Genomic DNA, 101,245 nt, shown 5'->3' with positions numbered 1-101,245 from the left:
ACTCCAGTACTCTTGCTTGGAAAATCCCATGGACAGAGGAGCCTGGTAGGTTACAGTCCACAGGGTCACAAAGAGTCAGACATGACTGAGTGACTTCACTTTCACTTTTTCTACTGATACCACACAATTTTTTTTTTTTTTTTACTTTTTAAAAAGTTTTAATTGGAGGCTAATTACTTTACAATATTGTGGATACCACACAATCTTGATCACTGCAGTTAAATAATGAGCCTTGAAATGTGTTGATCTTGTATCCTGCAACTCTGTAAAACTCACTTATTGGTTATGGGAGTTTTTCCAGTAGATTCCTTTGGATTTTCTATGAAGACAATATCATGTGCAAATTGAAATGCTGTTATTTCTTCTTCTCAATCTGTGCACTTTTTGTTTTTTCCCCTTATTGCACTGCCTAGAACTTCCAACATTATGTTGAATAAGAGTAGTTAGGGCAGATAGCCTTGCTTTGTTTCCAACCATAAGAGAAAATGCCCCATTTTTCACAATTTAACCATGACGTTAGTCATGTCCTCCATAGATGCTATTTAACAAGTTGAAGAAATTCCCCCTTTAGCCTTAGTACTGAGTGACTTACACATCATGAGCATTTTGGTCTTGAATCGACATTGGGTTTGTCAAATGTATGTTCTGTATCAATACAATTTCCTTCTCCAGGGGATCTTCCTGACCCAGGGATCGAACCCAGGTCTCCTGCATTGCAGACAGACGCTTTAACCTCTGAGCCACCAGGGAAGCCCTATATGAAGTGAAAGTTGCTCAATCGTGTCTGACTCTTTGTGATCCTATGAACTGTACAGTCCACAGAATTCTCCAGGCCAGAATACTGGAGTGAGTAGCCTTTCCCTTCTCCAGGGGATCTTCCCAACTCAGGGATGGAACCCAAGTCTCCCGCATTGCAGGCAGATTCTTTACCAGATGAGCCACCAGGGAAGCCCAATATTGAGTATAGTTATTCATATAACTAAATAGATATTGAATATAGTTCCCTGCTATCCAGTAGGTCCATGTTGGTTATCTATTTCAAACTAAGCCTAAGAAGTCACAAACGGAATCCAGCTTGTAGAAAAACACTTGCTCTTCAAATTATCTACTCTCCCCAGGCTGGAGTGCAAACCAGCTGCCCTCTGACTATCTGTCATCATCTCAGATGAAGGGAACTTGATTGTTTCGACAGTCATGGCAAACATCATGCTGGGTCATTACACTGAAGACATCATGCTTACTGCAGTTGGTGGACAAGAGGTACCAGAGATGCTTCATCAAGACACATGTCTGGGGGAGGAAATGACAACCTATTCCGGTATTCTTGCCTGGGAAATCCCATAGACAGAGGAGCCTCATGGGCTATTGCAACAGGGTAACAAGGACATCCCCTGATTCCCAAAAATATTCAGAAGAAAAAAAAAAAAGACACATGTATGCCAGAGTGTGGACTGTGGGACATCAAGCCAATGAAAACCCAAGAGAATGACCCTTAGTGATGTTTTGAGATGGTCTGGACCATGCTAGGTATTCAGTAAGTTGCTGCACCTCATACCACCTCCCACTCAGGCACCACATTTGGTGGGGTTCTTCAGATTCCATAGGTAACATATACTACATGAAATTGTGCCCACCGGTGCTTCAGCAAGTCACCTATGAGGTGACATGGTTTTGGTGGGACCCAGGGCAAGGAAAGTCTCTATGGCAGGTACTAGTCATTTGACACACTGCAGGGCTGCATGGACCTTGTGACAAGTCCTGAAAAGAGAAACATCCTGTGGACTCCCGAAGGACATCATGCCCTCTACTACAAACACATTTTCCTTTTGATCAACAGCTTCTGGCTTATTCCTGGTCTGTGGGAAAGTCTGAATGTCTGGCCATCTAATCCTCCATGGGAAGGGGAAGATTTGAGACAAGATTTATGTAGGTCTGGAAGGTATAGGACAGTCGCTCAAGCAGGTGGTTCCCAGCTCAAGCAGGTGGTTCCCAGCTCTGTGGCCCCTGCTGTGGACGAACGACCCTTTCCCTTGACTGCCACGTGTCCCCTCCTAGGTGTCTTGCTCAAGGTCTCCAAAGGAAGCAAGTGGCAGGATGCATGGGTTGGACTGAGAGTCTAATGGGGAGAACTGTTTTTACAGAGGAAAGTGAAGTCGCTCAGTCATGGCCAACTCTTTGCGACCCCATGGACTGTAGCCTACCAGGCGCCTCTGTCCATGGGATTTTCCAGGCAAGAATACTGGAGTGGGTGGCCATTTCCTTCTCCAGGGGATCTTCCCAACCCAGGGATCAAACCCAGGTCTCCCACATTGTAGGCAGACTCTTTAACATCTGAGCCACCAGGGAAGTTTACAGAGTAAACGAATCAGCAGAGAGGAGTGCAGAAACTACCCTCAGGTCACAGCCACTGGCACTGCTATGTACTCAGCCTGTCCACAGCAGAGACCTGCATTCATTCCCCTAGTAAGGGAGCCTTTGGACTTCCCAGGTAGCTCAGCTGGTAAAGAATCTGCCTGCAATGCCAGAGACCCCTTTTCGAGTCCTGGGTCGGGATGATCCTCTGAATAAGGGATAGGCTACCCATCCCAGTAGTCTTGTGCTTCCCTGGAGGCTCAGATGGTAAAGAATCCACCTGCAATGCGGGAGACCTGGGTTTGATCCCTGGATTGGGAAGATCCCCTGGAGGAGGGCATGGCAACCCACTCTAGTATTCTTGCATGGAGAGTACCCACGGACAGAGGAGCCTGGTGGGCTGCAGTCTGTGGGGTCACAAAAAGTCGGACGCGACTTGAGCAACTAAGCACAGCACAGCATGGTGGCCTTCCGGGGGGAGGTGTCCGCCACCTGGTGGCCATTGAGGAAATCAGCCCACATCCCGCGGTGGGAGGGGCCGCAATTTGTCCTGTCTTGAATAGGTACTTATCTTAAGCGACTTTTTGGATGACTTGGCCCCCCATAGACTTACTGTCTTGCATTCACTTTAGCAATCTTTCATATAACAGTGCTTCTGACCAAGGTAATCCCTGTAAGACATGAGACTTGTGTCCTTTGCTCACACCGAGAGACTGCCCTGAAGACCCGGGCTGTAGATGGTGGGGATGGTCAGTCTAGCAGAGGTCAGTTCCTACCCTAGTTGGTGAAAAGACACTGACGGGGAGCTGCTGTCTTAGAGGAGTCAAGACTGAGGTGGTGGCCATTGTATGGTGCTGTTTCTCCTTTGCTGGAATCCATGGCCTGTGAATCAAGAAGGGGGAAGGATTCCTCACGATTAGGAGTCATCATTCCTAATCGTCTACTCTCAGGGCATTTTATCCCCTGCCTGCAGCTTGGAGCTCTGCTGGTTCCCAAGAAAGGGATACTTTTACCAGAACCCAAGTGTTGGGTCCATCATATTGCAAGTTGAGATTGCCATCTGGCGACATAGGGTTTTTTATGCCACTGAAACAACAGGCAAACTACCAGTCTACTGAGTAGGCTTGGATGGTTGATGTTGTTTTTTAGTTGCTCAGTCATGTCTGACTCTTTGCAACCCCATGAACTGCAGCACACCAAGCTTCCCTATCCTTCACTGTCTCCTGGAGTTTGCTCAAATTCATGTCTATTAAGTTGGTGATGCCATCCAATCATCTCCTCCTCTGTCGCCCCCTTCTGCCTTCAATCTTTTCCAGCATCAGGGTCTTTTCCGATGAGTTGACTCTGCATTGGGTGGCCAAAGTATGAGAGCTTTAGCTTCAGCATCAGTTCTTCCAATGATATTCAGGGTTGATTTCCTTTAGGATTAACTGGTTTGATCTCCTTGAAGTCCAAAGGACTCCCAAGAGTCTTCTCTAGCACAATAATCCAAAAGCATCAATTCTTTGGTGCTCAGCCTTCTTTATGGTCCAACTCTCACATCCGCACATGACTACTGGAAAAACTATAGCTTTGATGATACGGACCTTTGTTGGCAAAGTGATATCTCTGCTTTTTAATACACTGTCTAGGTTTGTCATAGCTTTTCCTCCAAGGAGCAAGTGTCTTATAAATTCATGGCTGCAATCACCATCCCCAGTGATTTTGGAGCCCAAGAAAATAAAGTCTGTCACTGTTTCCAATTTCCCCCCATCTATTTGCCATGAAGTGATGGGACCAAATGTCATGACCTTCGCTTTTTGAATGTTGAGTTTTAAGCCAGCTTTTTCACTCTCCTCCTTCACTTTCAGCAAGAGGCTCTTCAGTTCCTCTTCACTTTCTGCCATAAGGGTGGCATCCTTTGCATATCTGAGGTTATTGATATTTCTCTGGGCAATCTTGATTCCAGCTTGTGTTTCATCCAGTCCGGCATTTTGCATGATGTACTTTGCATATAAGTTAAATAAGCAGGGTGACAATATACAGACTTGATGTACTTCTTTTCCAATTTGGAACCAGTCTGTTGTTCCATGTAAGGTTCTAACTGTTGCTTCTTGTCATGCATACAGGTTTCTTAGGGTGTTATCACCTGGAAATAGTGTCACTGTTCGCCCATGGGATTGAGAAGGATTATGACTTGAATCTAAGGGATCCTCTGGGGTACCTCTGACTCCTGCCACATCCAGGCAGACCATGAAGGCTTCAGGCTCAGCAGGAAGAAAGATTTGAGCCACTTACCACATAACGGATTCTGACCAGCTGAAGTTGGAGAGCAAACGGAAGACAGGGAGGGTAGTGAAGAAGGAACTTAAAAAGACCAAGGATGGTCTCAAGATCAGTTACAGAAAGGAGAATGGTAGTAGCTGTTGGATGGTGAAAAGTTGTTGCTGAACAAAAAGACGCTGGGATTCTTGGCCTCCGGAGAATTCAATCCAGGGCCAGAGATGAGGCTTGATCGCTCAGAGCTTTGTGTAATAAAGTTTTATTAAAGTATAAAGGAGATATAGAAAGCTTCTGACATAGGCATCAGAAGGGGGCAGAAAGAGTACCCCCTGCTAGTCTTCAGCTGGATGTTATATAGTCACTAGCAGTCTGTTAATGAAAGAAAGGAATGTCTTAAAACTCAGAATGGCACCAGGCCCCTCATCCATAATATGCATTTTGGGATAATCGTGGCACCAGATGATTCATCCCAGGCCATAAAATGATTGACCTGAATCTTGTAGAAGGGCAGATTACCATACAAATAGTTTCGTTTACATAGATTAGGGGAACAATGTCTGAGTATAACATACTGGTTTGTCAAGTAGTTTCTGAGCCATTAGGCAGAACCGACTTGAAGACAGAGTCTGGGGTAAATGAATAGAACATTAACATAGCTTAAGACAAACATTTCCATAAGAAAAATGCATTGGTTAACTCAAGGTTTGAGAATAGTTAAGTTCAGGTGGAACCAGGTGTCATTATGGCAACACAGTATTTTAAGAGAAACCTCCTTTTAAATTTGTATAGAGAAGGAAAAAAATATCGCTAGTTTGTTTCCTCCTGCGGCTTAAGAGATAAAAATGTCTGACACTTGCAGCCTATTTCCTCCTTTTGGAGACCCCTGGCCTTCCTGCTTGTTACCCTCTCAACGGGAGGGACACATCAACTTTCCAATTTTCTTTACTGATTTTATGGATGTCAAAGAAAGGTTGATTGAGGTTAGCTTTAAGTTTTCCTTTAGGTTTGAGACTGTTGAGGTGAGATGGTATGTGAACCAGAAGACAAATCAATATTCCCTAGAGATGGCTATAGTGACTTATGGGCATTGTGGTCTCCTGTTTTAGGGAGTGCTGTTTTGTTTGTATGAGGAATAGTATAGCAGCCTTAACTTTGCCAGAAACCAGTGGTTGTTGCTAGGGTGTTTGTATTGATACTGGCTAGCAAGGGGGTTTAGTACAGTGGATAGTTGGTTTTCTCTTAGCTGCCACTGACTCCTGACGCTACAGCACTTCCAATGGTTTTGTGAGCACCTTTATCCCTAAGGGCTTCCCTGGTGGCTCAGATGGTAAATTTGGGAGACCTGGGTTCAGTCCCTGGGTTGGGAAGATCCCCTGGAGAAGGCAATGGCCACCCATTCCAGTACTCTTGCTTAGAAAATTCCACGGATGGAGGAGTCTGGTGGGCTACAGTCCATGGGGTCGCAAAGAGTCGGACAAGACTGAGGGACTTCACTTTCTTTTGCTCCCTGAATTAAATCCCTTTCTGCTTGAAACCCCTAGAGCAAACTCTGTTCCCCACAATGAATCCTGACTGATTATAGAACAACACATGAACATCAATGTACAAGAATCATTGCTCTCTGGAAGGACATGGTAGGAGGCTGAGAAGTCTTTTTGTCAATCAACAAAATGATGTGACCTTTGTTGCTTCCAACTGTCCCTTCCGAGGGAGAGGCATCACACGGGTTAGAACTCTGGGTGCTGATCTGAACTTTGCTATTCGTGCTTTTGTGTTTACCAAGTGTGTTCACCAAGGGCAGAGTGTCCGTTGAAGAGCATACAGCCAGGCCTGGCTGAGTCTCAGTTCCTCCGTTGGATGACTTTGGCAGGAGATGTCTCCCTGTGGCTGAGTTTACTCACCTGCACGATTGAGACTGTGTAATAGGGGGTGTGGATCTAGGGAGCTAGCCCCCTGTCCAGCGTTTGGCATAGTTACGGGGCCCCGCAGGACTCGGCAAGTGTCGTGTGGGTGGCTGTTGTTTACCGGCCTCAGTCCCCGGCTGCATTGTCTTTCTGGGATCCATCTTTTCAAGTCTGCAAACAGCCCTTGCCCGTGTGAACCTTTCGACTGGGGAGGACTTGGGTTCTGTCCTGCCGCCGGAGTCTGCAATCTTTGGGGGAGGGCTCCAGCAGAAGCAGTCCTTGGCGAACCAGGGGAAGCGGGAAGTCACGGGGCGCTTAGGCTGCGTCCATGAGCTTTGACTCCGCAGGTGCGGGTGTAGATTTCGCCTCTTGCGACTCCGAGGCCGAGGCCGGAGGCCCGGAGACCAGCCCTTCTGACGCGGCCGATCGGGGTGGGAGGGGAGGACCGGGGGCGAGATTAGCGGCGGGGGGACCCGCTCCGGCCCGCCGGGCTGGGCTGCCTGGAGCCGGGGGGTGGCGCCCGCCCCCCGGGCCGAGGGTCGCGGGGCCGCCGCGGGAGTGGCGGCTCTGGGCCGGCGATCGGGCGGGAGGCGCTGGGCCCGCCCCGCCGGCAACCCCACCGACTTCCTCCGCAGCGGGCGCTGGCCGAGCCAGAGGGAAGGCAGGCACCATGAGCGCGGGAGACACCGTCTGCATGGGTTGGCTGGTCAAGTCGCCCCCCGAGAGGAAGCTGCAGCGCTACGTGAGTAGGGGGAGTCGCCCCGCGCCCTCTGGGGGTCCCGGGGCCCTTCCGCCCGCGGGGGATCCCCGGGATCCTCCCCACCCCCGACGCTCCGGCGGCGGGCGAGGCAGGCGGCCGGCAAAGCGAGATCGCACGTCGAGGAGGCGAGCGCCGACCCCGGTCTCGGTGCGGGACCTCCCGAAAGAGCGTCCCGGTCTCCGGGGCCGCGGCGGCGATGGGCCGCGAGCCCCATCCTTCCGCATAACTGTCATCGGACACCGCCGCCCTTGCGGTCTTCCCCAGGCTGTTCCTTCTTAGCTCTTTTCTTCGGACGCCCCTCTTTGCTGGTACCTATGGGCACCGCGGGCTTTCGGTAGGAGGAGACACGGGGAGCTCTGGAGACCTCCCCTTCCTACGCATCCCATCACCATCTTAAATGGACGACCCCCGGCTCGAAATTTCTTCTCTCCAGCCGCGTCGGCAGGACAAGGTCTTTGCAACGTACACTTGCTCAGACCCTTTCTCCGCTGAGCCAGGAGCAGACTCGTGTCCGTCTCTTAGAGGCATTTTCTCGTTACAGCCATAGATCTAGATTTTTTTCCCCCTGATTTACGACCAGTGTTTACCTTCGTCATTCTTTTGGGGTCCACCAGTCCCTAAACACGAGGTCCAATATTTCTCGGGCTCTGAAGCACTCAACAGCTTTGCTAAGGGTGCAGCTGCTTGGAAAACTCACTGACGTTCAAAGGTGGGGAGGTGGTGATGGTCTACGACAGACCCGGCCTTACAAAGCCAGCTCGAGGCAGGTTTCCTCTCTGCCCTTCGACATACGAGCCATTTTAAAACTTTACTGGAGAGTGTCCGACGCTGCAGGAAGCTGGCGAACCTGCAGACCAAAGTTCGTGGAAGGTTGTTGGCTAGGACTGGTGTATATCTTGTCCTGACGAGACTGGCTTAGGAAAGTTGATTAGCCCCTCGTCCACTTGGGGAAAGCCATGAGTGTCTACACCTGTTATCACATGTGTTTCCTTCTCGGGAGGTCCAATGGAGGTGTGGCAGGTGTGGACTTTGCACAGGTTAGTGTGTGGGGCGTGTGCTCGGGTGGTGGTGGAGGAGACTTAGGACGCGAGACTGCCTCAGTGGCATCCTCCAAACACTCCAAGATCAGAAAGGGTAATTTTTTCTAATGAGGGACATAGTCGTTTAGACAGGCTTTGATGCTTTTTGGTTGAAAGCCATCTCCGGAACACACGCCGAAGTTGTTTCTCTCTCTAAGCTCTGCAAGAATCTCCTGTGGCCACTGGGTGGCGATCATGCGTCAGGGCCGCGAGGCAACGCGACGCTATCACTCAGCCGCTGTTGGTTCAGATCTTATAAGGAGTATTCATTCCTTCTTTCTTTTAATTGAGCACCAACTCTGAACTAGGCCCTGTGTCATCGAGAAAAAAAGACTTGCTCCCTGTCCTCCAGAAGTCCACACCGTGACATTTGTAACACAGCGACATAAAAAAGCCGGCTACTAGCACAAACAAGGCAATAACTCAGTTCTTACATGGCCAGAGCAAGTAGTACTCTGTTCATGTTTCTTAAATAACTAACAGAAGCTGAGTCTGTTTTTAGGTTAGTCTTTCAGTGCAAGCTAAGCTGGTGTTTCATCCTCTTGAATCCATGAGCCGAGTTAGTTTTGTGACTGCTCTTTTAAATTTAAAATTTAACTGTAGTTGATTTATAGTATTGTGTTACTTTCAGCTATACAGCTATAGAGTTTTTCCATGATAGGTTATTGCAGGATATGGAATATAGTTCCCGATGCTACACAGTAGGACCTTGCTGTTTATCTGTTTTATTCATATTAGTGTGTGTCTAATTCCCAACTCTTAATTTATCCCCCACTTTCCCCTTTGGTAACCATGTTTCTTTTCTGTGTCTGTGAATAGATATTATGTCTACATATTTCAAAAATTAAAAAGTATATATATTTAAGACATACATGGAGAAATCTCACTCTCCCCTCTGTCATCATCCATCTTAATTGCCCTTAGCCCTCAAGTAACCATTTTTTTCTTAGTTTGTTCCTTCACCTGTCCAATATTTATTTATATAAATACAAGGACATATGTACATAGCTCCTTATTTTCCCCTTTCTTGCACAAAAGGTACCTTAGTATATATTCCATTCTACGTTGTCTATTCATTTAAGAAGACAAATAGATGGCTAACAGGCACATGAAAATAGGCTCAACCACTGATTGTCAGGGAAATGCAAACCAAAAGCACAGGTGAGCTAGCCCCTCACACCTATCAGAATGGCTGTTAGAAAGATAAGAGTTAACAAATGCTGGCAAAGATGTTGGAGAAAAGGGAACCCTCCTACACTGTTGGTGGGACTGTAAATTGGCACATACACTATGAAAAACAGTACGGACGTTCCTCAAAAAATAAAAACAGAGCTACCATATGATCTACCAACTCCATTTCTGGGTATTTATCCAAAGGAAACAAAATCACTGACTCACAAAGGTATCTGCACCCCCATATCCACTGAAGCATTATTTATAATAGGTAAGGTAAGCCACCTAAGTACCCATCAGCATATGAATAGTTAAAGAAGTGTTGGTTGCTCAGTCGTGTCGACTCTGCGACCCCATGGACTGTAGCCAGCCAGGCTCCTCTGTCCATGGGATTCTCCAGGCAAGAACACTGGAGTGGATTGCCATTTCCTTCTCCAGGGAGGTAAAGACCCATCTTTATCTACCCATATATATACAGTGGGATATTCTTCAGCCATCCAAAATAAGGACATCTTGCCATTGGCAACAACATGGATGGAACTTGAGGGCATTATACGAAGTGAATTAAGTCTGACAGAGAAAGATAAATACCAGGTGATCTCAATTTCATGTAAACTCTTCAAAATTGAACTCAGAGATACAGAGAACAGCTTGGTGGTTGCCAGAGGCAGGGGAAGGAGGGTGGATGGGTGACATGGGTGAAGGTGCTCTAAAGGTACAGACTTATAGTTATAAAATAAATAGATCTGAGGATATTAATATACAGCATGGCAACTGTGGTCAGTAATACTGAAATGTGGATTTGAAAGTTGGGAAAAGAGTCGATCTTGAAAATTCTCAAAAAAAAAATGTTACTCTAGGATTCTGTCCATGTCAGTGACGAGAGATCTTCATTACTTTTGATAGCTGTGTAGTATCTTGATGTGTGGCCATACCACGTTTATTCAACCACTTCCCTATTTTGGACCCCTGAGTTGTTTCCCCTCTTGATGTGTACAGCCATGGCCACAACTAGTAACAATGTCCAGGTGATGCTTTCCTTTTTGTGCAGGTACACCTGGATGATTTCCAGAGCTGGGATTGCTGGGCCTGTGAATCTAGAATCCATAGATATTAACGAATGTTCCATTTTGCATTCCTTCCAGCAGTGTCAATACTGCTTGGCCAACAGCACGTGATGTTAAACTTGGACATTTTTTGCCACCTGATAGGTGAGAAATGGTGTTTCAGTGTCATTTGAATTGGCAGTTCTTTTATGTGGAGGGAAGTTGAACATGTCTTGACATGTGTGTGCCTTGTCCCTGTTGGTCTTTTTAGCTGCAATTTCTGGGAGATGATTAGTCCTTTGGGAGAAGAGATGTGTATACTTTTCCCCAGTTTATCACTTGTATTTTGACTCTGCTTCTGGTGCTTGTATGGTTTTGTTTTTGTTTGTATTTCGTTTTATATGATCATTTCCCCCCTGAGTGTTTGGGTTTATTGAGGCATTGGGGTCTACGGGGGAGACGCAGGTACTTGCAGGTCAGGTTAGGCATCAGCCTTGGGGGATGATGATGCTGGCAGGTGGCCAGGGGTGGGATTTGCATCACCTGGATTGACTTGAAAGTGTGACCCTCAGCTCCCTCCTGCCAAAGCCTGGGGCTCCAACTTGCTTGCCCAGCAGGGGTGATCGCCTCTGTACTGGGCATGGCCTTGTGCTGGGGCAGTGAGTTCGTACATTTCTCCTCCTTCAGGCAAGGCCCACAGCCCTTCTTCCCCAGAAATGTCATCAGCTCAGTGTTTGGGACACTTGGGTGCTGGGTCTGAGCTGCTGAGCAGAAGCAAACAGGAGCCCTGGTTTGTGTTTTATTTTTTATATTTCGATTCAGGATCCTTTTGGAGTTTACCTTGGTGCAGATGTAAAAAACAAATCTGATGTTATTGTTTTCCAAGTCGCTGTACAATTCTGCCAACACAAAATTATTTAAAAAATTTGTCTGTATCCCTACTGATGTCAAATACTGCCCTTCCTTATCATAGATGAAATTCCTATATTTCATTCTGGTTCAATTTCTGGATTTTCTGTTATCTTCTATTGTATCTCTGTCAACTCATGTGCCATTATTATGCTCTTTTCATTAGAGAGGTTTTACAATTGACTTGAATACTGATATGGCTGCTGCTGCTTAGTCATATCTGACTCTTTGTGACCCCATGGATTGCAGCCCACCAAGCTCCTCTGTCCATGGGACTCTAAGCAAGATGACTAGAGTGGGTTGCCTTGCCCTCCTCCAGGGGATCTTCCCCACCCAGGGATAGAACCCGGGTCTCCTGCATTGCAGGCAGATTCTTTACCACCAAGCCACCAGGAAAGCCTCCACTGATATGGCTAGTCCCCCTTTATTGTTGGTGGGTTTTTTTTGTTGTTGTTGGAGTTTTTAGAGTTAGTTTGGCTAGTTTTGATTTTATTTTGCCACATGAACTTGAGAATTGGCTTGCTTACTTTCAAAAGAAAATCTGTTATTATTGGAAAGGAGGGTTATTTTAGATTTTTAAATTAACTTAGAGAGAACTGACATTATGGTGTTGAGCCTTTCTATCCAATAACAAAATATGTCTTTCCAGTTGTTCAAGTCAGCTTTTATGTCTTAGAAGAGTATTTCCAGGTTTTTCTCACATAGGTCTTTGCACACTTCTTATTAGTCTTCTGTCTATTTGGGGTTTCTGTGTGTGTTGTTTTTTCACCTTTGTTGTTACTGTGGACGGGGCTTTCTCCATTATGTCTACTCACTGTTGTTTGTATCTGTAGGGCTGTTAGATTCTATCTTCACCTGCATTCCTTAGAAAACACAACTTGAGCCAAAGCTTATTTGCCAAGGCTCTGTTGGGGTTGTAATCTCTGTGTGGTGAGAGTGATGGAAAAAGGAAAGGAAGGAAATAAAATACAAAATAGTGTGTTACTGAATTGGCTGCAGTTTCATGAGAAAACACACCCACTGGTTGGGTCAGTTGGATGGACTTGGACAGGCTGTATAGAATCAGTTTGTCTTTGAGACGGTCTTTTGCAACAAAGAAGGAAGATGAATGTATCTCCCAGTTCGGTTATGGCGCCTGTCTCTCAGTGTCTTTCTGGGCAACCACTGGGAAAGCGAATGTTTTGTGGCCCGGTGTCTAATCTGAATCCAGGAATGGTGGAAGGCTCTGGACTATTTGAGGGTTCATTGGGTCAGACCTGGGCACGGTGGGGAAGGACTCTCAGCACAGGCCACAGCTCCACATAAAGCGAGCAGCCAGGCCCGGAAGGCAGGTGGGGCCAAGTTCAGCTGGAAATGCACAGAATTTGGTCCAATATAATTTCAACATATTAATATTCTATCCTCTTACCTTTGATTTATCTTATTTTTTTGTAGTAGTTTTTCAGTTGATTTTTCTTTGGGGATGTCCTATGTAGACAGTCATGTCATCCGAAATAGAATTTTACCACTTCTGTTTTCAATTCTTATGTATCTCATTTTTTTTCCCTTTTGTCCAAATGTGTTGAGTAACACTCCAATGTGAAAAAGTAGTATTGACAATGGGCAAGCCTATTTTGATCTCCAGTGCAGCCAAAAAAAAACAAGCAAGTCAAGATCAGTGTTTTTCTATTAAGAAAGATACTGGAACTTTATACCAATTGAACAACAAATCCTCATTTCCTTTTACCCCTGTTCCCTGGGGGCCACCATCATACTCTCTGCATCTAAGAGTTTGACTATTTTAGGGACCTTTTCTTAAAAGTGGAATCATGCAGTATTTGTTCTTCCGTGCTTGACTTATCTCACTTAGCATAATGTCCTCCAGGTTTATCCATGTTGTCACAGATAGCAAGATTCCTCACTTTTTAATAGCTGGTAATATTCCATTTTATGGACATAACACATTTTCTTTAGCCATGCATCCATCAGTGAATATACTTAGATTGTTTCTGTGTCTTGGCTATTATAAACAATGTTCTGATGAACATGGAAGCACAGATATCTCTTTGAGATCCCGATTTGAATTCTTTTGAGCATATATCCAGAAGTAGGATTGCTGGCCCCTTTTGGTATAAAGTGTTAGTTGTGTCTGACTCTTTATGACCCCACATACTGTAGCCTGCCAGGCTTCTCTGTCCATGGAATTCTCCAGGCAAAAATACTGGAGTGGGTTTCCATGCCCTTCTCCAGGGGATCTTATTGACCCAGGGATCAAACCCAGGTCTCCTGCATTGCAGGCAGATTCTTTACTGTCTGAATCACCAGAGTATAGAGTCTCAATTATACAAGATAAATTGTTTCTAGAGATTGACTGTACAGCATAATGGCTATAGCCAACAATATTGTATTACGCACTTGAAAGTTGTGAGAAGGTTAGATCTCATGTACGTGTTCTTAGTGCACACACATTCACACACACACAAAGGAACACATGGAAACTTTGGGAGGTAATGGATCGATTACTTTGTGGTGATGGTTTCACAGGTGTCTACATATGCCAAATTCATCAAATTGTACACGTTATATACAGTTCTTTGTGTGTCAATTATACTTCAATAAAGCTGTTTGTTAAAAAAGGAATGTATTGACTTTTGGGCTAGGAGAATATATTTTCTTCCTGTGAAATATTCCACAATTCCTGTATTAATCAGTTTTTTTTCCATCAAAAGTCATTTTTGGATTTTATTAAGAAGTTTTTCAGTTTTTCTAGTGATGGTCACATGACTTTTTCATTAAATCTAGCAAAGCAATGAATTCTATTAATAGATCATCTAATATTAAACCACTTTTACATTTCTGGAAAAAGTACCAGCTGGACAAGGTATAATTTTATTGTGTTGTTGGATTATTCATACTAATACTGGTTTGGCCAAAAAGTTCACTCAGGGTTTGAAACCCAGACAAACTTTTTGGCCAACCAAATATTTTATATTGTATATTTGTATCAATATTCATGAGAGAGACTGGTCTTTGGCTTTAAATTTGGCTTTATTTATTTCTGTACAATCTTTAGCAGATTTTGGCATACATGTTATACTTGGCTCATAAAAAAATTTGGAAGTTTGCCATATTCTAGAATATTTTAAGTAGAGTTGGAATTAACAGCCCTTTACAATTTTGGCAGAATCCCCCTCTAAGCTATATCTGGTGCTTTTTTGGTGTGTTTAGATCTTTGTCAACTCTGTTTCTTTTATGGAAATTGATTTGTTTAGTCTATCTTTCCCTGAGTCAGTTATGTAAATTATACTCTTCCTGGAAAAGTATCTGTTTCATTCTGGCCATCAAATTCATCACATATAATTTTATACAATGTTCTTATGATTTTTACAATTTGTTTTTCCTCTTCCCAGAGATATTGCTTTCTTGTCATTGTGAGTTTGGGCTCTGTTCCCTTTTCCCCTGTTGGTTAGGTTACTTGGTGTGTTCTGTTTTATCAAGTTTTGTTTTAGCACTGAATCAGTGTTTTGCTTACTATTAGTTCTACTTTTTAATTTTTATAGCTCTGTAATTTCTCCTTTTCTATTTATTATTCCTTCATTCAATTTCAGTGCATTTTAGAAATGAGGAAACTTGGATGGACCACATACTCCTTGTAGATGTGGTACCAGTCAAGGTTTTACTTTGCAAGCACCAGAAGCTGATCCTGACTGATTTCAGCAGAAAAAGAGCTTATCAGAATGATATTGGGTCTCTGACAGACATGCTGAGAGGGCTGGATAACCAGTTTTGAGGTTAAACAACCAGGAAAAAACACCCCAAACCACAACTCAGAGCTAGTTCTAGTGAGAAACCCGCTGTCACTACTGCCTACCTGCTCCTTCCCTCTCGTGTCAAAGACAGCGGGTATCTGACAGGCTGAGTGAGGCCACTGAGCTGGAGTTCACCACCACCAGCAAACCCTACAGAAAATAGTAAGGAGAAGAAAGGAGAAAGACCATGACTTAGCTGGGCTTCCCTGGTGGCTCAGACGGTAAAGCGTCTTCCTGCAATGTGGGAGACCTGGGTTGGATCCCTGGGTTGGGAAGATCCCCTGGAGAAGAAAATGGCCACCCACTCCAGTACTCTTGCCTAGAAAATTCCATGGATGGAGGAGCCTGGTGGGCTACAGTCCATGGGGTCACTAAGAGTTGGACATGACTGAGTGACTTCACTTTCTTTCTTTAGCTGATAAAGGTGTTTTTGCCTGGTGAGGTGACTGGAACCTTCTTTTTCGAGGACTCTTGACTCCTTGGCGGCCCTTCCAATGGCACTGGGGAGATTAGAGCAGTTAGAAGCAGCTCAACACTGTCAAGTGTCCCATTCCAATGCTCTGGGTCCAGTCTCTCCTAAATGTGGTCGTGATTTCACATAGAAGACCTGCTGGAATCCCTGGACACCTTGCAGCATTAGACTCAGGTTGGTTCTGGGGGATTTCAACTCACACACGTAAGCTAGAAGAGAGTTGAGTTTCCCAGACCTGCTTTGCCCAACGATTTAAGTCTTGGAGTTGGTCAGCTTTTTGCACATTGAGAAGTAGACACCTGCATTGGAGTACTGGGCACATTGGGTTCAGGGAACTATTACTCGATGAGGATTTAATTAGGGGGCTCACAGATTGCGTTGGGGTCTGCAGCAGCGATCTTGAGGTTGAACTGGCAGGGGAGACAGCTGGAAGGGAAACTGGAACAGAAAGGCTATTTGTAGGAGTGCAGCAGAAAGTAAGAACATGCGAATGATTCTAGAGAAATAACCAATGTCAGGTGTCAACTGCTTAATGAAAACATTCAGGAGAGACAGGTTGTTGAGCAGGGCGGTCGGCAGGCCAGGCCACATTGCAGTTCTGTAAACTTCAGTGACTGGCAAGTGTATCAGCGGTGATCTCATGACACACTGGCCACATTTTTTGAGCGATCACGTGTTGTTTGGACACTTTACCAACAGGAAACTGGTTACATAACACTCTTCCCAAAGAGGTGTGTGACAGCTCCGACTGGACAGTCTGCCCACTGTTGTTACCTGGTGAGATTACGTGGAACACACACTTGCTCTCACTGACTTGGGTTCCTCTCAGGCACTTGAGTATGGCTGGTGGATGCTGCTGATCCTTCCATATTCTTGGGCCACAGACCCGCCTCCTCTGAGCTGCTCCCAGGACAGAGTGTGCTCCTGGAATCAAAGCCTCAGGCCGAGAGGAGCCAGGCGCCCCTTCCCCTGCTGGAGGCTGCAGGTCCCCCTGGTTCAGGGCTGGCGGCCACCACACTGCTGACTCATGCCGGCTTCCTGTCGAGGGAACCACATTTTCCTCTGTGCTTTTGCTGAGCTCTCTCTCTCTCTTCTAGCCTCTACGTGTGCTGTTGATGTTTTGCTTTGTCAAGGCCTAGGGACTGGGCCTTTCCTTTCTTTCTGGTGAATTTCCCCTTTCTGATCACTGTGGAGCCTTCAGGCCAATCTGTCCAGATCTTTGTAGTCCTGATTACATCATAGAGGCCATGCAGGAGGGAGCGTGGGACTACAGACCTTAGTTTGGGGGCAGGTCTTTGAGTTTGAGAGCTTCCCAGGTGGACTCAGTGGCAAAAAAATCCACACGCCAGTGTGGGGTACGTGGGTTCGGTCCCTGGGTGGGGAAAATCCCCCTGAAGGAGGAAATGGCAACCCATGCCAGGATTCTTGCCTGAAGAATCCCATGGATCGAGGAGCCAGGTAGGCTATAGCCCAGGGTGTCACAAAGAGTTGGACACAACTGAGCACGACCACTTGGAGTCACAGAGTCGCAGGGAATGTGTCAGGACCTGAGAGGGAAGAGGATGGGGAGATGGAGGACCTGGTTGCTGAAGGCAACAAAGAGGGAAACATTTCAGTGATTTGCAAGAATCAAGTGACACCCACCTCCAGACCTGGGCCTAACAGAGAAGGAGATATGGCCAAGTGGCAAAATGATATCAGAATAAGGCCCAGAGGGGCCTTTCAAGGAGTTTGGCTTGTCGCTGTTGATGAGCTGCTTGGATGATGTCTTCAAAGGAAAAGCCCAGCTAACTCTCTGCACAGGTCCTTCTCCAGTTAGAAGTTCCCACGTGCTCAGAACCTGGAGTGAGAGTGGAGAAATCAGGCTATTGTCACCCCTTGTCTTTTTTTTTTTTCATTCGAAGCTCGCTTCTGATTCACCTCCCTGATTATGGACCACCTAGCTCTCGATAGTAACAGGTCAACACTCACATACGTCTTTATTTTCTGAGAGCCTCGTATCATGAATCCATCCCAAATCTCAACAGAGCTCCTGGCCTTCGGAGGCAGTATTCGTCTACTTCCACATGGAAGGGGATCATATCTGCTTGTCTTTTTGTGACTTAACGCCTGCAGGTCCTGTTTGAGGGATTGCTCTTGGCCGCTAGACACCTTTTGGCTTTGACTTTAGGCATCCACAAGGGTCAGGGAATTCAAATGCCCCACTGCTTACACAGGAGACGAAGGACTCAACACAGAGACCCTCCAACAGGAATACACCTGGAATGTTCCAGGAGCAATGAGCTGGGCTGGAACCCAGGGAGTGAGCAAAGAGCAGTTGGGGTTAGACAGGTGATGGGAGAGGGTGGGGGGCTGGTGTCAGGTCTTAGAGGGTCTAAGAAGAGGCCTGGGACTTTTCCTCTCAGTGAGGAAGGAAAACCTTATGTGGGTTCCGAGCATAGAAACCATGTGATTGGATGTGCATTGTAACGGTCAGTCTGGCAGCCGGTTGACAGTTGACTGTAGGGACAGAGCCGAAGCAGATGATGCTGGCTTGTTTGACATCTGGCAATGATATTCCTGTACTAGTTCAACATAAAAGGTGGAAAGAAAATGGCGAAAAATACTTTTTTTATAAACTTCTGTTTCCTGTCAGGGATCAAAGTCCGTTTCCTTCTGGCATGGAGCTCCCTGTGTTCTTGTCTGTCTCCCTCCAGTCAAGAGTCTCACGATGCATCCCACAGCACTGGTAACTCAGTTTCCTCTGCCTTCTTTCCACGTCAGAACCGTGCCTACCTTAGAGCTACACCCCAGCTAGGTTTTCTTGTGGGCTGCTTGGTCGTCCCATCTCAGGCCTCCTTTTCAGTGGCTGTTTCAGTTCATCACCACTAGTTCCTATTTCACAAGAAGCAAGTCTGTTACATTGTGGCTTTCAGGGCTGACAAGAAATCCGTGGTTTGGGGTCTTGGGCCCTGCGCATGGTGTAACTTAGAAATTAAACTGAAGTTTAAACTGTAATTTAACTCCACCCAAATTTTCACAGCAGAGAACTCTCACATGGCCTTGCCGGAAAGGAGCACCACTCTTCACAGTGTTACACCCTAAAATGTTGTTCTGGTCAATAGTATAAAGTAAATATGAAAGAAATGGATAATTACTTCTGAGACAGATGCTTGACTTCAAATGTTTTAATATTGGAGCACTTTTGAGCTTTAAAGAACAGCTCACTCTCATACTCTTTAAACTATTCGGGCACAGAAAAGATGCAAACTTCTTCATAACCTTGATAACAAATTCATAAAAATATAGATCAATCTCACTTCATAGAGACATGGCAAACAAATTCCAGATGTGTTGCATTTAAGTGGAAGACAATGAAATACAGTTTATACAAAAGAATGTTGTCGGATATCAATCTGATCTGGAGGTGGGGAAAACCTGTCTAAATATGTTAGAAAAACGATAAAGGAAAAGACAGATTTTTTGCTATTTGAGAATAAAACACTTCTCTTCATTCATTTCTTCAGCCCTCAACAAATATTTACTTAGCATCTCCTGTATGCCAAGCACGATTTTAGGCACTGATGCTTCAAAAACAATACAAATGTATAAGGCAGATGAGTTTATACCCATGACTTCTGTTAATAATCCTTGTCAGTCATTAGGGAAAGATCAGCATGGCAGTGGGAAAATGGGCAAATAAAAAAGGTCTACAAAGGGTTATGATGCATAAGAAATAATATAAAGCCTCATGAGACACCAGCCAAATACACATTTAAACAACAAGGTGCTCTTTTGCCTTGGACTGGTGTGACTGCCAGAGCGTTCAAAGAGATTTCTGAGGAAGAAAATGACATTTCTGAACACATGTTTATATAATTCCCCTCTGTGAAACTCATCAAAGAGTCCAAAAATCCATGTACACACAGCTATTTTTAAAATGGAGAACCAACAAAGACCTGCTGGACAGAACAGGGAACTCTGCTTAATGTTCTGTGGCAGCCTGGATGGGAGGGGAGTTTGGAGGAGAATGGATACATGTATATGGATGGCTGAGTCCTTGAACTGTTCACCTGTGTCTATTACAACATTGTTAATCAGCTAAAACCCAATATGAAAGAAAAACTGTTTTTTTTTAAAAGTCCAAAATAGAGCAGGAAAATCTAATCAACTCATGGAATAGACCTTAGATCAGTTAGACCTCTTATCTACCCCTGAAAAGGTACAGTTTTGACAAAATAGGAGAAAGATTTCTGAAGGATGCCCGTGAAAAATCCTTCACAGTGGCATGAGCTCCACCTGGACTCTCAGATGTCAGGAGCAGAGAGGGACCCTGTGGGGAAACAGAACTGAAGCCAGAGGCGTTGGGCAGTGGCTTGAGGTGCTCGCTTGAGACCGCTGCTTATCACTTCACCCCCAAATGTGACCACATCCTGATTGGTACGTGTGTGCCCAGGCTCCAGAAATGCCCTGGGTTCCAGCAGGGAGGAGGCCCAGAGGATTGGCCTTGAACTGTGAACAGTAAAGGGTTCTTCTTTCTATTGATGTATGTGCTTTCAGCCCAGCAAGTCTTTAACCCAGTTGAAAGCTAGGTTATTCCTTTCCTCTCTAGGTACCTGGGACAAGTCTGCAGGCAGGTGCCCTCTGCGAGCCCAGCTTCTCCTAGGCCTAGACAGGACCTTCGGTCAACAGTGGCATCCTCTGGGTTCCTGTGTGGAACAACTTGAGTCACAGTTTTGTGCTGACCAGAGGCTGGGAGGTGGATTTGGCAACTTCCTGCAGCCAGAACAGTGTTTTCAGCACATGAGTTGCCCTGTAACTATCCCTCTCGGGCTGTTAGCAGCCTACCAGCTGGCACCCGTCTCCTGCCCACCACCCTCTTTCTGTTGCCCCCCTGCACCCTGGCAACTGAGTCATGGGCGGCGTGCCTGTTCACAGCATCGACATCTTAACTTTTGAGGAATGAATGTGTGGCGTGGTTTTTCTCTGTAGCCTCAGGCTGTCATGTCCTGTTTTTAGAAAGCATTCTCAGAGGCTGGTGTTAGGTCAATGGCCACCTCTATTTTTTCAGTCCTGTTATTTCCTTATTTCAATATTTAAATACAAATAATTCCTTATTTAAATAGTTAAATTTAAACAAACCCTTATTCACACACTTAAATTTAAACATGACCTAATGTACATATTTAAATTTAATTGTGTCCTTTTTGAATATTTAAATTTAAATATGTCCTTATTCAATTATTTACATTTAAATATGTCCTTATTTAAACAGTTAAATTTAAATGTCCTTATTTAAACAGTTAAATTTAAATATGTCCTTATTTAAATATTTAATTCAGGCAGAATTTATTTTGATTACAGGTGGAATGAGCTAGAGATTCATCAACTGACTCAACAAGATGGACTGAGCTCACTCTCAGCACCAGGAGCCAGGGGGGTACATTTTAGAGAGATTTTCCTGCACATTAGACCTCAACTGTCTTACAGCTAATAACACAAGACACCAAGATTTCCAAATGCTTTCCACAATCCCATGTATTTCAGGAGCTCACATCCTAGCAAGAGCCCTGCCCTGTCTTCCTCCTTAAATGCAGGGGTGTCTCCATCCACATGGCAGAGATCCAGAACTCCTCTGCCTCTGTTGACAAGCCCTGGAAGCGGATCTCGTGGGCCAGACCATCTCCAGGACAATCACAGGAAGTTATTCCACGCCTGCGACAAGTCCCGGCTCTGTGTAGTGGCAGGCAGAAGGTTACAGGCCCATCAGGCTGAAGGGTCACAGCAATCCCTGGGCTGGTGGCGCTGAGCCAGGGCTGAGAGGAGCCCTGCTTAACCTGCTCCTGGAAATTCCCAACCCCCCGCCCTCGGGTCCCCTGGCTTTTGTGGGCCCCCTTGGCGAGGAAGTAGAAGGCGGAGACTGGGGCCCCCTTGAGTAAAGCACAGCAGAAAATAGAACATTAACCAGGACTTTGTTTCTTCGATGATGTTCACCTTCTGCAACACATAACCGCACCCCAAACTTCCTGAATGTTTTCAAGGTGAAACCACTGGGAAGAAACTGGGAGCTGGGCTTAAAGGAGCCGGGCTTGGGAAGCTACTGAAAGCCTCCAAGCTGTTACCAAAAACTTTCTTTCATCTCGGGGTCTGGGAGCATTTCCAAGATTCCCAGGGCCTTACATAGAGCAGTCAGGGATACAGTTGTTAGGTTTGAAAAACACTCACTAACATTTACTAAGTCTCTGTCAATAGTCACAAATGCAAAGAGAAACTTGTTCCAGTCAGAAGAACGGGGGATGAGGAAAGATGGAAATGAAGGAAATGAAAATGGAGAAGAAAGAAATGAAAAGGCAGTCAAGAGCATGTCTTAGTCCTGTTTCCTCTTCTGGACTCCAGAGAAGAGTACACTCCAGAGCTAGATCAAGGGAAATGGCTTTGACAGTTCCATATGACAGGACAGTCTGCAGAAAGCAGTCTAACATGTGACCTTGAGGTAACGTGCTCCATCACTCTGGTTCCACCCAAATCCCTCTCGCTGAAGTGCCAGGGGACCAGGAGCAGCTGGTGAAGGGTTAACAGGAGGAATCCTCATGTTGGAATAGATGCAATCCTGGGTCACCAACCAATGCAAGTAGGCATGTACCCTCCTCCAACTGTGGCTCTATTTTCCCTGTTCTTTAATTTCAACTAACTAGAATTCAGTCTCTTTTATTACATAGAGCCATGTCCTTGAAAGGGAGGGCTGTGAACAAGACCCTCCATCTCTCTGAGGACCAGCTTCTTTTTCTGGAAAATTAGCTGCCCCTTGACCACTTCACAGGATTATACATAAAAGCTGACAAACTTAGAAGGAAATGCCATCACTGCAAGCTCGTTGGCCCTTGTTCCACTCAGGGGACTCTGAGCACCTGCTCATCTCTGCCTCCCCTGTACCCGGCCCATTGCATAAATGTGTTTTCACCAGCCCATTGAGTATGGTTCCCCTGGATGCAGTGATTGAAATCAAGCATCTTATTTTGTGCTTTTGATGTGCCCCACTTCTTGAAGGTTTCCTTTTCTGTACATTCTTGACTTCTTTTGCATTGAACATCTTTTTGTCAACTGATTTAGAAACCTCCATCCCCAGGAGATTGTAAAGAAACAGGAGCTGCTGTAGGTTTCACGTCACAGACTTGCGTGTGTCTGTGTGTATAGACATGTGTGTGTGTTTCACTGTGGTTTCATCATAACACATAGATTCCGGTGACCACAACTGCAAGAAACAGAAAGATCTCTTCCAACACAAGGATTCCTCCTGTTAAGCTTTTCCAGCCAGCCATCCCCCGAGTCCATCACCTGGTCCAGCACGATGCACTGATTGTGTGTGTAGACTAAGACTATTAAAGATGCTGGAAGTACTTCAGGGACCAAGACAGAGGAGGCTCCTGCCATCACAGAGCACATGGGCTAGAATGGGCATAGGCCAGAGTCCCAGGGTGAGTTGGAGACCAGCTGATGGTCATTGGCCGGGTCTTGTTTCCTAGAGTTCCTTTCTTCTGCACATAACTTCTCATGCACCTCAAATGAGTTCCCCTTCCAACTGTGTACCTCTCTTTATGTGTAGTGGTGAGAAATGTTGAACTCTTTGCCCACTAGAGCAGGGCCTTGCCGCCCACAGATCCTTGGCAGCATCTTTCTGCGTGTCCCCCTCTAATCGAGGCACCTCCTACAGCATGACAGATAAGGCCCGTGTGAGAGCAGCTCAGAAGCCCAACACGTGTAAGTAATCAGAACAGACTCAGATTTTGGAGTCTGAGCCCCAGATCCCGGAGCTCTGGACACTTCGGGCCAGGGCAGGCAGCATGGAGCCCATCCAGGGGTCCAAGGGGGAGGAAGCCCAAGCAGTTCCTTGACCAGCTGGAGTTGAAAACTGCTCTGGCTCAGATGACAGGGATAGTGAAGGATACAAACCCACAGCTCAAAGTGCAGCTTGATGGAGGTTTCATTCCCTCAGCCCGGGTTGGAAAGCCAGGCGATGCAGGCAGCTTGCTGACCGGTCCTGTGCACATGCAGAGGAAATGATTTCATAGCTTTGGGATTTCACCGCTGCAGAGGGGGCAGGGGGCCAATTCCGCTGAAACAAAGGGACAGTAATCACTTTGGCCAGAAAAGCAGTTTAAATCAAAGGTGTCTCTTTACAGCCTCAGAGACTCACAGGATGTTTCTCCGTTCATTTCAGTGTCTTTCAACAATGGATACAATCCAGACAAGCCACTTCAATTTTATTGAAGTGAATTCTGGAGTCACAGAAGTGAAGCTTGCTCTAACCCAGCCAGGTTTATTTCATTGTGCAAATAGAATCGAGTGCAGGAATAAAGTGCTCAGACTTCGAACTTTTGTCTATGGTAACCTCAATCTCAAGAGCTTCTTTTATTAGCTGAGAAAAGCTCATGTTAGGCATGTGTAGCTGACACCCCAATTTACTCTTGAACAACATACTGCCATATCTGTGTGTTGCATTTGCAAATGCTCCAAATGTGGAGCATTTGCTGTATTTGAGTTAAAAGGCTCCGACTGCACCTTGCCTGACTGCTGAGACCTTGTCTGTCTGATTCCCCATCACAACTCGAGTTCCTTGTACATAAATATGTGATGAATGAATGCTGGCAATGAGGTTTGTTATGAAACCACAAAGCTAGTCATGTTTCTCAAGACTAGTGTTTTAAACCTAGGTCCAGGGCACCCTGAAATCATGTATGAAATTCATTAACTCAGCAAGTATGAGCAACTCTTCTGTGCCACGTAGCAGAGGTTAATGCAGTAATCAAGACAACAAGGCCTCTGTAGGGGACTGGAGATTGGCGTGGGGGCCAGACACCCATCCTCAAACAGACAGGAAAGAGAAATAGTAGGTATTGAAAGTAGTGTGTTTGGAACTAAGGTGTAAAGTAATGTGCAGCCACTTGGACTTGAATGATCAGAGAAGGTTGCTCTGAGATGATGACAATTAAGTTATGGTTTCAGCAACGGGAAGCTGAAATCTGAATGACAGGCATGCAGATAATCTGGTGAAAGACTATATTGAGAAGAAGGACCAGGGAGGGCAAAGGCCCCAAGGTGGGAATGAGATTTGACCTGTTCAGGAACAGCAGAAGGAACAGTGTGAAATAACCCAAGAGTGGTGGAGCTGAAGAGGGAGAGGAGTGTAGGGCTAGGTCCAGGAGGAGGCTCCAGGCCAGCTTCAAGGGGGTTGATATTATTATAAGGTTTAGAGGGCCTTTGGAAAGGGCATATTGAGGGAGCCACATGAGTGGATTGATGTTTTTAAAGACCATTGAGTTCTGTGTTGAGAATGAATTTCTGGGGGGCCTAGGACCAGGGCAGCTGTAGCAGGGTAACATGGAGAGGTGAAAGTACAGTCAGCAGGCCATGCACACAGTTTGGATGTGAAAAGTGAAGCAAGGGCCCCACTGAGAAATGCTACTAGGTGAGGCCAGCGAGGGAAAGCATGGCAATTAAATGAAGGAAGGCCATCCAGAACAGTGTGTGCATGTGTGTCTGAGTGTGTGTGTGCATGCGTGTGTATGCACGCATGCATGTTTCTGATGAGAGACGGTGAATGAATTTCATCATGTTCTCTAAGGGGTTTAAAACTGATAAAAGGATAGACATTCAGTGTTGAAACAGTGCATCCTTGAGACTGTGGTTCAGAGATTGATGTATTCCGCTTGGTTGGTAATACATGTTCTCTGAGCTAGAAGCAGGTGACTTCGAGGTGTTTCATGAGATGGCCTTGGACTCCTAACCACCCCGGATGTGAGATCCAGGAATGTGTGTTTTTAGCAGATCCCTTGGGAGTCTATTCACTTCTTCCCAGGAAAGTGCTAAAAATGTGCTTCCAGTTCACTGAGCACTTCTCTGAGGTCTAAGATATTGTTCTGCGCATCCAGTGCATTTTTCATTTCAGATATTGTATTTGTATCTTCACAAGTTCCATTTTGTTCTTGTCTGTACCTTCTATCTCTCTTCTCATATGTACATGTTTTCCTTTAAATGTCAAACACTGTAAGAGCTGTTTTAAAAATATTGTCTGCTTATTCCATCATCCCTGTCATTTTTAGTTCTCTATTGACTGATTTTCACCTAATATGAAACACAGTTTCCAGCTTCTTTGCAGTTCTAGTAATTTGGAGGAGGCTTTACATCATAAATATTATATTGTTGAGTGTCTGGGTTTTCTTGTCTTCCTTTAAAAAGTGTTGAGTTTTGTTTGGCAGTCAATTCAGTAACATAAACATTGGTTTGGTCACTCCAAGTCTGCTTCTTAAACTTTCTCAGGGGAGGTTGAGATGAACCTATACTGAGGCCTGACTCTAAGTCTCTCCTGAATGTTTCAGGTTTCTCCGTCCTAGCTGGTCTGAACCTCTCCCATCCCTGTGTGAGCTCTGGTAGTTGATCAGTTTCTGGGTGTCCAGTAACTGTTTTTGGATTCACCTCATGGATTGAACAATTATACCAAAGAAATTCTGGCACTGTTAAGAAAGTTCTAGGATCTACAACAGATTTCCCAACCTGGGTATCCAGCAAAGGGACTGAGAACCCACAGGGAATTTGACTTTGGAAGCAGAGGGATTTGATCACAGAACTTCCACAGGACTTGGAGACTCTTGGAGGGCACAGATAAAACCTTGTGTTCACCAGGAGCCAGGAGAAAGGAGCAATGTCCCCACAAAACACTGAACCAGACTTGCCTGTGAGTGTCCAGGAGTCTCTGGTGGAGGCATGGGTCGACAGTGGCCTGCTGCAGGGTTAGGGGCACTGAATACAACAATGCATGCACAAGTCCTTTTGAAGGAGGTCAAAATTACCTTCATTACCCCTATTGTAGTTTGACCTCAGGCCAAACAACAGGGAGGGAACACAGCCCCGCCTATCAACAGAAAATTGGATTAAAGATTTACTGAGCATGACTCCACCCATGAGAACAAGACCCAGTTTCCCCCACAGTCAGTCTCTCCCATCAGGAAGCTTCCATAAGCCTCTTATCCTTATCCATCAGATGGCAGATAGAATGAAAACTGTAATCAAATAAAACTAACCAAACTGATCACAGGGACCACAACCTTGTCTAACTCAATGAAACTATGAGCCATGACATGTAGGGCAATACAAGAGAGATGGGTCATGGTGGAGAGTTCTGACAAAATATGGTCCACTGGAGAAGGGAATGGCAAACCACTTCAGTATTCCTGCCTTGAGAACCCCATGAAGAGTATGAAAAGGGCAAAAAGATAGGACACTGAAAGATGAAATCCCCAGGTCGGTAGGTGCCCAATATGCAACTGGAGAAGAGTGGAGAAATAACTCCAGAAAGAATGAAGAGATGGAGCCAAAGTGAAAACAATGCCCAGTTATGGATGTCACTGGTGATGAAAGTAAAGTCTGATGCTCTAAAGAACAATTTGCATAGCAACCTGGAATGCTAGGTCCATGAATCAAGGTAAATTGGAAGTGGTCAAACAGGAGATGGCAAGAGTGAACATTGACATTTTAGGAATCAGTGAACTAAAATGGACTGGGATGGGTGAATTTAACTCAGATGACCATTATATCTACTACTGTGGGCAGGAATCCCTTAGAAGAAATGGAGTAGCCCTCATAGTCAACAAAAGAGTCTGAAATGTAGTTCTTGGATGCAATCTCAAAAATGACAGAATGATCTCTCTTCATTTCCAAGGCAAATCTTTCAGTATCCCAGTAATCCTAGTCTATGCCCCAACCACTAATGCTGAAAAAACTGAAATCGAATGATTCTATGAAGACCTACAAGACCTTCTAGAACTAACACCAAAAAAGATGTCCTTTTCATCATAGGGGATTGGAATGCAAAAATAGAGATTCAAGAGATACCTGGAGTAACAAGCAAGTTTGGCCTTGGAGTACAAAATGAAGTAGAGCAAAAGCTAACAGAGTTTTGCCAAAAGAATGCACTAGTCATAGCAAACACCCTCTTCCAACAACACAAGAGAAGACTCTACACATGAACATGACCAGATGGTCAACACCGAAATCAGACTGATTATATTCTTTGCAGCCAAAGATGAAGAAGCTCTATAGAGTCAGTAAAAACAAGACTGGAAGCTGACTATGGCTCACATCATGAACTCCTTATAGGAAAAATTCAGGCTTAAATTGAAGAAAGTAGGGAAAATCACTAGACCATTCAGGTATGACCTAAATTAAATCCCTTCAGTGGAAGTGACAATGAGATTCAAGAGATTAGATTTGATAGACAGAGTGTTTGAAGAACCATGGATGGAGGTTCATGGTATTATACAGGAGGCAGTGATCAAGACCATCCCAAGAAAAAGAAATGCAAAAAGGCAAAATGGTTGTCTGAGGAGGCCTTACAAATAGCTGAGAAAAGAAGAGAAGCTAAAGGCAAAGGAGAAAAGGAAAGATATACCCATCTGAATGCAGAGTTCCAAAGAATAGCAAGGAGAGATAAAAAAAAGCCTTCCTCAGTGATCAATGCAAAGAAATAGAGGAAAACAATAGAACTGGAAAATCTAGAGATATCTTCAAGAAAATTAGAGATACCAAGGGAACATTTCATGCAAATATGGGCACAATAAAGGACAGGAATAGTATGGACCTAACAGAAGCAGAAGATATTAAGAAGAGGTGGCAAGAATACACAGAAGATCTGTACAAAAAAGATCTTCACAACCCAGATAATCACAATGGTGTGATCACTCACACTCACCTAGAGCAAGACATCCTGGAGTGAGAAGTCATCTGGGCCTTAGGAAGCATCACTATGAACAAAGCTAGTGGAGGTGATGGAATTCCAGCTGAGTTGTTTCAAATCCTAAAAGATGATGCTGTGAAACTGCTGCACTCAGTGTGCCAGCAAATTTGGAAAACTCAACAGTGGCCACAGGATTGGAAAAGCTTAGTTTTCATTCCAATCACAAAGAAAGGCAATGCCAAAGAATGTACAAGTTGCACTCATCTCACACGCTAGCAAAGTAATGCTCAAAATTCTCCAAGCCAGGTTTCAACAGGACATGAACTGAGAACTTCCAGATATTCAAGCTGGATTTAGAAAAAGCAGAGGAACCAGAGATCTATTGCCAACAGCCATGGGATCATTGAAAAAGTAAGAGAATTCCAGAAAAACATCTACTTCTGCTTCATTGACTATGCCAAAGCCTTTGTGTAGATCACAACAAACTGTGGAAAATTCCTCAGGAGATGGGAATACCAGACTACCTTACCTGCCTCCTGAGAAATCTGTATGCAGGTTAAGAAGCAATAGTTAGAACTAGACATGGAACAATGGACTGGTTCCAAATTGGGAAAGGAGACTGATATTGTCACCCTGTTTATTTAACTTATATGCAGAGTACATCATGAGAAATGCCAGGGCTGGATGGAGCACAAGCTGGAATCAAGATTGTCAGGAGAAATATCAATTACCTCAGAAACACAGATGACATCACACTTATGGCAGAAAGCGAAGAGGAACTAAAGAGGCTCTTGATGGAAGTGAAAGAGGAGAGTGAAAAAGCTGGCTTAAAACTCAACACTCAAAAAACAAAGATCATGGCATCAGGTCCCATCACTTCATGACAAATAGATGGGGAAACAATGGAAACAGTGAGAGACTTTATTTTTTTATGCTCCAAAATCACTGCAGATGGTGACTATAGCCATGAAATTAAAAGACCCATGCTCCTTGGAAGAAAAGCTATGACCAACCTAGACAGCATATTAAAAGGCAGAGACATTACTTTGCCTACAAAGGTCCGTCTGGTCAAACCTATGGTTTTTCCAGTAGTCATATCTGGATTTGAGAGGTGGACCATAAAGAAAGCTGAGTACCGAAGAATTGATGCTTTTGAGCTGTGGTGTTGGAGAATACTCTTGAGAGTTCCTTGGACTGTAAGGAGATCAAACCAGTATATCCCAAAGGAAATCAGTCCTGAATATTCATTGGAAGGACTGATGCTGAAGCTGAAACTCCAATACTTTGGCCACCTGTTGTAAAGAGCTGACTCATTGGAAAAGACCCTGATGCTGGGAAAGATTGAAGGTGGGAGGAGTAGGGGATGACAGAGGATGAGATAGTTGGATGGCATCACCGACTCGATGGACATGAGTTTGAGAAAGCTCTGGGAGATGGTGAAGGACAGGGAGGCCTGGCGTGCTGCAGTCCATGGGGTCACAAAGAGTTGGACACAATTGAATGACTGAACTTAACATGGGGTGTTAGTATTCAGCCACTGTGCCATAAAGGAATTCCCATGGGGACTTCAGGAGCTCTTTACCCAATACCCTTGTCTTTGGTGCCTCTCCCTACTGATTCCCAGGTACCTCAACCCTCCGGAATGCTGAACTGTCTTTCCCAACTTGGCCAGATTGCCGTAGTCTGTTGGGAGTCCCTTCCCTATACCATCAGTTAGAAACAGGCTTACAGGCTGTGAGCTAGAATGCTAGAGTCTGAGACTCAGTCACATTGTTTTCTTCTCCTATACACCACAGCTGACTGTTGCTCAATGTCAGAAGTCATTGGATTCAAATATTTGGTCTAGTTTTCTAGTTGGTTTTGTGGGTGGGGGCAAGTTCAGGGCTAAGTACACCAATGTGGCTAGAAGTGGAAGTTCTCCCAGGTGGTTCAGATGCAGAATAAAAGTGGGGGAATGTCTTAGGTTCCTGGGGCTGCTGTAAGAGTACCACAAACTGGGTAGTTTTAAGCCACAGAAACATACCATCTCCCAGTCATGGAGGCCAGAAGTCCACAATCCAGGTGTGAGAAGAGTTGGTTCCTCCTGATGGCCATGAGGGAAGGTGTGTTCCCCGCCTTTCTCCTGGGATTGGAGAGGCTGTCAGTGCCCTGAGTCTTCACATCATCTTTACTCCATGCATGTCTGTGTCTCCAAGTGTCCCCTGTTATAAATGTGCCTGTCATATTACATTAGGGCTACACCAAAGACCTTATTTTAACTGGATTACCTCTGTAAAGACCCTGTCTCCAAATAAGGTTACCTTCTGAGGTGCTGAGCACTAGGACTTAAACATTGGAATTTTGAGGCAGGAGACACTTCAGTCCATAACAGGGAAATTCAGATTCAAGTCTCAGTCCTTCTTCCCTGGATAACCAAGGCTGCCACTGCACAGTGCCTGCCTCAGCCTTGCAATCACTTGCACCTTTGTTTAACCTGGGTGTCCCTTTCTATCAAGAAACCAACCAGGAGGTGTTTGTAAACAGAATCAGCAAGTTGTATTGAAGATGGTTGAAGACAGCACATAGCTTTCATTATCAGAGGGATTAGATCCAGTTATTCCCCAACCAATTCCAGGCAAATCAACAGGTCTGTGATCTCCATTACAGCTTTCTAGAGGAGTTTAGTTTCACCTCCTTCACATCTGAGAAATGAGCACAAACACTTTTCCACAATGTTACAGGATGTTGCAGGTTTTTGTTGTGGAGATAATGCTGGTAAGGTGGTAATGAGTCACATTAGTGGCTGTGGCAGGAAAGGCTGATGGGAAATAGATCCTTCATGGCCAGAGCTAGAGGAGCCCTCAGGGCCCAGTGGGGTACAGTGGGGGGATGTGATGCCTGGTGCCCTGGGGGCCAACAATCCCATGTCATTTTACAAGTTACTTTCAAGGTGACAAAGTTTTGCTGTGGAGTTTGCGATCCTGCCCTTGTGAAATGTGAATCTCTCCCCACGGGAAGAGCTAGCAGCCCCTCCCATGCCTGGCACACAGTGAACACATCCATGAACATGCCCTGTCCAGAGGAATTGTTTTAAAATCCTTTTTATTGTCAAAGAAAACACAAATATAGCAAACCACATAGGGCAAATGTATAGCTTTATGAATTTTTCTTAGATGACCGCACCCTCCCCTTGTAACCACCAACCGCTTGAAAAATAACTTAGCCACCCACTGCTGGAGCCTCGTCATGTACCCCATCTGAACCACAACCTTCTCCTGTTCCCCATATATGACTACTATCCTGACATGTAGACACATCTCTTCTTTGCATTCTTTAATTTTTTTATTACTCAAAAGGGCATCCCCTAGACACAATAATACAAAAGAATACTATTCAGGCATAAAAAAAGAGTGCCACAATGCAATTTGCGGCAACATGGATTGATCTAGTGATTATCATAGTAAGTGAAGGAAGTCAGAAAAAGACAGACAAATATAATATGACCTCACTTATATGTGGAATCTAAACAAATCATACAAATGACCTTATTTACAAAACAGAAACAAACTCAGAGACATAAAGAACAAACTTGTGGTTACCAAAGGGGATAGGGCAGGAGAGGGATAAATTAGGACTCTGAGATTAGCAGATCCAGACTACTATACATAAAAGAAACAAAGATCTACTGTATATCATAGGGAACTATATTCAATATCTTATATTAATAATAACCTATAATGTAAACAAATCTAAAAAAGTATATATATATATATATATATATATATATAGATGTGTAACTGAATCTATGTGCCATACACCTGAAATTAACAGAAAACCAGAAATAAACTACACTTCAATAAAAAATAAGCCCACAGAAAATTTTTGATTTATCTTTTAAGATTCATTTACTCCATAGATCCTCTCGGCCCTTCTTTTTCTTGTCATTTATCTGTTGAAGAACCTGGGCCTTTGACCACAGAATTTCCCACAGTCTAGCTTTGTGGGTGGAACTTTCACATTTGCTTATTCCTCTTCATAAGTTAGCAACTGTTGAGGGCAAACACCGCTGCTTGCGAATGCACTGCGGCAAGCAAAATGGTGAGATTCTAATTGTATCATTGGTTTTCCTTTATTAGTCAGCATACATTTGTGAAAAGATCATGAAGTGTTTCCCTCACCTGCTCTGAGGATGACACATTCTTTTTCTTTTTTAATATCATGATGAACTCTCAGGTTTAAATATATTTGATGGATTTCAAGCCACTGTGATTATTACAATTTATTAAAGCTTGAATTGCTCCATCTTTGTCCAATGGGAGTGTCTTCATCTTGACCCCTGAGTTCTTTCGATAAATTCCTTGCAGAACGGAGTCCCTGTGAAGAGCTTCACTTCAGTGCTGGCTGACTGCTTTTTAAAGGTCTTTGTCATGAGTCTTTCACTTCTAGAAGCCTGGTCCCACCTACTTAGTAAAATGCTCCAAGAAAGTGTCATTTCAGCTTTGGTATTATCACAAGTCTTGGGCAGAGATTAACAACTCGAGGGAGGGTGTGCTCGTAAGTTTCGCACACAGACTGTGCTGGATGTGGCTGCATCCTTGGCCCTTCTTTACTTTCAGCTTGGCCACCACATCTTCCTGAAGGAGGTCTCTTGGGTATGCCCATAGTATCTTAGCTCTCCCTTATCATAGCGCTGATCTTGCTGACAGAAATTGTCTGTTTATCCCATGTGCCCATTTCCTCTGTTGCCCACAAGACTGAGTGGCAGGGCCTGTTCAATGGCTGGTTCACTTCCATTCCCCCCCGTGTCTGCCCACTGGCCAGCCTGTTAGGATGTCAACAGATAATTGCTGAACGAATGTCTGTGTCCTTCTCCTAGCAGAGTGCTCCTTCATGGGATTGAAATCTTCCCGTTTTGTCTCTTCCCCCTCTCTCAGCACCCCAGCTACTTGGTGAGCCCTAATCGTGTTCCCCAGCCCCAGCCCACCAACACTGTTATTCAAGGCTAAGAAATGGGTTTCTACAAAACAAAGAGCAGTTAACTTGAAACTTGTTTCAGCCTCCACTTTGACTTCCTCTTTTAGAAACATTTTTTGGGAAGTACAACAAAGTTCCTCTTCACATTTCCCCACCAAAGTGGCCTTTGGAAAGTTTGGGGTACCCCTGGTGCCCCAGGGCGTTCTCTCATCCTGACAGTGACGCTGGAGCTTCCTCTCATGGTCAGGGGCTCCACGCTATCCAGTCCCAGGTTTTTGTGACAGAAAGTTCTCCAATCATTAATGCTTCTTCTTCCATGACTCCCATAAGCCTACACAAATGCTGTTATTTCTGTCGTCTTAAAAACAAGCACTTAATTGCACTGCTTTGTCCCTCTTCCAAGGGGTCAGATGTCTCCTGAGCGCTTTCAGTTCAGTTCAGTTCAGTCGCTCAGTTGTGTCCGACTCTTTGTGACCCCATGAATCACAGCACGCCAGACCTCCCTGTCCATCACCAACTCCGGAAGTTCACTCAAACTCACGTCCACCGAGTCGGTGATGCCATCCAGCCATCTCATCCTGTGTCGTCCCCTTTTCCTCCTGAGTGCTTTACACCATCCCTAAAGGCAGACCCTAGCCAGGCCTTACCTGCCAGGTTCTGTTTCCTTTTCCCTGTCCCAACCTCACATGGGGTGACTGCTCGCCTCCACCCCCCCACCACCCTTCTGATTCTGCCTCTTGCCCAGCGTCAAAGGGGCTTTCCATTCTGAGCCCTGATTGCAGGTCATATCCACCATTCAGCGCCTCATCAAATTCTCTGTTGCCTCAGATCTTGCAGCCCCTGGGCAGGGAGGGAGCTGAGAACACCCCACACGGGGCTTCTCTCCCCCTGCCCTGCCACCCTAGTCAAAGCCAAAGCTGGTGGCCTTCTCAATGTGTCAGGCCCAAATGACACTGCAGTGGCCTGTGGAGCAGCCTGTCCTATTTCAGCTCTGGTTTCTTTTCTTTTTTGAGCCTGGACTCAACTTTGCCTAATCATCTGACCTCAAGATTTGGCTGTTTCCCAGATTCCTATAGCATTAAGGGAAGTTCATTCCTATTATGGTGTTTCTCAGGAGGGCACAGAGGATCGCTTTAGGCCAGACAGTGTGCACCCTCCATGCCCCCAGCCTTCTTGACTGGCAGCACAGGGCTATCTTCAGATGTCCCCGAGGGCATCTCAGTTCCTTGATGGAGGAATACTGACCTAGGTGGTGGTTGCAGAAGTGTCTCCCGCTTTATGATAAGTGTGGAGATTCCTTAAAAAACTGGAAATAGAACTGCCATACGACCCAGAAATTCCACTGCTGGGCATACACACTGAGGAAACCAGAATTGAAAGAGACACGTGTACCCCAATGTTCATCGCAGCACTGTTTATAATAGCCAGGACATGGAAGCAACCTAGATGTCCATCAGAAGATGAATGGATAAGAAAGCTGTGGCACATATACACAATGGAGTATTACTCAGCCATTAAAAAGAATACATTTGAATCAGTTCTAATGAGGTGGATGAAACTGGAGCCAATTATACAGAGTGAAGTAAGCCAGAAAGAAAAACACTAATACAGTATACTAATGCATATATATGGAATTTAGAAAGATGGTAATGATAACCCTGTATGCAAGACAGCAAAAGAGACACAGATGTACAGAGCAGTCTTTTGGACTCTGTGGGAGAGGGAGGTGGGGGAGATGACTTGGGAGAATGGCATTGAAACATGTATAATATCATGTGGGAAACGAATCACCAGTCCAGGTTTGGTGCAGGATGCAGGATGTTTGGGCCTGGTGCACTGGGATGACCCAGAGGGATGGTGTGGGGAGGGAGGTGGGAGGGGGGTTCAGGATTGGGAACACGTGTACATCCGTGGCAGATTCATGTTGATGTATGGCAAAACCAATACAATATTGTAAAGTAATTAGCCTCCAATTAAAAGAAAAAAGAAAGAAAAAAAATCTGTAAAGAATTGCTGGCACTACCCATCTCTCTACTTCACAGTACTGATTTTCTTTTACTTCACATTTTCTGATCCTTGCACCCTCCCTCGAGTTCACGTCCATTGGTATAATTTAGACAATCATTAACTTAAACTAATGATAATCTGCTCTCCTCACCAATGTGTATGATTTTCCCTTTCTTGTTGAGCAATCCTCTACAAGTTCAACGACTAGGTTAGGTCGCACTGGATTGAGGTATATAGGGGTAAGAAAGCTTCCTTCCTGCCCTTCACTATTAGAGTTTTCTTTTTTTTTTTTTTATTTGGCTGTGCTGGGTCTTAGTTGTGGGATGAGAACACTTAGTTGTGGCTTGTGGGATCCATTTCCCAGAGTAGGGATCAAACTTGGGTCCCCTACATTGGGAACTCGGAGTCTTATCCACTGGACCACCAGGGAAGTCCCTAAATTTTTTTTAAAGCAGGGTGCCCGTAAATTTGTGTTGCATGCCTTTGTGATGAGTGCATATTTCTACTCGACCTGGCGGCGTGACTCCCATGGCTACCCCCCACCGCGATAGCCAACGGGAAAAGTGGAAGAGGCCGAGTGCGCTCCGGGGCTTCCTATCACGGGGGCCAATGTCCACTTGCCTCTCCCACAGGCCTGGCGCCGGCGCTGGTTCGTGCTACGGCGGGGCCGGCTGAGTGGCGACCGCGACGTGCTGGAGTACTACCGCAGCCAGCGTGCCAGCAAGCCCATCCGCACCATCGACCTTAGCGAATGCGCCGTCTGGAAGCATGCGGGCCCGGGCTTCGTTCGCAAGGAATTCCAGAACCACTTCGTGTTCATTGTCAAGACCACGTCTCGCACGTTCTATCTGGTGGCCAAGACGGAGGAAGAGATGCAGGTGTGGGTGCACAGCATCAGTCAGGTCTGCAACCTCGGCCACCTGGAGGACAGAGGAGGTAAGAGCCCACTCAGGGTGGGGAGTCGGGGGGCTGAGGCAAAGGTGTTGGCCCCAAGTGCGCCAGGGGGATAAGGGAACTGGGTGGCCAAGCCCGGGCACTGCCCACAGAGCATGAGGAGCCACTTTGGTCCCTTCAAAGCCGCCCGGTGGCTTTGCCATCATCAGGACACGCAGGCAGAGAAAGCACAATGTGGGTGGGGACGTTCTGTACAGCTCTGATTTTTCCCACACTACTGCTGCTGGTTTTTCTAGAAATATCAAATATTGCTGTCTTTAAAAAAATTCTAGGAACTCCAGATTTTCTGTTGCCTATTGTGTTGTTCAATGCTAAATTTTAGAAAGACAGAAGTAGGCTGCCTGTCATACTCAGGGAAGGTTTCCGCTTATGTCCAAGTGGCTCAAGGTCTCTGCAACGGAAATGAGTTCTAAGTTTGCTCTGAACCATTTTGGGGCACTGGGAGCAAATGACCCATGTGGCTCTTTGTCTGCCACTCTTGCTCTCTCTTTTACACGCACACACGCACATTGCCGTTTCTATGTAATATACTGGCTATAATGCACTTAAGGTTACAATTAACTTCCCTTCGTGGATGTTGCTATTGAGCCCCTGGCACCATGCCTTGATCCTCAAACTACAGACTTCGAGTCTTCGTTTTTTTTTTAGCCTCTTAGCCTAGCAGGCCAACCTTACCCTTAAATCCCATGGCATACAGTTGCTTCACCCTTTCCCTCCTTAACTGGGTGCTTTATCGTCTTCCACGGAAATAACCACATTCTAACACTAGGTGGCGCAGAAGAGTCAGAGTTGCATCCCTCTCTAGACAGACGTGAGGCTGTGTGTGCTTCCTGCCAACGAAGTCCTTTTCTTTTCACGACGCAGGCAAGCTTACTAGGTGAAGCTACGCAGTTACACCGTTGAACTTTGAGAGCACTCGAGTAAGAGGAAATGAAATGATGGCAGTCTGTTGCCCTTGCTGCAACAGAGTTTCTTTACAAAGTTGCACTGAATTTGTCAAGACACTGTGCAACCCAGCAGAGCCTTGCTGCTCACTCTTCATGCCTAGTCCCTACCTTCGGTGCAATTAGATGCATATTTGTGTTTCATGTCGTATGTGACTTCTGTTTCCTCATTTGGCAGTGATGCTAAAACGTAAATACATAACATGTTTCCCAGTATGCCAAGGGGAGCACAAAGGAGTAAGGCACCAGGCACGAAACAGAAAGTTCTGGCCTGAAGTTGGAGGATGGGCAAATCCCCCATGACCTCTTCTGTTCCCTGTAGCCTCCCCCCACCTTTGTTTGGAGGAGGAATAGATGGGGAAACAGTGGAAACAGTGTCAGACTTTATTTTGGGGGGCTCCAAAATCATTGTAGATGGTGATTGCAGCCATGAAATTAAAAGACACTTACTCCCTGGAAGGAAAGTTATGACCAACCTAGATAGCATATTCAAAAGCAGAGACATTACTTTGCCATCTAGTGAAGGCTATGATTTTTCCAGTAGTCATGTATGGATGTGAAAGTTGGACTGTGAAGAAAGCTGAGTGCCGAAGTATTGATGCTTTTGAACTGTGGTGTTGGAGAAGACTCTTGAGAGTCCCTTGGACTGCAAGGAGATCCAACCAGTCCATTCTAAAGGAGATCAGTCCTGGGTGTTCTTTGGAAGGAATGATGCTAAAGCTGAAACTCCAGTACTTTGGCCACCTCATGTGAAGAGTTGACTCATTGGAAAAGACTCTGATGCTGGGAGGGATTGGGGGCAGGAAGAAAAGGGGACGACAGAGGATGAGATGGCTGGATGGCATCACAGACTCGATGGACATGAGTTTGAATGAACTCTGGGAGTTGGTGATGGACAGGGAGGCCTGGCGTGCTGCAGTTTATGGGGTTGCAAAGAGTCGGACATGACTGAGTGACTGAACTGAACTGAACTGAACTGTAGGGGTTGATTCCTCTTCATCTCAGAACCAAGCCTAAAGGGGCTGTATTGTGGCTTCTCACATAGAGTGTTTGGTTCTGTCTCTGGTAACCATAGGTAGGCAGCACATCATGTGTACCCTGGCCAGTAACTCCATTAAATGCTTTTGTGTATTAGCTCTTCTCATCCCCAGACCAACTGTGTGGCAGAGGTACTCTGAGCGTAACCACTTTATAGAGAAGAAAACTTGGACCAAGCAGATAACTTGCCCAAGGTCACGACAGCTAGATATTAGAGTCTGCACTTGAATTCAGGCAGTTCTGGGCCACTCTGACTCAGGAGTCCTAAATTCCTGCTAACTTGGTTCAAAAGGGAAATAAAAGCAGGCTTTTCATTGGGAGTTTCTGAATGTGGGCTTTACCAGCCATCACAACACTTTATTTCTTTCATTCCTTTTCCTTAGACATCACTAGCGGTCAATCATTCACACTGCTCTTTATGTGTTACTTGTCTCTCTCCTCTGGTGGGCTGTAAATGCCAATGGGGGCAGAGTCTTTGTCTTGGCTGGCCAAGTTAGAACAGTCCCGTGCACATAGTAGGTGTAAGAGAAAGTATCTATATAGACATAAGTAGACATATATGTCTATATCTGCATGCCTGCACATGTGCCCAAATGCATATGTAAGTATACGTATATATATTTGTTATGCATATATATGTGTATATTTGTTGAGTGAATAAACAGTGATGAATGTAGAGTTGTGGCTGAGGGCCATGAAGAAGCTGTGTGTAGACTATCTGCAGATTTTTAGGCCAAGAATGATTGCTTTATTTTGCCCTTAGTTGATTCAACACTTCACTCTTGGAACATTGGCCTTCTTCCCCAGACGTTGTTTATAGCTTGGGGAAATGGTCTTCTCCATCAGTACAAACACCAGCTGTGATTTTCATCTTCTGTTTGGCTTCTTAGATGCCATCTGAGAAACTGTGTTCTAGCCATTCTTAAACATTCTGCTGGGAAACGATTTGTCCTGCAGATTCCATGGAGAGTGGCTGTCGCGCCCCCTCCTCCGCACAGCCCTCCCCCTCCAGCTCCCTTCTCACCAACTCTGCTGTCTGCTCCCTGCCAAGAGATGACCTGAGCACTAGTACTGTAGCCACTGAGGAAACCAGAAGTGAGTCAGAGTTGTTCTTGCTTCCTGATTATCTGATTCTATCCAACTGCGAGACGGGAAGACTGCACCACGCCAGGTATGCCTCTGCGCCCGGCCTCCTCCATTGGCAGAACCCACACTGCTTCCTCTTGCAGCCTCTGTGACTGCCATGCCCTCGCTGCAAATCAGGCCGTTTAGCTGTAGCATCTTCTAGTGGGTGTATCTCTGCTCCCCTCGCTTCCTGCTGCCGCCAGGGCAGGGCCAGATCCCTATCAACCACTATCAAGGCCGAAGCATGTGGTACACCAAACAGAATGACTCAGGCATTTTGGCGTTGTGGCTTTCATTTCTAACCTTGCATTTTCATTTGTATCTTCCACTTAGATGATGAGAAAAATCAACAAACCTTTTTTTTTTTTCCCCCCTACATCAAGGGGTTGCTGTCACTGAGGGGTGTGGAGGGAATGTCACTATAAAAGTTAAAAAAAAAAATGGCAACATTAGAGTAGGGGGCATGATGGCAGCATGGCCTTTTTTCCCCCACAGCGTGGCTTTGCGGTGGGTGGGTGGCTTTCTCCTTCAAACTTCTGCCAAAGGTGTAGCAGTACCAACAGCCGCTGTGGGGACTTGTGACCTTTCAGTCAAGTGTCTGTGCTTTTCTTCCCTCAGTCTCCCCACCAGATGTGACAGCTGGTCAAACTCAGAGCGCTCACTGGAGCAGGCTTCCTTTGACGACGTCTTTGTGGACTGCCCACAGCCGCCACCCTCTGGGAGCCTGGCCTGCCCTTCACACCCTGGGAACGGGTCTCAGGAGGCCCCCTCCATGAGGCCCCAGGCCACCCTGATCTGGATGAAAGATGTCAATGGCCCATCCAGGGACCACTTTGCTTTACCACTGGGGGAAACTTCCTTAAATTCTTGGTTTGATCAAAACCAAGCTTCCTTGCCCTATGGGGTAAAAGAACTAGACGTGATGTCTAACATACCCCCTCCTCGCCCCCCTAAGCCGAGCCATCTCTCTGAATGGTGGCACAAGGAGCAGTTCCTGTGCAGAGGGCCCAGTAGCCTCAAGAAGCCAGAAGGCACTGTGGTGCCCAGAAGAATCTCCCTTTCTGGTTTAGACGACATGAGGACCTGGAAAGGTAAGTGCTGGATGATGCTAAACTTCAGGTACTGACAGCAGCCGGCTCCTCTTTGCTTTGTGTTTCCATGTCAGCGTCCTTTCCTCAGGCCATTCTGGTGTCCTAGCGGGGTCAGGCCCTAGGTGGAAGTGCACATCCGGAAACCCCCCACCCCAATCCCAGCGTCCCCCTGCTCATCTCTGTCTGCAGACTGGAAGATATCCTTGGTCCCTGTAGATGCTGAAAAAACTCAGATTCCTGGTGCCCTAGCCATGCCCCTGCCCATGTGATGGCCTCCCCTCCTGAGACCAGGCTCCTGGTGTTCATTTGGAGCCACTCAGGGACCACTTGGTACAGAAGGTAGTGTCTTTGGCTTCTGCGGAGGGAGGAGAGCAGAGCTCTTGTCTTCTGCTGCTGCTGCTAAGTCACTTCAGTCGTGTCCGACTCTGTGTGACCCCATAGACGGCAGCCCACCAGGCTCCCCCGTCCCTGGGATTCTCCAGGCAAGAGCACTGGAGTGGGTTGCCATTTCCTTCTCCAATGCATGAAAGTGAAAAGTGAAAGTGAAGTCGCTGAGTTGTGTCCGACTCAGCGACCCCATGGACTGCAGCCTACCAGGCTCCTCTGCCCATGGGATTTTCCAGGCAAGAGTACTGGAGTGGGGTGCCATTGCCTTCTCCATCTTGTCTTCTAGTTGTCAACAATTCCATCAGCCTCATCCTTCATGCCACCTGACGTGTTCTTTCCAACTTCTCCCCAGCTAAGCTGAAGTGCTTTTGGCCAAGCTATCACCATTGAGGTGACGCTAACCTAGCCATCTCAGCTCAGTCCATTGCCATGCCCTCCTGGAGCCCCCTTTGGCCTTCTTCTGGAAATCTATTGATTCCCATGGGGTTCTGTGCACACTCTCTGTCTCCTTCTCTCCTGCTGTACCTCCATCCAAATGTTGTGTTCTTTTGCATGAAAGTAAACAGAGGCTAAAACTCTTTGCCATGAAGTGATGGGACCAGATGCCGTGATCTTAGTTTTCTGAAGGTGGAGCTTAAGCCAACTTATTTTATTGGAAGGAAGAGTGGAAACGAAAGCACTTAAGTGGATCTTTTGCTGCAACTTATTGGAAAGGTAAAGATCATTACCTTATAGAAAAGGTAAAGATAAAGGTAAAGACATTCACGTCTCGCCTTGGTGGCCAGGGAAGTCACCCTCCCTGAGGCTGGCTCTCATTGTCACTGTGTTCCAAGGTGTGCTCGTCAAACAGAGCCTGAAATGCCATACTGAGAGACCCCATCTTGGGCAGGTTGGTGTCATGGTCACCGAGTTTGTTGAAGGATCTCCCCTCTTATTCAGGTGATGAGTCTTGGTGAAATGATGCAAGCAGAAGTTGTGTTGTCAGTGGTCAGTTGGCATGGTTCCAGTAGGGACTGATGCACCCTTTTTTTCAAGGGTGTAGCACACATTCTATTGCATTCTGCCTCTTGCTCTCTCAGTCATCATGGTTTAATTTCTTGATGTCATGAGGATTTCGGGATTCAGCCACGTCATTGGTTCTTCCCAAACAGTGTCGAACAGGAAGCCACCACGGCTCTCAGTGAAGAGTGTCTGGCTAACTGGGAGGTTTGTTTTGAAAATCAGTTGAAATGAGTATCCACCACATTGTTGGTTCCAGCACATAATAGGTGTTTAATATTTTTCTGTGTCACATCTATCCTATTAAATATTTTCATGACTGGATAAGGAAATCATTATGACTAACAGTTTATGTCAACCCAAATGTCTTCTTCAAGTAATGTGGAATCTTGTATTCAGTACATTGATCTGATCTTTACTTTGAGGAAATGTAATATGTAAATCTGAGCCACACTCAGCTCCCAGTCTTGTTTTTGCTGACTGTATACAGCTTCTCCGTCTTTGGCTGCAAAGAATATAATCAATCTGATTTCAGTGTTGACCATCTGGTGATGTCCATGTGTAGAGTCTTCTCTTGTGTTGTTGGAAGAGGGTGTTTGCTATGACCAGTGTGTTCTCTTGGCAAAGCTATATTAGCCTTTGCCCTGCTTCATTCCATATTCCAAGGCCAAATTTGCCTGTTACCCCAGGTGTTTCTTGACTTCCTACTTTTGCATTCCAGTCCCCTATAATGAAAAGGACATCTTTTTTGGGTGTTAGTTCTAAAAGGTCTTGCAGGTCTTCATACAACCATTCAACTTCAGCTTCTTCAGTGTTACTGGTTGGGGCATAGACTTGGATTACTGTGATATTGAATGGTTTGCCTTGGAAACGAACAGAGATCATGCTGTCATTTTTGAGAATGCATCCAAGTACTGCATTTAGGACTCTTTTGTTGACCATGATGGCTACTCCATTTCTTCTAAGGGATTCCTGCCTGCAGTAGTAGATATAATGGTCATCTGAGTTAAATTCACCCATTCCAGTCCATTTTAGTTTGCTGATTCCTAGAATGTCGACATTCGCTCTTGCCATCTTCTGTTTGACTACTTCCAATTTGCCTTGATTCATGGACCTGACATTCCAGGTTCCTATGCAATATTGCTCTTTACAGCATCGGACCTTGCTTCTATCACCAGTCACATCCACAACTGGGTATTGTTTTTGCTTTGGCTCCATCCCTTCATTCTTTCTGGAGTTATTTCTCCACTGATCTCCAGTAGCATATTGGGCACCTACCGACCCGGGGAGTTCCTCTTTCAGTATCCTTTCATATTGTTCATGGGGTTTTCAAGGCAAGAATACTGAAGTTGTTTGCCATTCCCTTCTCCAGTGGGCCACAATATACAAGGCTGTATATTGTCACCCTGCTTATTTAACTTATACGCAGAGTACATCTTGAGAAATACTGGGCTGGAAGAAGCACAAGCTGGAATCTAGATTGCCAGGAAAAATATCAATAACCTGAGATAGGCAGATGACACCACCCTTATGGCAGAAAGTGAAAAGGAACTCAAAATCCTCTTGATGAAAGTGAAAGAGGAGAGTGAAAAAGTTGGCTTAAAGCTCAACATTCAGAAAATGAAGATCATGGCATCTGGCCCCCTCACTTCATGAGTAATAGATGGGGAAACAGTGGAAACAATGTCAGGCTTTATTTTTGGGGGCTCCAAAATCACTGCAGATGGTGATTGCAGCCATGCAATTAAAACACGCTTACTCCTTGGAAGGAAAGTTATGACCAACCTAGATAGCATACTCAAAAGCAGAGATGTTAGTTTGCCAACAAAGGTCCATCTAGTGAAGGCTATGGTTTTTCCAGTAGTCGTGTATGGATGTGAGAGCTGGACTGTGAAGAAAGCTGAGTGCTGAAGAATTGATGCTTTTGAACTGTGGTGTAGGAGAAGACTCTTGAGAGTCCCTTGGACTGCAAGGAGTTCCAAACAGTCCATTCTAAAGGAGATCAGTCCTGGATGTTCTTGGAAGGACTCATGCAAAAACTGAAACTCCAATACTTTGGCCACCTCATGTGAAGAGTTGACTCATTGGAAAAGACTCTGATGCTGGGAGGGATTGAGGGCAGGAGGAGAAGGGGATGACAGAGGATGAGATGGCTGGATGGCATCACCGACTCGATGGACATGGGTTTGGGTGAATTCCAGGAGTTGGTGATGGACAGGGAAGCCTGGCGTGCTGCAATTCATGGGGTCGCAAAGAGTTGGACACACGACTGAGTGACTGAACTGAACTGAACTGACTGAATATGTAAATGTGCAAAATCTTCATGTGATTTTGAAAACAACCCCTCCTCTCCTCCAAATGTGGAGAACACATACATATCTGTCAACACACCCCTGTAATGAATTATACCTCCTGTACTAGGCCGACTGGTTCTCAGATCCTGTACATAGCACTTTATCTCCATGTTTATTTGATCCCTACTTCATTATCTAGTATTTTACTATAGTTTCTGTACATATTTTTCTTACTTGAATGATGCACTATCTTTTATATTTCACACTAGGAACTGTGTTTATGGCTTTAAAGGTTATATTAGAAGCCAGTACAATATTGTAAAGTAATTAGCCTCTAATAAAAATAAATAAATTTCTAAAAAGTAATTATCTTTAAAAAATCTAAATAAACTATCTTTAACTCTCTTAATTTCCCCACCCCGGATCCCTTAAAAAGATTTAAAATACAACTGTATTATTGGAAATTTCACACATTTACAAAAGTAGGAGACTGTGGTATGATGAACTCCCATATATCCATCCCCCAGTTCAGTTCAGTCACTCGGTCGTGTCGGACTCTTTGTGATCCCATTGACTGCAGCATGCCAGGCTTCCCTGTCCTCCACTATCTCCCAGAGTTTGCTCAAACTCATGTCGATCAAGTTGGTGATGCCATCCAACTATCTCATCCTCTGTCATCCCCTTCTCCTGCCTTCAGTCTTTCCCAGTATCAGGGTCTTTTCTGATGAGTCGGTTCTTCGCATCAGGTGGCCAAAGTATTGGAGCTTCAGCTTCAGCTTCAGTCTTTCCAAGGAATATTCAGGGTTGATTGCCTTTAGGATTGATTGGTTTGATCTCCTTGCAGTCCAAGGGACTCTCATGAGTCTTCTCCAACACCACAGTTCAAAAGCATCAACTCTTCAGCAGTCAGCTTTCTTTATGGTCCAAGTCTCACATCCACACATGACTACTAGAAAAACCATAGTTTTGACTATACAGACCTTTGTTAGCAAAGTAATGTCTCTGCTTTTTAATATGCTACCTAGGTTTGTCATAGCTTTTCTTCCAAGGAGCAAGTGTCTTTTAATTTCGTGGCTGCAGCGATTTTGGAGCACAAGAAAATAAATATTTCCATTGTTTCCCCATCTATTTGCCATGAAGTGATGAGACTGGATTCCACGATCTTAGTTTTTTGAATATTGAGTTTTAAGCCAGGTTTTTCACTCTCTTCTTTTCACTTTCATCAAGAGGCTCTTTAGTTCCTCTTCACTTCCGCCATAAGAGTGGTGTCATCTGCGTATCTGAGATTATTGATATTTCTCCTAGCAATCTTGATTCCAGCTTGTGCTTCATTCAGCCTGGCATTTCTCATGATGTACTCTGCATATAAGTTAAATAAGCAGGGTGACAGCCTTGACATACTACTCCTTTCTCACTTTGGAACTGATCCATTGTTCCATGTCCTTTTCTAACTGTTGCTTCTTTATTTATTTATTTAAATTGGAGGCTAATTACTTTACAATATTGTATTGGTTTTTCCATACATCGACATGAATCCACCCAGGCGTACACTTGTTCCCCATCCTGACTCTCCCTCCCACATCCCTCCTCATCCCATCCCTCTGGGTCATCCAAGTGCACCAGCCCCAAGCATCCTGTATCATGCATCAAACCTGGACTGGTGATTTGTGTCACATATGATAATATACATGTTTCAATGCCATTCTCCCATACCATCCCACCCTCCCCCTCTCCACAGAGTCCAAAAGACTGTTCTATACATCTATGTCTATTATGCTGTCTCGCATATTGGGTTATTGTTACCATCTCTCTAAATTCCATATATATGCGTTAGTATACTGTATTGGTGTTTTTCTTTCTGGCTTACTTCACTCTGTATAATAGGCTCCAGTTTCATCCACCTCATTAGAACTGATTCAAATGTAATCTTTTTAATGGCTGAGTAATACTCCATTGTGTATATGTACCACAGCTTTCTTATCCATTTGTCTGCTGATGGACATCTAGGTTGCTTCCATGTCCTGGCTATTATAAACAGTGCTGTGATGAACATTGGGGTACACGTGACTCTTTCAATTCTGGTTTCCTCAGTGTGTATGCCCAGCAGTGGGATTGCTGTGTCATATGCAGTTCTATTTCCAGTTTTTTAAGGAATCTCCACAGTGTTCCATCTGGACCAGGGCTTTTGTTTGCTGGAAGATTTCTGATTACATCTTCAATTTCCATGCTTGTGATGAGTCTGTTAATTTTCTATTTCTTCCTGGTTCAGTTTTGGAAAGTTGTACTTTTCTAAGAATTTGTCCATTGCTTCCAAGTTGTCCATTTTATTTGCATATAGTTGCTGATAATAGTCTCTTATGATCCTTTGTATTTCTGTGTTGTATGTGGTGATCTCTCCATTTTCATTTCTAATTTTATTGATTTGATTTTTCTTCCTTTGTTTCTTGCTGAGTTTGGTTAATGGTTTGTCAATTTTTTTTATCCTCTCAAAGAACCAGCTTTTGGCTTTGTTGATTTTTGCTGTGGTCTATTTTGTTTCTTTTGCATTTATTTCTGCTCTAATTTTTAAGATTTCTTTCCTTCTACTAACCCTGGGGTTCTTCATTTCTTCCTTTTCTAGTTGCTTTAGGTGTAGAGTTAGGTTCTTTATTTGACGTTTTTCTTGTTTCTTGAGATATGCCTGTATTGCTATGAACCTTCCCCTTAGCACTGCTTTTACAGTGTCCCACAGGTTTTGGGTTGTTGTGTTTTCGTTTTCATTTGTTTCTGTGCATATTTTGATTCTCTTTTGATTTCTTCTGTGATTTGTGGGTTATTCAGCAGCGTGTTGTTCACCCTCCATATGTTGCAATTTTTAATAGTTTTTCTCCTGTAATTGAGATCTAATCTTACTGCATTGTGGTCAGAAAAGATGCTTGGAATGATTTCAATTTTTCTGAATTTACCAAAGCTAGATTTATGGCCCAGGATGTGATCTATCCTGGAGAAGGTTCCGTGAAATTCATTGTTTTGCGGTGAAATGTCCTATAGATATCTATCAGGTCTAACTGGTCTATTGTATCATTTAAAGTTTGTGTTTCCTTGTTAATTTTCTGTTTAGTTGATCTATCCATAGGTGTGAGTGGGGTATTAAAGTCTCCCACTATTATTGTGTTATTGTTAATTTCCTCTTTCATACTTGTTAGCATTTGTCTTACATATTGTGGTGCTCCTATGTTGGGTGCATATATATTTATAATTGTTATATCTTCTTCTTGGATTGATCCTTTGATCATTATGTAGTGTCCTTCTTTGTCTCTTTTCACAGCCTTTGTTTTAAAGTCTATTGTATCTGATATGAGTATTGCTACTCCTGCTTTCTTTTTGTCTCTATTTGCGTGGAATATCTATTTCCAGGCTTTCACTTTCAGTCTGTATGTGTACCTTGTTTTGAGGTGGGTCTCTTGTAGACAACATATATAGGGGTCTTGTTTTTGTATCCATTGAGCCAGTCTTTGTCTTTTGTTTGGGGCATTCAACCCATTTACATTTAAGGTAATTATTGATAAGTATGATCCCATTGCCATTTGCTTTATTGTTTTGGGTTTGAGTTTATACACCCTTTCTGTGTTCCCTGTCTAGAGAAGATCCTTTAGCATTTGTTGGAGAGCTGGTTTGGTGGTGCTGAATTCTCTCAGCTTTCACTTGTCTGTAAAGCTTTTGATTTCTCCTTCATATTTGAATGAGATCCTTGCTGGGTACAGTAATCTTGGCTGTAGGTTATTTTCTTTCATCACTGTATGTCCTGCCATTCCCTCCTGGCCTGGAGAGTTTCTATTGAAAGATCAGCAGTTATCCTTATGAGAATCCCCTTGTGTGTTATTTGTTGCTTTTCCCTTGCTGCTTTTAATATTTGTTCTTTGTGTTTGATCTTTGTTAATTTGATTAATATGTGTCTTGGAGTGTTTCACCTTGGGTTTATCCTGTCTGGGACTCTCTGGGTTTCTTGGATTTAGGTGATTATTTCCTTCCCCATTTTAGGGAAGTTTTCAACTATTATCTCAAGTATTTCCTCATGGTTTTTCTTTTTGTCTTCTTCTTCTGGGATTCCTATGATTTGAATGTTGGGGCATTTAACTTTGTCCCAGAGGTCTCTTAGATTGTTCTCATTCCTTTTAATTCATTTTTCCTTTTTCCCCTCTCTTTCATTTATTTCTACCATTCCATATTCTACATCGCTTATCCTATCTTCTGCCTCCGTTATTCTACTGTTGGTTCCCTCCAGAGTGTTTTTTTATCTCATTTATTGCATTATTAATTATATATTGACTCTTTTTTATTTGTTCTAGGTCCTTGTTAAACCTTTCTGCATCTTCTCAATCCTTGTCTCCAGGCTAATTATCTGTAACTCCATTTTGTTTTCAAGATTTTGGATCATTTTCACTATCATTATTTGGAATTCTTTATCAGGTAGATTCCCTATCTCTTCCTCTTTTGTTTGGTTTGGTGGGCATTTGTCCTGTTCCTTTACCTGCTGGGTATTCCTCTGCCTTTTCATCTTGTTTATATTGCTGTGTTAGGGTGGCCTTTCCGTATTCTGGCAGTTTGTGGAGTTATCTTTATTGTGGAGTTTCCTCTCTGTGGGTGGGTTTGGACAGGTGCCTTGTCAAGGTTTCCTGGTTAGGGAAGCTTGTGTCGGTGTTCTGGTGGGTGGAGCTGGATTTTTTCCTCTGGAGTGCAATGAAGTTTCTAGTAATGAGTTATGAGATGTCAGTGGGTTTGGAGTGACTTTGCGCAGACTGTATATTGAAGCTCAGGGCTATTTTCCTGTGTTGCTGGAGAATTTGCATGGTATGTCTTGCTCTGGAACTTGTTGGCCCTTGGGTGGTGCTTGGTTTCAATGTAGATATGGATGCATTTGATGAGCTCCTATTGATTAATGTTCCCTGGAGTCAGGAGTTCTCTTGTGTTCTCCAGATTTGGACTTAAGCCTCCTGCTTCTGGTTTTCAGTATTATTTTTACAGTAGCCACAAGACTTGTCCATCTATATAGCACCATTGATAACACATCTAGGTTAAAGATGAAAAGTTTCTCCACAGTGAGGGGCACCCAGAGAGGTGCACAGAGTTACATGGAGAAGAGAAGATGGAGGAGGGAAATAGAGGTGACCAGGATGAGATGAGGAGGAATCAAAAGAGGAGAGAGCGAGCTAGCCAGTAATCACTTCCTCATGTGTGCTCCACAGTCTGGACTGCTCAGAGATGTTCACGGAATTATACCGAGAAGAGAAGAAGGAGGAAGGAGACAGAGGTGGCCAGGAGGATTAAGAGGGGAATCAAAAGGAGAGAGATAGATCCAGCCAATAATCAGTTCCCTAAGTGTTCTCCACCATCCGGAACACACAAAGAGATTCACAGAGTTTGGTAGAGAGGAGAAGGGCGAGGGAGGAGATAGAGCCGACCTGGTGGAGAAAAAGGAGAGTCCAAAGGGGGAGAGAGCAGTCAAGCCAGTAATCTCGCTCCCAAGTAAAAATGGGTACTGAAGATTGGGTTCTTAAAGGTAGAAAATTGATAACAAATACCAAAAAGCAGAAATTAAAAATCTAGAGGTTGTATTTTCAAAAATACAATATTAAAGAAAAAAAAGTCACAAAAATTATAAAATATATATATGAAGTTTGCTTTAAAAAATTGGGTCTTTTTTTGCAAAGTAATAGTAGGTTATAAAAATGAAAATTAAAGGAGTAATCGAGGACTTAAAAATTAAAAAAATTAAAGAATGATAATAGTATGTCAATTCATTTTCAGATAGTTCCTTGATCCGGCTTATACTTCTCAAGATCTATAGGTCCCTTCCTATGTAATCGATACTAACTACAGGGTTTTAATCTATTGCACCTGTCACTTCCAAGATGGTTCCTTCTGTTTTTAGCTTCTTCTGTTTGCTGGCCTCTTCAGTGTTTAATTTCCACCCTAGCACAAGGGGGTGGTGGTGGACACTTTTTTAGGCTCACTTGTTCAGCCATGCCATGGGGAGGGAGGAACACTGCAAACAAATAACACTGGCATGTGCTCACAGTGTCTCAGCCACACTGGGTTTTTCCCCGCTCACGGCGTGTGTGCTTTCCTTGTCTACACTGCTTAGGCTCTAGGTTGCTCTGCTGGGAACTGTTTGAGGCCGGCCCTGGGTTAAATGCACTTCCCAGGTCTAAGCTGCTCAGGTTCAGGTACTCGGGTACTCCTCAGAGGCGCAGATTTGGTTGGGCCTGTGTTTTGGGACTGCATTTTGGGCCTGCGTTTTGTGCCCTTCCCAGGTCCTAGCAGCTCAGATGACCAGGTGTTTGGCGAGTGCGGTCGCTGTGACTTGTCACCTCCCCGGTCTCTGCCGCTTGGTTTTCTGGGTGTACAACCAGCGCACCTTCTCAGGCAGATTTTGACTGTCCAGAATCCCAAGAAGTATTGGTTAGCAACAAGCCTGCTTGCAGTTTGGTAGATAATGCCTCTCTGGGGCCACAATTGCCCCCTTCTGGCTCTGGCTGCCCTCACCTGCATGTCTCCGGAGGGGGATGGGCCGGTCCGCAGCCGGCTAGCTCTACTCAGTCCTTTGTTCTGTGAGCAGGCCTGGTGGTGTCTTAGGTTAGGGCTTTTCGCAGGGTAGCTGTCCCACAATCTGGTTTCCTATCTCGTTAGTTCCCTCAGATTGCCCTTGGGGCATTCAGGCCCCGTCCTTAGTCTAAGCAATGCAGCCCGCGCCTCCCTGCCCAGTCCCCGCTTGCTAGTGGCGGATGGAGGCGTCTGCACTGCTTCTCCGCAGGGAGTTACCGTTAGGCACGTAAACCTGTGGGTTTTAATTATTTATTTTTCCTCCCGGTTATGTTGCCCTCTATGTTTCCAGGGCTCACCACAGACTCGCCAGTGAGTGTTTCCTGGTATTTGGAAACTTCTCTCTTTTTTAAGACTCCCTTCCTGGGACAGATCTCCATCCCTACCTCTTTTGTCTCTCTTTGTATCTTTTATATTTTTTACTACCTCCTTTCGAAGACAATGGGCTGATTCTCTGGGTGCCTGATATCCTCTGCCGGCATTCAGAAATTGTTTTGTGAAATTTACTCAGTGTTCAAATGTTCTTTTGATGAATTTATGGGGGATAAATTGGTCTCCCCATCCTATTCCTCTGCCATCTGTCTTTAAAAATTTTTTTAATATTTATTTATTTGGTTGTGCCAGATCTTAGTTGTGGCATGTAAACTCTTACTTGCAGCATGTGGGATCTAGTTCCCTGACCAGGAATTGAACCCATGCCCCACTGCCTTTGGAACGTGGAGTCTTAGCCACTGGACCAACAGGGAAGTCCCTAACTGTTGCTTCTTGACCTGCATACAGATTTCTCAGGAGGAAGGTCACGTGATCTGGTATTCTCATTTCTTGAAGAATTTTCCACAATTTGTTGTGACCCACACACTCAAAGGCTTTAGCATAGTCAATTAAGCAGAAGTAGATGTTTTTCTGGAATTCTCTTGCTTTTTCTATGATCCAATGGCTGTTAGCAATTTGGTTGCAAAATTGGTTCCTCTGCCTTTTCTAAATCCAGCTTGTTCATCTGGAAGTTCTCAGTTCACATACTGTTGAAGGCTGGCTTGGAGAATTTTTAGCATTACTTTACTAGTGTGCAAAATGAGTGCTATTGTGTGTTAGTTTGAACATTCTTTTGCATTGCCTTTCTTTGAGATTAGAATGAAAACTGAGCTTTTCCTGGCCTGTGGCCACTGCTGAGTTTTCTAAATTTGCTGGCATATTGAGTGTACTTTCACAGCATCATCTTTTAGGATTTGAAATAGCTCACCTGGAATTCTACCACCTCCACTAGCTTTCTTCATAGTGATGCTTCCTAAGGCCCACTTGACTTTGCACTCCAGGATGTCTGGTTCTGGGTGAGTGATCACACCATCGTGGTTATCTGGGTCATGAAGATCTTTTTGGTGTAGTTCTTGTGTGTATTCTTGCCACCTCTTCTTAATATCTTCTGCTTCTGTTAGGTCCATACCATTTCTGTCCTTTATTGTGCTCATCTTTGCATGACATGTTCTCTTGGTATCTCTAATTTTCTTGAAGAGATCGCTAGTCTTTCTCATTCTGTTGTTTTCCTCTATTTCTTTGCCTTGATCACTTAAGAAGGCTTTCTTATCTCCTGCGCCAGGTTTAACAGTTACTAAGTTTTGTTTCCTGACTTACTTTGCTGCTTAAATATAAAATATGACATGTCTATAGTGTTTCTGTTCCTTAAAGTTTTCAATTTCAAGTGATTAATCAGCAATCTCTTAAACAAAACACATTCCTCAGTTTAAATTTTTATTAATTTTTTTTATTTTTGGAGTGCATGAATTCTTACTGGAAAAAGTTAAACAATACAGAAGTACATACTACATCTTCTTTTTAAAGCATAAATGAAATCTGAATATATTTACTGTAATGTAATTCGTTATCCTGATATCATGGCACCACTATGCTTGTCTGCCTCTAATCTGTTTTCCACACTGCAGTCAAGTGATCTCTTAAAAAATTTAAATCAGATAGTCAGTTCCTTGCTAAAAAACCAATCTAATGACTTCTCTGCACTAGGAATAAAATGTAAATTTCTTACCATAGTGTACAAGGCCCACTGTGATCTGCCTTGCCTATATCCTTTATCTTTCTTTTATTTTTCTTCTGCTTTTATTGAGATGTAATTGACATACAACACTGTGTAAGTTTAAGGAACACAGCATGATTTGACTTATATACATCATGAAATGATGACCACAAATTTTGTGAGCATCTATCATCTCATATAGATATAACATTACAAAAATAGAAGCAAATCTTCCTTCTGATGAGAACTCTAAGGATTTACTCTTGTAACAACTGTCATATATAACATGCAGCACTGTTAATTCTATTTATCTTGTCATGCATTACTTCCCAAATATGTATTTATCTTACAACTGGAAGTTTGTACTTTTTGACTGCCTTCATCCAGTTCTTTTTCTCCCCATTCCACACTTTCAGCTACTACCTATTTTTGGCCTCATCTCACAGGCTTGTTCCCGGGATCTTAGTTCCCTGATCAGGGACTGAACCTGCATCCTGAGCAGTGAAATCACAGAGTCCTAACCACTGAACAACCAGGGAATTATCCTTATTATTTTATTTGTGTCTATAGTTTTTAATGGCTTTTAGTGAAGTCTTGCATATCTCATTAATATATTCCCATGTATTTGTTATCTTTCATGTTATTGTCAATGATATTTTACTTAAAAAATTTTTTGCTATTGCATAAAAATAAATTTTGGTTTTTATATCTACCTTTTCTTTTTTTTACTATTTATTTATTTGGAAGTGCTAGGTCTTAGTTGTGGCATGTGGTATCTCATTCCCCTACTGGGATCAAAACCTAGGCACCCTGCATTGGGAGTCTTAGCCACTGGGCCACCAGGGAAGTCCCCTATCTTTTCTAAATGTATATTTACTTACATTTTTCTTTATAACATGCAAATACTAAAAACTGTTTTTTCTAACATCTGTATCTTTCATTTTCTTTTTCTCATGTCACTGCTTGGGCTAGGAAGGCCAGGATATCTTTGAATAGTACTGTTAATAACTGGGATCCTTGTCTTATTCCTGGTCTCACCTGGAAAACTTCTGTGTTTCACTGTTGTAATGTGGTTTGCAGGAAACTTGTAGATACTGTTCATTGGATTAAGTACATTCTCTGATATTCCTACTTTGCTAAATGTTATTTTTTTAAATCATCAAGGGGTATTGAAATTGTTGAAATATTTTATGACCATGTGATTTTTCTCCTTTATCCTGTTAACATGAAGAACTTCACTGGCCAATTTTTTTTGAATTATAGTTGATTATTTATAATATTATATTAGTTTCCCTTTCAAGTGTATAACACAGTGATTCAGTATTTTTACAGATTGTTTTTGTTGTTTAGTTGCTCAGTTGTGTCTGACCCTTTATCATAGTATCTTTTGTATGTTATACCATAGTTTCTATACACATTTTTTCTCCTTGAGTGATTCACTGTCTTTTATGTTTTGAGTTAGGAACTGGGTAAAAAGAGTTGGAGACAACTTAGTGACTGAAAAACAACAATATTTCACTGTATATATGTGTTGCATCTTCTTTATCCATTCATCTGTTGATGGACACTTTAGTTGCCTCCCTGTCTTGGCTATTGTGAGTAGTGCTACTATGAACATTGGAGTGCATATGTCTTATTGAATTAGAGTTTTCTTTTTTTTCCTGATAAATGCTCAGGAATGGGATTGCTGGATCACATGGTAGCTCTATTTTAAGTTTTTTGAGGAACCTTCATATATTTTCCATGGTGACTACACCAGCTTATGTTCCCACCAGCAGTTGTACAATGGTTCCCTTTTCTCCACATCCTCACCAACACTTGTTATTTGTTGTCTTTTTGATGATAGCCGTTCTCACATGTGTGAGGTGATATCTCCTTGTAGCTTTGATTTGGATTTCTCTAATAATTACTGATGTTGAACATCTTTTCATGTTCCTGTTGGCTATCTTACGATTTTTTTGTAAAAATCTCCATTCATTTTCCTCCCCATTAAAAAAAATCAATTCTTTAATTGAAGGATAATTGCTTTACAGAATTTTTATGTTTTCTGTCAAAACTCAACATGAATAAGCCATAGGTATACATATATCCCCTCCTATTTGAACCTCCCTCCCGTCTCCCTCTCCATCCCACCCCTCTAGATTTATACAGAGCCCTTGTTTGAGTTTCCTGAACCATACAGCAAATTCCCATTGGCTATCTATTTTGCATATGGTAATGTAAGTTTCCATGTTACTCTTTCCATACATCTTATCCTCTCCTCCCCTCTCCCCATGTCCGTAAGTCTATTGTCTGTGTCTGTTTCCCCATTGCTGCCCTGTAAATGAATTCTTCAGTACCATTTTTCTAGATTCTGTATATATGTGTTAGAATACGATATTTATCTTTCTATTTCTGACTTACTTCACTCTGTATAATAGGCTCTAGGTTCATACACCTCATAAGAACTGACTCAAATGTGTTTCTTTTTATGGCTGTGTAATATTCCATTCTTTATCCATTCATCTGTTGATGGACATAATCGGTTCCTTCCATGTTCTAGCTATTGTAAATAGTGCTGCAATGAACAATGGGATATATATGTCTTTTTCAGTTTTGGTTTCCTCAGAGTATATGCCTAAGAGTGGGATTGCTGGGTCATATGGTGGTTTTATTCCTAGTTTTTAAAGGAATCTCCATACTGTCTTCCATAGTAGCTGTATCAATTTACATTCCCACCAACAGTGCAAGAGCGTTCCCTTTTCTCCACACCCTCTCCAACGTTTATTGTTTGCAGAATTTTTGATGATAGCAATGCTGACTGGTGTGAGGTAGTTGTAGTTTTGATTTGCATTTCTCTATTAATGAGCAATGTTGAACATCTTTTCATGTGTTTGTTAGCCATCTGTATGTCTTCTTTGGAGAAATATCTATTTAGGTATTTTTCCCATTTTTTGACTGGGTTGTTTGTTTTTCTGGTATTGAGTTGTATGAGCTGCTTGTGTATTTTGAAAATTAATCCTTTGTCAGTTCACTTGCTATTATTTTCTCCTATTCTGAGAGTTGTCTTTTCACTTTACTTAGTGTTTCCTCTGCTGTGCAAAAGCTTTTAAGATTAATCAGGTCCCACTTATTTACTTTTGTTTTTATTTCCATGACTCTAGGAGGTGGGTCATAGAGGATCTTGCTTTGATTTATGTCATCCAGTGTTCTGCCCATGTTGTCTTCTGAGAGTTTTATAGTTTCTGGTCTTCCATTTAGGTCTTTAATCCATTTTGAGTTTATCTTTGTTTATGGTGTTAGGAAGCGTTCTAATTTCATTCTTTTACATGTAGCTGTCCAGTTTTCCCAGGACTATTTTTTGAAGAGGCTGTCTTTGTCCCATTATATATTCTTGCCTCCTTTGTCAAAAATAAGGTACCTATAGGTGCATGGGTTTATTTATGGGCTTTCTATCTTGTTCTATTGGTCTATATTTCTGTTTTTGTGCCAGTACCATACTGTCTTGATGACTGTACCTTTGTAGTATAATCTGAAGTCAGGAAGGTTGATTCCTCCAACTCCATTCTTCTTTCTCAAAACTGCTCTGGCTATTTGGGGTCTTTTGTGTTTCCATATGAATTGTGAAATTTTTTGTTCTAGTTCTGTGAAAATGTCATTGGTAATTTGATAGGGATCAAGCTGAATCTGTAGATTGTGTTTGGTAGTATAATCATTTTCATGATATTGATTCTTCCTACCCAAGAACATGGAATATCTCTCCATCTGTTTATGTCATCTTTGATTTCTTTCATTAGTGTCTTATAATTTTCTGTGTGCAATTCTTTTGTCTCATGAGGTAAGTTTATTCCTAGATATTTAATTTTTTTGTTGCAATGGTGAATGGGATTGATTCCTTAATTTCTCTTTCTGATTTTTCATTGTTAGTATATAAAATGCAAGTGATTTCTGTGTGTTGATTTTGTATCCTGCTACTTTGCTAAATTCACTGATTAGCTCTAGTAATTTTCTGATACTATCTTTAGGGTTTTCTAGGTACAATATCATGTCATCAGCAAACAGTGAGAGCTTTACTTCTTCTTTTCCAATCTGGATACCTTTTATTTCTTTTTCTTCTCTGATTGCTTCAGCTAAGACTTCCAGAACTATGTTGAATAATAGTGGTGAAAATGGACACCCTTGTCTTGTTCATGATCTTAGGGGGAATGCTTTCAGTTTTTCACCATTGAGAATAATATTTGCTGTAGGCTTATCATATATGGCCTTTACTGTGTTGAGGTAGGTTCCTTCTTTGCCCATTTTTTGAAGAGTTTTAATCATAAATGGACAACCTAGAAGAAATGAAATTGAAAGTGAAGTCGCTCAGTCATGTCCGACTCTTTGTGACCCCATGGGCTGTAAGTAAGATGGTAGGTGTTGCGAGAGGGCATCAGAGGGCAGACACACTGAAATCATAATCACAGAAAACTAGCCAATCTGATCACATGGACCACAGACTTGTCTAACTCAATGAAACTAAGCTGTGCCGTGTGTGGCCACCCAGGATGGGCGGGTCATGGTGGAAAGGTATGACAGAATGTGGGCCACTGGAGAAGGGAATGGCAAACCACTTCAGTATTCTTGCCTTGAGAACCTCATGAACAGTATGAAAAGGCAAAATGATAGAATACTGAAAGAGGAACTCCCCAGGTCAGTAGGTGCCCAATATGCTACTGGAGATCAGTGGAGAAATAACTCCAGAAAGAATGAAGGGATGGAGCCAAAGCAAAAACAATACCCAGTTGTGGATGTGACTGGTGATAGAAGCAAGGTCCGATGCTGTAAAGAGCAATATTGCATAGGAACCTGGAATGTCAGGTCTATGAATCAAGGCAAATTGGAAGTAGTCAAACAGGAGATGGCAAGAGTGAATGTCGACATTCTAGGAATCAGCAAACTAAAATGGACTGGAATGGGTGAATTTAACTCAGATGACCATTATATCTACTACTGCAGGCAGGAATCCCTTAGAAGAAATGGAGTAGCCATCATGGTCAACAAAAGAGTCCAAAATGCAGTACTTGGATGCAATCTCAAAAACGACAGAATGATCTCTGTTCATTTCCAAGGCAAACCATTCAGTAATCCAAGCCTATGCCCCAACCAGTAATGATGGAGAAGCTGAAGTTGAACGATTGTATGAAGACCTCAAAGACCTTTTAGAACTAACACCCAAAAAAGATGTCCTGTTCATTATAGGAGACTGGAATGCAAAAGTAGGAAGTCAAGAAACACCTGGCTGCTACTGCTGCTAAGTCGCTTCAGTCGTGTCCGACTCTGTGCAACCCCATAGACGGCAGCCCACCAGGCTCCCCCGTCCCTGGGATTCTCCAGGCAAGAATACTGGAGTGGGTTGCCATTTCCTTCTCCAATGCATGAAAGTGAAAAGTGAAAGTGAAGTCGCTCAATCGTGTCTGACCCTCAGCAATCCCATGGGTTCAGCCTTCTAGGCTCCTTCATCCATGGGATTTTCCAGGTAAGAGTACTGGAGTGGGGTGCCATTGCCTTGTCCAGAAACACCTGGAGTAACAAGCAAATTTGGCCTTAGAGTACAGAATGAAGCAGGGCAAAGGCTAATAGAGTTTTGCTAAGAGAACACACTGGTCATAGCAAACACTCTCTTCCAACAACACAAGAGAAGACTCTACACATGGACATCACCAGATGGTCAACACCAAAATCAGATTGATTATATTCTTTGCAGCCAAAGACGGAGAAGCGCTATACAAGCAAAAACAAGACCAGGAACTGACTGTGGCTCAGATCATGAACTCCTTATTGCCAAATTCAGACTTAAATTGAAGAAAGTAGGGAAAACCACTAGACCATTCAGGTGTGACCTAAATCAAATCCCTTATGATTATACAGTGGAAGTGAGAAATAGATGTAAGGGACTAGATCTGATAGATAGAGTGCCTCATGAACTACAGATGGAGGTTCATGACATTGTACAGGAGACAGGGATCAAGACCGTCCCCATGGAAAAGAAATTCAATAAAGCAAATGGTTGTCTGGGGAGGCCTTACAAATAGCTGTGAAAAGAAGAGAAGCGAGAAGCAAAGGAGAAAAGGAAGATATAAGCATCTGAATGCAAACTTCCAAAGAATAGCAAAAAGAGATAAGAAAGCCTTCCTCAGCGATCAGTGCAAAGAAATAGAGGAAAATAACAGAATCGGAAAGACTAGACATCTCTTCAAGAAAATTAGAGATACCAAGGGAACACTTCATGCAAAGGTGGGCTCGATAAAGAACAGAAATGGTATGAACCTAACAGAAACAGAAGATGTTAAGAAGAGGTGGCAAGAGTACACAGAAGAACTGTACAAATAAGAGCTTCACGACCCAGATAATCACGCTGATGTGATCACTCACCTAGAGCCAGACATCCTGGAATATGAAGTCAAGTGGGCCTTAGTAAACATCACTACGAACAAAGCTAGTGGAGGTGATGGAATTCCAGTTGAGCTATTTCAAATCCTAAAAGATGATGCTATGAAAGTGCCGAACTCAATATGCCAGAAAATTTGGAAAACTCAGCAGTGGCCACAGGACTGGAAAATGTCAGTTTTCATTCCAATCCCAAAGAAAGGCAATGCCAAAGAATTCTCAAGTGAAGTTGCTCAGTCATGTCCATCTCTTTGTGACCCCATGGACTGTAGCCTACTAGGTGCCACTATCCATGGGATTTTCCAGGCAAGAATACTGGAGTGGGTTGCCATTTCCTTCTCCAGGAGATCTTCCCAACCCAGGAATTGAACCTGGGTCTCCCACATTGTAGGCAGACGCTTTACCATCTGAGCCACCAGGGAAGTCCTAAAAAAGAATGCTCAAACTACCACACAATTGCACTCATCTCACACGCTAGTAAAGTAATGTTCAAAATTCTCCAAGCCAGGCTTCAGCAGTACGTGAACCGTGAACTTCCAGATACTCAAGCTGGTTTTAGAAAAGGCAGAGGAACCAGAGATCAAATTGCCAACATCTGCTGGATCATCGAAAAACCAAGAGAGTTCCAGGAAAACATCTATTTCTGCCTTATTCACTATGCCAAAGCCTTTGACTGTGTGGATCACAATAAACTGTGGAAAATTCTTCAAGAGATGGGAATACCAGACCACCTGACCTGCCGCTTGAGAAACCTATATGCAGGTCGGAAAACAATAGTTAGAACTGGACATGGATCAACAGACTGGTTCCAAATAGGAAAAGGAGTACGTCAAGGCTGTATATTGTCACCCTGCTTATTTAACTTATATGCAGAGTACATCATGAGAAACGCTGGGGTGAAGGAAGCACAAGCTGGAATCAAGATCGCCGGGAGAAATATCAATAACCTCAGATATGCAGATGACACCACCCTTATGGCAGAAAGTGAAGAACTAAAGAGCCTCTTGATGAAAGTGAAAGAGGAGAGTGAAAAAGTTGGCTTAAAGCTCAACATTCAGAAAACGAAGATCATGGCATCTGGTCCCATCACTTCATGGGAAATAGATGCGGAAACAGTAGAAACAGTGTCAGATTTTATTTGGGGGGTTCCAAAATCACTACAGATGGTGACTGCAGCCATGAAATTAAAAGATGCCTACTCCTTGGAAGGAAAGTTACGACCAACCTAGATGGCATATTCAAAAGCAGAGACATTACTTTGCCAACAGAGGTCCATCTAGTGAGGGCTATGGTTTTTCCTATGGTCATGTATGGATGTGAGAGTTGGGCTGTGAAGAAAGCCGAGCGCTGAAGAATTGATGCTTTTGAACTGTGGTGTTGGAGAATACTCTTGAGAGTCCCTTGGACTGCAAGGAGATCCAACCAGTCCATCCTAAAGGAGATCAGTCCTGAGTGTTCATTGGAAGAACTGATGCTGAAGCTGAAACTCCAATACTTTGGCCACCTCATGTGAAGAGTTGACTCATTGGAAAAGACCCTGATGCTGGGAGGGATTGGGGGCAGGAGGAGAAAGGGATGACAGAGGATGAGGTGGCTGGATGGCATCACCGACTTGATGGACATGAGTTTGGGTGAACTCCGGGAGTTGGTAATGGAGAGGGAGACCTAGCATGCTATTATTCATGGGGTCACAAAAAGTCAGACACGACTGAACAATTGAACTGAACTGAACTGAATCATAATGGGTGCTGAATTTTGTCAAAGGCTTTTTGTGTATCTATTGAGATTATCGTATGGTTTTTATCTTTCAATTTGTTTATATGGTATATCATATTGTTTGATTTGCATATATTGAAGAATCCTTGCATTCCTGGAATAAACCCAAGTTGATCATGGTGTATGACCTTTTCAATGTGTTGCTGAATTCTGTTTGCTAAAATTTTGTTGAGGATTTTTGCATTTATATTCATCAGCGATTTTGGCCTGTAGGTTTCTTTTTGTGTTATCTTTGTCTAGTTTGGTATCAGGGTGATGGTAGCCTTGTAGAATGTGTTTCGAAGTGTTCCTTCCTCTGGAATTTTTTAAAAGAGTTTGAGAATGATAGGTATTAGCTCTTCTCTAAATGTTTGATAGAATTCTCCTGTGAAGCCATCTGATCCTGGGATTTTGTTTTTTGTAGATTTTGATCACAGCTTCACTTTCAGTGCTTGTATTTGGGCTGTTCATAATTTCTATTTCTTCATGATTCAGTCTTGTGAGACTGAACTTTTCTAAGAATCTGTCCATTTCTTCCAGGTTATTCATTTTGTTGCCATAATATTGCATTTTATTGTTCATAAGTCTCATAATCCTTTGTATTTCTGCACTGTCTGTTGAAACCTCTTCTTTTGCATGTCTAATTTTGTTGATTTGATTCTTCTCTCCTTTTTTCTTGATGAGTATGGCTAATGGTTTGTCAAAGTAAACAAAGATAAACATCTCGAAGACAGCTTTTAGTTTTATTAATCGTTACTATTGTTTGTTTCTTTTTCATTTATTTCTCCTTGGATCTTTATGATTTCATTCCTTCTACTAATTTTGAGGCTTTTTTTCTTCTTTTTTCAGTTGTTTTAGGTGTAAATTTGGGTTTTCTATTCGATGTTTTTCTTATTTCTTGAGGTAGGATTGTGTTACTATAAACTTCCCTCTCAGAACTGCTTTTGCTGCATCCCATAGGTTTTGAGTTGTCATGTTTTCATTGTCATTTGTTTCTAGAAATTTTTTATTTCCCTTTTGATTTCTTCTGTAACCTGTTTGTTATTTAGAAACATATTGTTTAATCTCCGTATGCTTGCGTTTTTTTTTTTTTTTTCCTTGTAATTGATATGTAGTCCCATAGCGTTGTGGTCTGAGAAGAGGCTTGATACGATTTCAATTTTCTTAAATTTACTGAAGTTTGATTTGTGACCCAAGATGTGGTCTATCCTGGAGAATGTTCCATGTGCACTTGAGAAGAAAGTGTATTCTTCTGCATTTGGATGGAATGTCCTGAAGATATCAATGAGATCCATCTCATCTAATGTATGATTTAAGACTTGTGTTTCCTTCTTAATTTTTTGTTTTGATGAACTGTCCATTGGTGTGAGTGGAGTGTTAAGGTCTCCTACTATTATTATGTTACTGTCAACTTCTCATTTTATGTCTGTTAGTGTTTGTCTTATGTATTGAGGTGCTCCTATGTTGGGTGCATAGATATTTACAATTGTTATGTTTTCCTCTTGGATTGATCCCTTGATCATTGTGTAGTGTCCTTCCTTATTTCTTGTAATCTTCTTTATTTTAATGTCTATTTTGTCTGATATGGGGATTGCTACTCCTGCTTTCTTTTGGTTCCCATTTGCATGAAATATATTTTTCTATCCTCTCACTTTCAGTCTATATGTGCCTTTAGGTCTGAAGTGGGTTTCTTGTAGACAGCATATATATGGGTCTTGTTTTTGTATCCGTTCAGCCAGTCTGTGTCTTTTTGGTTGGAGCATTTAATCCATTTACATTTAAAGTAATTGTTGATATATGTGTTCCTATTGCCATTTTCTTAATTGTTTGGGGTGGATTTTGTAGATTTTTTTCTTGTATTTCTTAGCATTTGTTGTAAAGCTGATTTGGTGGTACTGAATTTTCTTAACTTTTGCTTGTCTGAAAAGCTTTTTATTTCTCCATCAATTTTGAATGAGATCCTTGCTGGGTACAGTAATCTTGGTTGTAGATTTTTCTCTTTAAGTACTTTAAATATATCCTGCCATTCCCTTCTGACCTGCAGAGTTTCTGCTGAAAGATCAGCTGTTAAATGTATGGGGTTCCCTTGTATGTTACTTGTTGCTTTTCCCCTGCTGCTTTTAATATTCTTTCTTTGTGTGTAGTCTTTGTTGGTTTGATTAGTATCTGTCTTGGTGTGTTTCTCCTTGGGTTTATCCTGTATGGGACTCTTTGCACCTCTTGGACTTGGTTGACAATTTCCTTTTCCATGTTGGGGAAATTTTCAACTATAATCTCTTCAAAAATTTTCTCATATCCTTTCTTTTTCTCTTCTTCTTCTGGGATACCTCTAATTCAAATGTTCATCCATTTGATATTTTCCCAGAGGTCTCTGAAAGTAGCCTCAGTTCTTTTCATTCTTTTTACTTTATTCTACTCTTCAGAAATTATTTCCACCATTTTAACTTTCAGCTCACTGGTTAGTTATTCTGTTTCAGATATTCTGCTATTGATTCCTTCTAGAGTATTTTTAATTTCAGTAATTGTGTTGTTTGTTTTTGTATGTTTATTCTTTAATTCTTCTAGGTCTTTGTTAGTTGATTTTGTTTCTTGAATTCTCTCCATTTTGTTTTCAAGGTTTTTGATCATCTTTACTATCATTATTCCTGATATTTTTTTCAGGTAGTTTGCCTATTTCCTCTTCATTTATTTGGACTTCTATGTTTCTAGTTTGTTCCTTCATTTGTGTAGTATTTCTCTGCCTTATTCATTATTTTTTTAACTAATTATGTTTGAAGTCTCTTTTTCCCAGCCTTCAAGGTTGAATTCTTTCTTCCTTTTGGTTTCTACCCTCCTAAGGTTGGTCCAGTGGTTTGTGTAAGCTTCATATAGGGTGAGATTTGTGCTGAGTCTTTTTTTCCCTCTGATGGGCAAAGCTGAGTGAGGTAATCTTGTCTGCTGATGATTGAGTTTGTGTTTGTTTTGTTTATTGTTTAGATGAGGCATCCTGCACAGAGTGCTACTGGTGGTTGGGTGATCAGGTCTTGCATTGAAGTGGTTTCCTTTGTGTAAGTTCTCACTATTTGATACTTCCTTGGGTAGTCTAGGGTCTTGGAGTCATTACTCCCACTCCAAAGGCTCAGGGCTTGATCTCTTCATCTAGGCCTGATGAGATGAAAACGACCTCTTTGTTTTTCAGACCTCCTATTGTAGTTATTTCCAAAATCTGGTCGACTACATCTTCAGTTTCTCTGCATCCGGCATGCCTCAGGAGCCACAGTTCCTCTCTCTTGCCCATTTTCAAATCACGTACTTTGGTGTTTTTTTTTTTTTTAATATTGAGGTTTATGAGCTATTTATGTATTTTGAATATTAAAATCTTGTTGGTCATATCATTTGCAAATATTTTATCTCATTCCATAGGTTGATTTTTTATTTTGTTGGTGGTGTCCTTTGCTGTCCAAAAGCTTTTAAGTTAATTAGGTCCCAGTTGTTTGTTTCACTTTTATTTCTTTTGTTTGCTTATTGTTGTTCAGTTGCTAAATTGTGTTTGACTGTGTGACCCTATGGACTGAAGCATGCCAGGCTCCCCTGCCCTCCACTATCTACTGGGGTTTGTTCAAAGTCATGTTCATTGAGTCAGTGACACTATATAACCATATCATCCTCTGCCACTGCTTCTCCTTTTGCCTTCAATCTTTCCCAGCATCAGGGTCTTTTCCAGTGAGTCAGTTCTTCACATCAGGTGGCCAGAGTATTGGAGCTTCAGCTTCAGCATCAGTCCTTCCAATGAATATTCAGGATTGATTTTCTTTAGGATTGACTGGTTTGATCTCCTTGCTGTCCAAAGGCTCTCAAGAGTCTTCTCCAGCACCACAATTTGAAAGCATCAGTCCTTCAGCACTCAGCCTTATTTAAGGTCCAACTCTCACATCCATACATGACTACTGGAAAAACCATAGCTTTGACTATACAGATCTTTGTTGGCTAAGTGATGTGTCTGCTTTTTAATACACTGTCTAGGTTTGTCATAACTTTCCTTCCAAGGAGCAAGCGTCTTTTAACATCATGACTGCAATTATCATCTGTGGTGATTTTGGAGCCCCCCAAAATAAAATATGTCACTGTTTCCACTTTTTTCCCCTTCTATTTTCCATAAAGTGGAGATAGATTCAAAAAATATTGCTACAATTATGTCAAAGAGTGTTCTGCCTATGTTCTCTTCTAGGACTTTTATGGTTTCAGGTCTTGTAGTTAGATCTTTAATCCATTTTGAGTTTATTTTTGTATATGGTGTTAGGAAGTGTTCTAGTTTCATTATTTTACGTGTAGCTGTCCAGGTTTCTGAGCATCACCTGTTGAAGGGACTGTCTTTTCTGCACTGTATATTCTTGCCTCCTTTGTCATAGATTAATGGACCATAGGTGTGTGGGCCCTCTATTCTCTCCCACTGATCTATGTATCTGTTTTTGTGCCAGTACCATGATGTTTTAATTACTGTAGCTTTGCAGTATAGTCTGAAGTCTGGATAGGCTTTACCTCTAGCTTTGTTGTTGTTGTTTTTTCTCAAGATTGCTTTAGCAGTTCTGGATCTTTTTCGTTCCATATGAATTTTAAGATTATTTATTCTTCTTCTGTGGGCATTATTTTGATAGGGATTGCATTAAATCTGTAGATTGCTTTGGTTCATATGGACACTTTAACAATGTTAATTTTTCCAACCCAGGAGCACAAGATATCTTTTAATTATTTTGTATTATCTTCAGTTTCCCTCTTCAATGTTGTATAGTTTTCAGAGTATAGGTCTTTTACCTCCTCGGTTAAGTTTATTCTTGGGTATTTTATTTTTGATGTGATTTAAAATGGGATTATTTTCTTGCTTTCTCTTTCTGAGAGTTCATTATTAATGTATAGAACTATGACAGACTTCTGTCTATTAATCTTGTGTCCTGAAACTTGAATTCATTTATTAGTTCTAATAATTTTTTTTTTTTTTTTTTTGTGGACACTCCAGGGTTTTTATATAAAGTATCATGTCATCAGCAAAATAGTAACAGTTTTACTTTTTCCTTTCCAATTTGGTTGCTTCTGTTTCCTTTTTCTTGTTTGATTACTGTGGCTAGGACTGCCAATGCTGCGTTAAATAGAAGTGTCAAGAATGGGCATCCTTCTAGTTTTAGATGGTAGGTTAAGTTGTTTATTTGAGATTTTTCTTATTTTTTGAAGAAGGCCTGTATTACTGTAAACTTTCCTCATAGAACTGCTTTTGCTGTATTACATAGATTTTGGAGTGTTGTATTTCCATTTTAACTTGTCTCAAGCCATTTTCTGATTTCCTCTTTGACTCATTCATTGACCCATTGCTTTTTTTTATTAGCATATTGCTTAATCTCTACACATTTGTGCTTTTCCTATTTTTCTTTCTAGAATTGATTTCTTGTTTCATACTGTTGTGGTTGGAAAAATACTTGATATAATTTCTATCCTCTAAAATTTTTTGAGACTTTTTCTGTGGCCTAGCATGTAATTTATTCTGGAGAACACTCCTTGTGAACTTGAAAAGAATATGTATTTTGTTTTTTGATTGAATGTCCTATAGTATCTATTAAGTTTAACCAGTCTATTGTGTAATTTAAGACTACTGTTGCCTTACTGATTTTCTGTCTGGATGGTCTGTCCATTGATGTCAGTGGGGTGTCAAAGTCCCCTAATATTATTTTGTTATTGTCAATTTCTTTAAGTTTGTTAGTATTTGCTTTATGTATTTAGATGCTCCTGTATTGGGTGCATATTTGTTAATGAATGTAATATCCTCTTCTTATTTATCTCTTTATCATTATATAGTGTCCTTCTTTGTCTTTTGTTATAGCTTTTGTTTTAAAGTCTGTTTTTTTTTTTTTTTTTTTTTAAAGTCTGTTTTGTCTGATATAAGTATTGCTACTTCCAGTTTTTTGTCATCTCTGTTTGCATGAAATATTTTTTCCACCCCTTCACATTCAGCTCTATGTGTCATTAGCCCTGATGTGAGTCTCTTGTAGGCAACATATTGAAGAATCTTGTTTTTGATCTGATCAGCCAGACTACATCTTTTGATTTTAGCATTTAGCCCATTGACATTTAAACTAATTATTGATAGATATGTCCTTATTTTCATTTTAATAATAGTTATTATTATTCTCTGTTAATTTCTTCTTTCTGTGTCTTCCCTTGTGGTTTGATTATTTTCTTTAGTATTATGTTTGTGTTCTTTTCTTTTTAGTCTTTGTGTATCTATTGTAGCTTTTTGGTTTGTGTTTACCATTGTTTTCATATATGTTGGCCTATATCTACTTGTTTGAAACTGATAGTCATTTAAGTTCAAACAAACTCTTAAGAAATCTATATTTTTTACTCTCCTCCATCACATTTTGTGTTTTTGATGTCATATTTTACATCTTCATGTCTGTCCCTTCTTTATTGTAGTTATAGTTGATTTTATAATTTATTGTATTTTAATCTTTGTATTGGCTATTTAAGTGGTTTTTCCTCAGTCATTGCTATATATTTGGCTTTCCTAGTGGGGTTTTCCTTTTTTAAATATTTTTTCCTTCTTTTCTGCTTAGAGAAGATCTAACATTTCTTTTAGGGTAGGTTTAGTATTGATGAACTCTTTTCATTTTTGCTTGTCTGAGAATCTCTTTATATTTCTTTTGATTCTAAATGGTAATCTTGCTGGGTAGGTTATCCTAGGTCACAGGTTTTTGTTGTTGTTGTTGTTGTTATTTCACTCTTTTTTTTTTCTTTTTTTAATATAAATTTATTTATTTTAATTGGAGGTTAATTACTTTACAATATTGTATTGGTTTTGCCATACATCAACATGAATCTGCCACAGGTATACACGTGTTCCCCATCCCGAACCCCCCTCCCTCCACCTTCCCCGTACCATCCCTCTGGGTCATCTCAGTGCACCAGCCCCAAGCAACCAGGTTTTTCCCTTTTGAGCCTTTGAATCTATCATACCACTCTCTTCTGGCCTGAAAAGTTTCTTCAGAGAAATCGGCTGATAGCCTTTTTGGGATTTCCTTGTAAATGACTCTAGAATTCTCTCTTTATCTTTAATTTTTGCCATTTTAATTATGGTATGTCTTGTAAGTCTGTTTAGGTTCATCTTTTTTTAGGGACCCTCTGTGCTTCCTGTCCCTGGATGTCTGTTTCCATGTAGAAAGTTTTCAACCATAAGTTCTGTAAATACAATTTTTTATTCTTTTCTCTCTCTTTTCTACTTCTGGAACCCATATAAAGTGAATGTTGGTATGCTTTTGATAGTACATAGAGGAATGGAGTTTGTTATATGCTTTGATCCAAATCAAATGAGACCCCTTTGGCAAAAAAAGCTGCCAGTTTTTATGACTTGCCTTGCCCTGGTAGAACTACTTCTGAGTGAGCTGCTGAGGGGTATGGGAGCACCCCAAGCTAAAATGCCACAAATTCTCACTGTTCTTATGTGATGTCCAGTAGTTTGTTTGTTTGTTTTCAATAAAAGCTTCCAAATACAATATGCAATAGTTTTGTTGTATGCTTTTGGTAAATTTTCAAAGTTCCCTAATAGTTGCATACAAAAATAATTTTGTACAGTTTTATCATTGCTTTTTGGGGGAATAGCTTCTCTGAGCTCCTCATTCAGCCATTCTAGTAATACCACTTTCTTCTGTTTTCTAATATTTGGGGGTAGTGGTGAAGTAGAAAAAAGTAGCTTTATTGCTTTGCTAGGCTAAGGAGTCCAGAGCGGGCTAATGCCCTCAAAACAATGTGTCCCAACTTGGAGAGGATAGTGAGAAGTTTTATAGTAATGGTTCAAAGAGGGCATGATGCTTGCTAATATTTTAGTTAGGATTTTTGTGTTAATAATCATAAGTGATATTGGTTTATACTTTTCTGATGTATTTTATCTTTATCAGGTTTAGCTTCCAAAGTTATACTTGCTTCATAAAAAGAATTAGAAATAGTCCTTGGTTTTCTAAACTTTCTAACAAATTTTTGAAGCATTGAGACTGCCTGGTATTTGAAGGTTTGGTAAAATTGTCTGTTGGAACCATCTGATCTCAGTGGTTTTGAGAGGTAGTTTTGGGAGGTGGCTTTGGGCGGTAGCTTTGGGAGGTGATTTTGGGAAGGTTCCCTGGCTCATGTGGTAAAGAGTTTGCCTGAAATGCAGGAGACCCAGGTTCAATCTCTGGGTTGGGAAGATCCCCTGGAGAAGGAAATGGCAATCCACTCCAGTATTCTTGCCTGGAGAATCCCATGGATAGAGGAGCCTGGCAGGCTACAGTTCATGGGGGTCACAAAGAGTTGGACACGACTGAATGACTTCACTTTTGGGAGGTGGTTTTGGGAGGTAGCTTTGGGAGGTAGTTTTGGGAGGTAACTTTGTCTGTTTTATTCTATGGAAATTTAAATGTGTAAGATTTCTATCACTTTTTGTGTCAATTTTGGTGTAGTGTATTTCTCTAGAAATCATCCATTTCATCTAGATTTTAAAGTTTATTTGTGTAGAGGCATGCAGAAGTGTCTCTTTAAAAAAAACTCCTTTGTTTCAATGATTGCTTTCTCCTTATCAGTTCTTATTTTGTACATTTGTGCTACCTCTATTGATTAGATTGGCTAGTGGGTTTCCCTCAGATTAAATTTTTACCCCAGGAAACCAAGATTTTGATTTTTAAAAAAGTAAATCCACTTCCTCTGGACTTTATTAATTTTTGCTTGTGTCTTTACTTTATGATTTCTTTTGGTTTTCTCTAGTGTTCCTTTTCTAGCTTTGAACTGGGTATTTAATTCACTTGTTTTCATTTAGTCATTTTGATAGATATAGCTGTTTTAATAAATTTTACATTCTGGGTAGAATTGACTATTTATTCCAGTTACTTGATGGGCCTTTCAATATGTAGATTCAAATGTTACTTTATTTGTGAAACTTTTCTTGGATTATGATTTCAATATTAGTAATATACTATTGTTTTGTTTTTCTTTGGGGGAAATCTAACAATACATATATTGCATCTTCATTGCCTATCTTCTATTTCAATCTCTTTTTCTGTGATTCTTTTTTACTTTATTTTTCATTCCCTTAGGTGTTTTATGGACTTTCTTCATTTCCATTTATTGCATTTTCAGTTGAATATCTTCTTCCCTTGGAATTTTGTAACTTAGGCTTCATTTCTGAGATGGTTTTCTCTTTTTCTTTAATTTCTTTCTTGAGTATTGTTAATCAATTCTTATTTAATTTTCCCCCATTTCCACCCATTTCTCTCCTTTACTTTAAAGCAAAATGTTGGAAATAAACTTTTGATATCTAATATTAATGCTATGCCTTGTCACTTCAGTCGTTGCCGACACTTTGCAACCCCATGGACTGTAGACTGCCAGGCTCCTCTGTCCATGGGATTTCCAAGGAAGAATACTGGAGTGAGTTGCCATTTCCTTTTCCAGGGGATCTTCCTAACCTAGTGATTGAACATGCATCCTCTGCATTGGCAGGTGGGTTATTTACCACTGAGCCACCAGGGAAGCCCAAAACTTACACAGTGCTGTGTGTCAATTACATCTCAATGAAACTGGCAGAAAAAAAGAAATGATAGTTGTGTGATGGTATGGAGGTGTTAGCTAATGCTATGGTGGTAATCATTTTGCAATATATGTATGACAAATCAGCATATTGTACACCTTTAATTGACAGTGTTTTTACACACATATAGTCACATTCTCAGTAAGGCTTGGTATAACAAAACTATTTGATTCATTAGAAGGTGATAGTACTTTGGAAAGAGAAAAAGTAGAACATGGTCAAGGAGATTAGTAGAGCAGGTGGGGGCAAGGGAATAATATGAAAAAGGGTGAATGTGACAGATATCTGTCTCATAGGAATGTTCATCCACTCTTGAATCCTGTCTTTCCTCTATCACAAATTCCTTAAACTAGCTGATGTTGATGCAGGGGTTTCTCTGTAATTGTGTTATTTGGTGATTTCACTATGAATTTTGTAATAGAAAGTTAGGGACTGTGTACACATATGCAAGTCCCATTCTTAATTTTTTTTTTTGGCCACTCTTTGTGGCATGTGGGATCTAGTTCACTGATCAGGGATAGAACCTGTACCCCCTGTAGTAGGAGCACAGAATTTTAATCACTGGGTCACCACATTCTTTATTAACAATATCCATAATAATTGGTAGGATTTATTAAATACTTAATGTTCCAAGCACTGTTCTAAGTCCTCTGGATGCCCTAACACATCTAATCTTTCCAGAAGTCCTGTGAAATAGGTTCTATTATTGGTCTCACTTTACAGATTAGGAAACTGAGACACAGAGAAAGTAACTTGTCTAGTGTCACAGAGCTAATATGTGGCAGATTAGGGATTTAAAACCAGTGTGACTCCAGAGCATCTTTTAACTTCCCCCTTTAAGAAATATAAACATAGATAGACACATATATCTGTGTATATATAAAAGACATTCTTAATCAATCTCCAGTCTCCATCACATCTTTCTAAGTTGGGAGTTATTCTCTTGCTTGAAGATGATGTTGACTACAGTTAATTTCTCAGAGGCAGCTTGGCTTTTCACATCTCCAGGTTCTAGGGAGACAGTTTGCTCCAGTCCCACATGCTGAGGGCCCTTCCCAGCGATGCTCACTGCCACCAGCCTCCATCTCCTCCTGTGGGCTCTCGTGGTTCTAGCCCCTGGCTTTCCTCCTTACTCTCCAACTGCTCTCTCTCAACATGAGCCAGTCCTCATCTTCCTACTCTTTGAATAGTGAGAATATCTAGGATTTTTTAAACATACTTTTATTAATTTATTTATTTATGGCTGTGCTGAGTCTTCGTTGCTTCGTGCACCTTCTCTAGTTGAACCGAGCAGGGGCTACTCTCTAGTTGGGGTGTGCTGGCTTCTCATTGTAGTGGCTTCTATCGTTGCAAAGCGCAGGTTCTAAGACGCTTGAACTTTGATAGTTGCAGCTCCCAGGGTCTAAAGCACAGGCTCACTAGTACTGGCGCACAGACTCTACCTGCCCACAGCATGTGGGATCTTCCCAGATCAGGGATTGAACCCATGTTTCCTGCATTGGCAGTCAGATTCTTTACCTCTGAGCCATAAGGGAAGCCCAAAGTTTCCAGGATTTTATACTTAAACTTTTCTCAACATTTAAAACCTCTAGATTATCTCCTCTACTCTTAGGTTTTAACTCCATCTCTAAGTAAGTCTCATTTGACTCTGCACACATGTATCTTGCTACCTTCTGGATATCTATTTTAATTCAACAGTTATTCTGAATTTTTACATCACACTCTATATGGGTCACATCCATCTCAGAAATGTCTAATCTTAGATTCATCCAGCTCTCCTCTCTCTCTGGATCTGTACTGAAGTGCTGACTCTGGCTGCAGAAATTCATGGTTACCAATTCGTGTTGACACTGTGCAAGGCTATTCCTTTGTTCACCCCATTCTCCTGTTCTTTGCAAGGGCTATTTCATGCCTCCTCTCCTCTTATCAAACTCCAGCTCTGTTTCTGCCATTTCTAAGTACAGAAAATCCATGTGACAAATGCAGCAAGCATTTATTAATCGCTTCCCATGACTCCCCCCAATTAACAGAACCGAAGCATCATACAGAAACGTCTTCAAAATCTAGTCTGTTTTCCACCTGCGGGGGAATGTTCTGGCTGTCCAGCTAGACTGAGTAGCAAGCCTCTCTCCCTCTGGAGCTGAGCACAGGGCCCTGAGCTTAGTTTCAACTGGTGTCCTGCATTTTTCACCACCCTGGCTTGTTTCTTGCAGCAGATGTAGAAGGCCAATCTTTAAGACACCGAGACAAGCGGCTAAGTTTGAATTTGGTAAGTTTGGTACTTGAGTTTCTTTAAACCTTAATTTTTACCAAAACATAGTCTACCCTATATATATTCCCTTGATATCTTTTGAGATTCAGCACTCTGCATCTCTGAGGACCCTTGCAGTCTCCCATTAAAGCTTGAACTTGTCTGGGAACTACTGGACTTCGTGCTCTTTAAGGACCTTACCGGTTCTAATGGTCTGGACACATCTCAGACCTGCGGCAGCTGTTGAGGTCATCCCATTATTCTTAAAGTATTTGCATAAATTTCATTGACCTCTGTCTTCCAGCATGAGTCCTAGGCTAGTCATCACCTACCTCCCATGATAAGTCCAGAGGCAGAGCTTGAGTTAGAGGCTTGTCTAACTCTCCTAAGGAAGTTCAGAGTTATTCCTAGATAATTTGCAACTGAAATCTCACATGCAGCCAAGTTTGCCCACCAGAAGCAGTTTCCATGCTATTCTGTGCTTTCTAACTGGTTTTCATTCCCTTGCAGCCATGCAGGTTCTTCCCAATGTCCCCACCAACTTCCACCAGCACTGAGGACGGCTACATGCCCATGAGTCCCCAGACTGCCGCCTTTGCTCTTGGACCCCATGACAGCTCTGACGATTACATTCCAATGAACTCAGGGAGCATCTCCAGCCCCTTGCCCGAGCTCCCCGTAGACCTGGAGCCTCCCCCTGTGAACAGAGATCTCAAGCCTCAGAGGAAGAGTAAGCCACTCCTGTGTGGGATGGGGGAGCAAGGTGTGATAACTGTGTGGAAAAGCTTCCCTCCTAAGCCTCTCTGCGAAGGAAACACTACAGAAACCCTCCACCCCAGGGGCCTGGGAGAAAGAAGTGGCTGGGATCCGGTGGGAAGGGCTGGGGAGCACTGTTGCTCCAGATCATCAGGGTAACAGGAACCTGGAGACTTGCAGTCATGGCAAACATGGTCTCCAAAGCCAAATCCACTCCAGCGGGCTCATCTTTGGCTGCTTCCCAAACAAAGTCCCAGAAACGAGTGAGTTGGGTGTGAATGGAAGCCCCTTGGTCTCTCTTTGTTTAAACAGCACTTAAATGTAGTCATACTGTCCCCGTTACGTAAGGCAGTCAAGAATGCCCTTTGACACTGATTCCTGAATGCAGACCCAGTCACAGGCCCCATGGTTCAGTGCCCTGTGTGTACCCAGCCACAGACGTGTCTTTGGAGGGAGGGGGAACATGGAGGACGTGGAGGTGAGAAGTGTGGCTCCTGTGGGCACAGGGCTCCAGGAAGTTTCTCCCATCTGCTGAGTGGCAGGAACAGGCAGGGAGGAAGGTGAAAAGGGTTCGAGCAAAAGTAGGTCAGAGTAACTTGTAACTTCATTCTTGCTTGCCGTCCCCTGCCCGGTAGGGCTGGGTGATTCTGAGGAAATACTTGGTACCACGACCATGACTCCTGACACTCCATCAGCTCCACCGCCACCCATCTTTGCTCTTTGGAAAAACTACTACTTCACGTAGCCACTCTCAGAGCTGTAACTAAGCAGCTTGCTTATGCCTGCTCTGCTCCAGCCCCGCCCTCTTCGCTTTGAGTCAAATCCCATTTCCCCTGTGTTTGCCTAACACTAGTGGGAGACAGAGATGACGAAACACGCAGGGTTCCCCAGGTTGAGGGGGAGAAAGATATGTCAAAACCACTTGGAAGAAGAAGAATTATGCAATAGGTACTAAATAGGAGAACAGGCTCTGTCTCAGGTTTAGAGGAAATAACCATTCATTCTGGTGAGAAACCATTTCACAGGCACCTGTAACTTTGAGGTATATATTATTGTTTTGCTTGATTACTTTTCTGTAGCAATCCTGTGCAACAGAAGTTTCTGTAATGAAGAAAATGGGGCTGTTAAAACATGTGAAATGTGGCTAGTGCAACTTGAAGAAGTGAATTTTAAGATTTGATTTAATTTCAATGCACTTAAATTTCAAGAGTCACATGTGGCTAGTGGCTACCATTTTGAAAGACCTGGTGATGGAGGAAGGTGCAGAGATTTTGGACGGACACAGGGTTGGGGATTCACTGGGTGGCTGGGAAGGTGAACACCTGGGCCAGGAGGGGGTGATTTGGACACACGTGGCTGCACAGCTGACTGAACAGCAGGAACGTCACTGGTGATATGGAAGGAGTTAAACACTATCTACCAGTGTGGAGGAAAGAGCTAGAAGAACAAGCTGGTCAAGGCAGTGATAGGGGAATATGTGCATGACCAACTCAGCAATGTGGGTTGCTGAGTTGGAGTGAGGGTTAGGCACCAGGTGCTTCTTTAGCAAAGGCTACTGCAGTGAACAAACCAGGAAAAAAACCCTGTCCTCCCAGAGTGCAGTCAGTCTAGACCCAACTCAGGAATGTTGGATCATCACAGACAGGTGGATGCCATGAACAGTAAGCACATGAACTCGTGAGAGCCCATGAAGGCCTTCCTGAGCAGGGGATGTTGAGCTGAGATCTGAAGATGACTATAACCAGGCAGAGAGATGGGGAAGATTGTTCTTCACAGAAGGACCACCAAGTAGACAGTGGCCTGGAGGGGGGGATGATTAGAACTTGGGTGACCACCTCTGTCTGTGATGAAAGGGGTCAAGGGTGAGACAGGCAACAGAATGGCATGAGATCAGAGACCTTCATCTGACACCCAGAACCAGGCCTGACTTACTATGAGTTCTCAATAAATGTGTAGTGACGGGATGTAACCCCAGCTGCTGATGTGACCACCGGCTCAGTACTTGTGCCCTCTGCTTCTGCTGAGGCAGGAAACAGTAGGACAGCAAAATGGGCACTCATCATTAGCACTGCTTGTGAGTAAATGTGGGCTTGATGTGCTTAGTAAGTGGAATTGTCATAGTTTTACAGTCTGCAGATTCTGGCCTTGAACCCCTGAGAACTTACGTTGGATGTTCTGTGTTATCTTGTAGCACGGCCACCCACCCTGGACCTGAAAAACCTCTCCACGATCCGGGAACACACGTGTCTAACCAGGACCCACACTGTGCCTTGGTGAGTCTTTGATTGCTCCCAGGGCTCTCATCTGGTGCCCTCTCAGCCTTAGTCAGACCTCTGTGGTGAAAGAGAGCTTAATACAAGGGAGGAGTAAGATTTATTATCTTGAACCAGAAGTGTTTTGTAGGTCACCAAGGAATAACAGTAACTGAATCTCCCAGCACAATGGAATCAAGAATGAGAGTGCTGCTGGGAACTGTCTCTAATGTGTGCTTCCCTCTTCACATTTGCTCATTCCTCTTTCTTTCAAGAACTTTTTTTTCTGTTGCACAATCCTCACAGCCTACAGTAGCCATCCTGTAGATCTGTATTTACCTGCTACAATTCTAGTACCAACAGAGAGAGGTTCTTTTTCAACCTTCAATTCACATTTGTTGGGAGAGGGAATTGTTTTGCTCCAGCTACAGTGGATGCAGCTCTGGCCTGCTGAGCAGGGCTAGCACTGCTGGCATGGCTTCTAGAAGCTCAACTTTGTGAATGGAGTTCTCTCGGTAAACAAACCCTCAAATGTGTCTGCACTCTCTCATCTCACCTTGTAAAAGCTTGAGTTTCAGAGTCCTGAGCTTGTCCTGGTAGTTTCTTGTTGGTTTAGTCACTCAGTCATGTTCAACTCTTTGCGACCCTATGGGACTGTAGCCCACCCCGTTCCTCTGTCAATGGGATTCTCCAGGCAAGAATACTGGACTGCATTGCCATTTCCTTCTCCAGAGGATCTTCCTGACCGAGGGATGGAACCCATGTCTCTTGCGGCTCCTGCAGGTTCTTTACTGCTGTTTTAATCACTGAGTCATGTCCAACTGTTTGCAGTGGTGGCCCACCAGGTTCCTCTGTCCATGGGATTCTCTAGGCAAGAATACTGAAGTGGGTTCTGTGCCCTCCTCCAGGGGATCTTCCTGACTCAAGGATTGAACCCAGGCCTCCCGCACTGCAGGCAAATTACTGCTGGTTCACCCTAAATACCACAACACACAATTAATCTATAATGGGCCACGTTCCAGACAGGAATGCAGAGCCTCAGCTTGCGCTTCTGACATGGGAGTAGGATGAAAGTGGATTCGTGGTCTTGGTCTCATCTTCTCAGAGGAATGGAATGAGAGCCTCAAAGGAGCATTTCTGTTTTGTTTTTCTCTCAGTGATATGATGCCTTGGTCTCTTTCTAGAAAGCTCATGAGCTGTGGCACATGGGGGGCCTGGAAAAAGAATAACCTTTGAGAAGTGGGAGCCATTTGCCCCATAGTGAGACAGGAGTTGCGGGGTAGTCTCTGTCACTTCAGGAATTGCTTTGGCCGGAAGGAAGTTGCATCTGGAAGGGGAGGGTGAAACCCCTCAGGGGCCATATCAGTTCTTGGCTGGCTTTCAGACCAGCTGTAAGACATTGCTTTGACCTCATCTATATTTTTGTTCCTAGCAATCGAACCAGCTTTCTATCTCCAGAAAGAAATGGTATTAATTCTGCAAGATTTTTTGCCAATTCTGTTTCCAGAGAAGAGGAAAAAAGCTACATCCAAATGGTAATCCTCTATTTTTCATTCTTCTTATTCACCCCAGTCTATATTCTTATGGGTTCACTGTAAAGGAAACATATTGCTCAGAAAGTGCCATGAAATCTTAAAACTATTACTTAATTGTAATGCCAGGTTACCGTGTTTTCCATACTGGGAACAAACTGACATGAAGTTGGTTTTCTTTCCTGCAGCATTCAGCTCCTTGTACCATTTAGGTGGGAAAACTCTGACACTGGATGCTCCCTTCCACCAAACCCCCCGGTAGCCCTGCTCTGACTTCCTCTGCACCTTTACCAAAGATGCATCACTTAGAGTCCTGTTGGGAGGGTGGCCTTGTGTCCTAGCTCATGGGTGGGTATTAGTTTCTGGAGATTTCTTGTGGAGCCTTTCTGTAAACCTGAGTTCACAAAGACCCGGCATGTCTATCCTCTGATTAACCATCTATGGTTCTAGAGTCCTGGTATCTCCTTCTTGCCCTCTGTTTCCCTTCCATTCTATTTCTTTGGATTCTATTGCCAGTGGGTTACTGAGGACAAAGAGGGCCTTTTAGTACCTCTGGCAAGTATCAGGCCCTTTAGCCAGAACTCTCACCACTCTGTGAATTTAAAATCTAGGGAACTATTGAGAGAATTTCTTTTTGAACTGTGAAATTTAGACAATGTTCAAGGCACTGTGACTATATGCTTTTGAGCAGAAACAGCTCTGCCTTCATATGCATGACAGTAACAGGCATTTAAAGTTCTCAAAACAGTCATGTCCAGTGAAGCAGCAATTAAGTGCTGCATTTTGCCTCCATTTAATGGACTGTGCTGTGAGTCCCCTTAATCATATGCAGGTGGAAAATGACTCATATCCAGTCTGCTGTGGTATTCCCAATATTTTTCACACTTAGTAATGGCCCTTGGGAAACTTCTAGAAGAAAACACTCTTATAAAAGATACTGACCAGCTGTGCTTTGTCTCCAGAGAACAGAAAAAGGAAGTGAATCTATAACCTCACAGAAGCAAATGCCGAGTCATTCCAGATGCTAGCAGTTATTTCTGATCTTTCAGGTTGTGAGAAAGCCCAGTGTCTCATTAACAACATCGTTCAGGATTGGTTTCTTGCCTATTTATAATCATTGGTTGATGACTGTCTCTGTACATTATTAAGTGATATGACTCAGTAGCTTAAGAGCCCAGAAAGCTGGCTGAAGGAAGGTAGCTCTGAGGAACTCATCACAGAAATGTGTTTAAAGACTTATCCCATCTCTTTCACCTGTGTGTTTTAACTGCAGTAATACAATATTTTCAAATGTCATTTTTTACAATATTTCACTTGTTCCACAAAACAACCCATTTGGTAGACTGAACTAATATAATTCAATTTTGATTTTGTATATAATCATATGCATAATTTATTCCCTTTAAGGACAAGTTCTTACCTGACTAAAAATTTAGGCTAAAGTCTGAAAAAGAAGTTTTGTTATATAAAAGTCCTGTATTATTCTTTAGTGACTTTATCTTTTAATGAAATATAGTTGATGCACAGCATTATATTAGTCTCGGATGTACTACATAATGACTGATATTTGCATACATGAATGAAGTGACCCCCATGATAAGTCTAGTAACCATATGGACCTCTACAAGTTACTACAGTATTGTTGATCCTGTTCCTTGTGCTGTGGATTACATTCCCATGAATTACTTACTATATAATGGAGGTGTATGCCTTTAAATCTCCTTCACTTATTCCACCTACCCCTCATCTGCCTCCCTTCTGGCAACCACCCATTTGTCCTCTGGGTCTATTTGCATTTATTTTTTGATTTCACATCTAAGTAAGATCATATGGTATTTGTCTTTCTCTGTCTGACTTATTTCACTTAGCATAACACCCTCTAGATCCACCCATGGTGTCATAATGGCAACATTTCTTCATTTTGCTGGGTCATATTCCATTGTGCATGTATATATATATATCTATCCATCCATCCATCCATCCAGGAGCAAATCTACCCCACTAAGACAACCCATGCTTTTTATCAGCTGTGAAGTGAAGTCGCTCAGTCATGTCCGACTCTTTGTGACCCCATGGACTGTAGCCTACCATGGAATTGTCCAGGCAAGAGTACTGGAGTGGGTTGCCATTTCCTTCAAATATATATAACATCTTTATCCATTCATCTATTGATGAACACTGAAGTTGCTTCCATATCTGGGCTATTGTAAATAGTGCTTCAATGATCATGGGACTGTATATATCTTTTTGAATTAGTGTTTTTGTATTGGGGGCAAATACTCAGAAGTGAAATTGGTGAATCATATTTTTAATTTTTGAGGAACCTCCATATTGTTTTCCACAGTGGATGTACCAATTTACATTCCCACGAACAGTGTACAAGGGTTGTCTTGTGTCCACACCCTCACCAACGTTTGTTATTTGTGTTCTTTTTGATGATAGCCATTCTATCATGTTAGTCATTCTGACATTCTGACATAGCCATTCTATCAGGGCTTCCCTGATAGCTCAGTTGGTAAAGAATCCACCTGCAATGCAGAAGACTCTGGTTCGATTCCTGGGTCAGGAAGATCCACTGGAGAAGGGATAGGCTACCCACTCCAGTATTTTGGGGCTTCCCTGGTGGCTCAGCTGGTAAAGAATCCGCCTGCAATGCAGGAGACCTGGGTTCAGTCCCTGGGTTGGGAAGATCCACTGGAGAAGGGAAAGGCTGCCCACTCCAGTATTCTGGCCTAGAGAACTCCATGGGGTTGCAAAGAGTCAAGACTTTCACTTTCATTCTAACATATATGAGGTGATGTTTTATTGTGGTTTTGATTTGCATTTCCTTGATGATTAGTGAGGTTGAGCATCATTTCATCTGTCTGTTAGAAACCTGTATGTCTTTGGGAAAATGTCTCTTCATGTCTTCTATTTTTAAATCAGCTTATTTTTTGTTGTTGTTGCTGAGTTGTATGTGTTATTTGTATATTTTGGATATGAACCTCTTATTAGATGTATCACTTGAAAATATCTTCTCCCATTCAGTGGCCTGCCTTTTTGTTTTATTCATAGTTTCCTTTGCTATGCAAAAGCTCTTTAGTTTGATGTGGTTCCTTTTTGTGTGTGTGTATTTGTTTGTTTCCCTTGCCTGAGGAAACATAACCAAAAAATATTTTTAAGACCCATATCAAAGAGTTAGTCTGTGTTTTCTCCTGGGAGTTTTATGGTTTCAGATCTTACATTTGTCTTTCATCCATTTTGGTTTCATTTTTATATATGGTGTGAGAAAGTATTCCAGTTTGATTCTTTTGCATGTAGCTACCCAGATGGTTGGATGGCATCACTGACTCAATGGACATGTGTTTGAGCAAGCTCTGGGAGTTGGTGATGGACAGGGAAGCCTGGCATGCTTCAGTCCATGGGGTCGCAAAGAGTCGAACATGGCATAGCGACTGAACTGAATGGAACTGTCCTGTTTTCACAACATCATTTATTGAAGAAGCTGTTTTTCCCCCTGTAGTATATTCTTGCCTCCTTTTACATAGATTAATCGACCATATAAGTATGGGTTTATTTCTCTTTATTCTGTTTCATTGATCTATGTGTCTGTTTTTGTGCCAATACCATGCTACTTTGATTATTATAACTGTATTATAGTTTGAAATCAGAGAGTGTGATTCTTCCAGCTTTGTTCTTGTTTCTCTTTCGTAAGATGTTTTTGTGTATTCTGGGTCCTTTATGGTTCCATACAAATTTTAGTTTTTTGTTCCAGTTCTGTGAAAAATGCTGTTGGTATTTTGATAGGAATTGCATTGAATATATAGAATGCCTTGAGGAGTGTGGACATTTTTACAATATTAATTCTTCCAATCCATGAGCACAGGATATCTTTCCATATGTTTGTCTCATCTTCAATTTCTTTCATCAGGGTCTTATAGTTTTCTGAGTACAGTTTTTTAAATCTCTTTAATTAGTTTTATTCCTGCTGCTGCTGCTGCTAAGTCGCTTCAGTCGTGTCCAACTCTGTGTGACCCCATAGACGGCAGCCCACCAGGCTCCCTTGTCCCTGGGATTCTCCAGGCAAGAACACTGGAGTGGGTTGCCATTTCTTTCTCCAATGCGTGAAAGTGAAAAGTGAAACTGAAGTCGTTCAGTCATGCCCGACTCCTAGTGACCCCATGGACTGCAGCCTACCAGGCTCCTCCGTCCATGGGATTTTCCAGATATCTTATTATTTTTGATGAAATTGTAAATGGCATTGCTTTCTTAATTTCTTTTAAGACAGTTTCTTGTTAGTGTATGAAACTGCAACAGATCTGCATGTTAATTTTGTATCTTACAGCTTGACTAAATTCATTGATGAGTTCTAATGGTTTTTTGGTAGTATGTTTAAGATTTTGTATATATAGTAATATGTCATCTGCAAACAGTGACAGTTTTACTCTTTCCTTTCCAGTTTTAATTTCTTTTTTTTTAATTTAAATTTATTTATTTTAATTGGAGGCTAATTACTTCACAATATTGTATTGGTTTTGCCATACATCAACATGAATCCGCCATGGGTGTACACGTATTCTCCGTCCTGAACCACCCTCCCACCTCCCTCCCCGTACCATCCCTCTGGGTCATTTGTTTATATATATTTTTATCTGATTGCTGGGACTAGGAATTCCAATACTACATTGAGTAAAAGTGACAAGAGTAGACATCCTTGTCTTGTTCCTGATCTTAGTAGAAAAGTTTTCAGATTTTCAGTGTTGAGTATGATGTTAGCTACAGGCTTGTTATACATGGCTTCTATTATGTTAAGATATATTCATTCTTTACTCACTTTGATAAGAGTTTGTATCATAAATTGGTGTTGAATTTTGTCAAATGCTTTTTCTTCATCTATTAAGATGATCATATAGTTTTTATTCCTCAGCTAGTTAATGTGGTATATCAGATATTGAACCATCCTTGCATTCCTGGGATAAATCCCACTTGATCATGATGTATGGTCTTTGTAATGTATTGTTGAATTCAGTTTGCTAATGGGAAGTATATTTCCTCCAACCTCTTTTTTGTTTTTTTAAATTTTGTTATTTAACTTCCTTTGTCTATCCATATATAAAATTTTGAATGAGCTTTTCTTTACCTACAAAAATATCCAGATGAGATTTTTGATTGAAATTGTGCTAAATCTATGAATAAATTTGAGGCGAATCAACATCTTTATTATGCTGAATCTTTCAGTTTGAATGTAATACATCTCTCTGTTTATTCAGATGTGTTATTTTTTTTTCTCAGAATTTTGTAACATATAGATCTTATATGTATTTTATTATACCTTTACCTAAGTGTTTTATTTTTGGAGCTATTGTAAATGGCTTTTTTGTGTTTTTAAATTAATTAATTAATTTATATTTTGGCTGTGCTGGGTCTTTGTTGCTGCATGCGGGCTTTCTCTAGTTGCAGTGTGTGGGCTGCTTGTTCCAGTGGCTTCTCTTGTTGTGGAGCACAGGCTCTAGGTGCATGGGCTTCAGTAGTTGCAGTACGTGGGCTCAGTAGTTGTGGCTTATGGTCTCTAGAGCACTGGTTTTCAGTAGTTTTGGCACATGGGCTTTAGTTGCCCTGTGACATGTGGAATCTTCCCAGACCAGGGATTGAACCTGTGTCTCCTGCATTGGCAGGTGGATTCTTATCCACTGTACTACCAGGAAAGTCCTAGATGGCATTTTCATAATTTCAACTTCCATTGGTTGTATATAGAAATATGATTGATTTTTTTGTGTGTGTTATTGTTGTATCCTGCAACATTGCTAAATTCACTTATTAATTATAGGCATTTTGAATTTTCTTAAGATTCCCTGGGGCTTTCAATGTACATGATCATTTCATCTGTGAATACAGTGCTTTATTTCTTTCTTTCCAATCTGTGTGTTCTTATATTCTTTTGCTTGCCTTACTGCCAGGCTAACACTTCAGTGCAATGTTGAACAGATGTGGTGAGATGAATCTCTCTGTTTCCATCTTAGGGGGAAAGCATTCAGTCTTTCACTATTAAGTCTGATATTAGCTAAAGGTGTTTTACAGACATTCTTTATCACATTAAGTAAGCTCTCTTCTATTTCTAGTTTTAAGGGCTTCCCTAGTGGCTCTGATGGCAAAGAATCTGCCTGGAATGCAGGAAATGTGGGTTGTATCCCTGCATCTGGAAGATCTCCTGGAGAAGGAAATGGCAACCCACTCCAGTATTCTTGCCTGGGAAATACCATGGACAGAGAAGCCTGGCAGGCTGTAGCCTATGGGGTCACAAAGAGTTGGACACGACTTAGCAACTAAACAACAACAACAAAAATTCCTAGTTTGCTGATAGTTTTTTTTTTTTTAAAAAACCATGAATGGATGTTGAATTTTATGCTTTTCCACATTCATTGATCTGATTACTTAGTTTTCTTCTTCAGACTGTTATAGTGTAGATTAGACTGATTTAGCTTTATTGAACCATCCTCTTATTCACTAAAGAAACCTCATTCGGTCATGGTATATTGTTATTTTTATGTATTGCTGGATTTGATTCACTAACATTTTGTTGAGAATTTTGTGTCTATGTTGATGTTAGATGTTGATCTGTGTAATTTTGTAATCAAAGTAATGCTGGGCTCCTCTGGAAGTGTTCTACTTTCTGGAACAGACTGAATAGAATTAGTGTTATTTATTCTTTAACTTTTTTCATATAATTCACCAGTGAAACCATCTGGGTGAATTCAATTTCTGTAATACTTGGAGGACCATTGACATGAGTTATGTAATCTTGGATGAATTTTGGTTATTTGCTAGAAGTTTTATAGTTTTACCTTTCACATTTAGGTCACATTTACCTGGAATTAACTTTTGTGTGTGATTTGAGGTAAAAGTCAAGTTTTATTTCTCCCCCATGTTTCTCTAATTTAATAAGTTTGATTATTTAAAGTTACTATCATTTTAAACCATTCTGCAGTGCCTTCTTTGCCATAAGTCAATTATCCATATGTGTATGTTTTTTTTAATGGACTCCTGATTCTGTTTTGTTGGTCTACATGTCTATCATTGGGCAGTACCACACTTTGCTCGTTATGGTAGCTTGACAGGTCTCAATATCTAGGAAAGGAAGTCCTCCTGCTTTGTTTATCCTCCTCAAGACTTCTTTGGCTATTTTATGGTCCTTTCTATTCCTATAAAAATTTTAGAAAAATTAGTCAAAGTCTACCAAAAATGGGAAAAAAAAGACAAAGAAATGCTGTTTTCTTCAGGAAGGTAGTCAAAATTATTTAATCTAACATTGCTAGAAGTGGAACTACATTTGTTCTACTTTTTAAAAATTTGATGAAGCACTTTAGTAGGCAAGGTACCATGAAAATACCAAGGTACACATCACCACCATATAAGATAATCTTAAAATAGTGGAGAATATATTTTAAAATATTTATTTCTATTTATTTGGCTGCACTGGGTCTTAGTTGCAACATACATGATCTTTAGTTGCTACATGTAAACTCCTAGATGCAACATGTGGGATCTCGTTCCTTGACCACAGATTGAACCCAGGCCTCTCCTGCATTGGGAGCACAGAGTCTTAGCCACTGGACCACCAGGGAAGTCTTGCTAAATGTATTCTTTAAATCCCAAACTCAACTGCCAAGAAAAGAAAGGGTATCTCTTAAACTAAAAATACTGAGAAATTGCAAACCCCGAGAATCAGTAGGAACTACAAACAATAAAATCAAGTCTAGAAGTAAGTCATTATTGAAAATATTAGATCCTAAGTATAAAATAAGTTTTATATACTTAAAAAATAAGATGAAGGGTTGCAAGTTGGACTGAGTTACAAGATACTATTTTAAAATGACCAGTTGGATTAAAAAAGACCATTTAGAATTGCTAGACATAAAAATAAGGATGAAATTAGAAGTTCAGTGGGTGAAGGTAAACAGGCTGAACCCAAAGAGTAGTTTAGTGAACTGGAATATAGTTGTGAATTCACTAATACGTCAGGTTAAAGAGACCAAAACAGCCAGAGTTGCAGAAGGAGATGATAGGGAAAAAACAGAGAATCAATATGGAAAGGCATAATGGCAGTTCTCACAATCATCAGTCCAAAATCTCACAGGCAGTTTATTGCATCAAATGTTAGTGGTAGATGTTGATGGCAGGTATATTGGTGTTCATAGCATATTTTCTTCAGTTTGACTAATTATTAGAAAATTTTCACAATAATAAATAAATAAACCCCATTAAAGGAAAATGAATAAAAGAACAGAAATTAACAAAATGAACAAAATTAGAAAGAATCAGCACAGACCTGATTTGTTCTTTTGAAAGATTAAACTTGAACATAATCAATCAAGAAAAAGCAATGGATATGAACATATTAAGAATGCAAAGGATGCAATAGCTGCAAATACATCAGAGATAAAGATGTGAGAATATTATGAACAACGTAAAAGTAGTGAATATGAAAACTTTAGTGAAAATAGGCAAAGTCTCAGAAAAATATTATTACAAACTGACTCAAGTAGAAATAGAAAACACAAATGGTTATACAACCATTAGAGAAACTGAATATGTAGGGAGATTTTTACTACAAAAGGTCACAAGGCCCTCAAAACTTTACAGACACTTTCTATCAAAAGGAAGTGATCATTGCAGTCTTATATAAACTGCTTCAGGAATGGCAAAAAGAAGACATATTATCCTGTCTAAATTAAAGTGTCTAAAATAAGTAGAAGTATATTTATAAAATTAAAACAACTTGATACCAAAACAAATAGCACTGACGTGAATAGAACATTATATACCAACCTCACTCATTCATGCAGGTTAAAAAATCCTAATCAAGAGTAAGTCCAACCACATCTTGTACATGAACGTTCATAGCAGCATTTTTCATAACAGCCAAGAAATGAAAGCAAGCCAAATATTCACCAAATGATGAATGGGTAAGTAAAATGTAGCATGATACAATGTGCAATGTTACATAAGCAGCCATACAATAAAATCAGATCCATGAAATGACAAGGATGAACCTTGAAAACAATATGCTGAATGAAAGAAACCAGCCACAAAGACCACTCGTTTGGGTTTCTGGAGCCAATTCCAACATGTGGGTGTTGATTGGAGTGGGTTCACACTAACACCAAGCATTTCTCAGACACCAGCAGGGTGTCTGAGAATTCAACTCAATTCTAACACTTTCTACCCAGAGGCAGCATAAGATTTCACAGGTTATGGGTTCAGTCTTAACAAGACTGCCCACCCCCTTCAACTTCAGATGCCAGTCACAAGCCCAGGTTTTTATCTGTGCTTCTGCCTGCTGCTGCTGCTGCTGCTGCTAAGTCGCTTCAGTCGTGTCCGACTCTATGTGACCCCATAGATGGCAGCCCACCAGGCTCCTCCATTCCTGGGATTCTCCAGGCAAGAACACTGGAGTGGGTTGCCATTTCCTTCTCCAATGCATGAAAGTGAAAAGTGAAAGTGAAGTCGCTCAGTCGTGTCCGACTCTTAGCGACCCCATGGACTGCAGCCCACCAGGCTCCTCTGTCCATGGGATTTTCCAGGCAAGAGTACTGGAGTGGGGTGCTATTGCCTTCTCCAGCAGGATACAAATTGGAGGTTCCCACATCCCCCTCTATCGGTTTAACTACTTTGCTAGGGCAGCTCACAGAACTCAGGGAAGCATGGACATTTACTAGTTTATTATAAAAAGAGACAATAAAGGATACAGATAAGCATCCAGATGGAAGTGGTATATGAATAGAGAACTACTACTGAGAGAACACTAGAATAGAGAACACTACTGAGAAAGGCTGGTTCCCAGATGGGGTACACACAAAAAAGAAGAGAATTAATTGTATCCTTATTTCACTAGACCCTGGTTCAAGCCCTGGGTCGGGAAGATCCTCTGGAGAAGGAAATGGCACCCCATTCCAGTACTCTTGCCTGGAAAATCCCATGGGCAGAGGAGCCTGGTGGGCTACAGTCTATGGGGTCGCAAAGAGTCGGACATGACTGAGTGATTTTACTTTACTTTATTTCACTAGTATATGTTACAATTAGTTCAGGATAGGTTATTTCTTAAATGTAAAGGAGCCACCAGGGGAGCCCAGGAAAAAACTTAGTAACTTAGGAGAAAGTGTGGGAAAACAAACTATGACCTCGGCATGGGAAAAATTCTTTAAATAAAATACAAGAGCAAGCTACTCAGAAAAATATTGATATATTACATTAAAAGTAAGAACAATTCTTCATTTAAAAATGCCATAAAAAGAAAGAAAAGCCAGCTATAAACTGTGATGGACTATTAGCAACACACATTACCAACAATAAGAGAGTGATAATTCACTCTCTTAGGTATGTGAGGAAGTACTGAGAAAAGTCAGAAATATAAAGTATAAAGATTAGCAAAACCAAACCAAATCTAAACAGATAATTCATAGAAGAGAAAAATAAATGAGTTTTAAGTAGATGAAAAGATGGTCAGTTGATTACATTATGAGGGGCATGGAAAATCAAACCACAAGAAGATATGTTTTCCCCTAGATCAGGTGGGTAATAGTCAAGTTGAAGGTGCCCACATCCCTGGGTACATGCTAGGAAGAGCCTCCAAACTGGAAGCAACTCAAACGACCGTTGTTGGTGGCACAGTTAAATAAATCATGCAATGGAATCATCTATGGTAATGAAAACAAATGAAATAGGGTTAGTGCATTGACATGGATGGATGTGAAGTATATATAAATGGAGTGAAAATAGAACTCACCAAAAATGCACTCAATATGGTTCTGTTGATGACAGTTCAAAACATGCAAAACAAAACAGTATGTCACTTAAGGACACTCACACGCTCATAAAATCATATTTAAAAAGAAAAGAAGTGATAAACACTAAATTCAAGATTGTGCTCATCCCCTTGTGGACAAGAAGGCTGCAGTAGAAGGGGGCAGGTCCTCCTCCATGTGTGTCATGTGTCTTGTTACAGTGGTATATTCTACCTTTGAAGCTGGCTGGTAGGGCCATAGGTGTGTGTTGCACACATGTTATCACTGTATTGTGTAAAGTATCTTCAAAAGCACTTGGGATGCCTTTACTAGAGCTTTCATAAGTATGACTGATCTTTTTAGGATTTAATCTCTCAGGTATCATGAGCCTGTCAGATACATCAAATAAGTTCTTCTTGGGGGAGATTTTGGCCAACCGTTTCCATGGTGAATAAAGGCAGGGCTTCATGTGAAGGCCAAATTGGCCATATCGTATTTGAAAGATCTCCTTGTGATGTGCAGGCCGAACTGCACAGGGCTCATCCACTTTCTGTGGGCAGCTGCTCAAGTAGAGACATGCTCAGCCGCCTTCCCTTGGGCAGCCCAGCCAGAAACTGTTAACCCGAATCCTGGGACATTGGTTTCTAGGAGGAGCGCAGAGCAACCAACTCCTTGAGCAGTGGAGCTGTGACATGGACGAAGAAATTCAGCCTGGATTATTTAGCCCTGGACTTCAACTCAGCATCACCAGCCCCTGTACAGCAGGTAGGAAGCACTCTGTATCACAATTCCCAGGAGATTTCATTTCTGTTTGGTTTTGTTTTGATGATTCCACCATGCGTGTTCTCTCTGCAGTCTTAAACATACAGATGTACTGTGAAGAATCTTAAAATCAGCTCTAATTCTGTCTCCCAGAAATCCTGATGTATTTCCCTCTGGGGTGTGTTCTTGAATGTCTATGTATAAATGTATGTAGTGTTCATGCTCTTCAAAACTTGGACCATAGAGTTTGTTGGGGAATGTCTGGTAGAGATGAGGGTGGGGTAAATGGTAGACTAGGCACAGGAAGGGTCTGCTGAAGGACGAAGGGATAGCCTTGTTTGGCTCAACTTTAGGCACTGAGGACAGAAACTCTCAGTTGCAATTGGAACCCCTCCATAAACGGCCTCAAGTGGCAGGCTAGGCAGTTTTGACTCCTTTGTGCAGTATTCTCGTCTGTAAAGTGGGGATCAGAAATAGCAGCTATGTTGAAGCCTGTTGTGAGGATTAAATGAATTAATACATGTAACAGACCCTAGCCATTGACTGTTGTCACTCAGTGCACATGGCAGGAATGACTGGCAAACAGTGGACAAGAGCTAAATATTTTTGAGCAAAGGATGGTCATAGTCTAAACTGTGCTAACAATGTGTTATTTGATGAGAAAATCAACTTACTGAACATGGTATACAATATGATTTCATTTTCTGTTTGTGGAGAAAGATGTTTGGGAGACTTCCCTTCCCTTTTGCTTTACGTTTCTTCTTTACCTTTCATTTCATTCCCCAAACCTACAATGACACTTCAGAAAAGCTGGTGAGCAGGATGAGATCGGTAAATTCAAACTGTGAAGAGAGTCCCCAGACCTCTGTGGCTTTCGACCATGAAGACTTCTCGGTTGTTGCCTACAGGACAGTCCATTACAGCCAGGGCCTTAGTGTCTCAGGTCATTGTCAATTCAGGGGTCACTGTCCTGCCAAAGGAAAAAGAGAGAAAGCAGGATTGCAGGGTGTCACCTCTGCTCACAGTATACTGGTCAAGGCGAGTTAGATGGCAAGAGCCAAGTTGAAGGGAGTAGAGTTGAGGAGAGATTCACACATACACACACACAGAGTGTAACACTTCTGCAGGTGACGGCCCAGGAGGAAGGGGCAGCAAACACGTGAACCTGTAATCCACCAGGGTCGTGCTGAATTTTTTTGATTAAGTGTAACGAAAACCTTTTTGTTCTCCCCCTTCAGAAAATTCTCCTTTCAGAGGAGCAAAGAGTGGACTATGTCCAAGTGGATGAGCAGAAGACACAAGCTCTTCAGAGCACAAAGCAGGAGTGGACGGATGAGAGGCAGTCCAAAGTGTGACAGGGTCAGGCTGCAGGTGGGAGGCCGGGCTCACTTTGAGTTTTTCCAGTAGAAGCCCACTGATGCTCAATACAGGTCAAGACACAGAGAGTCTTGATGAGACCCTTTGGGAGAGAGGACATTTGTACATACTGACCAAGGAGGAGCAGGAAGTGGTCTCCTCCCAGAGGGGCCCTCAGGGGGCCAGCCCCTGCCCCGACCCCCACCGATCACAGCATTTCTGGTCACAGCCACACGTGCCTCTGCTGAGCCTCAGACCAGTGTCATGTTGGCTCCACAGTCATGAGCAGCAGAGAGAGAGGATTCCACAGCCATGGACTGGGATGTAGAAAACTCCATTTGGACAGGGTGGGAACAATCAAAACGGAAGTTGGATTAAACATCTCCAGTGGAGCATTTGAAGTGCACATTAGAGCTGGTATCACTGCCCACAAGATGACATCATTTGCCTCCAATGCTTGAACTTTTGGTCTCTCTCCTGTGCTTCCATTGGAATCATAAATTATCCTAGGAGACATGCACCTGGATGGACACCTTCTTGCCCCCACTGGAAGACACAGTGCAAGAGACCAAGCCTAGGAATGGTGATAGAATCTGTACTCCTTACTCCAAAGAATCCAGCAGAGAAGTATTTCTATCCCCCAAAGAAAGACAACACAAGTGACAAGGCCATCGAGTCCTGGGCTCCACGATGAGCAGATCACATGACACTGGTGGCTCTAAGAACATTGTGCTTAAGCAGCCACCCATGGCTGGGTGTCCCATTGCTGTTGGCCTTTTCCCAGTGTTCTTTCACATTCATCATCTCATCTCTTCCCCTAAAAGATCTCAGAAGTTAGGCTTGGCAGAGATCATTGCACCAGCTTTGAGGGAAAAGATGCTAAGAGCTGGAGGAGGGAATGCTGTGCCCGAGATGAGTCATGCTGAGAGAGTCAGTCAGGCCTCTTCTGCTGTCTCTCACTGCCTCAATCAGTTAGGGTAATTTTGGAGACCAGTGGGAAACACATGCAAACACGGGATGGCTCACCGTCCCCTCTCCTTTTCATAGGATTTTGAACAGGTGCTTTTTATAATTGAAAGGTATGCATGTCAAACCAGGGTTTCTTCATGTGGTGTTCAAACAGGGCACTCGAACATAATCAGCAGTTACCATCAGAGATACCTCCTGAAAATCAGTATGAAGTCTGTTCTTGGTTCACGTGGTCCCCTTGGCAGTGCATTTCCCATGAGCCACCCTGGGGAAGGCTATCCCTGGCCATCCCGTTCTGGACTCAAGGTTTCAAGTGGTGGCTATGATCTGAAAAATCCAAACCCGGCCAGCTCCAGTATCAGGGGTCTTGCCTAACTTTCCCCTTCTAGTTTAGTGGTGACTAGGTCCTGAGAGGGCAAATGTTCCCACTGTGCAACGAGGGCACCTTGTCACCCCTTCCTTTATGAGACACTGGGGTTCCAGGGAAAGGTCCAGAAAAAAGGCTCAATTGAGCACAGGGTTTTACTTAATGCCATTCCTGATCGTTCTGAGTACCTGAAGCTGGAAGACAAATCTGAACAACTGGGTAATAAATAGAGACTGGTATCCTGTCTTGCCACTGTGTCTTACACATGGGGGTAGAGGAAGTAGGCAGGCATGTCTATGACAGTCAGCATTAGTCAGGGCAATTGTAGGCTTTGCTACAGGGTTTCAAACTGCTCCAAAGGTAAGTGTGAAAATCTTGGTTTTTCAGACCATAAAAGAAGTAATTTTGATGTTCAAAATGACAGGATCTCGTGACATCATTTTCTTCTCAGAACAAGATGGGGGAAATTGCCAAGTTCTTTAACTAAGTTGAGTCCTTAGTGAGTCTGGATGGAGCCACAAGAGGGCTCCTGGACCGCACGGCCTGCTCCTCGGCCAGAGCCTGTTAAGGAGCTTCCTTCTTCGTGTGTGACTTGCAAAGAGTCACAGAGCCTCAGGCAAGAATCCAGGGGTACAGATAGCCAGTTCCCATAGATGGTGACTTCCTCATGTGTGGGCCACCTGTGTTTAGATCACTGCCTGACAAAGGCCAGTGTAGAAAAAATTGTACATCCAAGAGTCAAGAACCTCACTACATTGAAGATAGATTGGAAAAGTAAATGCAGCTGAAATGATGTCAGCAGTGAAATGTCATCCAATTGACCAAAAAAGAAATATTTTTCTACAAAACGTTTCCAGGGACATGTTTACTGCACTAAGCAATAGACACTTGAGTGGTGTGACTTTTTTGGAAGTGATTTGGGGTTTTTCAAATATCACTTCACCCTCATTTTCAGGGTGTATGCCTTTATGTCTGGCTTTGATAAAACTGCTAATGGATGGCTACATAAAAACATAACGATTCACGGACCCAAAATACAGGTAGTTTTTGAGCTGACTGCAGCATATGCTCCTGAGAAAGGCACTGTACATCACAACGGTGAATGCTAGCCAGATCTTGTTTTCTGGCAGAGATAATCCACATGTAATAAAGAGCTATGATTCTGATGGGCTCTGAGGGATTTTTTTTAAAGAGATAATCTCTGACACCACTCCAACTCAAGTGCACATGGCATGTCTATGCACTGTGCATAGTACACCTTTCTAGAAAATTTGGGCATCAACATAAAGGGGAAAAGGCATCAATTAATCCTCCATTGTTTTCTGTAGTTCCTTTTTGCTTCATTTCCTTCTGTCTCATTTCATTAGGAAATACTTCCAGGTCAGGGGTTGTGTCATGCCAAAAGGGGGACTAAAGGTTTTTTTGCCTGCAACTCCCTAAGACCGCAAGCCCAGGATGTTGGGAGTTAAGCTTTCCATGGGGAGGAGGAACCTGAGGCCCAGCACACAGCCCAGCTCCAAGGGCATCGTGTAACCCTGGGGACTGACTGTCCAGGCCACTTCATGAAGTAAACAGCAGCTGAATTATGGCCTTTAGGTGCCACAGGAGACTGAAGGCACCCTTCAGGCCTGGCTTTCCCCTCTCAAGACTTCATGCTCGGCTCCTGTTCAAACCATGTTTGTATCTGCAGTCATGCTGATTTTTAAAAATTCACTGAGTTTTTACTATTTCATTTCTGGCATTAATAAAAATTATAAGGAAGAATCATGACCTAAGCATCCTCTTATTTGTTTTAAGGAGTGACCTCTGATAAAAACTCGGAACACATTTTGAAGGCTGAGTGTTGAAAACAGACTTCCCTGCTGTTTTCAAGTACAACAGGCCTAACCTGACTCACATGGAATGCCCCACATCCATGTTACTTCACTGCAAGCCGTTCAGCAGGTGGCTGGAACAAGCACTGCATCTGATCAGCCAAACCACGTCTTTTTTCTGGGTCAGAAACTAGCTTCCATAGTTGACAGTAAAATCAACGGCCCTGCCAGATACCACAGATAAGGTGACCTTTGGTACTGACATTAAAAGGCAAGAGCACCCAGCCTGCCACCCCACAGCAGGGGTCTCTTGTGTCCTCACCGCTCTTTCCCCACAGCTGGTGCTCCCAGCTGCCCTGGGTGCCGGGTCAGCAGAGTCTCTAGGCCATGATGTAAGGCAGAGACAACCAGAATAGCCGGAGCTTGGGTTTGGGAAACCAGGCCAAAGGCACAGACCCTACAGCCAAGGGGAATCCTGGTGCTGAGAGAAAGGAGGAGAAGCCACGTGAACTTCCTCACCCTCACTGGTCAAGGACCAGGCAGATTACTGAGAACAGCTAACCTGAGATGAAAGGGCCAAGAAACCTAACCTGGCGGTCTCTGAGCCCCAGGCTCATTGAGCTCTGGCCCCTTAACTCCATCAGGCACCTCCCTAAGTTTCCACTTTCTACTTTATTTTATTTATTTTCTTTGATCTGAAATTGCATTAATTATTATTTCTTTATTTTAATTGTGCCATTGTTTTATAAATTTAGTTTTATTTTCTGAGACAGAGTGGCACTGTGCAGGCTGGAGCAGGGGGTCTGATGGAAGAGACCAGAGCTGAGACACAGACCCCTCCTGCATGGGCACCTCACTGATGGCAGATGGGGCGCTGGAGGGTCTAAGGGACAGGGTGGGCTTTCCAAGGCTGCTGGTCACTGGAACTCCACAATTGTGATCGTGAACCCGACCCCACTCTGGCACCACACTCAGACATCACTTCCTGGGAGACCTCCGTGGGGAAGGCAGGCCAATCCATGGGATATATCTCTTCTGCTTGATCGAAGCCATTTGTAAATTATAGTGTATTATAGAAGGTGATAAGCAGTGTGGGATAAAAAAGGTGAAGAGGATTGACTGCCCACAGGGCTGTGGGGAGGGTGGACACAGGAGGATTTCAGGTGAGAAGACAAGACCTGGGCAGACTCAGAGATGATGGAGGTGGCCAGGAGGTATATTTGAGAGTGTAGTCAAGGCAGGGAGAACAGACTATGCAAAAGCACTAATTCCTCAGAAAACCTGGAATGTTGAGGGTGCAGCCAAGAGGCCACTGTCGTCGGTATGTAGTGAGCAAGAATGAGCACAGCAGAGGATGTACAGAGGCAAAGGGGGTTCATAGATGAGAATGTGGGGCCTTTCTGGTCATTATAAGGACCTCTGGCTTATACTATGAGTGAGAATAAATCCAGTGAAGGGAACTGAACAGGGGAGACATATCTGGCATATATATATATATATATATATATATATATATATGTATATATATATATAAGTACATCATGAGAAACGCTGGACTGGAAGAAACACAAGCTGGAATCAAGATTGTCGGAAGAAATATCAATAACCTCAGATATGCAGATGACACCACCCTTATGGCAGAAAGTGAAGAGGAACTCAAAAGCCTCTTGATAAAAGTGAAAGTGGAGAGTGAAAAAGTTGGCTTAAAGCTCAACATTCAGAAAACGAAGATCATGGCATCCGGTCCCATCACTTCATGGGAAATAGATGGGGAAACAGTGGAAACAGTGTCAGACTTTCTTTTTCTGGGCTCCAAAATCACTACAGATGGTGACTGCAGCCATGAAATTAAAAGACGCTTACTCCTTGGAAGGAAAGTTATGACCAACCTAGATAGCATATTCAAAACCAGAGACATTACTTTGCCAACAAAAGTTCATCTAGTCAAGGCTATGGTTTTTCCTGTGGTCATGTATGGTTGTGAGAGTTGGACTGTGAAGAAGGCTGAGCGCCGAAGAATTGATGCTTTTGAACTGTGGTGTTGGAGAAGACTCTTGAGAGTCCCTTGGACTGCAAGGAGATCCAACCAGTCCATTCTGAAGATCAGCCCTGGGATTTCTTTGGAAGGAATGATGCTAAAGCTGAAACTCCAGTAGTTTGGCCACCTCATGCGAAGAGTTGACTCATTGGAAAAGACTCTGATGCTGGGAGGGATTGGGGGCAAGAGGAGAAGGGGACGACAGAGGATGAGATGGCTGGATGGCATCACTGACTCGATGGACGTGAGTCTGAGTGAACTCCGGGAGTTGGTGATGGACAAGGAGGCCTGGCGTGCTGTGATTCATGGGGTCGCAAAGAGTCAGACACGACTGAGTGACTGATCTGATCTGATCTGATATATATATATTTAATATTTAATTTTTAATATAAATTTATTTATTTTAATTGGAGGCGAATTACTTTACAATATTGAATTGGTTTTGCCATACATCAACATGAATCTGCCACAGGTTTACGTGTGTTCCCCATCCTGCACCACCCCCCTCCCACCTCCCTCCCCATACCATTCCTCTCGGTCATCCCAGTGCATCAGCCCCAAGCATCATGTATCATGAATCGAACTTGAACTGGTGATTCGTTTCATATATGATATTATACATGTTTCAGTGCCATTCTCCCATATCATCCCACCCTCTCCCTCTCCCACAGAGTCCAAAAGACTGTTCTATACATCTGTGTCTCTTTTGCTGCCTCGCATACAGGGTTATCATTACAATCTTTCTAAATTCCATACATATGTGTTAGTATACTGTATTGGTATTTTTCTTTCTGGTTTACTTCACTCTGTATAATAGGCTCCAGTTTCATCCACCTCATTAGAACTGATTCAAATATATTCTTTTTAATGGCTGAGTAATACTCCATTGTGTATAGGTACCACAGCTTTCTTAACCATTCGTCTGCTGATGGACATCTAGGTTGCTTCCATGTCCTGGCTATTGTAAACAGTGCTGTGATGAACATTGGGTTACACATGTCTCTTTCAATTCTGGTTTCCTCGGTGTGTATGCTCAGCAGTGAGATTGCTGGGTCATAAGCCAGTTCTATTTCCAGTTTTTAAAGGAATTTCCACACTGTTCTCCATAGTGGTTGTACTAGTTTGCATTCCCACCAGCAGTGTAAGAGGGTTCCCTTTTCTCCACACCCTCTCCAGCATTTCTTGCTTGTAGACTTTTGGACAGCAGCCATTCTGACTGGTGTGAAATGGTACCTCATTGTGGTTTTGATTTGCATTTCTCTTATAATGAGTGATGTTGAGCATCTTTTCATGTGTTTGTTAGCCATCTGTATGTCTTCTTTGGAGAAATGTCTGTTTAGTACTTTGGCCCATTTTTTGATTGGGTCATTTTTCTGGAATTGAACTGCAGGTGTTGCTTGTATATTCTTCATATTAATTCTTTGTCAGTTGCTTCATTTGCTATTATTTTCTCCCATTCTGAAGGCTGTCTTTTCACCTTGCTTATAGTTTCCTTTGTTGTGCAGAAGCTTTTAATTTTAATTAGGTCCTGTTTGTTTATTTTTGCTTTTACTTCCAATATTCTGGGAGGTGGGTCATAGAGGATCCTGCTGTGACGTATGTCAGAGAGTGTTTTGCCTATGTTCTTCTCTAGGAGTTTTATAGTTTCTGGTCGTACATTTAGATCTTTAATCCATTTTGAGTTTATTTTTGTGTATGGTGTTAGAAAATGTTCTAGTTTCATTCTTTTACAAGTGGTTGACCAGTTTTCCCTGCACCACTTATTGAAGAGATTGTCTTTTTCCCATTGTATATTTTTGCCTCCTTTATCAAAGATAAGTTGTCCATAGGTGCATGGATTTATCTCTGGGCTTTCTATTTTGTTCCATTGATCTATATTTCTGTCTGTGTGCCAGTACCATACTGTCTTGATGACTGTGGCTTTGTAGTAGAGCCTGAAGTCAGCCAGGTTGATTTCTCCAGTTGCATTCTTCTTTCTCAAGATTGCTTTGGCTATTCAAGGTTTTTTGTATTTCCATACAAATTGTGAAATTATTTTTTCTAGCTCTGTGAAAAATACCATTGGTAGCTTGATAGGGATTGCATTGAATCTATAGATTGCTTTGGGTAGTGTACTCATTTTCACTATATTGATTCTTCTGATCCATGAACACGGTATATTTCTCCATCTATTAGTGTCTTCTTTGATTACTTTCACCAGTGTTTTATAGTTTTCTATATATAGGTCTTTAGTTTCTTTAGGTAGATATATTCCTAAGTATTGTATTCTTTTCGTTGCAATGGTGAATGGAATTGTTTCCTTAATTTCTCTATTTTCTCATTATTAGTGTATAGGAATGCAAGGGATTTCTGTGTGTTGATTTTATATCCTACAACTTTACTATATTCATTGATCACCTCTAGTACTTTTCTGGTGGAGTCTTTAGGGTTTTCTATGTAGAGGATCATGTCATGTGCAAACAGTGAGAGTTTTACTTCTTTTCCAATCTGGATTCCTTTTATTTCTTTTTCTTCTCTGACTGCTGTGGCCAAAACTTCCAAAACTATGTTGAATAGTAGTGGTGAGAGTTGGCACCCTTGTCTTGTTCCTGACTTTAAGGGAAATGCTTTCAATTTTTCACCATTGAGGATAATGTTTGCTCTGGGTTTGTCATATATAGCTTTTATTATGTTGAGGTATGTTCCTTCTATTCCTGCTTTATAGAGAGTTTTTATCATACATGGATGTTGAATCTTGTCAAAGGCTTTCTCTGCATCTATTGAGATAATCATATGTCTTTCATTTTCCGATTTGTTAATGTGGTGTATTACATTGATTGATTTGCGGATATTGAAGAATGCTTGTGTCCCTGGGATAAAGCCCATTTGGTGATGGTGTATGATCTTTTTAATGTGTTGTTGGATTCTGATTGCTAGAATTTTGTTAAGGATCTTTGCATCTATGTTTATCAGTGATATTGACCTGTAGTTTTCTTTTTTGGTGGCATCTTTGTCAGGTTTTGATATTAGGGTGATGGTGGCCTCATAGAATGAGTTTGGAAGTTTACCTTCCTCTGCAATTTTCTGGAAGAGTTTGAGTAGGATAGGTGTTAGCTCTTCTCTAAATTTCTGGTAGAATTCAGCTGTGAAGCCGTCTGGACCTGGGCTTTTGTTTGCTGGAAGATTTCTGATTACAGTTTCAATTTCCATGCTTGTGATGGGTCTGTTAAGATTTTCTATTTCTTCCTGGTCCAGTTTTGGAAAGTTGTACTTTTCTAAGAATTTGTCCATTTCTTCCACGTTGTCCATTTTATTGGCATATAATTGTTGATAGTAGTCTCTTATGATCCTTTGTATTTCTGTGTTGTCTGTTGTGATCTCTCCATTTTCATTTCTAATTTTATTGATTTGATTTTTCTCCCTTTGTTTCTTGATGAGTCTGGCTAATGGTTTGTCAATTTTATTATCCTCTCAAAGAACCAGCTTTTGGCTTTGTTGATTTTTTCTGTGGTCTCTTTTGTTTCTTTTGCATTTATTTCTGCCCTAATTTTAAAGATTTCTTTCCTTGTACTAACCCAGGGGTTCTTCATTTCTTCCTTTTCTAGTTGCTTTAGATGTAGAGTTAGGTTCTTTATTTGACTTTTTTCTTGTTTCTTGAGGTATGTCTCTATTGCTATGAACCTTGGAGATTCCTTAAAAAACTGGAAATAGAACTGCCTTATGATCCAGCAATCCCACTGCTGGGCATACACACTGAGGAAACCAGAAGGGAAAGAGACACGTGTACCCCAATGTTCATCGCAGGACTGTTTATAGTAGCCAGGACATGGAAGCAACCTAGATGTCCATCAGCAGATGAATGGATAAGAAAGCTATGGTACATATACACAATGGAGTATTACTCAGCCATTAAAAAGAATATATTTGAATCAGTTCTAATGAGATGGATGAAACTGGAACCTATTATACAGAGTGAAGTAAGCCAGAAAGAAAAACACCAATACAGTATACTAACGCATATATATGGAATTTAGAAAGATGGTAACAATAACCCTGTGTATGAGACAGCAAAAGAGACACTGATGTATAGATCAGTCTTATGGACTCTGTGGGAGAGGGAGAGGGTGGGGAGATTTGGGAGAATGGCATTGAAACATGTATAATATCATGTATGAAACGAGTCGCCAGTCCAGGTTCGATGCACGATGCTGTATGCTTGGGGCTGGTGCACTGGGATGACCCAGAGGGAGGGCATGTGGAGGGAGGAGGGAGGAGGGCTCAGGATAGGGAACACAGGTATACCTGTGGCGGATTCATTTTGATATTTGGCAAAACTAATACAATATTGTAAAGTTTAAAAATAAAATAAAATTTATAAAAAAGTGTCATACAGATTTTGGGTTGTTGTGTTTTCATTTTCATTCGTTTCTATGCATATTTTGATTTTGTTTTCGATTTCTTCTCTGATTTGTTAGTTATTCAGTAGCGTGTTGTTCAGGCTCCATATCTTTGCCTTTTTAATAGTTTTTCTCCTGTAATTGAGATCTAATCTTACTGCATTGTGGTCAGAAAAGATGCTTGGAATGATTTCAATTTTTTTTAATTTACCAAAGCTAGATTTTTTTAAATTTTATTTTATTTTTAAACTTTACATAATTGTATTAGTTTTGCCAAATATCAAAATGAATCCACCACAGGTATACATGTGTTCCCCATCCTGAACCCTCCTCCCTCCTCCCTCCCCATACCATCCCTCTGGGTCGTCCCAGTGCACTAGCCCCAAGCATCCAGTATCGTGCATCGAACCTGGACTGGCATCTCGTTTCATACATGATATTTTACATGTTTCAATGCTATTTTCCCAAATCTTCCCACCCTCTCCCTCTCCCTCAGAGTCCATAAGACTGTTCTATACATCACTGTTTCTTTTGTTGTCTCGTACACAGGGTTATTGTTACCATCTTTCTAAATTCCATATATATGCGTTAGTATACTGTATTGGTGTTTTTCTTTCTGGCTTACTTCACTCTCTATAATAGGCCCCAGTTTCATCCACCTCATTAGAACTGATTCGAATGTATTCTTTTTAATGGCTGAGTAATACTCCATTGTGTATATGTACCACAGCTTTCTTATCCATTCATCTGCTGATGGACATCTAGATTGCTTCCATGTCCTGGCTATTATAAACAGTGCTGCGATGAACATTGGGGTACACGTGTCTCTTTCCCTTCTGGTTTCCTCAGTGTGTATGCCCAGCAGTGGGATTGCTGGATCATAAGGCAGTTCTATTTCCAGTTTTTTAAGGAATCTCCACACTGTTCTCCATAGTGGCTGTACTAGTTTGCATTCCCACCAACAGTGTAAGAGGGTTCCCTTTTCTCCACACCCTCTCCAGCATTTATTATTTGTTGACTTTTGGATCGCAGCCATTCTGACTGGTGTGAGATGGTACCTCATAGTGGTTTTGATTTGCATTTCTCTGATAATGAGTGATGTTGAGCATCTTTTCATGTGTTTGTTAGCCATCTGTATGTCTTCTTTGGAGAAATGTCTATTTAGTTCTTTGGCCCATTTTTTAATTGGGTCATTTATTTTTCTGGAGTTGAGCTGTAGGAGTTGCTTGTATATTTTTGAGACTGGTTGTTTGTCAGTTGCTTCATTTGCTATTATTTTCTCCCATTCTGAAGGCTGTCTTTTCACCTTGCTAATAGTTTCCTTTGATGTGCAGAAGCTTTTAAGGTTAATTAGGTCCCATTTGTTTATTTTTGCTTTTATTTCCAATATTCTGGGAGGTGGGTCATAGAAGATCCTG

The 101,245-nt window shown here is 42.3% G+C and overlaps 1 protein-coding gene across 2 annotated transcripts; it reads left to right on the top strand.

Annotated features, from left to right (window-relative positions):
* Window positions 1–7,073: 7,073 nt before the first annotated feature.
* GAB3 (GRB2 associated binding protein 3) lies at window positions 7,074–93,366 on the top strand. Of its 2 annotated transcripts, none has more exons than XM_027534339.1 (10): window positions 7,074–7,260; window positions 36,047–36,350; window positions 39,308–39,521; window positions 40,094–40,566; window positions 72,811–72,863; window positions 73,356–73,575; window positions 75,793–75,874; window positions 77,286–77,388; window positions 88,794–88,910; window positions 90,146–93,366. In XM_027534339.1, exons 1-10 carry the CDS (start codon window positions 7,189–7,191, stop codon window positions 90,260–90,262), a joined length of 1,755 nt encoding a protein of 584 aa, XP_027390140.1. In that variant the 5' UTR covers window positions 7,074–7,188; the 3' UTR covers window positions 90,263–93,366. The 2 variants fall into 2 exon arrangements, with proteins under 2 accessions (XP_027390140.1, XP_027390139.1); XM_027534338.1 differs by having other exon boundaries at window positions 72,808–72,863.
* The last annotated feature ends 7,879 nt before the right edge of the window (window positions 93,367–101,245 follow it).

This window comes from Bos indicus x Bos taurus, chromosome X, assembly GCF_003369695.1.
Source record: "Bos indicus x Bos taurus breed Angus x Brahman F1 hybrid chromosome X, Bos_hybrid_MaternalHap_v2.0, whole genome shotgun sequence".
Classification (NCBI taxonomy): domain Eukaryota; kingdom Metazoa; phylum Chordata; class Mammalia; order Artiodactyla; family Bovidae; genus Bos; species Bos indicus x Bos taurus.
Note: the sequence above shows the minus strand (reverse complement) of the source record. Positions and strands in the feature narration are given on the sequence as shown.

Coding starts and splice junctions, on each gene's coding strand:
- GAB3 (XM_027534338.1), top strand. CDS start 7,189: ATGAGCGCGGGAGACACCGTCTGCATGGGTTGGCTGGTCAAGTCGCCC. Junction 73,576..75,792: donor TCTCAAGCCTCAGAGGAAGA/GTAAGCCACTCC, acceptor GTTATCTTGTAG/CACGGCCACCCACCCTGGAC. Junction 75,875..77,285: donor AGGACCCACACTGTGCCTTG/GTGAGTCTTTGA, acceptor TTTTGTTCCTAG/CAATCGAACCAGCTTTCTAT.